Consider the following 144,179-nt stretch of genomic DNA (forward strand, 5'->3'; position numbering starts at 1 on the left):
GACAGACAGAAGCACACAGTCATGAAATAATTGGGAGATGAACTTTGAGGGGTGTGCTGATTGATTGGATGTGGGAACTTTGTGGAGAACTTGGATTTCTGGCACAAGCATTTGGCTGGATGATGGAGCTACTCACTGAGAAGGGGAATGCTGGGAGAGGAGCTGGGAGGAATACTGTGAGTTCAGTTTTGGACACTTGAATTAGAGCTATCTGTGAGGGAACCAAGTTGAGATATCAAGCACAGAGCTGGATATATGGGCCTGGAGGACGGAGGAGAAGGGACCTGGGGGGCTTATTTGGGTGTCTCTGACACAGAGTTGATAATGGAAGCCACGTGACTTCTGTGGATTGTAAGCAGCTTTTGGCAGGAAAGAGCTCTTTGCAGGAAAGAGCTCTCTGCGGGAGGACCCTTTTGTCTTGACACTAACGTTAAACCTGGCATCCCCATGCTCTACTCATCTCTGGCCCTAGCACACCTTTCAAATCTTTTGATCACATAATACCTTGCCTAACATGTGGGTTCTTTCTGTAGATCAAAGAAGTAGAAGTGAAGAATAAGTAACCGATGACCAGATCTCTTCCCTAGCTTCCCCTTCAGTAACCTCGTGAACAAACTGTGTGAACAAGACAGCATCTAAAGAAAAATCACAGGAAGTCGACAAACATGCACACAGTGGGGAATCGCCGATTCTGACCCCGTTTCAGTGGTTAACTGAGATTACTTCCTTTTTTCCCTTTAAAAACTTTCATGGCTGAGCAGAATCTTCAGAGATGGCTTTGCGGGGAAACTGAGTCCACCATCTCCCCAGATTGCCGGCACTCGGATTAAAAGTAACTTTCCTTTCTACCAACATTTGTCTCTCTTGAGTACTGATTTTTGAGCGGTGAGCAGTCAGACCTGAGTTTGGTAACAGGATCATCTAAAGAGAAAGTGTTGGGTAGAGAATAAGAGGGAGGAGGAAGAAGCTAGTCAGGAAGGCTGAGAAGGAGTGGTCAGAGAGGGAGGAGGGCACCCAGGAGAGTGTGGGGGCATGGGAGTCAAGGGGGAAGAGTTGGAAGGAGAGGTGTACAGTCAGAGGTGCACAGATGAGTGGGTCAGAAGTTGCTAAGAGGTACAATAAGATAAAAGGAGAAAATGAATATGGCTGTTTCCTTATGGGTCAGAATTCTAAAATACATTCCAGGATAAAAGAACATGTGACAAATAGCAAATATACAAACTGACTTTTGTATCTATCTGACTTTGGACTAAAATCAGTACAAAGAATACTTGAAAAGGTAAGGAGGAGCCCATTAAATTATAAAAGATATCTAGCTTCTAAAATGAATCCAAAATAATTATCATCTGAAAAATATATGTTGGAAAAAATATATTTGTGAAAATATCCAAGAAAACATCGAAAAACAAGGTAATAGGGAAGACTTAAGATGGTGCTGGCAGGGTGTGAAGAAAAGGACCCTCCAGCTCGCTGGAGTCAAAGCAGTGACACCTTTCTGTAGGTCTCACATGCGTCAAAAGCCTTCAACAGTGACTGCACCTTTTGACAACAGTTTCAGGATTTTATCCTGAGGAAATAATTAGGGATATGCTCATTTAGCTACAAGTAATTTCGCAAAAGTAAAAAGTTGGAAACCAAATGTACAAAAACAGGGACAATAATTATGGTACATTTGTATAATGGGAGATCACACAGTCATTAAAAATGCCATAGAAGTATATTTTCTGACATGGAAAAATGTTTACACTATATAAAGCAATAAAAGCTAATTATAATAGGATCTCAAATATGCATATATATGAACAGAACAAATTGATTATTTCTGGCTGCTGGCTTTACATATGGTTATTTTAAAATTTTGCTTATTTGTGATTTACTATTTTTCTGTAATGAATATATACTTCTTTTAAAATAATTTTTAAAAACCTGGTAATTTTGTAAAGGTGAAGGGAGAAAAGAGTTCACTAGAATTAAACTATAACTGATCATTGATAAATAAGCAAATCATAAAGTGCTAACATTTATCCTGAGTTAACCAGATTCAGTTTTTCTGCTATCAGAGGCAATGAGGCCTAAAAATAGAAACTGCCTTGTGTTATACAAAATAAAGTTACAGTTCAGGCATACTTGTCTTTGAACTGTGACATCTGTATCTGTCACATATATATGTGGGTATGGAGAAAATATTTGGAAAGATATCTGCTAAATTTAAAAGTAGTTCCCTTCAGCAGGAAGGGATTAGTGGAGGTGGGAAGATATTAACTTTTTCTTTACACAACTCTATTGTTTGCTTTATTATAACAAGCATGCAAAAAGTCTAAGTACGTTTTAAAAAGTGGTTATAATTTTGAAAGTATTTAGAAACATGATACTATTTTATGATGATAAAATATCATAATGCAAAATATGCATACTATGCTTATCACTATGTTCAGGTATCTGCAGGATAAGAATACTTCACCATGAAAATAGTTGTTCAAGTTCATTCATTCATTCATTCATTCATTCCACAAATGTTTGTTGAGCACCTGCTAAGGGCCAGGCACATGGCCCTGTTCCAGGGACTTAGGATACAGCAAGGAATCAAACAGCCAAATATGCCTCCCCTCATGGAACTGACATTCTAGCAGGGAGAGACAGACGGGAAACAGTAAGCATAATAAACATGTTGGGAGTTGGTAAGTGAGTGCTACTGAAAAAATGGAGCACAGTAAAGGGAAACTGGCAGTGCTATGGGTGAGCGGCAGGGTTTAAATAGGTTGGCCAGGGAAGGCCTCACTGAGAAAGGTGACATTTGAGAAAATATTTGCAAGAGTAATGAAAGTATCCAGAAGAAGAGCTTTATACGCAGAGAGAACAACTAGTGCAAAGGCCCTGAGGTGGGTTCAAGGAATAGCAATGAGGGTAGTGTGGCTGAGACAGAGTAAGCAAAGGGAGAGCGAGTTAGGGGTAAGCAGGCCAGTTGGTGTTGGGCTCTGTAGGCTGCTGTAAGGACTTTGGCTTTTTATTCCAAGTGAACTGGGGAGCCACTGTGGGGTTTTAAGCAGAGAAATGCCAGGATCCCTCTAGCTGCTGTGTGAAGACTAGGCTACTGGAGAAGGGGAGTAAGGACAGAGGGACCTGGTTGTCCAGGTGTGCGATGAAGGGGGCCGTGAGAATGCTGAGGTGTTGAACCCTAGACAGAGCTTGAAGATAGAGCCAACAGGATTTCCTGACAGACTGGGTAGAGGATGTAAGAGAGGAAGATGAGGATGGCTCTTGGCATTCCAGCCTGAGAAAATGAAGTGGAGTTACCATTAATTCAGATGAGAAAGACAGCTTTTTGCGAAAAGATCAGGAACTTATTTGTGGACCTGTATTGTTTGAGTGTAGCAGCAATATAAATTTTGTTTTAAGAATGTTTCTAATATTATGACATCTTTCCAAGTAAAAAAAAATCATTTCATGACTCCTGACCTAGCAACTATTACATTCCCAGTATTGAAAATATGCAAGTTGGTCACTGCTAGTAATCTGGAGAAATCACGTGGATAGAAGATATTCCATAAGACTGGAACCTAGGTTCCAGTTTTCAAAAAGGGGGCAAAGACAGATGCTGTAAATCTGTCCATAGTCCTGGTAAGATTCTAGAACATGTCATTAAATGGATGAACTCCTAAAATTAGTAGTAGCTCCTCTTGGATTCAGCCTTAAGTTAAGAGCAAGTCAGATCAACGTATGTACTAGAAAAACCCAGTCTTTTATCCTGTGTGTCTTCTTTACTACTCATACAGAGCACTTAAGTTCTGACACCAAATGTGTGGAGGTTTTCTCCCACCAAGCAGTTCTCTGTGACACCGGCTGCTTGTCCTACAATTAACTCAATTCTGACACAATCTGGAATAACATCAGATCCCACAGGTTAGGGGCTCAGTACCACCAGACTGACTCCGCATCAGATACCAATTGCAAGTAGTAGGCCCCCAAGTTACTCACAACTTCTGTTCTACCTGGAGGTTCCCGTGACCTCCTACCCCTTGGATTCGATTATTTGCTAGAGTAGCTCACAGAACTCAGGGAAACACTTATGTGTATTAGTTTATTAAAGGATACAGATGAATGCCAGATGAGATACAGTGGTCAAGGCCTGGGAGGGTCCCGAGCACAGGAGCGTCTGTCCTTCTGGAGTTGGGGGTGTGGCAGCCTCCCTGTTGTGGATGTGTTCACCGACCTGGAAGCTCTCTGAACCCCATACTATTGGGATTTTAATGGATGCTTCATCACCTAAGCATAATCTATCATTAGCTCCATTTTCAACCCTTCTCTCATCTCAAGAAAATGGCGGGGGTGGGGGAGTACCTGGGGAGGGGGGGTGCTAAAAAATTCCAACCTTCTAATCACAGCTTGGTCTTTCCAATGATCAGCCCCCATCCAGAAGCTATCCAGGAGCCCACCCAAAGTTGCCTCATTAGAAAAAATGACACTCTTATCACCCAGGAAATGCCAAGGGTTTCAGTGGCCCTGTGTCAGGAACTAGGGTCAAAGATCAAATATTGGAACAAAAGATCCTCCCAGTGCTCTTATCACTTATGAAAATTCCAAGGATTTTAGGAGCTCGGTATCAGAAACTAGACAAAGACCAAATACATATATTTCTTCTTATAAATCACAGTATCAAAGAAGATATGCCGGAAGACTGGAGCCTAAGTTCCAGTTTTCAATAAGAGGGGAAAAAAAACAAAGGCTGCAAATCCGTCCACAGTCCTGGCAAAATTCTAGAACACGTCATTAAATGGATGACACATGAACAAAAATTAGTAGTAGCTTCTCTTGGATTCAGTTTCAAGTCAAAAGCAAGTCAGACCAATACATTTAGAAAAAAGCAACCAGGGAAATTTTGGAACTTGGAAGTCCAACGTTTGAAGGTGCAGAAAGGTTTAAGAGGAGACTGGTCACAGGTGGCACACGATAGTGGCAACATAGGTTAGTGTCACAGGCTGGGAAGTTCGCGTCCAGCCTCTATCACTTTCTAGCCACGTAACCTCGGGCAGAGCTCTCTGCTGCTCGGGTAATGGTAACCATGGTCCCGACCTGTGGGTACTAAAAATTGAAAAGTGTTTCGCACGAGGCGTGTTCAACAGAGAGCTGTCCTGGGGACGCGCGGGTTGGGGGGGGGGGCTTACTTTATGAGTAGTCTCACTCTCTTCTTTCTCTTTTCAGACCCAAGGAAGGTCCTGCCTCCGTGAGAGATGCAGCGAGAAAAAGTAAGCAATGAACAAAACAGCTTTCCTTCAGTACGGCTACAGAGCTCTCAGCACAGGAACGGGTGAACACAAGCCTTGGTGCTTCCAGAATTGCTTCTAACCAGGACTCGCATCCAGAGAGGGGAGCACTCTGGGCTTTCTCCAGAACCCTGAACAAGCGGGCGGTTGCTAGGCGACCCTAAGACCGAGGTGGACTAGGTGAACAGGCCCCAGGCCGGCTCCGCCCCCACTTCCGGGCTCCTCGCTCCGCCCCCTTCCCGCCCAACTCCCTCCAGGCCAGGCCGTCCAAGCACCAACCCTCGCCACCCGACCGAAGCGTCGTGACGCATGCGCTCTTCTTCCCGCGCGGCTCGACTTGACACGAGCTCCCGCTTTCCGTCGCAAACTCTGTCCCCCCCTTCTTGCACGGCTGTTACTGTCGTCCCCAGCTCCGTTCTCACTCACACCCTGTCCTGCCCACGCCTCGTCCCCAGTCCTTTTAATAGTGACTGCAGAGCAACCTCAAGTCCTGCTCCCTTGGTGGCGGTGGTGATGGGCGGGGGGAGATAAGGCGGGTGACGGGTGGTGGCAGTTACCACGGACTCACTTCCGGAGGACGGACGGAAGTGGCTGCGGTAGATGGTGGGAGGGGGAAAGGAGTGCGAGGGGAGGGCCGGGCCGCCGGGGGTCGAGGGGGTGGGGCCTGGGCGGGCAACCGGGACCCGGCCTGGGCCCTGGAGTCCGACCTGGGGCGGGCCGCGGCTCCCTGCTGAGGTTGGGGGTGGGGGGGCGGGCCCCAGGTAACGACCCAGCGCAGATAGGGCTAGGGTCGTTTGGGCAGCGGAGGGGTAGGGGTCAGAACCTAGAAAGGGTCGCGTTGTCACCCCCTTTCCCCGTGAACACCGAACGCGGGGTTCTGAGAAGGGTGGGAGGAGTTAAATTCTTGGCTGGGTGGGGGGCGTTCTTGTGGGCGCCACGCCCCTACAGGAAGGGGGAGAGCGCGCGCGCGTTTGTGTGTGTGTGTGAGCGCGTGTGTGTGCGTGTGTGTGTGTGTGTGTGTGTGTGTGTGTGTTTAGGAATACACTTAGAAGGGAGGGGGCGGCCAGGGTGGGCCACCGGATTGAAAAATTGGAACATCACTGGGGCTATCGCTGGTAGGACTCAGGCTTCTAACGTTTCAGGAGAGTGCTCTCGGGAGTTGGCCCTGGGAAGGAGTTTGACGGAGATTGGGAATTACATCCATGGCACAGTTTTGGAAGCAGAGGGGGAGGTGCGGGTGAAGGGAAGGGAGCAAAGAATGCTTGTAGAAGGTGCCAGCATCTAGGTGTGGAATGGATTTAGTTCAGACTGGGAGAGCTGGCCGATTAAAACACTGCACACCCTAAGAAGCTTGGGAGATGTAGGGCGATTAGTGTGTGGCACTAACAAGGCGAGAACAGGAGGAGAAATGTTCTTTTCTGTATTTCTTAGAAGACAGTCTCCACACACTAGTGCTTTCGGTTACTTTTCCTATAGTGTGGTTAGGTGCTGTCTTTCCTTTATCTTGAGCCTTATATGTGTATACATATTGATGAGATGGCTGTTTTGGGGTGCAATATGTGAGTGAGGTAGGAACTTTGTATAACCTTGTGGAGTGTTTAAGGAAGGGTTTTTGATGATAGAGTCAAGGGGTCTAATTTAGGTAGGGAGTCTTAGAAATCCTTTTGGGTATATAATAGATTAGAGAGTGTCATGATGTTTAAATATTCTGCAGGTTAACACAGAAATCAGCCTCCTGGGCCATGTCGGTTCTAAGGCCTGTTTCCTGTCATGAGCTTCAGCAGAAGACGGACTCGCCAGCCCTCACAGTGGATGACTTCCCCTCCCTGAACAAGAGATGGGATAGTACCGGGGATCTGCCTATCACCAGACTCTGGGCTTAATAAACCAGCTGAATGAAGGGATGTAATAGACCTCTGGGAGGGACACTGAAGCCTGCAGTGGGGGGGGAGGGGCCTGGACATACCCCTTCCCCCCCAGACTCCTCCCCCTCAGAGTCCACTCAGCCATGGACTTTGGACCTGGACAAGAGGAGAGAAGCCGCACTTTGTTTGGTGTATCTGATTTGGGATTCTCAGTTTGGAAATGGAGTGCTGGATGGGGGTTTGATGATCTCCAGGGGAGCAGCTGAGAGAAGAGAAGAAAGGTAAGGTTCCCGTCTCATTTCCCACTTGGTGTCTTGCTGCTCCTGTGCAGAAAATGTTGAGTGGGGTAAGTCTGGGAACTTGACTTTTGAGGAATTGAGGAATTTTGACAATTGAGGAACTGCCGTGATGGGAACCCTTACCCTGATGGATACACAGAAAACTTCACCTCTCCTTCACTCTCGGGGTGCAGGCTTGTTCCCAGCTGCTCCTTACCCAGGTAGGAGTACCTTGTAAGGGGTTGTGAGCAATGGCAATTGTGAGGTTAGACCAAGGAGAACATGAAAATAATTTAGGCCTCTGAAGGGAGGTTGTGTTCGATTACTTGTAAGGGCTTTTTCAATGCTGAGGTAGTAGGATTCCAAGTCAGTTTGGGCTAAGCACAACTCTGGAATGGATTACCCAGGCTGAGGCAGGCTGCTGTGTTTTGGGCAGCTAACTGAATACAACTGCCTGGGGGGCAGGTAGCAGATGGTCTAGGTAACCTCCTAAGTTGCCTCTCCTCCTTCCCCTATAAGGGAGTGTAGGCCATGAAACCTCATGGTAAGAGCAGAGGAACAGAACACAGGTTTGGGAATCAGGATTTGCGTTCTAGCTCTGCCTTTCTTAGTGTACAGCCCTAGGTATGTTGGTTAAGCTCTGCCATGTTCTCTTCACTTGCAAAATGGGGATAACTAACTTTCCAAGTCCCTCACAGGTTGTTCACAAGGAACAAATGAAATGATAGATTTTGAGAAGTATCCAGGGCCATGTACATGTAAAACAGTAACATTGCTATTGCTTCATATGCCTGTATAGTTACACAGAGAAAAACTCTACATTAGGAGTTTTGTTCTTTTATTGAAATAGGGTTCTGGCAAAAGCCTTATTTGTCCTTAATTAAAAGCCTGCCCTGAATTTGTCTCATCCTGTTGCTGTTAAACAGTACCTGGGATCATGAAGTGGTGGCAAAGGTGCACGGGTTCAAGGAGAACTGAAATTGAGGGATTCTGCCAGATACCTTGTTGGCTCTCAGAGCTCTCCAGTCAGCGTGGCAAGTGTGCCTCTTTGGGGTAGCAGATTAAAGAGGGGTGGAGGAAGGTGGAAGTCTCAAGGACTGAGTGTCTGTTTAGGAGATGGAGTGCTGGGCCTTTCCTTCCTATGCCATATCGTGGTCTTCTCTCCTGCTCAGACTGCCATTTTTTAGCCATCTATAGGCTGTCCCTGGTTACCTTCTTACCTGCTGCTCACTCCTTCTTTGAACTCCAGTTTACCTATGCCAAGATGCCTGCTTTTCTCAGTGACGATAACAGTAGAAGGGAGAGATGTTGGGAATTTTGATAGACAGTGGGGTATGGTGGCCTGGGCAAGGGGTAGGAAGCTTGGCTCCTAGCATTTCTTTGCCTCTCACTAGCTGTGTAACACCTAGGCCTCACATACACTGGGGGCTGGCAACAATAACAGAGGTCGTTTGCAAGTTGAAAATCACATATTTATGACTTAATTTCTTTTTTCCCTTCCTTCCTTGCCATAGGAGTCCCTGAGTCCCCCAGTGGCCTGAGGTCTGGGCAGGCAGACCTGGGTGGAGTTCCTGGCCCTAGATGTTTCTTCTCTAGTCTGATACCTCAGGTGGCCCCTTTGAGGCCAGGCTTCTACTTTAGAAGGTCTGGATTTCAGGGTGGGCCTGTCACCTCCCCTAGCTTTGTCCAGCAAATTCCTGGTGCTAGTCTTTGCTTAGACACCGGGGTCACAGTGATCCCTCAGGGATGTGTGGTCCCAGGATGCCTATGCAGCCCTCATCGTGCCTGGGAGGATGGTGAGTGCTTAGAAGCACTTGAAGTACCACAGAGTCGTGCTGTATTTGTACAGTGCTTACATTATGTGAAGTGTCCAGGCTGTTGCATTGTGTAAGTTTTTCGTCACCACGTTGTTGTGGGGAGAACAGAGCAGGGATTATTCTCCCAGTTTGATACGTGAGGGGAAGCTACAGAAGCCCTGATTAGGAAGGGCTTGCCTAAGTGTGGAGTGGCAGATGCTGTGATTGCCTGCCCAGTGCTGTGCTGCTCCTACAGCATCTGACCTGAGAAGGGCCATTCGGATTGTGCTGCAAACCTCCAGGGAGGGGAACTCAAGTGCCCTGTCAGACAGCCTCTCTGCTAAGATGTTTCTTCCCTGGAGTGAGCCAGAATTCCTCTCTCCTGTTGTTTCCACCAAAAGCAGTAGCCCTGCCCTCAGCCTGACCCTTCCACAAGACAGTCCTCTCAAGACAGTCACAGCCTTCTCACAGGGGTACCAGGATGTCAGGGCACAGCACTCATTGGGTGTCCAGCTACTTATATCCACAATGATAGACTGAAACCACATATTGTGTGTGTGTTGTAACTGAATTTATTTATACCCTTCTTTTTTCCCGAAGGAACTGTAGGTGGCTAACCAAAAGTTCCATTTCACAGGCATTGCTCAGTGATTATTGTATTAATCTTTGCTCTTTTCTTTGATCTTAATGAGCTGAGTTTCTGGGTCTTTATGGGGAGTAGGGATATTGAGAGGAAGGGAGAGGGGAAAATAGATACATCATTGATTTAAAACTTTGCTTTTACCTCTACTGATGGTTTCAGAGCATGAATTCTTAAGTTCAGAGCATGAATTATTCCCAAATTATACAAAAATTGAGGGTATCTTGGGCATTGTTTATGGGAGGGTAGTTTCCTGGAACAATTTTCACTTCCTTCTTATCTCTCCTCTCCTCTTTTGGAAGTAGTGGGGGTTGGCTGGGACCAGATCTTCCTATTCCTTCCATTTTCACATAATCCATTCCCAGTTTCATCCCCAGAATTCAGGCACCTGGCTCCTTGTTTCTGCCCTCCTTCCCCTATAACCCTTCTGCATGAAACCTACATCAGGAGCCCAGGGCCTCTTTTCCCAGGTCAATTTGGCACTCATCACCCTGCTTCTTGCCTCTCAGACCAAATGTTTTCTCTTGCTTCCATCCAAGAATTCAGCTCATTCTTATTCTCTAACCAGGCCCTTTGTTTTGGGACAGTCATGGAATTTCTTCCTGTGAGCCTTGGAATTTAAACAGAGGACTATAATGATGGGGCGAGAGTTTTGGTACACAGTTACCTGTCCTGTTCCCCATTGAACAGCCTTAGATGGAGAAGGATTATTGGTAGAGGTGGGAATCCGACATCTCATGGGCTGGTTGGTTTCCCCACCTTTCAGCATCCCACTCTGGCCTTTGTCCTGGGACAGTGACTTTAGCTCCTGATATCTTGGCTCTACAGTGTTTCCCAACTTTTTACATTTTAAGAAACTGTGGTTTTTCCCTCTTGCCTTGACATGGAGTATTAGTATGTAGGCCTTCCATGTCTCCTACATGAGGAAGAGCTTAGAGAAGGAGCAGAGGTACAGAAACATTGGCTGCTGGCTGGCTCCCATCTCCTGCCACAGTCCACACAATCAGCTAAACTGGAGACCTTGCACACACACACACACACACACACACACACACACACACACACACACACACCCCAGTGCAGCCTCACTGAGGTGTCAGCTCTTCTTTCACTCTTCTTCTTCAGGGCTGGGCTCCAACTGCAGGATTTCCCTGCTGCCCTACTGTGTGCCTGTCATGCTGGACACACAGCTATCACAAAGAGCACTTGCACTCAAGGCTGCATGAGGAGAGGGAATGAGTGCCATCTTTGGAAGCAGGAATGCCTGGGTCTAAAACTTGGCCATGACCCTCATTAGGTCTTGTGACCTTCAGCAAGTTGGCACTTAGCTTGAGTCTCAAACTCTTCATCTGTAGAATGGGATGACAATGTGTACTCTGCAGAGCTGCTAGGAGGGTTAAAGGAGAGGCTGGGTGTGGGGCAGGATGCAGGTCTGGCATGTGATGGCCTCTGTGCAATTTTGTTTTAGCTCCTCACCCCCATGCAGGGACCTTTAGGGCATGTCCTGCCTTCGTTTCTCTAAAACCCCACATAATTCCTAGTTTCACCGAGAAACAAGTTAGTGAGTGAAGTCAGTAACCATATACCACAAAGTTCTGGCCTGCTCTGTGCTCTGGAACACAGGGGAGGGAAGTGGATGGGGGCACGTGCTGGTGCCAGAAGAGTGTGTCCTGATCACATGGTAGGGCTGGCCCTGGACTCAGTCCTTCTCAGGAAAGTCATCTGCATGAGTAGCCAGTAGTTCTCAGCTCCCCACCCTCACTTGTTAGGGTCAGATACGGACATCTAGGCTTTTCCAGGGTCCTCCTTCACCCCCTTTCACAGGGCTATCACAAAGCCTGATTGAGGCCTTTCCTCTTTAGGTCTGGTGGGTCTACCCTAGGGAAAGGTCTGTCTCTCTTTGCTCTTTTGCTCCAAACTAACAGCACTCATTACCCACCCCGAAAGGAAAAAACAAACAAAACAAAAAACAGGAAGCCCAAAAAAAAAAAGCCAGCTTGCTCTTTCTCGATTTTGGCTGCAGGTGTTTCCTCCTTGGCTTCCTTTTTGGCATCCTGGTTCTTGTTCTTACTTCCCTGCACCCTCTAGCCTCTCAAATGCCCTGGACTCCTCCCTCCTGGAAGCCAGGGGCTGGGAGGAGCAGGCCCCCAGATCCTTGGCTTCGGGTTTGGTAAACGCACTACTGAGGCAGGCTGCTTGGCCTACCTCTGGCAGGGCTCTTCCCCTCAGCCCCACGAGGCTCTGGGCTCTGGGGCTGGGGAGACCCGAGGAGAAGTCTGACTGGAATGGGTTGAGTGTGGTTGGGTTTATGCGTATCGACCCGTGGAGTTGCGACTGAGAGCGGCAAAGGGCCCAAAGGTAACAGCTGTCTCCACAGCATCTCCAAAAGTTGGGGACCCCGGAAAACTTGGGGTGCGCAGACCGCGAGTCCTTCTGAGAGGTCGGGCGTTGGAGGCGAGCCGGGGAGAAGGGGTCTCGGGCGAGTAGGGGCAGCCGGCCCCGCCCCTCGGCCTGCCCCGCCCCGCCCTCCCCGGGGAAGGGCCACGTTGCCCGCCCGGCGGTCCGGCCCTCGAGCGCCGCAGGAAGAGCCTGCCTGGCGGAAGGCGCCGGCGGCCTTCGCGCTAGCGCCTGGAACGCGCCGGGGCGCCGGGCTCGCTCCCCAAGCCCCGGGGCGGGCCAAGTTCAGGGCCGGGAAGTTGGGAGGACCTGGTGAGTGGGGGCCGGGGGACGCCAGCGTCCGTCAGTTCTGGGGCTTGTCCCCGGAAAGGGACCGAGGTCTGACTGAAGGAGGCCCCGCAGGAGCGGAGAGGGCGCTCCGGGGCTGGGGTCCCGGCTTGGGAAGCTGTCCCTTTCCGAGCCCTCCGTGTCCCCCGACAGCCCCGGTGCCCGAGAGAGGGACTTGGCCCGGGTCGCCCCGGGTCCCGGCCACGGGCCCCTTTGGAGCCGGGAAGTGGAGCTCTGCGTTCCGCTTTCGGAATCCCGGGCCTCCAGCTGGTGAGAGAGGGCGGGCTCCGCGGGGAGGGGGCTGGTTGTGAAACTCAGCCTCTGGGCCGACGTGGGTGTGGGGCCTGGAGGCGCTGGGGTCGCTGGAGAGGGTTTGGGGAGCGGAATGCCAGGTGGCCTTTCCCCAGACCCCACCCGCGCGTCCATTCCAAAAGTTACTAGGGGTTCTTTCTCCTCTGCCGGGAGGAAGAATTGACTCGATGTGGAAATAAGTGAATTGTCAAGAAAACTTTCTCCTACCTGTTAGCTCATGTGTGTGGAGTAGGGGGCCCCTGAGCCGTGCAGGGCCCCATCTTATAAACCCTGGAGCGCAGGGGCTGTGGCCGGCTGGTCTGTGTCTCCACGGGACATTGGACCCTGGAGTGAGGCTCCGCCTTGGTTAACCTTTGCCCCTGTGATGCGTTTAATTAGTCCTCCCTTTACGAACATCGCTGGCTGAGATTGTCCAGCTTTATTTTCTGTCGTTTGTAATACTTCTCAGACCATGTAGACTTTTCTTTTAGATGCTTACATCCCCCCTGCGTCTGCCTGGAACTGTGAATCACCCCTGCCTGACCCCATTACCCGAGACCATTGAGGTCTCTCGGATCTCCCCTGTCCTTTTCTCAGATTAGAAGGCAATGTAGTATGTGTAACCTCAGTGGCTTATGTGACAGGTTAAACTCATTTCCTGTTTGCGACACTGGGGAAATTGTCACTGTCCTTTTCATCATCAGAGCCCAGGGGCCTTGGAGATGATCCAAATCAACCCTCTCCCTGTTCAAATGAGGGAACTAAGGCACAAGTGACTTGCCCAAGGTTACTTGGTTTCCCAGGGCTTCATGCTTTTTGCTGCACTAGCATCATATATCCCTTTAGCCTGCATCCCTTCCCTCTAGGTCTTATTCTCTAAGTCCTTGAATTATTTAGTGTATCTTCTCTGACTCCCTTTCAGTTCTAACATCCTTTTGAAATTATGCAGCCTGGTACAAGGTACAGGAGCCTAGCAGAGGTCTAATGAACAGGAAAGTGATTCAGTTAAGTCTCCATTATCTGTGGCATGTTCTATACTTTCTGGTTTTTTTCAGGCAATGCTTTTTAACGTACTAAGCAACACAGAGATAGAAAGGAAGGTCTGTCAACATTCCTTCAACTTCCATACTTTCTAAAAGCTAAATAAGACTTCTCCATTATTGCTCACAGTGAGAAGTTGACTATCTGGTGTTCTCTTGCTGTTTAAGAAACATTTTCTTGTTAGAGAGAGAGAACTGGCTAGAGAATACCATAGGAATCAGAGTTTTAAAAAGGGATCTCACAGCTCATAGGCAGTTCTTCAAAAGAAGAAACTGAGCTAAATGTCCATCAACAGAGGAATGGATAAAGAAGATGTGGTACATATGTACAATGGAATGTTACACAGCCATAAAAAGGAACGAAATTGGGTCGTTTGTAGAGACGTGGATGGACCTAGAGAGTGTCATACAGAGTGAAGTAAGTCAGAAAGAGAAAAGCAAATGTTGTATATTAACGCATATATGTGGAATCTAGAAAAATGGTATAGATGATCTTATTTGCCAAGCAGAAATAGAGGCACAGACATGGATAACAAACATATGGACACCAAGGGGGAAAGGGGTGGGGTGGGAGGAATTGGGAGATTGGGATTGACACATATACATTATTGATACTATGCGTAAAATAGACAACTGATGGGAACATACTGTATAGCACGGGGAACTCTACTTAATGCCCTGTGGTGTTCTAAATGGGAGGGATATCCAGAAGGGAGGGGCTATATGTATATGTATGGCTGATTCATTTTGCTGTGCAGTAGAAGCTAACACAACATTGTAAAGCAGCTATACTCCATAAAAGTTAATTTAAAAAGAAAAAAAAGAAGAAGCTGAGACCCACGGGAGTTGGTGGCACCTGCCCAGAACCTGCTGGGTTTTGGTTGAGGGTCTTATTCACTAAAAAGGCTCACGCCTCATCTCCCACCACAGTGCAGATGTCTTTGTACTTGGTGGTGTGGACCAGCTATGTGACTTCCCTGAAGGAGTTGTGAAAACTCTGGCAAAAAAAAAAAACCTAGTGTGAGTTTGTGCCTTGCAGGCAAATGTCATTAATAACAGAACATCAGGTACTCAGGTCAAGGTTGAGGACTGTTGTTCTATTTTAGAAAAGGAAGATGTGGCAGATTGTCTTTTCCCAACATGGCCACAACTTTAAATATCCCACTCTACATTGTTACAATAGGACGTTGCCCTCCTCCCACCCGGTGGTGGGGGGTCTGTGTTCCTTTTCGCTTGAATGTAGGCAGCGACTCGTGATACCCCTGGCCTGTGAGTAAGTCAGGAGTGATCCAAGGTTTTGGATTGCCGTGGTTTTGCTTCTGGCCTTTCATGTAGTTGCAGTCATATGTGGCTGGGGTTGGAATCATCTGGAAGGCTTCCTCCCATGTCTAGTGGCTGATGCTGACTGTTAGCGGACCTTAGCTGTGGTTGTCAGCTGTAATACCTAGAGGTATCCTGTCCACATGGCCTGGGCTTCCTCTTACTTTGGTGGCTGGGTTCCAAGAGCAGGCATCTCAGGAGCACCAAGTGGAAACTGTATTGCCTTTCATGAGCTAGTCTCATAAGTCGCATAGTCCTCACTTCCTCTGTAGTCACAGATCAAAGAGAGGGAACATAGACCGCATCTCCCCCAGCTCTAGAGGGAGGAGTGTCATTGTCACTTTGTAAGAAGAGCATGTGGGATGGGATACTTGGTAGTCATCTTCGGAAAATGTAATCTTTCACTGTTAGGCTGCTAGTTTGGTCTTCTTTCTCCCCGATTTAGTGAATAATGCAAGCAGCCCTCCACCTAGCTACTTGAACTTCGTACATGTGCCAAACACTGTCATAGGTATACAGATCATAGAGCCTCTTTTCTAAGGAGTAAGGTGAGAGCCAGGTAAGTACGGCCACAGGTTCTGTTACAGTGTGGAGAGGAAGGACAGGAGGTGTGGAGAGAGTACGGTGGGAGTATAGCTGTGGAAAGCGTGGCTCTGCCTGGATGTTAAGGAACTGGGTTCTTAAGGATGTATAATGCTTGTCAGTGGGGCTTCGGATAATATTGCAGGATGCGGGACCAGCCAGAGGAAAGAAAGCAGTGTACAAAGGGTACTTATTGAGGGAAAAAAGTAGCCTGTTGAGGCCAGAGTACGGGGTTCGTGGGGTTAGTGGTCGGAGGTGAGGTTGAAAAGGAATGTTTGAGTCAGTTTGTCGTGAAGGCCCTGTGTGTCATAATAGTGATTTTGAGTTTTAGTCTGTGGGCAGTGGCAGTATGGTTTTTAAGGCAGGTTAGTGTTGGGACCAGTTGTGTACTTTTAAGAAGGATGCTCTGCCACTATTGGGAAGATTGCTTAGAGGGAAGCAAAGTGCGTGATAGGTGAACCAGCTGAGAAGCCACATCAAGAGTTCAGTATTTAATAATAAGGGAAGAGAGTTCAGGTTTAAGCGTTTGAGATCTTGAAATGGGATGATGTCAGTGAATGAGTAACTTTCTCTTCCATTTTCATAATTCTGAAATTCTTGGGGCTGGATATGTTTCAGAATTTAGAATTTTTTGGATTTAAAAAAGATGATCTGGTGCATTTATGATGTAGTGAAGGTCTGGAACAGCATACCATAATCCAACATGCTTATTTCTGTAGCAAAACATATGAACGGGATAAATAAAGACTATACGTAGCCTCACATTAGATCAGATTTCTCCAAATGAGGTTAAGCCAAACAAGTGTGGAAAACTTCTGTTTTTCAGCACTTTTTGGACTTGGGAATTGCAGTTAAGTGATCGTGGGTGTGTGGCATCCACATGGAAGCCACTTTTTTGTTGCAGGCAAATCTGAATGTCGAGGATCCTAGCATAGCAGCTTGGCAGCACTGGGGGAGCTGGTCCGCCTCCTCAGGTAGCTGGTAGTAGAGGGGATTTGACAGATGTTGAGCACGGGGTTGTGCTGGTGCTGTTGGTTGTGAAGGGGAGGTGGACCTCACAGGGTCCGAAAGCATCAGGGAAGGTGTCCTGGCGAGGTGTGAGTCAGAACTCACTAGGTGAAGAAGAGAGAGAAGAGCCGACCAGGCATACCGGCACATGCAGAGGCCCTGAGGCGGGCTCGAGTGTTTGGGTCCTGGAAGGAATCTCGTAGAGTGGAGTAAAGAGAGCCAGCGAGAGAGGGGACTGGCTAGCAGAGTGACTGGCTAGCATTTATGCTGTCATGTGCTGAGCACTGTTCTAAACACCTGATGTGAATTATCTCACCCAATCCTCACGGCAACCCAATGAGGTATTCTGTTACGGTTTCCATCTTAGAGGTGAGAGAATTGAGTCTCAGCGATGTGAAAAAAACTCGGAGTGATGCCAAGCGTTGCCCTGGGCTGTTTCACTTGCCCTTGTGTCTGCCGTACCCTCCTGATGGTAGGACTCAGAGCAGTGCTTCCTGGATGAGTGCATGGGCTCTGCTGGCCAAAAGCTGGCCTTCTGGACTTGCTCATTCCGCAGGCACAGCCAGCTGCTGGAGAGTGCCTGCGCTTGTGTGTTCACACACCACTAACTTCTAGACAGAGTGGAGGATCCTGCCCTGGAGAATATGTGGAGAAGCAGTAGAAAATGGCACTGGGACTCTGGGTGAGTCCGTGTGGAGAAGGGGTGGGGCCTGGGAATAGGTGCATCACGTACTCTTACGGCAAGAGAAGCAAGTCCTGTTTGAGAATTTAGAGAAAAGGGTTGTGGGGTGGAGGCCTGGCTGGACTGGGGCAGCTGTTTCCTGTGAGCTATCTAACATTTCTCGAGGTTTATAGACTTGCTAGGAATACAGTCTGCAGAGGGGCTGAGAAGATTGCTTTGATCTGCCTGGCTTAGAAGGTGTTGGGAGGTCTTCCAGGCCTCAGGGTAGTGGGTGTGGGCCACCTAATTCTAATGTCTGGAGCAGGGTGCAGGGTAGAGAGGATGTGGTCCCGTGGGGTTTTGCTACCACTCTGAGAGCCTGCTGGTTTCAGGTGGCTCATTGATAAGTCAGAGACAAGCCTCCTCCTCCAGCCCTGAAGCCAACGCTTCGGCTGATGGAGCTCAGTTTCTCTTTTCTTTCCCCCATCTCTTTATCTAAAGACTATTCCTGCCCAGTCAGTTGGGAGGCAGGATGTTGGGGGTCAGGGAATCCAACATTGACCACATCCTGAGGGGGAGTGAGGAAGAAACTGGAAATCTGTGTGTGTTTCTCTTCTAGGAAACCCTAATTGGTATATGAGCACTAATAAAATGGAAATTTAATGACACAGTAAAACTGAAATGGACTTGAGGTTTCTGAGAAGACTGCTGCTATGGAGTTGTGAGGGTGGCTGGTTTCTAGGAGGAAGACAGGGGGTGGTAGTGCTTGCAGGGGCTGGAGGGGCCCCTGAGGAGGGAGGCAGAATCCATTCCCTTTAGAGACTCTTAAAGATCAGCCCTTTGATCCTTGGATACTGGATCTGCCTGCTTGAGAGTCCAGGAGCACAGAGATGAGATCTGGGACCCAAGGTTTTAGCTAGGGTTAGAGAACTGGTCTGTGAGGCAGAGAGGAACTGACAGAGCAGTCAGCACAGGAGAGTGCAGACCTGAAGCTTTGGGGTATGAGGTGTTGAGACCAGAGGCAGGAATGCCAGGGAGAGAGTGGCATGGTCAGGAATGGCAGCTGTCCTGGAATGGGAGGGTACGGTAGGTCCTTTCAGTAATGAGGTCTGGTGGAGTGAGGGGGTTGGCAGGACCATGCCTTTTTCTTGTTGGACGCGTGTCCCAGTCCCTTCCCAGAGCCTGGCAGAGAGCAGGTGTGTGATGCATGTCATGGCGTGATTGAGGAGTTCAGGAAAAATGGATTGTGTCCCAGTTCTTCTTACTGATGTGCCCAGCTGGGGCCATATTGGATGAAGCTAGTCAGAGCTGTGGGCTATGTCCCTATATTTGATTTTAAGAAATTGTATTTGAAAATAACTTCAAACTATAAAAAAGTCGCAGGAATAAAAATGGTATAAGAATACTCATATTCCCATTACTCAGATCCACCTATTAACATTTTGCTCCATTTGCTGTTCATATACATACATGGTATTTTTGTTCTGAACCATTTGAGAAGTTGCACCTACCATGGCCTTCTACCCCTAATTACTTCAGCGTGTATTACCTAAGAATTGGGATATTCTTTTATATAACCACATTATGGTTATCAGTCAACACTGATACTTTGATCTACTGTCTATATTCTAATTTTGTCATTTGACCCAGTAATATCTTTTTTTAAAAGTTTTATTGAGGTATAAATGACATACAGTAAACTTTACATAGTTAAAATGTACATTTTCATAAGTTTGTACATATGTATATACCCATGAAACTATGATCCCACAAAGTTTCCTAGTGTCCCTTTGTAATACCTCCCCTGATGTTCTCACTGCCCCATCCCCAGGCAGCCACTGATCTGCATGTACTCTTTCACATCTTGAATAATTATTTTGAGATTTGTACATGTGTCGTGTGTCTCAGTAATACGTTTCTTTTTAATTGCTGAATATTATTCCGTTCCACGGGTAAACCACAATTTGTTTATCCATGTTCCCATGTTGATGGGCATTTGAGTTGTTTCCACTTTTTGGCAATTATGAATAAAGCTGCTATAAACACTCCATATAGGTTTTTGTATGGACATATGTTTTCATTTCTCTTGGGTCTGTATGTAGGAGTGGACTTGCTGGGTCATATGGTAACTCTCTGTTTAGCATTTTGGCTAGCTGCCAAACTGCTATAAAAGGACATTAGTTCCATATCTCACACCATATACACAAATTAACTCAAAATGAATCGTAAACCTAAATGTAAAACCTAAAACTATAAAACCTAAAAAAGAAAACACAGGGAAAAATCTTTGTGACTTTGGCAAAGATTTCTTAGATACAACGCCAAAAGCATGATTCATAAAAGAAAAAAACCCTGATAATTGGACATCATCAAAATCAAGAACTTCTGTTCTTCAGCTGACTCTGTTACGAGAATAGGACAAGTGTTTGAATTTTTGCCAGTCTGATGGGTGGAGAAATGTTATCTTAGTATAGTTTTAATTAGAATTTTTCTTATCATGAGTGAAATTAAATACCTTTTCATATGTCTAAGGACCATTTTAATATTTTTGTGTGTGAGTTGCCCTAGTCTTCTAGACAAGAGTTTTGGCCTTTTTTCCCCTCAGTTTTTAAAAAGTTCTTTGTCTGTTAGGGTATTGGTGTATTATTTGTGATGTATGTTGCAAATATTCTCTCCCAGTTTGTTATTTGTCTTTTGACTTGGCTTATGGTGTTTTTAGCCATGCAAAAAGTGTTTTATTTATTACTGTATCTGTATTTTAAGTCATACTTAGAAAGCCTTTCCCTATACTAAGGTTATAGAGGAATTGACATGTATTTTCTTTCAGCACTTGTATGGTTTTATTTTTCTACTTAGATGTCTGGTTCACTTGGAATTTATTCTTGTGTATGGATCTTATTTTTTTTCCCCAAGTAGCTATATAATTGTTGTAGTACTATTAATAAGACCATTTTTTGCGCCAGTAATTCTAAGTATCCCCTTTATCATACATTAGATTTCTGCGTGTAGTTGGGTGTATTTCTGGAGTTTAAATTCTATTCCTTTGGATGATCTGTTTGTTTACATGCCAACACCACATACTTTTAATTATAGAGGCTTTGTAATGTTTAGTATATTAATATCTGGTAGGGCTAGTCCCTCTTCACTGCTCATTCGTTTTCCTCATTTTCCTAGATGTTCTGTTATGAACTTTTGTCTAGCTCTATAAAAAAGTATTTTTATTGAGATTTTTGATGATGCTGAGATGTCCCAACCAAGAACAAGGGATATTTAAGTCTTATTTTGTGTCTTTTCGGGAATTATAGGAATTATAGGTTCATGTAGGTTTTTGAATATTTCTTGTTAATTCCTAAATAGTTTATCATTTTCATGGCTGTTATAAATAGGGTTTTCTCATTTGTTGTTTTTTTAATGAGTTATTATTTGTGGATATGAAGGCTATTGATTTTTGCATGTTAATTTTTATATCCCACTACCTTGCTCAATTCTTTGATTGTTTAGGTTGGATTTGTCATTGATTCTCTTAGAGTTTTCCAGGCATATTCTCATAGCATCAGTACATTGAGATACTTTTGCTTCTTTTCCACTTCTTCTGCCTATAATTGTGTTCTGCAGTCCAGTTGCGTTGGCTGATCCCTCCAACAGAACGTTAAACAGTCGTGTAGATCTGGGGTGGCTTGGCTTTGCTCCTGACCTTCGTGAGAATGCCTCTGGTGCTTCCTTATTAGGTAAGGTGCTGGCTTTAGCCCTGAGGTGTGATATTAGAGTTTTAAAATCAGTAATCTTTGGGCAGTTTGATTTGAGGCATGGGAGGCAGATGGTCTAACCCCCACCTCTCCTAAACTCTGGATAGAAGATGATAAACAAAATCTGTCAGGTAGGGAAGGGAGAAGTGGGATTCCTTTGCTTCCTGTCTTCCACCAACATCACTCTCTACACCACCACCACCACCCCCTCAAAAAAAAAAAACCACGTTGCTTTTCAGAGGACTCATGAACTCATTTTGGAGTGCGGGAACATGCTCTCCTAATCCTGTTCTTCCACACAGATGGACCCTCCAAATTAGGGAACAAGCAGCTATCTTTTAATATTTATTTATTTATTTATTTATTTTTGGCTGTGTTGGGTCTTCGTTTCTGTGCGAGGGCTTTCTCTAGTTGCGGCGAGCGGGGGCCACTCTTCATCGCGGTGCGCGGGCCTCTCACTATCGCGGCCTCTCTTGTTGCGGAGCACAGGCTCCAGACGCGCAGGCTCAGTAATTGTGGCTCACGGGCCCAGTTGCTCTGCGGCATGTGGGATCTTCCCAGACCAGGGCTCGAACCCGTGTCCCCTGCATTGGCAGGCAGATTCTCAACCACTGTGCCACCAGGGAAGGGAAGCCCCCAGGCAGCTATCTTTTAAGAGAGTTTTGGAGTTAACCTCCTGGCCTTCCTTGTCCTGCACTTTCTCATCTGTTTCTGCCCCCCATTCTTCCACTCCAGGGCAGCCCCATGCCTTGTGATGATGGTTGTTTTTCTCCTCTCCTCAGGTGCGTGGCTGCTTCCTAAGCCTGGAGCCCAGAGGAAACATCCCTAGGACTGTGGGAGCGTGAGCCGGGCAAGCCAAGGGCAGCCTCGAGCCCCAGCCTTGCCCGCCTCCCCCGCGGGGGCCAGGATGCTGAAGAAGCAGTCTGCAGGGCTTGTGCTGTGGGGCGCCATCCTCTTTGTGGCCTGGAACGCCCTGTTGCTTCTCTTCTTTTGGACGCGCCCTGCGCCTGGCAGGCTGCCCTCAGACAGTGCTCTCGATGACGACCCCGCCAGCCTCACCCGTGAGGTGATCCGCCTGGCCCAGGACGCCGAGGTCGAGTTGGAGAGGCAGCGGGGGCTGTTGCAGCAGATCAGGGAGCATCATGCTAGGTGGAGCCAGCGGTGGAGGGCGCCCACCGCGGCCCCGCCTGTCCTGCCGCGAGTGCCTGTGACCTCTCCGCCGGCTGTGATCCCCATCCTGGTCATCGCCTGTGACCGCAGCACTGTCCGGCGCTGCCTGGACAAGCTGCTGCATTATCGGCCTTCGGCTGAGCGCTTCCCCGTCATCGTCAGCCAGGACTGCGGGCATGAGGAGACAGCCCAGGTCATCGCCTCCTACGGCAGCGCCATCACGCACATCCGGCAGCCTGACCTGAGCAACATCGCAGTGCCACCCGACCACCGGAAGTTCCAGGGCTACTACAAGATTGCTCGGCACTACCGCTGGGCGCTGGGCCAGGTCTTTCACAAGTTCAAGTTCCCAGCGGCGGTGGTGGTGGAGGATGATCTGGAGGTGGCTCCAGACTTCTTCGAGTACTTCCAGGCCACGTACCCGCTGCTGAGGGCCGACCCCTCCCTCTGGTGTGTGTCCGCCTGGAACGACAACGGCAAGGAGCAGATGGTGGACTCAAGCAAGCCTGAGCTGCTCTACCGCACAGACTTTTTCCCTGGCCTGGGCTGGCTGCTGTTGGCCGAGCTCTGGGCTGAGCTGGAGCCCAGGTGGCCCAAGGCCTTCTGGGACGACTGGATGCGCCGGCCGGAGCAGCGGCAGGGCCGGGCCTGTGTGCGGCCTGAAATCTCCAGAACGATGACCTTTGGCCGCAAAGGTGTGAGCCATGGGCAGTTCTTTGACCAGCACCTCAAGTTTATCAAGCTGAACCAGCACTTCGTGCCCTTCACCCAGCTGGACCTGTCCTACCTGCGACAGGAGGCCTATGACAGGGATTTCCTTGCGCGTGTCTACGGTGCTCCCCTGCTGCAGGTGGAGAAAGTGAGGACCAGTGAGCGGAGTGAGCTGGGGGAGGTGCGGGTGCAGTACACGAGCAGGGACAGCTTCAAGGCCTTCGCCAAGGCCCTGGGAGTCATGGATGACCTCAAGTCCGGTGTCCCCAGGGCCGGCTACCAGGGCATCGTCAGCTTCCTGTTCCGGGGCCGCCGTGTCCACCTGGCCCCACCCCAGACCTGGGCTGGCTACGACCCTAGCTGGAATTAGCAGCACCTGCCTGCCCCTCCTGGGGCCCCTCCTGGCCATATCATGGCCTAAGATGGGACCGCAGTCCCTGGGCTGCATCATCCCCTCTGTGTTTCTCTCTTGGGTCCATTTATCTTCTGGTTTTTTTTTTTTTTCTTTCTTTGAGTGGCATTCAAGTGCACAGATGATAAGGTGAGGCTTATTCTCCTGTTCTCAAGGGGGTCAAATCAGGGGAATCTTTCTGGGGTATGTTGGGGGAGTTACTAAGCAGGAAACCACTGTGTGGTAGGGAGAGACTTGGGCTTGTTGGGGCCACAAAATCCACGTTCCAGGTTTTCTCCTAGGACATCTGTGGAGAGGTTGGCAACTTTAGTTCTCTTGATGAGGCCTCTTTTCCCTGTCCTGGCTATTCTAGCCAGAGTATGAGCCCTCCTCCTGTACCTGTCCCCTACCATCTCCACCTTCCCGCAATTGGAGCAAGGTGGGAGGCTGGATTATGTGAGAAGGAGATGTACTTGTGGCCAAAATGAGACTAACCAAAGGGGTTTCATCATCATCAGGGTCTGGGCAGAGCTGTTAGGTTGTCAGGGTTTACTCCCTCCTGCCTGTATTTCTCTTCTTCCCCCTCTCCTTTATCCCTGACCTCCTCTCAGCTCTTCTTTCCCTGCAGCCTAGCAGTTCGTGACTCCAAGATGAAACGGTGAAGGGGACAAGCAGAACCTCTCCTCAGCTCACCTGCTGGGGTGGGGGGAAAAGCCTTGGGTGCTGGGGCGCGCCTCCCTCATCCTTCCTCCAAGAAACAGACTGCCCCCTATCCCGTCCTTTCTAAAAACCAATCCTTTCCCTGTCGCTCTGGGACGGTTCATGCTAGCCCGGCCCGTGGCTTCTGGAGGCCCTCTCGGTGTGAGGTAGAGCAGCCAAGACCATTCAGCCCAGCCTCCTTCCCTTCTCCCCCAAGCATTCCCTTCCCGTGTGCACAGATTAGGACGCAGATGGCGGGTTGGAGAGCAACGTGTGTGTTTTTCTTTCTTGCCTGACCTCAGTTCATGGAAGAAAGTTGAAGCTACAGAATTATTTTCAAAAATAAAGCCTGAATTGTCTGAAAAACTGTGTGTGTTTGTGTGTCCTGGTAAAGGAGTTGGGGGTGGAAAAGGGAGGAGAAAGGTGGAGGAAGCAAGGAAAAGAATGAGGACTAAAGGAAGGGTCTGCACAGGCGAGAGGAAGTAGGTCAGTTGGAGGAAGGAAAGCAGATGACGGGAAGATAAGAGCAGGGAGTAGGAGAAAAGGCAAAGGAGAGCTAAGGAGGGGCCTAGGTGGGAAAGAAAGGCCAGGCTTGGAGGTGGAGAGGGCCCAAGGCTTCACTCCCCTAGTGCTAATCTTCCCTAGAGCTGGGCTGTGGGGCCCTCAAGGCCTGGTCCGAGAGAGAATGCAGGCAGTCCCTCCTGAAATGGGCACCTTGTGTGGGATGCCCTCTGCTGGCCCAGGCAGCATTCCCTAGGCACCTTCCAGCACCTTCCAGGACGCAGAGCTGACAGCTGGATCAACGCTGGCTGTGGCACTAAGAGTGTGAGAATGCCTTTTACACTGCCACCCAAAACACCCACACATAAATGGCAAACTTCGCCTGAAACTATCCTGAGAGTTTCTATTTTCCACTAATTTTTTTTTAATGCTGCTTGTGACCTACCAACTTGATTTCATCAGTGGGTTTGAAAACCCTGGGCTAGGTGACTTTGTTGACAGAAACCATCCTCGAGCTTCACACCAGATGGATGAGTTGTGGAGAAGGGGGTGTCACCAGGTCCCTGAGGGAGCAACTCTGGCCTCCTTTCTGGGCTAAGTGAACCAGAGTCAGACATTCATTTTAACCTTTCAGATCGTTGTAGAGCTAGTTTTGTCTTCCCACGTGCTCTTAGATGGATGTTTAAACCCTGTTTTGGGGGAGAGAGATGATCATTATCCACGATTTGCAAGGCTCTCCATCTCGACACAATTGGGCCAGATGTGCTTTGGCTGCCAGAATCCATGTTCTTAGCACTAAATTAATTTAACAGTTGCTTACCAAGTGCATTGTTCTGAGCGCTCCACAAATTAAAATGAACTCCTTTAATCCTCAAAGAGATCATGGGTAGTTAAATATTGCTCTGTTTTACAGGTGAGGAGCAAACGGGCACAGAGAGGGTCCTTTGTCCAAGGCCACACACCTGGTTGGGGTGGAGCCAGGATTTGAATGGAACCCATGTTGTTAATCACTACTTAATCAGGACCCTTCCCTTTCTATCCTTTACAGCCTTTCCCCCAAGGCCGTCTCCTCTGCCTTCCTTGTACTCTGGTCTCCCCTCCCACAGGCTCCAGGTTGGTGGGTGGGCCTGGGCTCCCAGGCCAAACAGCAGGTGGGGGTGGGAGGGCAGCCCTCCCAGGGAGATTGTAGAGGAGGAGACCCTCAGAAGATTCAGGCTGGTTTCTCAGGTTTCTCCTCAAGTGAGGAACCCTTTCAGGGGGTCTCTGTGTCCTGTTTCCCTTCCTTTAGACGTGGGTCCCCAGAGAGGCCACATTCACTATGCCAAGGCATCCTCAGGTGTGATTCATGTGTGCATGCTGCCATCCCTCGGAGCGTGAGCCTCCTGTGGATAACAAAGCAAGGGGACATGCCAAATGGAAAAACATGGCGTCCTTAAATCCTTCAGAATTCTGCTAACCTTGACTTTGGAGATTAAAGATAATACCAAAGAGCTCACCCAGCTCAACACGGCTCCCAGGCCGGGTGGGCCTGATCTCGGGAGACAGCCGTGAGTGGTGGCTTAAAGCAGGATCTTAGTCCCCTGCCCAGGAACTGAACCTGGGTAGCCTGGGTGAAAAACCAGGAATCCTAACCTCTAGACCACCAGGGGCCAGAGGCTAGAAGCAAAGTTCCCCTGGCTCTTGCCCCATTTGAAATATGAATTTCTCAATGAGGCAAAAACTGTAAAAAAACAGGTACAAAGTTTATTATCAGAGACACAGCATAACATGTGGGAGAGCACACAGAGAAATTGTTGATTTATTTAAGACAGAAGCAAGGCAGAAATATACACCAGGAGAGAAAGGGTGTAGGTGTCCTCCCTAGTGTGGAGCAGCACAGTAAAAAGACAGTTAAATCATTTATATAGGGCAGTTTTTCCCGGTCTTTGTTTACCTTTGGCCAATTATCTTGTTTCTTTTCCCACACCTGACCTGCCCTAGGACCCTCCCCATATGCGTGCACGACATTTTGCCAAGATGGGTTCCAGCACAGAGGCCTGTGGGAGTTTTGGCATCACCTATTGTGGGGTGGCACCCCCTCCTTTTTGACCCCCTAGGAGCCTTTCTGCGCATGTGTAGTCAGGGAGGTCTCCTTGATCTCAGGAATGGTCATCTTATCTCTTTACTCCAGCAGAGCTCAGCTCCTGACATTAACTTTGGCCTTGGAGTGTCTGGGTGAAAAAAAGCTCCAGTTTCACTCCACTTGACGCACACCAGCTGTCCAGCCGAGGGGCCCATCTACCTCCTACCTCAGGCCCTCACTGAAACGTCGGGGACTGACTGGCAAGGTGCTTGCAGGTTGCAAGTCCCTGTGGGCGGAGGGTTTGTCCAGTCTCAGCTGCCTACAGGAGGCCTCACGGGGACCTGGTGTGTTTGTGGGCCCAGAAACGGCTTGGGCCATCCCACCACTCCTGCGCCTTGGCCTTGGCCCTTCAGCCTCTGCCAGTGACCCAAAGCCCTTCCTCCTCCATTTCCTGCCATTCTCTCCAACCACTGCTGTTTCCGCCTTCCCTCCACTGCACAAGTCTCTCGGCCTAGGTCCTCTTCTCTTATCTGGGTCATTCAGGTGGGATTTTATTTGTGGGCTGAGTCATCCCGGTGTGGACAGATGTGTTGGATACAGTCTCTGGCCAGGGTCCCCCTGAGCCTTGGGTTGATCCCCTGGGATTTGTTCAAAACCGGACCAAGGCTAGGGGTCGCACCTGGGGGCGTGGTAGGGGGCCAGGTGTAGGGCTGACGGTGGAGTTGAGGATGGGGATTGGGACCGGTGGAGGTGGGGTCGGGGGAAGGGGAGCTTGGGGGTGTGTGTGCTGGGTTTAGATTGTTAGATACAACAACCTTGTAAAGTGAAAGGTATCATTTCCTTTTTTTCTTGTTACAGAAGCAAAATATATTCATTTTAGAAATCAGAAAGCAGATAATAAAACATTCACACGTACATACCCACCCCTAGTCCCGTCTCTGTTTACTCCTATCAGGCTTCTTTCTCCCATATGTAGATAAATACGTAAATCATCTATAAAAGCCATAAATTTACATAAATATTTATTTAGCTTTATGTAAGTTAAACATTTACGTATAACCATGTCAAATATTCACCTTCACCATAATTTTAATCATTTACCCTCTTCCTTAAATATCTTTAACAAACACTTGGGACTCCAGGCTACCTGAAAGGATTTCCTTAGAGATCAGGGGTTTGCCTACAGCCCAGCTGGGGCCTTGAATCTCTGTCTGTTCTCCCACACACCCTCCACCTACGAGCAGAGGTCAGGGCCCTTGCTGGTATGGGGACAGACACCGTATCTCCTGTCTTGAGGCACAGAATCTTGCTTGACTGCTTTCCATTGCTTCTGCATTTTCTCACTTCGCTGATTAAATTTGCTCTTTGGAACTCAAGGAAGGCCTAGAAAGCTAAAGCTTTTTCACAACGAGAGTGGGGGTGGTGAAGATCTGTCCCCAGAAAGGCCCCACAGGGTCCTGCTCTGTTTCACAGGGATCTGTGTGTCCCTTACAGGAGATGCACTTGTATTAAAAGCAGCAGACTTTTACCTTATAGTGTATCGAGTCTGGTAGCCGAAACACAGAAACCCAACACGATGGTGGCCTAAATAAGATGTTTTAATTCTCATTCACTCAGAAGTCCAGGTGGGTGGTATTTTGAGGCTGCTACAGCAGATTCACACCCACCAAGAACTCAGTCTTCCATTTCTTCGTCCTACCATCGTCAACACATGGTTCCCAGCACCCAGTCAAAGATGGTGCCCTGGCTCCAGTCAGATAGGAAGGAAAGAGAAGGGGAGGACAAGCCTCTTTCTTTTTAGAATGAAACCTAGAATTTGTGCATATCTCCTTCCCGCATCTCCCAGTCACCAGAATTTGGTCTAGTCCCCCCAGTTGCAGGGGAGACAGGGAAATGAAGTGGCAGCCATGTGTTCAGCTAAAACTTCTCTTACCATGGTGGTACTAGCCACCTTGGCCTACATGAAATCATGCAGTGGGCAGGAGTGAGGCCCCAGGTCATGAAAGGGGAGCTGGGTTCTGCTTCGTTTGCTGGACTGCACAAATTCTGAGCCTTGAGCTGTGTGGAGCTGCCTTGTAAGAAGTCCAGTGACCCTGAGACTGCATTGCTGGAGAGGCTACAGCCACATTGTATATCCAGCCCGGGGTGGGGGTGGTCCTTGGACGTCTGCTGACACCTACCTGAAACTGCATGGGACACCCCAAGTGACAACTGCCCAGCCAAACACTTCCTGAATTTATGACCCACAAATAGGGAGCAAAATAAAACAGTTGTTTCATGATGCCAAGTTTTGGGGTAGTTTGTTAAGGGACAGTGGTACCTGGTGGTCTTAGGTACTATGTTCTGTCACTGAAATGTAAGATTTTATGTAACCAGAAGGGAATGTTTAAACAAATATTTTGAGAATAAGAATTTTTAAACATTTACTCATCAATCCCTAGGGGTGAGGATATTGCTATCTAGGAGACTGGCTCTATTTTTTAGGTAGAAGTGGTCCTTGAATTAATAGATGTGAATATCTTTTTTTTCCTCCCCAAGCTTTTTTTTTTTTTTTTTGAAATTTATATTCAAAATATTCCCCAAGTTGTTAATATGAAAATTTTCAAGCCCATAGAGAAGTTGAAAGACTGGTACCAAGAAGACTCATATCCCTTCCATTGAGATGATATGACAATTAATATTTTGTAATATGGCAAATATATATAACTTTCTATACCATTTGACAGAAAGTTGCAGAATAAATCTTATTTTCCCATAATTTTTCTGATCTTATAAGTAGTGTATATTTTCATTGTATAACTCTTGTAAGATGTAGAAAAATAAAAAGAAAACAAAGTTCATCCATAACCCCACTGCCCAGATTAACTGCCTTGAGGCAAGTTTTTAATTTGCATTTGGTCTTCATTGGGCAGGGGCGCCCTCTGCTGACAGTAGTGTGAATTGTCAGAGAGTGGAAGTTTCATTTACATAGTCTCTTGGGGATTTTGGTTGCATTGATTCCTCAGATTTATGAATAATTCAAGAAACCTGAGTTTCTGAAACTGCAGACCTGAGCCCCATGGCCACCTACCTGGGGATTTCATCAAAGTCTTGGGCGAGGGGCTTCCCTGGTGGCGCAGTGGGTGAGAATCTGCCTGCCAATGCAGGGGACACGGGTTCGAGCCCTGGTTTGGGAAGATCCCACATGCCGCAGAGCAACTGGGCCCGTGAGCCACAACTACTGAGTCTGCGCGTCTGGAGCCTGTGCTCCGCAACAAGAGAGGCCGCGATAATGAGAGGCCCGCTCACCGCGATGAAGAGTGGCCCCCACTTGCCGCAGCTAGAGAAAGCCCTCGCACAGAAAAGAAGACCCAACACAGCCATAAATAAATAAATCAATTAATTAATTAAAAAAAAAAAAAGTCTTGGGCGAGGCTTCACCTGAAACAGCTAGTCTGACCTACCATTCCCTTGTTCTATTGCTCCCTTTTATTGTCCAAAAGAGATGGACATCCAGCCCCAATCCACACCCTGGCAGTTCTACATCCGGTTACACGGCACACACATGTGGTTCCAACACCTCTCTCCCCAAACTGAACTGACTGTTTTTTCCTAGATTCTTTTTTTCCCCTTCCTTTGATTCATCCTCCCTATCCCCTTTTCTCCAACCACACCTTGTCTTCTTTATACTTCCCACCTTCTAGGGTCTCTGGTGTAAATTCACTTCACATTTGTTTTTTTTTCTATCAACTTCTGCCTTACTGAAAATTAGCAAATTCACGTATTCACATTTATACAACAAGGCCTCTATAAGATTTATAAAAAGAATATTCTCCTTCTCTCCCTTTCTATTCTTCCCTCCCTCCCTCCCTCCCTCCCCACAGAAAGTCACACTTTCCCTGGAAGTAGTAGTCTGCCTGTTGCTTCAGGTGTTCCAAATAGCCATCGCAGTGAGCTCACACTGAATTACCTTGTTGTCTGCCTCCATTCCACGCTAGACAGGAACTGAAGTGATTTTAAAGTTACAGTGAATGAATAAAGTAATTAAACATTTTCAAGGTTGATTGTCATACCCCTTCTATCAGGAAAAATTCAAGGAAAATAGTCTGGCTTTGTGGTAAGAGTGTGGGGAGAGGAGTGAAGGAGGGAATGAGCATTTGAACATTCCAAACACTGGAAGCATCAATGTAGAGTGGGCTGACATGCAATGAAGAGATGGGACCGTGTCGCTCTCAGCTTTTTTGGCCAACAGTCTTGTCTTGTTGCCTCACTTTGCCTTATGTCACACAGCTCCTTCCCAAGGGGCTCCAGAGCCTCATGCTATGGAATGTGAAACAGTCTCAAACCCTCTGCTTGTTTGGCACATGGCGATCCATGACATGACATCTAGAGGAGATGTATCTCTCTCAGTGCTCTCCATTTAAGCTGACCTGGGCCTGCTCTCATCTTACCTCCACTAGCAGGTGGGAAGCCTTCTTAAATACCTGACCTCTGCCACTGCTCACAATGTCAGACCCAGTTTTCAGTGGGTTCCAGACAACTGCCCTGCCCCAGGCCACACAGAGTTCTTTGAGCTACAAACATGTGGAAATAGACTAGCTCCACCTAGACAAGTCTCCGACCCCCATTCTTGTTTTTCAAAATACCCTCCTTCCTGGTCTACTCTGATGTTCAGCAAAGTCACATAGACAGGGAATACTTTTTTTTTTTAATTGAAGTATAGTTGATTTACAGTATTATGCTAGTTTTAGGTGTACAACATAGTTATTCGATATTTATGTAGATTATACTCCATTTGAAGTTGTTATAAAATATTGGCTATAGTCTCTGTGCAACATATTATATTGTGTTCTATTTATTTTATACCTTGTATTTTGTACCTCTTAATCCCCTACTTCATATTGCCTCTCCCTCTACTCCTTTTCCTACTGGTAACCACTAGTTTATTCTCTGTATTTCTGAGTCTGTTTCTGTTTTATTACATTCATTTGTTTGTTTTTAGATTCCACAGATAAGCTGAAAACATGTACTATTTGTCTTTCTCTGACTTATTTCACTCAGCATAAAACTCTCCAGATCCATCCATGTTGTTACAAATGGCAAAATGTCATTCTTTTTATGGCTGAGTAATATTCCATTTTATCTCTATCTATACCTATGTCTATAACTAGGTATATAATTATATGTATAACTAGATATATAATTATATGTGTGTGTGTATATATATATATATATATATATACCTGGATATATAACTAAATATATATATCACATCTTCTTTATTCATTCAACCATTGATGGACACTTAGGTTGCTTCTAAATCTTTTTTTTTTTTTTTTTTAAAGATTTATTTATTTAATTGATTGATTGGTTGCTATGTTGGGTCTTCGTTTCTGTGCTAGGGCTTTCTCTAGTTGCGGCAAGCGGGGGCTACTCTTCATCGCGGTGCGCGGGCCTCTCAGTATCGCGGCCTCTCTTGTTGCGGAGCACAGGCTCCAGACGCGCAGGCTCAGTAGTTGTGGCTCACGGGCCCAGTCGCTCCGCGGCATGTGGGATCTTCCCAGACCAGGGCTCGAACCCGTGTCCCCTGCATTGGCAGGCAGATTCTCAACCACTGCGCCACCAGGGAAGCCCGCTTCTAAATCTTGGCAATTGTAAATAATGCTGCTGTGAACATTGGAGTGCATGTATCTTTTTGAATTATAGCTTTCGTTTTCTTCAGATATATACCCATGATGGAATAGCTGGATTTTTAGTTTTTTGAGGAACCTCCACACTGTTTTCCGTAGTGGCTGTGTTAATTTACATAACCGCCAACAGTGTATTAGGGTTCTCTTTTCTCCACATCCTGCCGACACTTGCTACTTTTGGTCTTTTGATGATAGCCGCTCTGACAGGTATTAAGTGACATCTCATTGTGCTTTTGATTTGCTATTCCCTGATGGTTAGTATGTTGAGCATCTTTTCGTGTGCCTGTTGGCCATCTGTATGTCTTTTTTGGAAAAATTTCTATTCAGGTATTCTGCCCACTTTTTTTTCACTTTGATCTCTCAGATTCCTTTTTTTAATTAAAAAAAAATTGAAGTATAGTTGATTTACAATGTCATGTCAGTTTCAGGTGTACAGCAAAGTGATTCAGTTATATACACACATATATCTATATACATACATATTATTTTTCAGATTCTTTTCCCTTATAGGTTATTACAAAATATTGAGTATAGTTGCTTGTGCTATACAGTAGGTCTTTGTTGGTTATCTATTTTACATATAGTAGTGTATATGTGTTAATCCCAACCTCCTAATTTATTCTTCTCTCCCTTTCCCCTTTGGTAACCATAACTTTGTTTTCTATGTCTGTGAGTCTATTTCTGTTTTGTACATAAGTTCATTTATTTGATTCCACATATAAACAATATCACATGTTTGTCTGGTTTACTTCACTTAGTATGATAATCTCTAGGTCTATCCATGTTGCTGCAAATGGCATTATTTCATTCTTTTTATGGTGGAGTAATATTCCATTGTGTATATATATACCATATCTTCTTTCTTTTTTTTTTTTAGAAAGACAATACCATTTATAACAGCTCCAAGAAAATAAATGCTTATATAAATCTAACAAAACTTATATAGGATCTGCATGCTGAAACTACAGAATGCTGATAAAAGAAACCAAAGATGTAAATAAATGAAGAGATATATCATGTTCATGGATTAGTAGACTCACTATCATAAACATGTGCGTTCTCCCCAAACTTATATAGATTTAATGTAATTTCAATCAAAATCCCAGCAGTGTTTTTGTATAGATAAGCTGATTCTAAAATTTATACAAAAAGGCAAAATTGATAGAAAAGCCACAATAATTTTGAAAAGAATAAAGATGGAGAAATCACACTACCAGATTTTTAAGATTTATACAAGCTACAGTAACCTTGACCATGTGGTACTGGTAAAAGGAGAGACCCATAGATCAATGAAAGAGAATACAAAGTCTGGAAATAGACCCATACAAACATGGCTGATTGACTCTTCACAAAGATACAAAAGAAATTCAGTGAAAAAGAATAGTCTTTTAAACAAATGGCTCTAGAACAACTGGACATCCATCTATATGCTCCCCAAAACAAAAAACATAAACCTCACGTTAAAAAAAAATTAACTCAAAACAGATCATAAGCCTAAATGTAACATATAAATCTATAAAATATCTAGAAGAAAATAAAGGAGAAAATCTTTGAGGACTGGGGCTAGACAAAGATTTCTTAGACATGAAGCCAAAGAAAGCACAATCCATAAAAGGAAAAAAAAGTTGATAAATTGGATTTCATCAAAACTAAAATTTTTGCTCTATGAAAAATACTGTTAAGTGAATGAAAAGACAAGTTGCACACTAGGAGAAAATACTGCAAAGTACGTATCTGACAACAGATTTGTATCCATAATACATAGAGATTCTAAACACAACAGTAAGAAAACTAATGACTCAATTTAAAAATGAACAAATGAGCAACTTCCCTGGTGGTCCACTGGTTAAGACTCCGTGCTTCCACTGCAGGGGGCACGGGTTTGATACCTAGTCCCCTGGTCGGGGAACTAAAATCTCACATGCCATGTGACATGGCAAAAAAGAAAAAAAAAAAAAAATCACAAGGCACATGAAGAAAGAGGGAATCGTGGCCCAATAAAAAAGGAACCAAAAAAAAGAACAAATGAGTTGAACAAACACTTTGCCAAAGAAGATACACAGATGGCAAGTAAGCACATGAGCAGATGTTCACCATCACCAGCTATTAAGGAAATGCAAATTAAAACCACGATGAGAATTCACTACGTGTCTATTAGAATGGCTAAAATAAGAAGCACGGACAATATCAAGTACTAGTGAAGATGCAGTGCAACCTGTAACTACCTTTTTGCTGAATAACAATTTTTTTCTCAAACACACTATAAAAATACACACTATATAAATATGTCTTTTTTTAAAGAAGTTTTTTTTCTTTTTTTTTCTTTTAATAAATTTATTTATTTATTTATTTATTTTTGGCTCTGTTGGGTCTTCGTTTCCATGCGAGGGCTTTCTCTAGTTGCAGCGAGTGGGGGCCACTCTTCATCGCGGTGCGCGGGCCTCTCACTATCGTGGCCTCTCTTGTTGCGGAGCACAGGCTCTGGACGCGCAGGCTCAGTAGTTGTGGCTCACGGGCCCAGTTGCTCCGCGGCATGTGGGATCTTCCCAGACCAAGGCTCGAACCCGCGTGCCCTGCATTGGCAAGCGGATTCCCAACCACTGCACCACCAGGGAAGCCCTATAAATATGTTTTTATAAGAGGTAATATTTTGACATTGACATTGTGGTTTCAGGCAAAGACACACTCACCAGTTGACTCAACACAACAGTTTCTCATCAGAGAACATATGGAACAAATTTAAATTCGCACCGTATTTGAATGAACTGTAAAATGATTTTCTTTGCATGGTGGAATCTTCTAGATTTCAGCCTGTTGTGTGCATTCACTCTTTACTCATTTAAAAAGCTTTCTTATATTCAGCCTTGATTTTGTCCTAAAGCAGGGTCAGCAAACATTTTCCGTAAAGGTTCATAGTAAATATTCTCAGCTTTGCGAACCATAAGGCCTCTGTTGTAACTACTTAACTCTGCCCTCAGCAGAGTAGCCGGATTCAACAGGCATTCATTTCTACTGGGCGGGTTCCAATGAAACTTTACAAAAAAGGACTGCGACTTGATTTGGCCCATAGGCCCAAATTCACCAACCCCCGTTCCAGGGGCTGGAGTAGGAGACGATGAAGCTGTGGCACGTTTAGAACATGGTTGGCAGCGATGGGGCAGGGCCAGCTTCCATGGACACTAAGCATTTAACTAGCAGCTGCCTGGATTTGTTGGAGAAACATCTCAACTACTTGCACGTACTGGTCCCGAGGGAGTTTCAAGAGACGTTCCCTTCCTAACCCAGATCTCCTGCTTCAGCAGCTCGTCCACGTTCTTAAGTCCTTTCACCATCCGTGCAGCAAGGGTGGGTGGAGCCTGAGGCGTGGAGGGGCTGAGGGCCTCTCTTAAGCTGCAGAGCTGTGTCAAGAGCCCGATTCTCCTGACCTCAACTCCAGGTCTTACCACCGAATGAGCCCCCCTTTACAGGCAGGGCCCTCCCCAGAAAAACAGGAAGTATTGTCACCTGCCCCAACATGAAAGGAACTGAAGTGTTTCTCAGGGTTGTCCAGGGCTGGCATCAGAATCACCCACTCCAACGGCATCTCTGGGGGTGGGACCCAGGTGACCTTGACGCACACCCCAGGAGAATAAGCAGTTCCTATTCCTCCAGCCCATCCAGCGGCCCGAGACAGGGCCAGGGTCCAGGGCTTTCTGCAGAGAAGCCCAGTCTTCATGATACTCACAGCAGGCTTGAAGGAATAGACTTTATTACTCTAGCTCTCAAACACTAGAGGCTAAAATTCAGCTGAACTCTAACAATCTATTTACAGAGTGCTGTCAGCAGACCAGGCAAGGCTGGGCCTGGGTCTTCCCCGAACACCCAACAAGCTCAGCCTCCCGACAGGCCCGAGCCGCTTTCCACCTGTAGCACACAGAGGACATTTATATACACTTGACCAAACCCTCAGCCACAGGATACCAGGCAGGATGGCACCAGACCAACAGAGACACAGACATACAGACACAGATGAAGGCTGAGACTGCTGAGCAGGCCCGAGGGCCTGGCTCAGTGCTTCTTCGGGCTGCAGGCCAGGCTGCCAGGGACCCTGCTGCCCTGCAGGGGCGGTGAGTTCCACACGGCAGAGCTGGTGCGCTTATGGCAGCGGGGCTTGCTCTTCTTGAAGATGTCCTCCAAGTCCAGTGGGAGAATGGTTCCGAAGAGCTCCAGAAGGATGGAGGGGGTGGTAGTACTGCTGGATGATGGCCTGGCTAAGCTGGGTGCCTCTGGCCCAGTTGGGGATGGGCTTCCGGGGATGGGCCTCGTCATCGGTGGAGTCATCGCTGTTCAGATCCATCCCGTAGATATCTGGGTTGATCTTGGGGCGGGGGGCCCTGTGGAGTCATTTGATGCGAGGTACAAGCTGGAGACTGCACGTCCACGGTCACGTTCAGGCTTTTGCTGGCCGCCGCGGCCTCCTTGGCTTTCTTCTCCGGCTCCTCCTGCAGTCGCTGCTCAGCCAGGCGCTGCTGTGCTTCCTTGTTCTTCTTCTCCTCCAGCTCCCTCTGCAGCCGCTCCTTCTGTAGCCGCAGGGCCTTCTCCCTCTGCTGCAGCTCCCTCTCGGCCTGGAGCCGCTCCCGTTCCCGCCGCCAGGCGCCGCTCCTGCGCGCTGCTCCGCCAGCCTCTTGGCTTCGGCCGCGCTCCGCAGCCGCTCCCGCTCCCGCCGCCGCTCTTGCGCGCTGCTCCGCCAGCTTCTTGGTCTCGGCTGCCTTCCGCAGCCGCTCCTGCTCCGCCGCCAGCCGCCTCTGCAGCAGCTCCTGGTGGCGCCTCTCCTCCTCCTCCTGCCTTTTGAGCGCCTCCACCTCCTCCATCTTCTCGGCCGCTGCCTTCTTCGTGGCCTTCTCCTCGGCCAGCCGCTCCTCCTTGGCCTTCTCCGTCTTCTCGTCGATTTGAGCAAACTTCTGCTCGATCTGCCTCTTCTTCTCCTGCTTCATCCGCTCCACCCGTTCCCGGGCCTGCAGCACCTTAGGGAGGCGCTCCTCGCGCTTCAGCTTCACCGCCTCCAGCCGCCGCCGCTTGTCCTCCTCCACCTTCTGCCCGCGGAGCTGCTCGGCCTCCTCCTAACGCCGCAGCTTCTCCAGGCGCTGCCGCTGCTCCCTGGGGTCCACGCACAGGGGAGCGTTGCGCTTAATGAAGGATTTCATGATGCTGCTGTTGGGGGTCGGGGTCGGGGTCATGAGCATCTCGTACCTCTGCACGGCGTGCAGGAAGGTCCGGGGGGCCGCACCACCTCGCTGGCGGGACAGGGCGGGGAAGGGGTCTTGCTGCTGGGGGGCTGCAGACCCCCATCCTCCAGCTGCTGTTCCTCGTCCAGCTCACCCACTGCCTGCTTGTAGCTGCGCTTCCTCCTGACACTCTGAGGCGGCTCCTTGGGGCCATCTGCTTGGTCGGTCTCGGCCTCCTGCCGCCGTTCAGAGAGCGTTCCCTGGTCACCGGCTGCAGGCTGCGAGCCGGGCATGCTAATGGCGCTCTTGGTGGCACTGCGGAGCCGCAAGGCACTGCCATTGTTCTTGGGGACCTCAGGCTCGGCCGCCTCCTCCACCTTGGGGCTCGCTTTCTGGGGCACCTCGACATTCAGGAGCCTCTCCAGGTAACTGTGGCAGATGATGCGGGCGCAGGCGGCCGGCTCTTTGGTGGCCTTCCTGGCAATCCTTCTGCTTGATCTTCGGACGGTGCTCTCCTCTTTGGAAACCAGGGAGTCATTCTGGGCCAGCGGGACCTGGGGACCCGGGGAGGACGGGGCGAACAGGCTGCGCCGCACCGACCCGCCGTCCACACGGGAGCCCGTGGGCGTGGAGAAGTTATCCCGCAGGATGGGAGCCAGCATTCTCCCGCCACGGGGACGCCGGAGAGCTGGGCGAGTCCTGCGGGGAGGTCGCGGCAATTCTGAGCTTGGAGGCGGCCCTTTCTGCCCCGCCCCCTCAGCCCTTGGGGTCCTGGGGTCCTGGGGTGTAGTTATCAGGGAGCTCACGGTGACAGACTCCAGTCTCCCGGCCTCTGGCTTCTGGGGGTGTTGAGTCCTCCTCCGAGGTCAAGGTGATCTGGGAGGCCGAAGCCGTGGCCGGAGCCGGGGTGGGGGACGGAGCCTGGGCAGACTGGAGCTGGCTGAGGTGCTGCTCAGCGCTCCGGCGCTCGCTGATGCCAGTCTCCACCACGGGTACCAGCTGGCACTGGGCCAGGCTCTCCTTGGGCTTCTTGGTCAGCACCGTGGGAGACACAGGGGTGGGCGAAGGAGCGGCTGCCGCGGAGGTCGCTGCAGCTGCGGCCGCAGCACGGGTCACCCGCCGCAGGACGGAGCCGTTCTCCCCGACCACTGTGGCCAGCTTGTCCTTGCTGCGGAGGTGCCGGGAGCTCTGACGGCTGCTCCGCGTCTTTCTGTGGGACAGCCTTCTCCGGATGGGGTCTCTGTTTTCATCCTGAACATAAGAAATCCGTCTCTTTTGCTGTCGGTTCTTCTGTGAAGGTGTTTTGGGCATCAGCTCGGGCTCTTTGCTGAATTCTCTGGTGAACGTGCGCTCGGCCTCCTCCTCGATCTCCTCCAGCCACGCTATGTCCTTATTGTCCACGTTGCAGACAAGCTCCATGAGCTTCTGGTCACAGAGCTCCAGCAAGTGAATGGGCCCTGGGGCTGTCGTCCCCATGATGGCTCTGTTCGACTGCACCGTGTCTCCTAAGTGCTGCTCCGATCCAAGTCCGGCGCCCTTCCCAGCGCAGATCTCAGCCCGCCCGAGCTCCACCGCTCCCGGCCTCCAAAGCTCGCGGCTGCAAGGAAGCAACCTACCACATCTTCTTTATCCATTCATCTGTCGATGGACATTTAGGTTGCTTCCTTGTCCTGGCTATTGTAAATAGTGCTACAATGAACGTTGGGGTGCATGTGTCTTTTTTTTTTTTTTTTTTTGCATGTGTCTTTTTGAATTATGGTTTCTCCATTCTCCAGATATATGCCCAGGAGTGAGATTGCTGCATCATATGGTAGCTCTATTTTTAGTTTTTTTAAGGAACCTCCATACCGTTCTCCATAGTGGCTGTACAAATTTACATTTCCACCAGCATTGTAGGAGGATTCCTTTTCCTCCACACCCTCTCCAGCATTTATTATTTGTAGACTTTTTCATGATGGCCATTCTGACTGGTATGAGGTGGTACCTCATTGTAGTTTTGATTAGCATTTCTCTAATAATTAGCAATGAGCATTTTTTCATGTGCCTGTTGGCCATCTGTATATCTTCTTTGGAGAAATGTCTATTTAGTTCTTCTGCCCATTTTTTGATTGGGTTGTTTGTTTCTTTGATACAGAGTTGTATGAGCTTTTTGTATATTTTGGATATTAACCCCTTATTGGACATATCATTTGCAAATATTATCTCCCATTCAGTAGGTTGTCTTTTTGTTTTGTCTATGGTTTCCTTCACTGTACAAAAGTTTTTAAGTTTAATTTGGTCCCATTTGTTTATTTTTGCTTTTGTTTCCCTTGCCTGAGAAGACAGATCCCCCAAAATATTGCTAAGACTTATGTCATAGAGTGTACTGCCTATGTTTTCTTCTAGGAGCTTGATGGTTTCTGGTCTTACATTTTCAGGTCTTTAATCCATTTTGAGTTTTTTTTTTAATACAGTTTGAAAAAATGTTCTAATTTTATTCTTTTACATGTAGCTGTCCAGTTTTCCCAACACCACATATTGAAGAGACTCTCTTTTCCCCATTGTATATTTTTGCCTCCTTTGTCGTAGATTAATTGACCATAGGTGCATGGGTTAATTTCTGAGCTCTCTATTCTGTTCCATTAATCTATGTGTCTCTTTTTGTGCCAGTACTCTTTTGACTACTATAGCTTTATGGTATAGTATAAAGTCAGGGAGCATGATACCGCTAACTTTGTTCATTTTTCTCAAGATTGCTTTGGCCATTTGGGGTCTTTTGTGATTCCATATGAATTTTAGGATTATTTGTTATAGTTCTGTGGAAAATGTTATGGGTATTTTGATAGGGATTGCACTAAATTCTTAGATTGCTTTGAGGAGTATGGACATTTTAACAATATTAATTCTTTCAATTCATGAACAAGGGATATCTTTCCATTTCTTTGTATTATCTCCAGTTTCCTTCATTAGCATTTTATAGTTTTCAGAGTATAGATTTTTCACCTCCTTGGTTAAGTTTATTCTTTGGTATTTCATTCTTTTTGTGAATGGGATTGTTTCCTTGCTTCCTTTTTCTGATAGTTCATTATTAGTGTATAGAAAAGCAATAGATTTATATATATTAATCTTGTCTCCTGCAACTGTGCTGAATTCATTTATTAGTTCTAATAATGTTTTGATGCAGACTTTAGGGTTTTCTATATAAAGTATCATGTAATCTATAAATAGTGACAGTTATACTTCTTTCCTTCCAATTTGTATGCCTTTTATTTCTTTTTTTTTTTTTTGGTCTGATTGCGACATTAAATAGAAATGGTGAGAATGGGCATCCTTGTCTTGTTCCTGATTTTAGAGGAAAACCTTTAGCTTTTCACCATTGAATATGATATTATCTATAGGTTTGTCATAAATGGCCTTTATTATGTTGAGATATGTTCCCTCTATAGCAACTTTGTTGAGAGTTTTTATCATGAATGGATGTTGAATTTTGTCAGATACTTTTCCTACATCTATTGAGATGATCATGTGATTCTTATCCTTTCTTTTGTTAATGTGGTGTACTGCATTGATTGATTCGGGAATATTGAATAAATCCCATTTGATCATAGTATATGATTGAATTTACTTTGCTAATGCTTTGTTGAGGAATTTTGCATCTATAAACATCAGATATATTGGCCTGTAATATTCCTTTTTTTCATGTCTTTGTCTGGTTTTGGTATCAGGGTAATGATGACCTCACAGAATGAAGTTGGTATTTTATGGAAATAGAAATGACAAGAAAGCAGGGTTAGCAATACTCATATAAGACAAAATAGACTTTAAAACAAAGTCTATAATAAAAGACAAAAAAGGGCATTATGTAATGATAATAGGATCAATACAAGAAGAGAATATTACACTTGTTAACATATACACACCCAATACAGGAGCACCTAAATATGTAAAGCAAATACTAAGAGACATAAAGGGAGAAATTGATGATAATATAATAATTGTAGGGGACTTTAACACCCCCACTGACATCAACAGACAGATCATCCAGACAGAAAATCAATAAGGCTACAGTGGTCTTAAATGACACAATAGATCAGTTGGACTTAATTAATAGCTACAGGACTTTACATCAAAAACCAGCAGAATACACATTCTCTTCAAGTGTACATGGAAGGTTCTTCAGGATAGATCACATGCTTAGTCACAAAACAAGCCTCAACAAATTTAAGAGGATAGAAATTATATCAAGCGTTTTTTGTGACCCAAATGGTATGAAACTAGAAATCAACTAGAGAAAGAACAAGCATGTAGAGACTAAACAACATGCTACTAAAAAAACCAATGGGTCAATGAAGAAATCAAAGAATAAATCAGAAAATACCTTGAGATGAATGAAAATGAAAACACAACTTTCCAAAATCTATGAGAGTTCTAAGAGGGATGTTCATAGTGATACAGGCCACCCTCAAGAAACAAGAAAAATCTAAAATAAAAAACCTAACCTACCACCTAAAATAATTAGAAAAAGAAGAACAAACAAAACCAAAATCAGCAGAAAGAAGGAAATTATAAAGATCAGAGCAGAAATAAATAAAATAGAGATAAAAAACGATAGAAAAGATATATGAAACCAAGAGTTGTTTTTTTTAAAGACAGACAAAAATTGATAAACCTTTAGCCAGGCTCACAAAGAGAAAAAGAGAGAGAACCCAAATAAAATAGAAATCATACAGGAGAAATAACAACTGATACCACAGAAATACAAAAAATCGTAAAAGAATACTATGAACAGTTATATGCCAAGAAATTGGACAACCTAGAAGAGGTGGACAAATTTCTAGAAACATAAAGTTCTGCCAAGAACAATTCAAGAAGAAACAGACAATTTGAACAGACTGATCACTAGAAGTGAAATTGAATTTGAAATTTAAAAACTCTTAGAAAACAAAAGTCCAGGATCAGACAGATCACAGGGGAATTCTACCAAACATATAAAGAAGAACTAATATCTATCCTTCTCAAACTTTTCAAAAAATCAAAGATGATGGAACACCCCCAAATTAATTTTATGAGGCCACCATTACACTGATACCAAAACCAGACAAAGACACTACAAAAAAAGGAAAATTACAGGCCAATATCTGATTAATATAGATGCAAAAACCCCCAACAAAGTATTAGCAAAACAAATACAACAATACATAAAAAGGATCATACAGCATGATCAAGTTGGATTTATTCCAGGGATACAAGTGTGGTTCAACATTCACAAATCAATCAATGTGATACACCATATTAACAAAAGCAAGGATAAAAATCACACAATCATCTCAATAGACACAGAAAAAGCATTTGACAAAATTCAACATCCATTCATGATAAAAGCTTTCATCAAAGTGGGTACAGAGAAACATATCTCAACATAATAAAGGCCATTTACAACAAACTCACAGCCAATTAATGCTTAATGATGAAAAGTTGAAAGTTTTCCCACTAAATTCAGGAACAAGGCAAGGATGCTCACTCTAACTACTTCTATTTAACATAGATTTGGAAGTTCTAGCCACAGCAATCAGACAAGAAAAAGAAATAAAAGGCATCCAAACTAGAAGGGAAGAGATTAAACTGCTGCTATTTGCAGATGCCATTATATTTTATATAGACAATCTTAAAGTCTCCACCCCAAAACTATTAGAAATAATAAATTAATTCAGCAAAGTTGCAAGATACAAGATCAATATACATAAATCTATTGCTTTTCTATACACTAATAATGAACTATCAGGAAAAGGAAGCACAAACAAATCCCATTTAAAGTCACATCAAAAAGAATAAAATACCTAGTAATAAACTTAACCAAGGAGGTGAAAGATCTGTATGATGAAAACTATAAAATGTTGACGAAGGAAAGTGAAGATGGTACAAAGAAATGGAAGCATATCCTGTGTTCATGAATTGGAGGAATTAATATTGTTAAAATGTCCATACTCCCCAAAGCAATCTAAGGATTAAGTGCAATCCCCATCAAAATACTCATGACTTTTTCACAGAACTATAACTAATAATCCTAAAATTCATATGGAACCAGAGAAGACCCCAAATAGCCAAAGCAATGTTGAGAAAAAAAGAACAAAGCTGGAGGTATAACAATCCTAGACTTCATACCATACTACAAAGCTACAGTAATAAAAATAACATGGTATCAACACAAAAACAGACACATAAATCAATGAAATAGAATAGAGAGCCCAGAAATAAACCCCTGCACCTATAGTCAATTATTCTATGACAAAGGAGGCAAGAATATATATAATGTGGAAAAAACAGCCTCTTCAACAAGTGGTACTGGGAAAACTGGACAGCCATATGTAAAACAATGAGATTAGAATCTTCCCTCACATCATATACAAAAACAAACTCACAATGCTTTAAAGACCTAAATGTAAGAACAGAACCATAAAAGCCCTAGAAGACTACATAGGCAGAAAACTTTTTGACATAAATCATAGCAATATTTTCTTGGATCTGTCTCCTAAGGCAAATGAAATAAAGACAAAAATAAACAAATGGGACCTAATTAAGCTTAAACATTTTTGCACAGCAAAGGAAATCATTGACAAAATGAAAAGACAACCTACTGAATGGGAGAATTTATTTGCAAATAATATGGCCAACAAGGGGTTAATATCCAAAATATACAAACAACTCATACAACTCAATATCAAAAAAACCCAAACAACCCAATGAAAAAATGGGCTGAAGATCTGAATAGCCATTTTTCTATAGAAGACGTACAGATAGCTAACAAGCACATGAAAAGACACTGAACGCTGCTAATTATTAGAGAAATGCAAATCAAAACAACAATGAAATATCACCTCAGAATTGCTATCATCAAATGTCTACAACAACAACAAATGTTGGATAGGATGTGGAGAAAAGGGAATCTTTGTACACTGTTGGTGGGAATGAAATTGTGCAAAAGTGTCAGGAAGCCAAAGAGTGCACTGTCCGATGTTTTATATTAGAGGAACAAAGTTGTCCCTTTCAAAAAGTGGGGAATAATAATTTTCTAAGGGTTTTATGGGCTGTGTAGCCATCACAAGTCAATGCTTTAATGATCCAAGGGACCTAGTTAAGACAGTTGCCTTAGTCTCATATGTTGGAGAAAACTTAATTCAGGGTTAGGATAAGGTTAGGATAAGGTGCTGGGAGTTTAGATCTCTGGAAAGCAAGAGAGTTAATGGAGAAGGATTAATAAACACTGAAATCTCCTGGCTTATAATTGGTATCCTGGGAACAGAGAATCAGAAGGAAAAGTCCTTTTTGTCCAGACCAGGGTCTTGTTTTGTAGTAACAAGAGTGGATGTACCTAATGAACAGACATAGAGAGCTGTAAACATCTCCTCTGCTGCAGTCCCTGAGCTTGTATAACCTTGGCATGGACAAGACCCAGTTGTTGCTTTTGGAGTCCTAAGTCTGACTAATGGACCAATGCTTGACCCCTTTCTGCTGTCATCTGGGGACAGAGCTTCAGTCTCCATTATCAACCATCCAGGAATGGATTCAGACTTCCACACGGAGACCTTCCTCTCAGAGTTCCCATGCAAGAGATTCCAAGAGCCCAAAAGACACTGCAGGAAAAGGTCAGAGAGAATATTTACCAGAGGTCACCGGAGAACCATTTCAGCCTAGCCCAGAGCCCAGAGACCACTATGGTTGTTCGCTTGCTTGATTAAATATCAATGTATTTTTATGATGCTAAAAAGAGAATTGAACACTGAAGTCAGTAAGGCAATGTTCAGTGATACCAGTTAAATGACAGGAATGGAAGCCCAATTAGAAGAGGGATGAAAGGCATAAACTGCTTCCAGTAAAAGTGAAACAGTGTCCTATATCTTATTAATTAACTGGAGTATAAAAATAGGGCATTAGCGATGGAGGCATATAAAACATAGTAAGGGCATTTCTTTTTAATTTTTATGACAGGGTATATTTGACCATGTTTCCATATTGATGAGAAAGATCCACACCAAGGAATTATTGCAAATGCATCCTTGAAACAGCAGTTGCAAAAGGCATACCCTTCACATTATCTTCTGTGAAAAAATTGAAAGAAAACCCTAAGATATGAAGAAGGGTGTACTAATGACCTTACTTTGCAATTGTTTCATTACCTCTGAGGCTGAATATGTATGTGGATTTCTTAGCCATTTACTTTCTCTATCTCCTAATATCTGTGTGAATCCTCCTTTGTATAGTAGGATCTGTGAACTTTTATTCCTCTTTCTAAGTGCAATCTCTCAAACAGAGAATTCGAGTTTCTTAAAAATTGGCTGTTTGATTTTAGTTTTTTTTAATGTAAGTATAGACGTATTTAGAGGAATTGTGAGTGTATGTAAATTTTGTATAGTCACATCTACCAATGTCATACTGTGTTCTCTTCATTTCTTTTTTTTTTTTTACCATCTTTATTGGAGTATAATTGCTTTACAATGGTGTGTTAGTTTCTGCTTTATAACAAAGTGAATCAGTTATACGTATACATATATCCCCATACCTCTTCCCTCCTGCATCTCCCTGCCTCCCACCCTCCCTATCCCACCCCTCTAGGTGGTCACAAAGCACCGAGCTGATCTCCCTGTGCTATGTGGCTTCTTCCCACTAGCTATCTATTTTACATTTGGTAGTGTATATATGTCCATGCCACACTCTCACTTTGTCCCAGTTTACCCTTCCCCCTCCCCATATCCTCAAGTCCATTCTCTAGTAGGTCTTTATTCCCATCTTGCCCCTAGGTTCTTCATGACCAATTTTTTTTTGTTTTTTAGATTCCCTATATATGTGTTAACATACGGTATTTGTTTTTCTCTTTCTGACTTACTTCACTCTGTACGACAGACTCTAGGTCCATCCACCTCACTACAAATAACTCAATTTCGTTTCTTCTTATGGCTGAGTAATATTCCATTGTATATATGTGCCACATCTTCTTTATCCATTCACCTGTTGATGGACACTTAGGTTGCTTCCATGTCCTGCCTATTGTAAATAGTGCTGCAATGGACATTGTGGTACATGACTCTTTTTGAATTATGGTTTTCTCAGGGTATATGTCCAGTAGTGGGATTGCTGGGTCATACGGTAGTTCTATTTTTAGTTTTTTAAGGAACCTCCATACTGTTCTGCATAGTGGCAGTATCAATTTACATTCCCACCAACAGTGCAAGAGGGTTCCCTTGTCTCCACACCCTCTCCAGCATTCATTGTTTGTAGATTTTTTGATGATGGCCATTCTGACAGGTGTGAGGTGATACCTCATTGTAGTTTTGATTTGCCCTTCTCTAATGATTAGTGATGTTGCTAGAGTCTGTCATACAGAGTGAAGTAAGTCAGAAAGAGAAAAACAAATACCATATGCTAACACATATATATGGAATCTAAAAAAAAAAAACGAAACGGTTCTGAAGAGCCTAGGGGAAGGACAGGAATAAAGACGCAGATGTAGAGAATGGACTTGAGGACATGGGGAGTGGGAAGGGTAAGCTGGGACGAAGTGAGAGAGTGGCATGCACATATGTACACTACCAAATGTAAAATAGATAGCTAGTGGGAAGCAGCTGCATAGCACAGGGAGATCAGCTCGGTGCTTTGTGACCTCCTAGAGGGATGGGATAGGGAGGGTGGGAGGGAGACGCAAGAGGGAGGCGATATGGGGATATATGTATATGTATAGCTGATTCACTTTGTTATAAAGCAGATACTAACACACCATTGTAAAACAATTATATTCCAATAAAGACGTTAATAAATAAATAAATAAATAAAATAAAAATAGCAGTCATCTCTCAGGATGTAGAACACATTCTTTCATATTCAACTAAAGATACCATATCTTTTTAATGAGCATGATTGAGTCCTTTATATATAGGATAAAATTGTAACCTCAATACTGCTTCCTCCACTATGTATTAAAAGGTATATTTTCCTATTCTTTATTTCCAAGATTTTGCCCATTTCATCTTAAATTACAGACCCATTTTGGTGTGATTAATTTATTGTTATTATATACATTTTCTTTGGGATAGTGTTAGATATTTATTCAATCCATTTAATACAGTTATTTGAATGTAAAAAAAAAATATGTTAGGGGACAGATTTTAAGGCTCTTACCACACACAAAAAACAAACACACAAAAGAATACAAGGAAATTTTTGGAGGTGATAGATATGTTTATTAACTTGATTGTGGTGATGGTATCGGGGTGAATGCTTATGTCCAAACTTACAGAGATATATATACATCACATATGTGCAAGTTTTTGTAAATCGTTTTATACTTCAATAAAGCTAAAAATAAAAGATGAAATTAGATGAAGACAAACTCGACATTTAGAAACTCTAGGACACTATATTTAGAAATTCAATTTTGGTCAAATTTATATAGGGACAATGATAATACAAATGAAATGTAACAGATGATTAATGATAATGTGGGTTATCATTTTTTAACAGAAGGAGCACCCAAGGTCCAGAGGATCTAAGACATAGAAATGACAGAAAGGCAGCACAATGAAAGAACCTCTCAATGATTGGAAGATCTGCCTAGAGTTAAGGAATTTCCCATTCTCATAAACACTAAGCAGAAAATACAAGAGCAGTCCCCGGGGAGCTGGGAAAGGATGATTGCTTAGGGATGCAGGCAAGCAGTGCTCCTCAAACTTGTGTGTGTGAGAATTCTCAGAAGGGCTTCTTAAAGCACAGCGTGCTGGCTTCACACCCAGAGTATTAGATTCAGTAGGTCAGATGAGCCTAAAAATGTGCGTTTCTAACATTTCCAGGGGTTGCTGATGGTGCTGGCCAGGAACCGCAATTTGAGAACTGCTGGACTTAGAGACAATTTTTCTAGGTAGCAACAGTAACCACAATCTGTCATCCAAGAAAGCCAATCAGCCAAAAATGAATGACTTCATGAATTCCCTGCGTTTGGATTAAGGATATTTTTTTTTGTCACTCTGGGGAATATTTATTTAGAGTAAATTTTGTATTGCTTTTTTTCCTCCTTGTTGGCAAGCCCAACAGACTCATGGAAAGTGGAAACCAAACAGGAGTCAGAAACTTTCTCCTCCTGGGATTCACAGAGGACCCAGACCTGCAACCTCTCCTCTTTGGGCTGTTTCTATCCATGTACTTGATCACATTCACTGGGAACCTGCCCATCATCCTGGCCATTGTCTCAGACTCCCACCTCCACACCCCCATGTACTTCTTCCTCTCCAAGCTGTCCTTGGCTGACATCTGTTTCACCTCCACCACAATCCAAAGATGTTGCTAAACCTCCAGACACAGAGCAAAGTTATCCCCTATGCAGGCTGTCTCAGCCAGGTATTTTTTTTCATTGTGTTTGGATGCCTAGACAATGTACTCCTGACTTGATGCCCTATGACCGCTTCGTGGTCATCTGTCATCCCCTGCACTACACGGTCATCGTGAACCCCCAGCTCTGTGGGCTGCTGGCTCTGGGGTCCTGGTGCATCAATGTCATGGGATCCCTGCTCAAGACCTTGACCTTTTTTTTTTTTTTTTTTTTTTTTTTTTTTAAATTTTTTATTTACTTATTTATTTAGTTATGGCTGTGTTGGGTCTTCGTTTCTGTGCGAGGGCTTTCTCCAGTTGCGGCAAGCGGGGGCCACTCTTCATCGCGGTGCGCAGGCCTCCCACCATCGCAGGCTCTGTTGTTGCGGAGCACAGGCTCCAGACGCGCAGGCTCAGCAATTGTGGCTCACGGGCCCAGTCGCTCCGCGGCATGTGGGACCCTCCCAGACCGGGGCTCGAGCCCGTGTCCCTCGCATTGGCAGGCAGACTCTCAACCACTACGCCACCAGGGAAGCCCGACCTTGACCTTTTTGAGGCTTTCTGCAGAAGCATGAATATCGCACACTTTTTCTGTGATTTTCCTGAAGTCCTGAAGTTCGCCTATATGAACACGCCCACCAATAACATAACGGTGTATTTTGTGACTATTGTCCTAGGTGTTTTTCCTCTCTCTGGGATCCTCTTTTCTTATTCGCAGATTTTCTCTTCCATCCTGAGAATTTCGTCAGCCGGGGGAAAGTACAAAGCCTTTTCCACCTGTGGGTCTCACCTCTCGGTGGTTTCCTTGTTCTACGGCACAGGCCTTGGGGTCTACCTTAGTTCTACAGTCACTTCACGCTCTAGGATAAGTCTGGTGGCTTCGGTGATGTACACCATGGTCACCCCCATGCTGAACCCCTTCATCTACAGTCTGAGGAACAGGGACATGAAGGGAGCTCTGGTGACACCCCTCAGCAGGGCACCATCTCTCAGTGATGGGGCCTTTACAGGACCCTCATAAGTATCTAGGCACATAATATTGAGGACCAGAAATCCTGGCTTCCTGCATTTAATATTTTTATCTTTCCTAATATTCATGTTTTAAAGCAAAACTTTCCTTGGGTCTTCACTGCCCTCTCTACTTTCCTTCAGGTTATATCTTAGGTTCCCTTTTTCACTTTGTAATCATTTTAATTTCATATGAATAAAACCTGGTTATTTTCTCAGTTATATCCATGACGACTTAAATTTCTTAAAAAAAATAGATTCTCATGTATTTAATATATATCCTCGAAGTGACGGGATGTTTACCTATTATGGAAATGTTGCCCAGCAAACTCATTTACAGAGACGTTTTCTGAAGTTATGTGAATGAAATCAACTCAAAATGCCTTTTTTTTCTGATTCACTTTCCTTTCAGTCACATCAAACTTAGTGAATTTCTCTACTCATCCAAAATATGGATATCTTGAATTTCTGAACTATATCTTATCCATCTTTGAAACTGCAGTGCCTAGTACATTTCTTAGGAAGAATTTTATGCCCAGTGAATATTGTTGAATGGCATGAAAAATGGATGAGTGCATGATTAAACACAGAGTCGGGACCAAAAAATGCAATGTGTTGATTTAATAAAAGCTTATGAGCTAGAAAATAGATTCTGTTTTTTATATTGATATAGATTACAAAAATAGCAGCACTAGGTATATGCTAACACTGTTTAAGCACTTTAAACACATTATCTCATTGAGGTTTTCTAATAACACTTTTATGTGATGACTATCATTTCCCTAGTTACAGATGAGGAAGTAAGAGATTACGGTAATCTGATAACTAGCTCAAGGTCATACATGTGAGGAAAGGAGGCTCAAACCCAGGGCTGTCTAAATCAGACCACTCTCGGGGAACTCTACTCAATACTCTGTAATGACCTATATGGGAAAAGAACTTAAAAAGAGTGGATATATGTATATGTATAACAGATTGCTGTACGGCAGAAACTAACACAACATTGTAAATCAACTGTACTCCAATAAAAATTAATTTTAAAAAAAGAGAAAAAAATCAGACCACTCTCTTAAGCACAGTATTATGTTGTCTCTAGTCAAATCTTACTTTAATAATAGCTCAGTTTCCAAGGAAACAGGAACCCTCTAATATAAAAACTCTTATTTCTGGAAGTCAGCTCCCCCACCAAGAAATATTCTGTCTCTGAGTCTGTAGGCTCAGAAATAAATCAAACCCTAGAGTCAGATTTATTAAGATTCCCCTAATATTTTAATCTGACATCCTTTCATTGTGATCAGGGTGAGCACAGTATCATATATATATATTTACTTGTATCTATTCCTTCTAAATTTTTATTTACATACTTTGATCTTTTATCATCTTAAGGTTTTCTATTCTTATTGGTTTTCTCTGGGGTTTTTTTAAATTGAAGTATAGTTGACTTACAATATTATATTAGTTTCAGGTGTACAGCATAGTGATTCAGTATTTTTGCAGATTATACTCCATTATAGATTATTATAAGATAATGGCTATAATTCCCTGTGCTATACAGTATATCTTCGTTGCTTATCTATTTTATACATAGTACTTTGTATCTGTTAATCCCATACCCCTAATTTGTCCCTCCCCCTCTTCCATCTCCCCCTTGGTAACCACAGTTTCTTTTCTATATCTGTGAGTCTTTTTCTATTTTGTGTACACATTCTTTTTTTTTCAGATTCCACATATAAGTGATATCATACAGAATATGTCTTTCTCTGACTTATTTCACTAAGCATAATACTCTGTAGGTCCATCCATCTTGCTGTAAATAGCAGAATTGCATTCTTTTTATGGCTGAGTAATATTCCATTGTGTGTGTGTATACACACACACCAGTTTATATATATAAACTCCAGCGGCACCAGTTTACATTCCCGCCAAGAGTGTACTAGAGTTCCCTTTTCTCTACATCCTTGCCAACATTTGTTATTTGTGGTCTTTCCATGATAGCCATTCTGACAGGTGTGAGGTGATATCTCATTGTGGTTCTGATTTCCCTTATCTCCAAGACAAGAAGCTCCTTTCCTCAGTCATTTATAAATCTGGGCTTGAGCTTTGTCACTTCAAGGTCTCAGCTGCTCTAAGAGGAATGTGACTCCTCGAGGGGTCATAGAGGGACAGCAGCTTTGGAGTCTCAGCCAGAAATACTCATCCTTAGAAGGAACCCTCAGTTTCACTTTAGTCATAGATATGAGGTCAAATAAAGAAACTTGAACCCTACACTCTAGGACAGGGATCAGAGCTCCCACTCCTAACGTTACTAAAATAGCTCCATTACCCCAAAGACAATATTCCTTAAAACTGTGCTATCCAATACAATATGGTAGCTATTGGCCACATATGGCTGTCTAAGTCTAAAATAATGAAAAATAAATAAAAACTTTAAAAATTCAGTGCTTCAGTCATACTAGCTACATATCAAGTGCTCAATAAGCTATGCATGGCTAGTCCACCATAGTGGACAATATAGATAGAGAACATTTCACAAAGTTCTGTCAGAGAGTATGACTGTAGAAGGATGCTGCCTTTTCTTTATAACACTCTACAGGGATGCCCCGTCAAGGTGATCAGGTATGTTGCTAGCAAATTTCTCCTATTCCTGTTAAAAAATGCAATTGGCTACATATGGTAGAAACCAGACTACATGGCCTAACCAAAAAAGCTTTTTTCCTCCTGAAACATGAATTCTAGAGCTAAGCAGTTCTAGGCTGGCCCTCAAGTACTCAGGATCCTTCTACTTTTCTGCTCTACCACCTTTAGCATGGGGTTTTCACCCTCATGATCACAAAATAGCTTCTGCCCTTCCAGCCATTGCAACTGCATTCCAGGAAGGTAGGATGGAGAAGCATAATATACAAGATATCCCATCATCATTTTCCATTTTAGTGCATTCTGTCTGGCTTCAAATGTTCACATCTGCATCTTTTGCCTGAAGAATTTCTCTAGTCTTCCCTGTCCACGTACACAGAGAATTAATGCCCCAAGAATCACTCCTTAACCAAAGACTGACAGGAGCTGGTGTATAACTCACTTGCTTATTGGGTGAGATAAGTCTGAAGCACATATATTACACTGGCTCCAGTCGTTCCCCAGCAGGAATCCCAGTTGACCATGTTGGTAACTGGTTTGATAAACATACCCTTTACGGCTGTTTTCCCTTGCCTGACTCACAACTCCACTGCCTGGGACCACTAAAATCTTTGTCTTAAATAGACTGAGCTACATTTCCTGAGCCATACAGTGGCTTGATTGGCAGCCCCGCAAAAGATATGCCTACCCAGAACCTGTGAATGTGACCTTATTTAGAAAAAATGTCTTCGCCAATTTCATTTAGTTAAGGATCTTGAGATGACATAATTATGGATTACTTAGGTGTGCCCTAAATCCAATGACAATTGTCCTTATAAGATACAGAAGAGGAGAGACACAAAGACGAGAAAGCCCTATGATGTAAAGGCAGAAATTGGAGTGATGTGGCCACAAGCCAAGGAACTCCTGGAGCCACCAGAAGCTGGAAGAGGCAAAGAAGGATCCTCCCCTAAAGCCTTTACAGGGCGTGCACCCCTACTGATACCTTGACTTTGGATTTTTGGCCTCCTGAACTGTAAGAAAATTAATTTCTGTTCTTATAAGCCACCCACATTGTGGTAATGTGTAACAGCAGCCACAGGAAACTAATACAGATGATAAGGAAGATTCTTGGCATATTTGGAGGGTTACAGGAAGCAGCTGCTATTTGTGGAAATACACACACACACACACACACACACACACACAAACACGCATACATTCATACTGCTGAAGATCTATTGATTTGCCTCACTGACATGAAGCAACAGATGGAGCTGCAACTGTTCTACATTCTGCTAGATCCTCTTTGAATCTCTCTGCCTCTTGGGCCAAGTGTGTGTATTTATCTCCAGGACAAAGGGCTCTGGGTTCTGCAGAATACCCTCATCACTGAGGTCAGAAGCAACACAGTTGGTCACAGGCTTTATTCCATCCTCGTGAGTTTCCATCTCTTGCTTGTAGCTTCCAGCCTGCCTTTGATCACACCCCACGTTACATCCATCTTCTCTTTTCAGGATAAACCCAGAAAGCAGGTCACATATTTTATAACAGATAACTTCTGTGGTCAGAGATAAATTTATGTTGTTCTGGCTGGCATGAAGGAGTGAAAGAATGAAAAGATTATCTAATCCAATCCACAATTCCCCTCAAAAAATGATCTATATTTCTCTTGCTCCAGGGGATAAAATCAAATCCAAGCCACAATCCCCCCCAACAAAAAAGTGATCTATGTTTCCCTTGCTCCTTTATTCTTTAAAACCCAGACGTATAAAGAAAATAGAGCTGGAGGAGTTTCCAAGGATTGGAGGAGATAAGTCATGCATCCCTTGATGGTATGTCACACCTTGTGTGATGGCCTGAGTTGTGTCCCCCCAAAATTCATATGTTGAAGTCCTAACTCCCCATACCTCAGAATGTGACTGTATTTGGAGAGAGGGTCTTTAAAGAGGTAGTTAATTTAAAATGAGTTCATTCAGGTGGGCCCTACTCCAATTTGACTGGTGTCCTGATAAGAAGAGGAGATTAAGACACAGACACACACACAGAGAAGACCACGTGAAGACACAGTGAGAAGACGGCCATCTATAAGCCAAGGAGAGGGGCCTCAGAAGAAACTAACCCTCCTGGCACTTTGATCTCAGACTTCCAACCTCCAAAACAAAAATAAATTTCTGTTGTTTAAGCCACCCAGTCTGTGGTACTTTGTCATGTTAGCCCTAGAAAACTAATATACCCTGCTTCCGGAGGAGCCCTCTGGGGACACAGAACACTGACCATGGGGTGGGTGGGGCTAGAAGCTGAAATTCTGGTTTGAGACTGGGATCTCAAAAAAAGTTACCCATGGTCAAATGTAGAGTAGGATGTTTTATAAGTGGAGGAGCCTTTTGCCTTTGCATGGACTATTTCCAAACTTTGACCATAATTGTCTCCATGGTGACTGAAAATACCTTAAAGATTTCTGGAGCTCTTCTCCCAAGTTCTCTCAATTGCTTATGTTCAAGGGTTCTCTTAGGATCCTAAGGAATGGAGGATGGAGCATCTCAAAACACACCCATGCTTTAATTTCCCTCCCCTCTTTGGGAGAGGTAGGTGCTCAAATGAAGGTTAATTTGATTTAGAAAAAATTAATGTCATGTTTCTTGGACAAAAGGATCATGGAGTTGAGTTATATCTAGAGCAGCTAGAATCATGTTACCTTCTGTTTACTTGTGTTTTCCCCACACCTTTAGTAAGGTCTCATGTAATGTCCCACTTGGTTCATTAGGCTGTAAGAAAATAACGCTAAAAGTCCAACGTCCACCCTTGTGTAGTAAGGAGACACAGAGCCCCCTGACACCAGCATGGGGATGTCCAGGCCAATTAGCCCCAAAAGTCAAGAGTCAGGGCTACAAGTCCCAATTACTCATCCCCATGGGAGTTGCTTCCCCTATTCCCAACCATGGGGTGTATGAAGTAAAGGGTTAACTCAGAGGATAAAGGGTGCTCAAAGCCTGCACATCCCAAATAAAGGACTCGCCCTAGACTGCCTCCTGAAAGATGACCTCTAAGCCCCTGGAATATCCTGCCTGATAAAAGTGTCTTTGTTTACCTGGGGCCTTAATCCATGCCAGGCAGTCTGTGCTGACAGTGTAGCTGATGATGAATGCCTGTTTTTGTTTACCTGGGACCCTGGCAATGCTGTATTAGTTTGACCTCTGGGGGGACTAAAGAGTGAGTTGTGAAGGTCAGCAGGAACTCCATGCCTACATGACAGACCCTGATAAAATCTCTGGACACCAAGGCTCAGGTGGGCTTCCATGGTTCCATATGTGTTGTCACACATAATTGCTGGGAGAAATAAGTGTTGTCCATGCAATTCCACTGGGACACGACAACTGGAAGCTCACACCTGGTCTCTCCTGGCCCCTGCCCCCTGCACCGTTTGCCTTTGCTGATTTTAATCTCTGTCCTTTCACTGCAGTAAACCATAAATATGAGCATCACAGCTTTTTCGAGTTCTGTGAGTCCTTCTGGCAAATCATCAAACCCGAAGGTGGTCATAGGGACTCCCGACACAGAGGCCATGGATATTGTTTTATTATGAGAAATAGTAGTTTTCCTTTACCTTTGTGGAGTTCCACCACTCCTTGAGAAAATGAGGAACGTGAGCTGATCGCTCACCTTGTGGAACCTGAAGCTCCCCTTACCCCCAATCCCAGGGAAAACATCTCCTCCCCTGCCTTGCTCATCACCCTCCCACAAATTCTCAGCATATGCCCAGAGAGAAACAGAGCCCTTGGACATCTTTCATCCCTGCTCTTTTATCTGTTTCCCCCAGACACGCTGGAAAGAACATGTGTGTTCAGTGCACAGTCACTCATGCAGTGGTCTTCCCCAGGAACCCCCTCCCCAGCCCCCTTCCCTCCTCTAGGCGGCAGAGCTGGGGGCTCTCACATGGCACTCTCGTTGCCTCCCCGTCCCCTGGATGCCCCCTTCTCTTGTGCCATGAGAGACTTGTAGGGCTTCCCCAGGCTGGGGAGGGTGAGTTCAGCTTCCTGCAGCTCCAGCTCCCGCTGAGACAAATGCTCAATGACGGCTGCTCCAATAGAGTCCCCCAGCACATTGGTCATGGTGCGAAGTCGATCACTGGAGGGGGCGGGGTGGGGAGAGACAAGCCACCGTTAATCAAGGTTTGAAGAGCTCCACAGAGAAGAGGGTGCAGCAGCCAGGAGCTCCTTGTGCCTAGAAGTTGGGGTTCACATTCCAGCCTAACACAGGGTGGACCAAGCTCTGATATGCTCACATTTGATATTAGCAATGCAATTCTTTTTTTAAAAAAATGTAAACGTCTGATATTGAAAATTAGGGGTTATGAGCTGAACAGCATACAGGATGAGGAAGGTCACCACTGTGAGAAAACAAGGCCAGACTGAAGACCATCTAACTGAGACTCAGATCCAGGTGACAGCTCCCAAGTGGGGACAAAAGTCCAGATTTTTATATGTAAACCTCCTATTTTTAAAATTATTTATTTATTTATATATTTATGGCTGTGTTGGGTCTTCGTTTCTGTGCGAGGGCTTTGTCTAGTTGTGGCAAGCGGGGGCCACTCTTCATCACGGTGCGCGGGCCTCTCACTATCGCGGCCTCTCTTGTTGCGGAGCACAGGCTCCAGACGCGCAGGCTCAGTAATTGTGGCTCACGGGCCCAGTTGCTCCGCGGCATGTGGGATCCTCCCAGACCAGGGCCCGAACCCACGTACCCTGTATTGGCAGGCAGATTCTCAACCACTGCGCCACCAGGAAAGCCCTCCTATTTTTAAAAGTTGAGGGAATTCCCTGGTGGTCCAGTGGTTAGGAGTCAGCGCTTTTACTGCCGAAGGTGCAGGTTCGATCCCTGGTCGGGGAACTATGATCCCTCGAGCCACACAGCGTGGCCAAAAATAAATAAATAAATAAATAAAAAATTAAAGTTGAGAATTTTTTTTTAAATTTGCAAGCCAGCTCTGTCCCCAAGGATCACCTTTTTTGGTGACTTCTACATAAAACAGGTACAGCAGGGCTTTTCTGGATAATGGGGTAAAGACCCCATTGCTTACCTCCTCCCTGCCCTACTTCCCAAGGTTAACTCTATACAATTTGGGATCCACATGGCTTGGGATATTCCCCCAGGCCACCTTTTCATTCTAAAATTCTAGAACTCTGTCCTTGCTGGAATAAGAGCCCATGTGTTGGGAGTGCTGCAGGGAAAGCAGAGGGTGCGAGGACAGATAGTACCAGAGTCGGAAGAGCACTCACAGGAACCAGTCCACAGCTATGATGAGTGTGATGTCTTCAGTGGGCAGGCCGACCGACGTGAGCACAATGACCATGGTGACCAGACCTGCCTGGGGGATGCCAGCAGCCCCAACGCTGGCTGCTGTAGCCGTGATACTGCACGTGGAGAGAGAACACAGCGAGGCAGGAGGAGGGAAGGGAGAGATGAGGCAGTGTCAGAAGAGACACACAAGAAGGGAAGGGGTCAGTTCCCCAGGGCGTCTTAAATCAAATTCCCCAAAATAAAGAGCAAATCCAAAGCAACTTTCATTGAATGCCAATGCAGTTATGTTCCCTCGTCCTTTGTTGGGATCTGGTTAGACGTCCACCCAATGATAGAGGTTTTAAATAATTCAGATTGCAGATGCAAGAGTAAGGATTTAACCAGCTGCTTCTGGGGACTGGAAGAGGACAGAAGAATTAACCTGGGCAGCAGCCGTAAAGCAGAAGCTTGGGTTCCCCATGTGCACATATGCTAGAAGTAGGTAGGTCAGTATAGACAGGTCCAGCTGCCAGGAACAGAACTCTGGAAGGTGGGCCAAATTTAGAGTCAAAAGAAGAAATTGTCTATGGTGTTGAGTGAATTTTAAAAAATTAGACATTTACACATATAAGGTTTTGGAAAACTAAAAGGTAAAACACATAGAAAATGAAAGAGATGGTGATCCACCATCAAGTAGAGGGTCAGACTGGATCACAAGTAGGCTAGATTTTAGCTCCTGCATCAATTCGGATGTCTAGCATGGTGTGCTAAGAAGAATTATAAAACCACTGGGCTTGCCAGGAAAGGTGTTAGGGCCCTGAGGTTGACGCCCACCCCTCCCTGGTGGCTTCTGAAGCCCTTTCCCAAATTCTATAGTCGTGAACATAGAGCTACACAAGATGCTTAACACAGATGATGTCTCTTACAGAACGGTGATTGAGCAAACATTTGGGCTCACGAACAGGGAATGGACTTTGGGGTCCAGCAGATTTTATTCGTCAGCTGTACACCCTTGGACATAACTCAGAGCCTATATTCCCTCATCTATAGAATGGTAGACATATACCTACCTTGAGGGGTTATTATGAGCAGTAAAATAGAACAGTGCTTTGAGAACAGGGCCCCAAGAAGGGTCATTATTACTATTATTCTAAGTGAGAGAGAATATCTCTTCCGAGTGCTGGCCCTGGCATAAACAGTGATCTGTGCATGCTCTTGGGAGGCAGGCATCATGTTCTCAATGGAATCATAAGATCCAGCTAATTCCACCTGGATCCAATAATCCAACTCAAACTTTTTTAAGTTTAGATTCAGTCCAAACTAGGAATCCTTAACCATCCAATCACAATCTGCCACTAAATTCTGAAGCAATTACCTGATGGGTCTCAAGCTGGCCATTGCCACCAAGCTCTTTGCATAGATTAGAAGCTAGAAGTGATACTCAGTTCCCTGATCCATTTAAGAACACCCCTCAAAAGTCCTTACCCTTTTTGATGACTTCTCTACTCCCCAGAATGTGAAAGTTCCCCATGAAAAGTGCTCACTGCAATGTTTGGGACCCTAAGCTAGACAAACAAACAAACCAAAACGTGTTCCTTTGAAATTATCTTCATGTCATCTTCACTGCATCCTTGGTTTCCCCTAGAAAAGGCTTCTCATACCACAGCCTTCTGTTGTAAAGGCAAGGAAGATTGTTTGAAGAAAGACTCAGAGGCGATCTCTGGGTTGTGTGGTAACAAGGTAGCTGGGACTTTGTCTACCCATAGTAGAAGGGACTTCACATGGGCTCAACATCTCACAGAACCTCCAGATGCTATCAGCCATAGTGCCCAGATTTAAGCTGTATCCCTGAATGTCCCTAAGCCATTGGGACCCAAGTTCAGACTGTTTTCCTTATCTGCAGAGTGGTCTCTCAGAACCCCTATAAAAAGAGAGAGCACTCCATCCTGCTGCTGACCCCAGTTATCAGTATCTCCAGCCAAGCCAGCTTTGTACTATACTGCATGACACTGTGGTACCTGCCTTTATCCACAATCCCTATGTAGCCAAAAGGGGCAGAGAGCTGTTAGGGAGGGTAGGATGCTCCCTTAAAGAGCATGGGCCCTGGAGTCCAGTTTCCCTGAGATCATTAGCTTTCTAGGTCTAAGGTCTTTATTTTTATAATATGTGAGAGACATAAGCATGCCTTCATACGCTATAGAGAAAGGTCAAGTAGAGGCAGTGGAGTTGAAAATGCAAGTAAGTAATGGAATAGCTGGCAGAGTTAGAAGATAGAAGGATGAGATTTGGGGAATTGTAGAGGAATGAGTTTTGAATAGAGCAACAGATCCATATTTAAACTCAGATCAGGGGAAAGAAAGCATGGATGGATGCATACCACAATAAATTTGAGTTGTCGGAGCAGAAAGTTGGGTCCATTCACACCCAGTAACCTCAGTGACACCCCTGAGGTATGAGGCAATATGATCTTTTACACGGAAGAAAATTGGAGAATGGAGCTGGAAGATAAACAGAGTGAAGATTTGGAATGAGGGATGGATAATGGTGCCACCATATAACTGGGTGGTTTGTCAACCCTGGATGCACAGTAGTATCACCTGGGCAGTTTTCACAAACATACCAATGCCTATACCCTACCCCCACCATAACAAAGTCAGAGCCTCAGGGAGTAGGTGGTCTTGGGTAATGCTAATGTGTAGCCAAGACTTTGAATCACTGATATAAAGGGATTTCTGAGTGGAAATACACTTAGCTGATAATGTAATGCGTCATTTTGTAGTGGTCACTGCAGTAATCACCACAGTGGGTAGATTTTTCTCTAGCTGGGTTCAGACACCTTGACATAGGAATAGATAAAGTGGTTGGTTGAAATCCCCAATGTTGAGGATTTGGAAAGACTAAGGGGTAAGGACGTCAAAGACGCTCTCAAGAAAATGAAAGAATGAAGCGCCACACTCTCTGGTCTGGAAGCTCATGGTTCCAAGTGTGGTCCCTAGACCAGCAGCATCAGCATCACCTCTGAACTTGTTAGAAATGCAGAATCTCAAGCCCCAACCCAGACCCACTGAATCAGAATCTGCTTTTGAACAAGACTCCCAAGTGATTAGTATGCACGTAAACGTTTGAGAGGCACTGAAGTAAAACACAAAAAGGGAAAGTGAAACCATAATGGAGGGAATGCGAGGAGTTGAAGAAGCAAAAATTGTTCATGGAATTAAAGAAAATACGTAGGGGAAGTAAAGTAAGAGGATGGAGAGATTGGAGACTGTGGCCATGATGCACATACTCGAGATGTCAGAGCGGGCTAAGCAGAGGCAAAGTCCAGGACATGGCCCCAAGGGTAGGTGGCTGGAATTCCAAAGGTCAGCGAACTTTGAAAAGAAGATGATGGAAGAGTCACCTGTTTGGATGTTGAAATTATTCAGGGAGAGGATAAGAAAACGGAAAGAAAAAGAAAGCTATACAGCATCAGCTGAGTTAGATAACCCTTCTCTGGATTCCCAAAACTCTTACGCTACCCATAATAAGCAGATAATCTTTTTTTTAATTTGGCAAGGGCAGTAATGGTACTATGCATAGGACATCATGAGATGTCATTCAAAGAGCCCACGCTTGTAAAATATTTAATGCTGTGTATGGCACATAGCAAGTGTTTTATAAATGTTGGCCATCATCATCATCACCACTATCACCATCACCACCCTTATCACCCCCATCACTACCATCACCACTATCAGCACCATCAACATCATCACCACTGTCACCTCCGTAATCTACATCATCATCACCAACACTGTCACCATCATCATCATCATCAGTGTGTCGTTTCCCTTCCTTAGACTGGATCTTCCCTGAGTTCAGGAACCATGTCTTATTTTTTCCTGCACCCCTCAACACATCCCCCTTCCAACATCCAAAGGCTCCCTTTACTTCTTGCTGTGACTCCCTCCCCTCCAACACCCCCAGCCAAGCTAATGACTTCTTAGGGCTCAGCTGTTGGCAGGTCCCACCCAAGGTCAACTCACCTGATAGTTGTGATCTGACCCAGGTTGAGCTCGTAGTTGTTGACTTGAGCAATGAAGATGGCGGCCAGGGCCTCATAGAGGGCAGTGCCATCCATGTTGACGGTGGCCCCCACAGGCAGCACAAACCTGGTGATGCGGCGGTCCACACCCAGGCCCTCCTCCAGACAGCGGAAGGTGATGGGCAGTGTCGCCGAGCTGGGAGAGAGAACCCCAAGGGCTGAGAATAAGTGGTGGCAATGAGCCAAGGGAGGGCTCCCCCTGAGAACACTGGGAGGCAAAGTGGGAGCTAGAGCAAGGGGAAGATGGCAGGTGTCTAACATTTCAGAGGCTGAAGACTGTGCGTGGGGGAGAGGAACTCCTCATGACACAGAGAGCACACAGCAATGAGGTCCCCCAGGCTGAAGGTCTCTGGACCCACCTAAAGCCAATAGCTGAGGGCTACTTACTAGACACTAGTTCATGTCACCAGTTCACTCTAACTATCCACTCCCAGAAAGGAGGCAAAGGGCCTTCTGAGCTCCCACACCTCAGGGCTAAGAGAGGGGTATTACAGAAGACTCCTATTCCCCACTTCCCATGTTTATTCAGGGAGTGACCTCACCTACACTAACCTTCTAGGTCTCTGTCCCCACTTGGGATCAGCTGGTCCATAAAACATGTGCTCTGTCTGGTCAGCTTTATATCATGCAGTGAGAATCCTGGACCCACAAAGGGGATCTTTGGGTGTCCATGCCTGTGGCAACCTGGTGAGTTTAATTCTGGAGTACAATGGCACCAATCCTCCGTGGCCACAGATCAAAAGGCACATTCTCCAATAGGTGTTACAAGCAATAAAAATGATACTTTTCTTCTGTCTGGTTGGCTCTAGTGATACCTCTCAGATTGTTTTGAATTTGATTGATGGTGGAGAGGGGAGCTCTTTATGAACCCCCTGAAACCACAAAAAAGAAGGAAGCCAAGGGAGCTCCCAGAGGCCATCTCAAGGGGAGATGAGACCCTATGAGGTAGAAAATGACTGAGATCATGAGGCATGTTGGACCCTTTGTCTTAACCTCAAAATTTGCAGCTGGTTCTCCCTCCATATTAAATAGAGAAACAGGGACTTCCCTGGTGGTCCAGTGGCTAGGACTCCATGCTCCCAATGCAGGGGGCCTGGGTTTGATCCCTAGCCAGGGAACTGAATCCCACATGCCGCAACTAAAAAGATCCCGCATGCTACACCGATGATCCCACACGCGGCAACGAAGATCCTACATGCTGCAACTAAGATCCAGCGCAGCCAAATAAATAAATCTTTTAAAAATAAACAAATAAATAGAGAAACAGAAAAGGAGGGTAAGGGGTTAGGAGAGCCAGCCCAGGACAAAGATCAGTGCCCAGGTGTTGAGCCACCTGGAGACCTTCAAGAGCACCTGACATTACTATACAACCCAGATGAGGTTCTATAGTGGCAGAGAGGGCAGGACTCCTAAGAGAGCCTGTGAAAGGCAAAGAGCGAACCTAGGAGGGTACCAGTGGTGAGGAGCAAGGCCATACCTGGAAGACGTGCCCATGGCAGTGATGAGGGCCTGCAGTATTCCCCCAATGAAGGGGAAAGGATTCCGATGGGTGATGAGGAAGTAGATGAGAGGCAGGATGCCACCGGCATGAAGGAACAAACCCACGATGACGGTCAGGGTGTACATGCCCAGCTGACCCCCCAGGACGGCCATGTCTTCCATCTCTAGGATCTTGCCAGCAATCAGGAACAGGATGCCCACAGGTGCATACCTGGGCCAAGCCAGACACCTGTCAGGCCTCCCTCATGACCTCCCCTACAAGCCTGGAGCTAGCATCCCCCAGGCTTTGCCGACATAGACCCTGGAGCCAGGCAACATCCCCCATACAGCACCCTACCCCACTCCAACCTTCCCCACACGATAACAAATGGGGCTGGGTCCCACAAATAAATCCCACCTTTTCTTCCTGCTTCCACCCCCCGACTCAAATCCCCCCAAATAATCACTGTCCTCAGGGTTTTTTCACTAGACATCGCCCAGACACTCCCTATCTCTGGCCTTCTAACGTCCCTTATTCACTTCCCCCAACTCTTTGCTCTACATTTGTAACCTGTATGCCCCTATTCTCTTTCCTATAAGTGCATAGTCTCACTCATTCACCAGCCCTAAGTTATTTCACCTGGATTTCCCACAGACGTCTTAAACAACCTGTCTTAAATATTATACGATATTGCTTATATGTGGAATCTAAAAAAAATTGTACAAATGAACCTATTTACAAAACAGAAATTGAGTCACAGCTGTAGAAAACAAACTTATGGATACCAAGGGGGAAAGGTGGGGGAGGGATAAATTGGGAGATTGGGATTGACATATACACACTACTATAGATAAAATAGATAACTAATAAGAACCTACTGTAGAGCACAGGGAACTCTATTCAATATTCTATAATGACTTATAAGGAATAAAATCTGAAAAAGAGTGGATATATGTATGTATATATAACTGACTCACTTTGCTGTATAGCAGAAGCTAACACAACATTGTAAATCAACTACACTCCAATAAAAAGTTAATTATAAACAACCTGTCTTATTAAATTATCTGTTCATTCACTCAACAAATATCCATTGAGCACCTACTCTGTTCCAGTCACATGGTCCCTGCCCTCATGGTGCTTACATCCTAATGGGGGAACTATGCAATACACAGAGAAATATGTCATTAAAAACTTCAGGTGGTGATAACTACAAAAGAGAATCAGTGAGTGGGGCTGTAAAAATGAGTGGTCAGGGAGGGCTTCTCTGAAGAGGTGACATTTATGCTGATACCTGAATGATGAAAAGGAACCATGCATATTTGAAGGGAAAGCATTGCAGGCACAGTTCAAAGACCTTGAGATGGATGTGAGCTAGGAGTATTGGAGGAGCAGAAAGAAGACCAGTATAGCTGGAGCAGTGAGAAGAGTAGAGAAGACAAATGAAGCAAGTTCATAGGGGGCTCACCTGTTTTCCCCTCAAACCAGCCCATTGCTTAGTTTTGTGTTTCTGCCAGTGATGCCATAATTCACCCATCACCAGGCTTCCTTTGTTATTTCTCTCTCTTTAGAAATTGAAGTCTACACTTGGTCATTGTCATGGGGGATGTACTGGAGGAGGTGAGGACCGCTTGGGGAGTTGGTACAACAGCTTAGGTCAGAAATGATGAGACCCAAGATGAGGTTGTGGGAATGAGGATACAGGGGACTCCTCCAGCCACATCTGTATTCCCCAAGCTGGGCTCGAGGTTAGCCCTGGTGGGTGGTTGCTGAGTTGTCTCCAACTCTAGACCTACCTCTGTGAATAATCTGTAAACTCCTTTCTCAAATCCCTCACCTCCATCCTTCCTTTCTCACACTCTGCAAAATTCCTCAACTCTGGATCAATTGCACATGACTTCTTTCCTCCTGTACTCGGCTACCTGGCACATACGGATATTCTCCCAAACATGCCAATGACATTGCTATAAACTCACGGTTCCCAATTCAGTTGAGCTTTCAATATTCCTTTTCAATCTTCTTGCTCGTCCTTGATAAGCTTCCCCTCCCAATCCCCTCAGCTGCTTTCCCAAGCTCTCAACTTAGCCTCTAGCCCCCCGACCCAACTTTCAAATTATTTGGGATGATGTACAAAGTCTTCTCCAATTTGGGAAGACAGCCTCGTTAACATCTTCCACCACCACTCCCAAGGTATGCTCCCACCTTCTTGAACTCCTCACCATTCTCCAAACAACTCAGGTCCTTTCAAGCTTTGCATGTTCTATTCCCTCTGCTTGAAGTGCCTCTCCCTTCTTCCTGTCCTGTTGGATTCCTACTCACCTTTCAAGACCCAACTAAGAGGTGGACGTCTCCATGACTTCCTCCTCACCTTCCCAGACAGAGTTCACTGCATATCCCTCATTGGCTGCTTACTTATCCATATTCCCTATACTTTTTTAATGTCTCTTAACTCTAGAACCTTCCATCTTGTATTATATTTATCTAATATGTGTCTGTCTCCTCCAAGACTTTGAAAGCTCTTTGAGGACAAGGACTGAATTCAATGTATCTCTGTATTCCAGAGTTCAAAACAAAGTCAGCCTGGGAAAATGTCTGCTGAAAGAGTGAAGGGATTTAAAGAATGAATGAATGAAGGCGTCAATTAAGGAATAATCAGTGAGCAGATAAATGAGTGAGAAAATGAGCAAATGAGACATGAATGATGGGTGAGTGAATGAATGAGTGGGTTAAGCAAATGGATGAATGAATACAAGGTATATTTAACTGAGTGAATGAGAGAATAACAAATGTAGAGATGAACAAGTGAGTCAAAGAATGAGTCCAAATGAATAGATGACTTGGTGAGTAAATCAATCAATCAAAGAATTAACTAATGCATGGATGAGTTTGTGAATGAATTTATGAGTGAATGAATGTATGAATGAGTGAATTAACCAATACACAGAAAAATGAACAAATGAATGGGAAAATGAATGAACCAATTCATGGAAGAATGAAGATAGATAAATAAATGAATGGATAATTTGGCCAATCCATAGCAGAATGAGAAGATGAATAGATAAATGATGGAGTGAATGAACAATGCACAGAAGCTTGAGTACAAATGAATAAATGACTGAATAAATAGATGAACAAGGGAGTGAATGAGTGAATAAATCATTGCACAAAGGTATGAATGAATGAGTGAGTGAATGAGCGAGGGTGTGAATTAACCAATACATATATAAATGACTTTGGCCAAGTGGTCCCAACAACCACTTCAGGAGCTGCCCCACAGCCTGACTTTCCAGCCCTGACAACACCCTTCTGTGTGCCATCACCACCACCACCCCGCCCCTGTCACAGCCCAGCACTCACCAGATAATGATGCCCACCAGCCTCATAATAGCCTCATTGAGGCTGTCGAAGAAATCCCGCAGGACTCGGCCCTTGTGTTTCATGCCACCGATGACCAGCCCAAAGGCCACCGAGAAGACCACAAGGCCCAGGGCGTTGATGCCATTGGCTGAGCCAGGCACAGGCACAGTCTCCTCAAAGCTCAGCACCTCCTGCAAGGTGCCCATGGCCCGTGTGACATTTTCCAAGAGGCTGCTTCCGTTCTCCATTGAGGATAAAGGAGGCATGGAGGTGCCCAGCTCAGATCCATTTTCTGTCCTCACAATGGTCCTGGTTACCAACCTCGTGCTGTACTGCGTCTTAAACTGAAATAAGGAGATATTGGGCCATAGACGAATGCATAGTAAATTGAGTGCATAAACAGGTTAATGAGGGCGTGAACAACCAATGAATGGAAGAATGAGTATAGATTCTGCATTTTTCACAAGCTCCCTGGGCGATGCTCAGACAGGTTTGGGGGTCTGTCTCCTCAACTGTCTATGATCAGAAGCCTTGGTTCCTCCTCCATTACCATTCCCAGGCAGCCTTTGACCTAAATCTTTCTCTCTAACCTTGCCTTGATCAGCACACCAATAGGAAGCACATTCTTTCTTTCAGACTCTTCCAAAAGCCCCTGGGCAATGCTCTGTCAGGTCCTTCTTCCCATCCCTCACTCCTGGACCATTCACTCAGCAGCAAGCTCCCCCAACCCTCCAAACCTCCTTGATCAGACTATGTACTTCCCCCTGACCTGTTTGAAGCAGGCCTCCACAAGGTTGGGCGGAAACATATTTCTGTAGAAAAATATCAGATGAATGAACGTGGTTAGACCTTAGAAGAGAATCTAGACTGATAACAGTAATAATAACTGCAATGGCAACGATAATAATAGCAGCCAACATCTGAAAACCGATCTAAGTGCCTTACCTGTGTGATCTGATTTAAACACCACAATAATCCTAAAAGTGAGTGTTATTGATGTCCCCATTTTACATACAAAGCAACCAAAGCACAAAGAACTTATGTAAGTGACCCAAAGCCACATAACTCCTAAGGGGTACAGATGGACCTCAAATTCAGGCCTGTCTGAGCCCTTTGGTAGGACCCTATGCCACCTCAGGGACTTCAATTCACACACAGTGATGTCTCCAAAAAAAAAAACACGGAAAGCTCCTGAACTCTTCCAACGCTAGGTTCCCCCCAAGTCAGTGACTAGGGTAGAACTATGACCAGCCTTGATTCTGGCAGGCAAAATCTTGCTACTTTAATAGAATCATTCACCTTCCAATGGATCTTGGGAACACCAGACAAATACCATTTGTCCTGAGCCCATCTCAAGATGCTGTGACTATAGCCTCCCTAGCCTACGGGTCAAAAGATCATATCCTAGGAGTAAGTTGCTCTCAGAGGATTTGTGCAAGGCTCCAGGACAGAAAATAGGTACCAAAAAAACTAGGCCCAACTTGGGTGTTGCATTTCCAGGTTGGATTAGCCTGTCCCCTTTGTCTCCCCTTGAGTATAGGTTGTTACATGTAGGGCTGGAATTCCCATCAAAATTGGAAAGGACGTCACCTGACCAGGTCCATGAAGGCATCGGCCGTGGGAATGGTCTCGATCCGGCCCTCTCGGTGCAGCCCCTCCTTGGAGCCCTTCCCAGGATGGATGATGGTGACCATGAGGATGCCGATGAAGACCGCGATGACGGTGGTCACCATGTAGTATACAGCTGCCCGCATACCCATCCGCCCTGTCGCCTTGTTATCCAAGGACGCCATACCTGGAGGACAGGTGGTGCAGCCCGAGCAGCCCCATCCACACCCCACCACCCACTCTCCCATCCATTTGCTCCACACTCCCCACACTGCTACAACCATTCCACCAAGCATCCCTCCTCCTTTGCCCCACCCCACATCGCCATCCTCCAACTCCCATTCTATGTTCCAAATACACCTTCCACTCTATCCTTTATTCCAAGCACCACTTCCCTAACCTTCCCTCTATTCCAAGCCAACATTTTCAACCCCCACTCCATCCTCTATTCACCTCTATTTTGCACCATAATCTCATCTGCATTGCTCTCTTCATCCTCCTATCCACCCCAAAATCACACCTCCCTCCAACCCAGCTCACTATACACTATCTGTAGTAGATACTTTTGGTCCCCTATCAAGACACCCTTTACCATGCTGATACACCTATCCTTCCACAGCTGAGCGTTTTGGCTGCTAACAACTCATGCTGCCCCCTTCTCTTGAGGGCTGCCCTCAGCAGAACAGGAGCTTACTCACCTACAAAGTCCCCATGGGAGACCTACAGCCAATGACTGATTGGTCCAGGGATTCAAAAGGTCAGCTCCTTTGATTTAGACAGTGGCAGAGTTGTGGAGAACAATTCTGTAGTGTTGCACATTCTCCAGAGCTCCCCGTGGGATCAGGCTGAGAGGCCAACCTTCTTCTGTACCCACATTTCTACTTAGCTTCTTTCCCCATCCCATCCTGCTCACCTCACTTCCTCATAGGTTTCTCTTGAGAGCTACCCCTCAATAAATCACTTGTGCAAATAGCCCCTTCTCAGTCTCTGCTTCTAAGGAAACCCAACCCAAGAAATCATTCTTCCATCCCTTTATCTTCGTACCCATCCCCAAATCTGGAGATTGGCAATCAACCACCCATGGGCCAAATCTGGCCCGCTGCCTGTTTTTGTAAATAAAGTTTTATTGGAACACTGCCATGCCCATTTGTTTACATACTAATCTGCTGCTGCTTTTGCACTACAACAGAATTGAAGAGTTGCAACAGAGACCACATGGTCCTTGAAGCTGAAAATGTTTTCTACCTGGCCCTTTACAGAAAAAGTTTGCCAACCTCTGCATAGGCCATCCATACTTCCACCGCCCGCCTCCACCCACCACCCTGTCACCTCTATCTCAAACACCTTCATCCACGTCCCACCCCATTACCTTCCACACCACATCCCAGCTACCTTCCCTGGCTGCTCCACAACAGCCTTCCTTTCATCTGTGGATGATACTAAGCCCCTCTCAGGCTGTAATTTTACCTCCAAGGAAAAGTACAGGAAAGCTACTGAGATAAGTATTGCAGATCATCTGGGTTCTGGAACCCAGGTCTGATTGGGATCAGGGCTTTGGCCAAAGACTCAGAGCTACGTGCATGCTCCATGTTTGAGGTCCTGAGTTGGGGAGGTGGTCCCATGCTTGGAACAGCCATGGCTCCAGGTTTGAGCTTGGACTCTGGGATCGGTCTTGGAGGCCAACACTGGCCTGGGCTCTCTCACCTGTGACCAGGCTGGAGACAATGAGTGGCAGCACCAGCATCTGCAGCATCCTCATGAGAAGCTCTCCAGGGAAAGAGAAGTACTTGATCTGGCGATAGCTGAGCTGGTACGGGCGCAGGGCAAAGGCCAGGCTGACCCCTAGGGCCAAAATGAGGGGTCTGTAGAGTTGAATTTGGTCACTGAGTCCCAAGCAGGGGCCATCCATCCATCCCAAGAAGGGCGTGTGTGTGGGTAGAGGTGAAAGAAAGAGAGAAACAGTCTCTGAGTGTGTGAGTTTGTGTGTACATTGTGGAATGTATGAATTTATGTGTTACTATGTTGATATGTGTGTAAATGTCTGCACACATTCATGTGTACATATGAACACACATGTGATAGTGTGTACTCACTTGTGCACATGTATCTGTGCCTGTATATGAGGGTCCATGTATATGAGATGCACGTGTTTTTCCTAAGTCACACAGGTATGACTTGTGTGTGTATGTTACTGTTTTCAAGCATGGGGGTACACATGTATTCAAGCTCTTAAGTGTGCCAATGTGTGTGCAGAGGAATGCATGTGTGTGTGAACGTGTTTATAAGTTCTAGTATATGTGTGTAAGTGTGTGTTTACTTTTTTGCACCTGTATGTTTTGTGCATGCATAAAAACATGTTCATGTTTGTGTGTGTTTGTATGCAGAAAGTGTGCGTTTGTATGGTGTACACTTATGCCTGTATATACACATGCATATAGATGTGACATTGTGTGTACCCACAGATGTGTTTGCAAGAATGTATACCTGTTTGTGTGAGCGCGTCCTGGGGAGGGGGCATGGTGGACGTGGGCACCTGTGCAGGTGAGAAGAAGTAAGTGGAGGGAAGAAATATGCTGTGCGGGGAACTTCCCTCAAGCCCTCGCCCTCCAGGGGCAGAGCCCGCCCCTCCCAGACGACTCACCAATGACCACGGCGCTGACGGTCAGCAAGATGAAGGCGTTCCGGCGCAGGAAGCGCAGCACGTGCTCAAGCGTCATGGTTTGCAGGCGCAAGCGCGTTCGCAGCGCTCTCTGCTGCAGGCCGTCCAGCAGCCGCTGCAGCCAGCCCACCCGGCCCAGCCGCTGGCCACTCTCCCGCAGAAACAAGCTGTTGCCATGGCTGCTCATCGTCTACCTGCGGGGTACAAAGGGGCCCGGGCCTGGTGAGGGGCCGGACAGAAGGTGGATGTGGGAAGAGTGGAAAGGTGGAAGAAGCTGGTGATGAACTCAGAGAGAGTCCAAACAGCAGGGGAGGGGCGGTGTCGGTCTGTTGGGGTGTGCCTGCGCTGGGCCACCTGAGAACACTGCCAGGGGTTCAAGGGTCATGTCCTGGCAGAAAAAGATCAAGGTCTCCAGAATCACTCCCAGGCATGGCTGGGAAGAGACAGAGAAGTAGGTCACAATATAATGGACGTTTTTTGCCATTCTCTAACTCCAGCCCCCTCCTTACTTCACGAGATCATCACAAGTAATTGAGAGCTGACCCAGCTCACAAACCAGACTCACAAATCTTCGCTGAGCATCAACTTCACTCAGAGCCTTAAACAAGGCTCTCTGTGGTTAGCCCCCCAAATTAATACAGTTTGGTGTCTAGCCTGGAGGTGCCACCAAATGGGCTTTCCACAACGACAGAATCAGCAGGTGCCTGGCGAACAGTTCGTGCCCAATAAATGCAGCTGCTCTGTGTGAATGCCCAAGTGAGCAACAGGGAGAGGGAGAGTCCCATGGGATGGAAATGGTGATAATTCTTGATCCCAGCACCTCCTCAGGATCCATTTTTGAAGAAAAATGTGATGTTCACAGTCACTCTGGGGTGCCAGGCACTGTTTCCCAAACTTCAGACTCTTTACATTCAGCCATATCCATGTCACCTTATTTACTTACCTAAATAAATGTAATCTAAACTGGAAACTTTAGATCATTACTTGAAATGCTTATTATATCTTAATACACATTAAATAAAATGCATATAAGAAATAAAACTTGCCTATCCTTTTACCAACTAAACACCTTACATGTATACGGCAGCTTGGAAATTGTGAGCAACATTTGCCTTCATGAGTCTGAGGAAAATTTGCCTTCGTGGCCCCTTCCTCCATTAAAATATATATTAAAATTATATGTGGTATAATTTGGTATGCCAAATTGGTATAAAAAGGAATATATTATTTTGGAACTAGATCAAGGTGATTGTTGCACAATGTTGCAAAGGAACTAAATGCCACTTTAAAATGGTTGGTTTTCTGTTGTGTAAATTTCACCCCAATTTTTTAGATGAGAACAGTAATATTACATATTAAAACATTTTCTTTGACTTGAAAGTTAAATTCTTTATTCTGATTTTTAAAAGAAGCAAAAGTGTTTGCATGGGTGTCCCTAAAAGTATCGTGGGCCCTGGGCACCTCCTATTCCAGAAAGATAAGCAGGCTTACCTATACTGATCTCACAGCAAAATGTGGCAGCACCCCTCTTGTAGGCATACTGGAAATTCTGTTATCCCTATAGATTCATCCCCAGGCAAAAGGCTGACCACTACAGTTGGCATTGCCCGGGCTCCCTTGCCCTTTCAGTCTGGCCAGTGGAAAACAGCAGGAGAATGGACGGTGGGAGCAGATGTAGGTGGAGCATTCTCTCAGCTCCCCCTGCCAGGCCCCTGTTTGGCATTGACTGTATTCCTCTACCTAAGGCCACAGCTCCCACTGAACAATCCTCTGCAGCTCTTGGCCACGTGGACATCTTCTTTGGAAAAATGACTATTTAGTTCCTCTGCCCATTTTTCAATCAGATTGTTTATGACTTTTGTTATTGAGTTGTATGAGATCTTTATATATTTTGGATATTAACCCTTTATCCAATATATGGTCTGCAAAATTTTTCTACCATTCTGTAGGTTGGCTTTTCATTTTGTTGTTTCTTTTGCTGTGCAGAAGCTTTTAAGTTTGATGTAGTCACACTTGACTTTTGCTTTTGTTGTTTGTGCTTTTGGTGTCATATCAAAAAAAAAAAAAAATCAGTGCTGGGACCAAAGTTGAGCAGCTTCTACCTTACATTTTCCTCTAGCAGTTTTACGGTGTCAGGCCTTATGTTTATGACTTGTATCCACTTCAAGTTAATTTTTGTGAGTGGTGTAAGACAGGGGTCTGATTTCAATATTCTTTGTTTGTTTATCCAGTTTCCCAACATCATGTGTTAAAGAGACTATCCTTTCCCCATTGAGTGTTCTTGGCTCCCTTGACATGATAGAGGTGCTACTGCTACAATGGAAATCACATTACAATATATCAATATACCAAAACAACATGGTGTACATCTTAAAGTTACACAATGTTATATATCATTGTGTTAACTGTGTTAATATGTATTATAATTAAAAAATAAAGACAATCCTTTGTTACAGCCACAGCTCTCCCCAGGTCCCCCTCTTGCTCCCTCCCTGCAGCTCCCCGACTCTTGCAGATCTCTGAGTACTGTGCCAACTTTACTGGTTTAACCCTGTAAATAGTCTTTAATTTTCAATTCCCCTTTTTGAGTGTGCTCTCTGCTTCCCAACAGATATACTAGATTCACCTAACTCCTAGAAAAAACTCTCCAAGCCACAGAAAGACAGTAAATATTGTATCCTGTGCCGGACTGTGCATATTTGGGTTGCCTGGGATGGCTGTACAGGTAAGGAGAACTTGGCCTCCCCAAGCTCCTCTCTGAGTTATCAGGGCTTCAGATACCTCTCCTTGCCACCAACCCCCTCCCAAGCCCTAACCCCAACCCCAGTGCCTGAATCCATCCAGATCAGGCAGGGAGTCTTTCAGAGACAGACCAATAGGTAGTTCCCTGAACTTTTTTTTGGCAGCTGCTGGCTGAGCAGCTACTTTTCTGAGATCATTATCTTTCTCATCCTCTTTCGCCTTCCCCATATCCCAAGGATGCGGTATCTGCCTCAGCTTTCCAGGTCCTGCTTCCTCCAGCTCTAAGCCCTGGTTCCCAGTGTCAAACCCCAGTTGGGGTCCTGCTTCAAAGGATCTGTCATTTGAAACCATGATGGGTTTTTTTCAGCTGGCTGTGAAAAATCCCGGACAGGAGACCACAGACTACATAGGAAATGTGTAATTATTCCCTCATCTCTTAAGATGTATGTTCCCAGTCACCAAGAAATAGCATGAAGCTGCCCATGGGTCCCAAGGGAGTGTTCAGCTGAGATCCAAACTAGTCACAAAAAACTCCAGAGCTAGTTTTGTCTATTTCCTATCTCTTCCTTACAAAAAATGGTACAGTATAGAGCAGAGATGTACAAGCCATAGTCCAAGGACCAATTCTGGCCCGCTGCTTGCTTTTGTAAATAAAGTTTTATAGGCACATAGCCTTACTCATTCTTTATGTACTGTCTACAGCTACTTTTGTGCTACAACTGCTGAGTTGAGTTGTTGGAACAGAGATTTTATGGGTCTCCATACAATCTCTCTGGCCCTTTACTGAAAAAGTTTGGAGGTCCCTGGCCTAGAGGAAGAGCGTACATGAGCTCTTTGTTTCAAATCCCACTCCACCTTTCAGGAACTGGTCACTTTCTGTGTGGCTTTGATGGCCCAATTCACGCGACACTTAGAACAGCACCTAGTGAGCATGAAATAGATGACAACCAAGGTTAATAAAAAGCAGAAATCCAACAGACACATGACTGAGGACTGAGGAAAATGTTGACAAGGGAGAGGGTCTTCCCATCAACCTTGCTCGGTCCTGACTGCATTACTTGCCAAGCAATACTTGAACTTGTTTTCCCAGGATCTTGGCCTCCACTTGGCCGCTTCTCAGTCTCTCTTGGACCCCCGGGGGCCTTCTCCCCTCACCCTGGGTTCTCTCTTTTCTAGTCTTTCCTGGTCCTAGGCCTTCTCTTGGCCCTGCTTCTTAGGCTTCCTACTCAGGAAACGGCCCTTCAAGTGTTCCAGGATCTTCAGGCATTCAAGGACAGGTCCCCCACCTGGTTCTCACAACCTCCAGACTCTTAGATGTGATGAGAGGGGCATCTCTCAGAGCCAGGGCCAAAAAGGAAGGAACTCCTACATTCTAAAGCTGAAGCAACCTACAGTGGGCAAACAAGGTTGCTTTCCATACATTTTATCTCAATATTCTGCTAGCCTGAGGAGTGAGTGAAGGGAGGGAAAGACAAGGAGGAAATCACATACATCACACACCACATACACACACTTGAACACACAACCTCACACACCTCTTGTGTACAACTGACATATACACAACTGCACACAGACACACAGTCTCACACACACAGAACTGTTCAACATACAACCCACACACTTTCAGAAATACAACTCCAAGTATTATGCTAAGTGAAATAAGTCAGACAGAGAAAGACAAACACTGTATGATATCACTTATACGTAGGATCTAGAAAATACAACAAACTAGTGAATATAACAAAAAAGAAACAGACTCACAGGTATAGAGGACAAACTAGTGGTTGCCAGTGGGGAGAGGGAAGGGGGGAGGGGCAACTTAGGGGTAGGGGGTTAAGAGGTACAAACTATTATGTATAAAATAAGCTACAAGAATATATTGTACAGCACAGGGAATATAGCCAATATTTTATAATAACTATAAATGGAGTACAACCTTTAAAAATTGTGAATCACTATGTTGCACACCTGTAACTTATATAATATTGTACATCAACTATACTTCAATTTAAAAAAAAAAAAGAAATGCAACTCCATTCATGCAGCGTCAGTCATACAATTCCTACACACACAAACACACACACACTTGACACATTCATGAATGCCGTCAGACACAAAACCCCACACCCCTCCTCAGACACACAACCCCATACATACACACCTTCACGTCCTTGCACAACACCCCTTGTAAATGAAACTCCATACGGGCATTTGCAGAAATGCCATTCCTACACACACAACTTGGGACACAAAACTTCAGACATCCAAATTCCTTCCCTCATTTAAACATTCAGCCCCACCCACCTCTTTGGGAAGGCAACCCTACTCATAAGTTCAGTCTCACACACACACACAAACACACACACCATCACCACCCCACACACAACTTCGGACCCAGCCCCCCGCCCCCCCGCAGCGATGGCCAAAGTCTGTCACAACCAGGTCGCTCCGGAGTTGGAGGAATAAGCCCCAGATAGGGAAGGGAACCAAGCCCTGGAAAGGGACCAGGCATCAGGCAGAGATGGAAACCTGCCCACCAGTAGAGGCCAGGGATAGAGGGACAGGATGAGAAGGAAGGCAGATGGGCAGGGAGAATCTGGGATAACTAAGGCGATAGGAAACTGATCAGGGCTACGGGGAGGTGAGCGGAGGTTACGACTCTAAGAGTCAGGGAGCAGCTGAGACAATGAGCAGCCGAGAGATGGGAACGTGGGCGCAGGGGGCGCCCCGGGACCGTGGGCGCAGGGGGCGCCCCACCCGCCCGACCCCAGGGTAGGCCAAGCCGGCCTCGGATCGCGCCTGCCCTGAACCTCAGAGCCCCCGCCCTCGAGGAGCCGTGGTGTTCCCACTCACCAGGGCCAGGAGCTGCGGGGGCGGCCTGCCCGCGTGTCCGCCTACGCGCTGCGCCGGGAGGCAGAAGCCGGAGCCCAGAGAAGCGCCCGGCCAGGGCAGCGGGGACCCGCCAGAGACCGCGCAGCGCCGGCTCCAGGACCAAAAGGCCGAGGTACCCGCGCGGAGCCGCGACGCGCTGTGCAGCGAGTGGGATCGGCGCCAGCCCCCTGCGTTCACGTGGGTGTGGGGGCCCCGGGTCGCTGGAGGTGTGGGGGGGGCGGGATCCCCTCCCGGATGCCCCCAGCCTCCCCCGCTCCCGGCCCTGGCTCAGCTGCAGCTCGGGAGAAAGGGCGCCGCCTGTTTGGGGAGGGAGGGGATCCTGGGGTAGGCGGGGTGGTTGGCCTCTCTCTCGTCTAGCCCCCGCCCCCCAGCTCAGAGCCGCGCCTCCGAGCCCCAGCCTCCCACCGCCTCCTGAGCCCTCCCGAGGCCAGAACATCCCTGGAGAGCGCGGGGACCAGGCCCTGGCACCGCTGGGTCCAAGCCCGCATCCTCAGCGGAGGTCTGGGGAAGGCGCGGGCGTGAGCGTCCGAGTGAGAGCAGCCTCTGCGTGGGCTCGGCTGGCCCTCTTCTCCCTCGGGGTGCACATTCCATCCTTGGCCACTTGGCCGCTGTGTGAGCTTGGGCCAGCCCCTCTCCCTCTCTGTGCCTGGTCTCCTCGTTTAAACAACGGAGATGACTCTGCCGACCCCACAGAAAATTAAAGCTGAGAAAATTGAAGTGCGTGAGCATGCAAATCCTCCCTGCAGCGTGAAGCATTGTGCAAGTGGGAGGCAAACCATTGCTGTTAGTATTGTAATTAATATTCTTCTTTGCACTCTTTAGGATACACCGGGCAATGTTGATTTTGCTTTTCTTCCCAAATGGCACTGACTTGGCTGTTTCCAATATCTCCTACCTCTTCTGAAAACTAATTGCCTTTTTTTTTTAATTTATTTATTTATTTTTGGCTGTGTTGGGTCTTCGTTTCTGTGCGAGGGCTTTCTCTAGTTGTGGCAAGCGGGGGCCACTCTTCATCGCGGTGTGCGGGTCTCTCACTGTCGCGGCCTCTCTTGTTGCGGAGCACAGGCTCCAGACGCGCAGGCTCAGTAGTTGTGGCTCACGGGCTTAGTTGCTCCGCGGCATGTGGGATCTTCCCAGACCGCATGTGGGATCTTCCCAGACCAGGGCTCGAACCCGTGTCCCCTGTATTAGCAGGCAGATTCTCAACCACTGCGCCACCAGGGAAGCCCAACTGCCATTTTTAAGAGCTGAGCACAGAGCATGGCATGTGATAAAAACCCAATACATGTTTGCTATTATCGTTGTTATTGAGCAATTGTTGACGGCAACTTCCTAGTCTAGGCAGGCTCTTTTACTCATATTTAATCTACACACCCCTGTGCAGTAGATATCATTACCCTCATTTGCAGATGAGGGGACAGGCTCTCAGAGAGGTTCAGTAACTTGACCAAGGTCACACAGCCAGGGAGCAGCCACCCCGATTCCAATTCTTTGTGCATACAGCCCCCACTCTCCTTCTTGACACAATACCTTCTAGATAAGCAGTTCTCAAACTTAGCTGTACCTTAGAATCACCAGGGGAGCCTTTAAAAATTCTGATACCCAGGTGGCACCCCAGACCAATCTCATCAGCTTCCCTGGGCGAGGGGCTCAGGCATATTTCAATGCTCCTCAAATGATTTCAATGTCTGGCTGAAGTTGAACACCTGCCCTAGATGTCAGGTTCTCCTGGGCCACACCTGCAACTCCTCCCTGAAACCTTCACACTCCCTGTGTTTCAGTCACCAGCTGTGCACAGATGATTCTGCATCCTTTTCTGAGCCTCGAGCTGCCCCTGAGGTCCTGGTTCATACAGTCATTCACTCCACGCATATTTATTGTTCATCCACCCATTATGCTCCAAGCTGTGCTAGGGGCTGGAAGACAGAGCACCCCTTGGTCTTTCACACAAAATAATAAGAAGAAACACCAGTGGTTCTCAAACTATTGGGTCTTGAAACCCCTTTACACTCTTAAAATTAAGGAGGATCCCCCAAAACTCACAACCCCAGTCTAATCGTGAGTTTTTTTTAAGTCACACAAATTCCAGTAGGGGCATCCTGCAATATGCCTAACCAGTACTCCTCAAAACTGTCAAGTCATAAAAACAAGGAAAGTCTCAAACAAGTAAAGAAGAGCCTAAGGAGACATGTTGTCTAGTGTAATATGGGGTCCTGCATGGATTCCTGGAACAGAAAAAGGATATTAGGAGAAAACTGAGGGAATCTGAATAGGGTGTGGACTTTAATACTAATGTATCAATATTGGCTCATTAATTGTAACAAGTGTGTCTACTAATGGAAGATATTAATAATAGGGGAATAAATAATAGGGGAAATGTTTGGGGGGGTGAAGGGATATGGGAACTCTGCACTATCTTTTCAATCTTTCTGTAAATCTAAAACTATTCTAAGAAATTGTGTCTATTGGTTAAAAAAAATCATGGAGGGGAAAAAAATGATGATGGCGGATTCGAAAGAGTTTTTGTCTGTATAAGTTATACCTATTAATCTTTATTGGACATGAAAACTGAGAAAGTATTTCAATATTTGTTTATTCATTTTAGCATAATAATAAATTCATTACATGTTAACGTAAATAGCAGATTTTTATGAAAATAACTATATTTTCCAAACCAAGAAAAAAATTATTAGAAGAGTGGCAATGTTTTACACTTTTACAAATTGCTTAATGACTAGCTTAATAAAAAGAAAGCAAGATTCTCATACAGTTGATCCTCTGTATGTGAGGATCCCATATTTGCAAATTCACCTACTTGCTAAAATTTATCTGTGACCCCAAAAGAGACACCCATGGCACTTTTGTGGTCATTAGCAGACATGCTCAGCATGGTAAAAAATTTGAACTGGTTGATATGCTAAGGTCAGGTTTCCAGCTAAGGTCAAACAAGGCAACCCCCTACCTTCTTGTTTCAGGTGTCATTCTGTAAAAAATGTCCTTTCCACGGTCTGTTTAATGCTGCATTTTTCCCATTTTTGTGCTTTTTTTGTTGATTTTGCTGTTTGAAGTGGCCCCAGACACAGTGCTGAAGTGCTGTCTGATGTTCTTTAGCACAGGAAGACTGTGCTGTGCCTTATGGAAGAAATCCATGTGTTAGATAAGCTTCATTCAGGCATGAGTTACAGGGCTGTTGGCTGTGAATTCAACGTTAATGAATCAACAATATATATTAAATAAGGAGTCTCTAAACAGAAACACTCAGACAGGTGGTTGGAAAAGACAGGACTATTTTAAGCAGCTTTTTCAGTTATCGTGGCTATTCTTTGAGACTACACCAAAACCTGACACGTTTTAAAGGATAGTTGCAAAGTGGAATCTGAAACTGTCAGTGAACCTTTAGTATTCTATTAACATTAAAATCTATTGAGTGCATCTTTTTAAACATCATTCACTAGTCATCTGAAAAAGATTAGTTCCTGAATTACACAGATCATCCAAATATTAACACATTTCATTATTCAATATCAAAAAGTAGTATTTGTTAGTATGACCACTGATCTCATCAGAAAAGTCTTTAAGGGTTGGCAAGCCGTCAAGATTGCAGTAGTAAATATAAGTTTTTCAAAATTCTAATTTTCACTTAAAAGTCCAAATTTTATCATTGACAACAAATACCATCAGCTGTTTTCCTTGAAGTGACAGACCCATTTCTTTCATTTTCGTGAAAACGTCTGCCAAATACCCATATTGGAATAACTGAGGTTTGTCTAAAAATGGTATTCCGTGAAAAAAGTGGCTTGTTCAGCTTGCAATTCAAATAATCACACAAGTGTTTTTTTCCTGGGAACAGCTACCACGGTACTTCAACATGAAACAAAAATGCTTTATGCATACTTCTCATTTCATCATATTGGATATTAAAAAGACATGAACTGGTACGGCCACTTTGGAAGACATTTTGGCAATTTCTTACAAAACTAAACATACTTTTCCTATATGGTCCAGTAATTGCACTCCATGCTATTTGCCCAAAGGAGTTGAAAACTTATGTCCACACAAAACCTACACATGGATGTTTATAGCAGCTTTATTCATAATTGCCAAAACCTGGAAGCAACCAAGATGTCCTTGAGTAGGTGAATAGACAAATAAACTGTGGAACATCCAGACAACGGAATATTGTTCAAAGTTACAAAGAAATGAGGTATCAAGCTATGAAAAGACATGGAGGAATCTTAAATGCATATTACTAAGTAAAAGAAGCCAATCTGAAAAGGCTACGTACTATAGGATTCCAATTATATGGCGCTGTGGAAAAGGCAAAACTACAGAGTCAGTAAAAAGATCAGTGGTTGGCAAGGATTAGGGGAAAGGAAGGGATGAATAGATGGAGCACAGAGGAGTTCTAGGGCAGTGAAACTACTCTGTAAGATAGTATAGATGGATACATGCCTTTATACATTTTTCCAAACCCTTAGAACATACAACACTAAGAGTGAACCCTAATGTAAACAGTGGACTTTGGGTGATAATGACCTGTCAATGTAGGCTCATCAGTTGTAACAAACACACTACTTTGGTGGGGACTTTGAGAGCTAGGAAGGCTGTGCACGAGTAGGGGCAGGATGTGTATGAGAAATCTCTGTACCTTCTGCTTAATTTTGCTGTGAACATAAACTGCTCTAAAAAATTGTCTCTAAAAGAAAAGAATACTCCAATTAAAATCGGAGCAAAATAAAGACATGCACTCAAGAGTTGTGATTTAATCACATGAAATTTTTATATAAATTTATTTATTTATTTATTTTTGGCTGCGTTGGGTCTTCGTCACTGCGCACAGGCTTTCTCTAGTTGCGGTGAGCGGGGGCTACTCTTCGTTGCGGTGCACGGGCTTCTCACTGCGATGGCTTCTCTTGTTGCGGAGCACAGGCTCTAGGCATGTGGGCTTCAGTAGTTGTGGCACATGGGCTCAGTAGCTGTGGCTCACAAGTTCTAGAGTGCATGCTCAGTAGTTGTGGTGCACGGGCTTAGTTGCTCTGCGGCATGTGGGATCTTCCCGGACCAGGGCTCGAACCCGTGTCCCTTGCATTGGCAGGTGGATTCTTAACCACTGCGCCACCAAGGATTGCTTCATCAAGGTCACGATAAAGCAAAACTGGCTTTCGTTGTGTTTTTTTTTTTTTTTTAATTAAAGTATTTTTTTAAATATTTTATTTATTTATTTATTTATTTATGGCTGTGTTGGGTCTTGGTTTCTGTGTGAGGGCTTTCTCCAGTTGCGGCAAGTGGGGGCCACTCTTCATCACGGTGCGCGGGCCTCTCACTATCGCGGCCTCTCTTGTTGCGGAGCACAGGCTCCAGACGCGCAGGCTCAGTAGTTGTGGCTCACGGGCCCAGTTGCTCCGCGGCATGTGGGATCTTCCCAGACCAGGGCTCGAACCCGTGTCCCCTGCATTGGCAGGCAGATTCTCAACCGCTGCGCCACCAGGGAAGCCCTCGTTGTGTTTTTTAACCATTAGGGTGCAGCAGCAAAGAATATAACAATTCCTAGCACAGGTTGGTGTTGCTGCCTGGATCCATGCTAAAATGTTACAATTGTTACCATTGCTTTTGTACCATCAGTGCATAGATTAACATAGTGAAAAAAGCAAATAATATCCTAGTAAATTAGGGTATCCTAATACCTTAAAAATTAGTATGAAAATAGTTTTGACCACGTAGACCCCCTGAAAGAATCTCAGGGATACCACACCTTAGGGTTCTGCAAGACTACACTTTGCAAACTGTTGTCAGATGGTGATAAGCCCTATGGAAAAAAATCATCAGGAAAAGAATGTATGAAGGGTAGGGAAGGAGTAACATTCTTTATTGGGTAAAGGTCTGGGTGTGAAGGTGATATTTGAGCAAAGGCACAAGGGAGATAAGGGAGAGAGCCATGAGGATATCTGGAGGAAGAGCAATCCAGGCAGAGGGAACAGCAAATGCAAAGGCTATGAGCAGGACGTGCCTGGGGAGTTTGACACACAGCAAGGATGGTACCATGTGCATCTCTCCCCAACATATTCCAACAGGCTATTCAAAATCTACCTGTCCCCAGCTAGGAAGCCTTTGGGAAGCAAATCAGGGAGCCTAGTCTGGGCCCAGGCAGAGCCTGCCCTTTTTGGATCCACATGACCTGAGCTATTCTGTATGTACCAAGAACCCACTCTATGCCAGACACTGCCCGGGTACTCTCCCTACACAGTATTAAGGGTACTGCACCTGGAATCAGGCTACCTGAGTTTGGATTCCATCCATTCCCCCAATAATTAGCTCTGTAGGCTTACAACAGGTTGCTTTACTTCTCCAAGCTTCAGTTTTCCTATCTGTAAAATGGGAATGCTCACAGCCTTTGCATCTGTAGAGTTGTAGTGAGGGTTACATGAACCAGAAGATAGGACCTTCTGATAAGATAAGATAAGATCTGGAGATCTAATGCACAGCGTAGTGATTATCATCAACAATTCTGTATTATAAACTTCAAAGTTGTTAAGAGAGTAGATCTTAAGTGTTCTCACTACAAAAAAAGAAATGATAATTAGGTGATGTGATAGAGGTGTTAGCCAATGCTATGGTGATACTCATATCACAATATATAAATGTATCAGATCAACATGTTGTACACCTTAATCTTACAAAATGTTATATGCCAATTATATCTCCGTTTTTAAAATGAAGCATACATGAAGGGATCAATAAAAATTAGCTGCTATTAGAGACTGAAGGAAACATGGAGGCAGGAGGGATGAGACTGGACAGTAGGACACAAAGAGGAGCAGGGGCAAAAGGAAGGGACACAGAGTGAAGGCAGGAGAAGCTAGAAGTGGGCTAATGGGGTTGATGTGCAAGAATGGAAAGCAGGCGGTTAGGAGAGAGTAAAGGATGTGTGAGAATGAGTTCGGATGATGCGGGGTGGGAGCAGCAGGAAGGGGCGGCACTCAGGACTCAAGGTGGGCGTGGAGGAGTGGGTCCTCAGAGGTAGAGCCAAGGAAAGATGAGTTTAGAAAAGAGGATCTGGGTCCAGAAAGATAAAATAGAAAGAAAAGGACACAATGAAAAAAGAAGGTCCTCACCTTGGGCACTCAAAATGCCATCATGCCCCGTGGTCCTCTGCTAGTATGCAATAAAAACATCATTTTAATAAAGAGCACGGTATCAGCATCATAGCACAGACAGGAGAGCATTTGTTATTAAAATAAAAAAGATTGGAATCCAAAACCAAAATTAGCTGCTATAATTCTTCAGGGCTTGGATGAGGTTGAGGCAAGTGAAGCACTCACCATGGGTACAAAATGTATGAGGCAGCACTGATGCATGTTATAACGTAGATCAACCTCGAAACCATTATGCACAATGATAAAATCCAGACACAAACGTTCACATATTGTATGGTTCTATTTATATGAATTGTCCAGAACAGGCAAATCCATAGAGACAGAAAGCAGATTAGTGGTTTCCCGGGGCTGGGGGTGGGTGTCCTTTAGAGAGGATTAAAATGTTCAGTACTAGATAGAGATGATGGTTGAACAATATTGTGAATGTACCAAATGCCACTGAATTGTACTTTTTTTTTAGTTTTAATATTTTTTATTGAAGTATAGTTGATTTACAATGTTATGTTAATTTCTGCTGTACAGCAAAGTAATTCAGTTGTATCTATAATATACATATTATAGATATAATATTTTTATATATATTTTTTATATTCTTTTCCATTATGTTTTATCATGGCATATTGAATATATTGGGTTGGCCCAAAAGTTCTTTCGGGTTTTTGTAACATCTTACTGTGATATACAGTAGGACCTTGTTGTTTACCCATTCTATATATAAAAGCTTACATCTCCCACTCCATCCCTCCCCCAACCCCCTCCCCCTTGGCAACCACCAGTCTGTTCTCTATGTCCGTGATTCTGTTTCTGTTCCATAGATAGGTTCATTTGTGCCATATTTTAGATTCCACATATAAGTGATTTCATATGGCATTTATCTTTCTTTCTAACTTATTTCATTTAATATGATAATTTCTAGTTACATCCATGTTGCTACAAATGGCATTATTTCATTCTTTTTTATGGCTGAGTAGTTGAATTGTACTCTTTGAAATGGTTAATTTCATGTTGTTTGAATTTCACCTCAATTTAAGGAAAAGTAAAGGCGTGCCCAAAAAACTCGATATTTAATATAAATAATATTTCAATGCAACATTTTTAAAAATCCAAATTAACGCAAAAAATCCACAATGAACAAAATATCAACATTTCAAATAAAGACAAGATCAGAATTCCCGGTTTTTCCTTGTGCTTCAGACTTCCATATGGCTCAGCTCAACACTCTTACTGATTTCTATCTTTAACATTTTGATATTTGCTTACCATGGATTTTTGCATTAATTTTGTGTGACTTTTTAATTATTCACATTGGAATATTATTTATCTTTTTTCTCGGAGAATATCTTTATTATCTCTGAATGGGGAAAAGATAACATAACTGTATCCCCAAATAATTTATAAAGAAAAAAATCTGACTTATTCATTATTTCAAAATTACAGTTACACACAGACTCACTGTGTATCTCATTGCCCTATTCTTTTCTTTTCTTTTTTTAAACCATTTTACTGAGGTAAAATGACATGTAAAAATCTGAACGTGTTTAATGTATACAACCTGATGAGTTTGGGAGCAAGTATACACCCATGAAACCATCACCACCAACAAGGCCATAAACATATCTATCACTTCTCAAAGTTAATATTCCAATAATAATATTCTAATATTATTTATCTCAATTACAGAGGTTTTTTTGGCTCTCCTAAACATGTTACAGCCCAGGTGAGTGCCTCATTCTCCTCACCCTCAGCCCGGCCCTGTGTCTCTCTCTCATTCCTTCAATAAGGGAAAGGCTACTGGCTCCCTTTTATTGGTGTAAAGGCGGCTCAAAGAAATTTAAGTTACAGCCCACATTGTTAATAAATGGTGTGGCCAGAGTGTGAGCCCACCCCAGGTCCACTCTGACCACAGGCTCCAGCTCTGGCCCTAGCATTAGGAGGGCAGGCCAACCCTGATAGAGCATCCCCAGATTGTCCCAGATGATTGCTCCAGCTGCGGGGTGGGGCCTGAGCCAGGGCTGAGCCAAGAGGAGCCTGAGATGGAGGAATCGAGGCTAATTCCTCTGTGGGAAGCCCTCCCTATTAATTAATTAGGGCAGAGCTAGCCTGCGGCATCCCCGCAGCCCCCAGAGTCATTAAGGGAGAAAGGGGTCTCATTATCCGCTAGCAGCTTCCCCCTCATCCCCTGGGCTCCAGAGGGAGCAAGGGAGGGGGAAGAGGAAGGCTAGGCCCCCATACTCCGACCCCACCCTCTTTACCAGAGTGGCCTGATAAGCAAAGTGTCTGAAACTACAAGCAGAATTTCAGGGGGGAGGGGAGAAGAAAGTCAGAGATGAAGGTGTAAGTTACCTACCTCCAAAATTCAGCCTGCATTTATGTTTATATGAGATATTCAGAATAGGTAAATCTATAGAGACAAAAAGCAGATTAGTTATTACCAGGAGCTAGAGGGAGGAGGGTATGGGGAGTGACTGCTTTATTGGTACAGGGTTTCCTTTTGGGGTGATTAAAAATTTCTGGAACTAGGTAGTGGTGATACCTGCACAACATTATGAATATACTTAACATCACTAACTTACGACTTTAGGGACTTCCCTGACGGACCAGTGGTTAAGACTCCATACTTCCAAGGCAGCAGGTGCAGGTTCAATCCCTGGTTGGGGAACTACGATCCTGCATCCTGCGTGGCACAGCCAAAAAATTTTTAAAAATTTTAAAAAAAGAATAAAACTAACTTATGACTTTAAAATAGTTACAATGGCTATGGTGGTAATCATTTTGCAACATATAAATATATCAAATCAACACATTGTAGACCTCAAACTTACACAATCTTATGTGTCAATTATATCTCAATAAAGCTGGAAAAAATGGCTACAGTGGTAAACCTTAAGTGTGTTTTACAATTTAAAAATCTGTCTCCTTCTAGCTCATGATTATTTATTCAACATTAATGAACACCTGTTTTGTGCCCAGCATTGTACTGGGTGGGGAAGCCCAGCACTGCGCTCAGAGCTCTATCTCAAGGAGAAATGGCCCTTGAGAACTTCCATAATGCCGCCTAAGACACTCTCCATCCTCCCTTCGTTCTGTGTCCTAGGACGCTGACCCTCATGGATCATACCAACAGGCTCCCTTTGCTCTCTGACTTCTGGTTGGATTCTGGCAAGGGAGACCCTTTCAGGAGGGCAGAGGGATGGAAGAGAGTGAGGCCAGGGTATTTTTTCCCTCAGGTTCCTCCCTACACACTCACTGCAGATGTCTGTGCCCTTAGACTGTAGACCGGGGTCCCCAACCCCCGGGCCATGTACTGGGTCCGCGGGCTGTTAGCAACCGGGCCGCCCAGCAGGAGGTGAGAGGCGGGCTAGGGACCAAAGCTTCATCTGCAGCTCCCCACCACTCACATTATCGCCTGAACCACCACCGTCCCCCACCGCCCCGTCCGTGGAAAATTTGTCTTCCACGAAACCGGTCCCTGGCACCAAAAAGGCTGGGGACCACTGCTGTAGACCACAGGTCCTGGCAGGTGGCTCTCTCCAAATTCTAGAAGTAATTGCTCCCTCCTCTCTCTCTGCTTTTGCTTCCCACCTCTCCAGAATGTTCTTCCAGGGATGGACAACTGTTACCAGGTGCTGCTAGCTCTGTTACTGTGCCGTCCCATGTGGCTTCCTTGCCCTCCGACCACACCTTCACCAAACTCTCCTCAGCTTATCCAGCTTGAGGGTATATCTGCTTCCTGCTGAGACTTCCTCTCTAGAGAGGTATTTAGAAGAGGCAATAAAAAAATAAACAGGCAATGAGTAGACTGTAGTAGTAGAAGTGTCTTCGGTGGCACATCCAGGAGCTGGGGAGCCCCAGCAGCATTGCTGACAGGGAAGAGAGAGAGATGAACACAGGGCAAATTTTTTAAAGACTTTTTTTATGATTGAGGTAATGCATATTCATTGTAGAAAATTTGGGAAATGCAGAAAGTGTAGAAGGAGACAAAAAAGTCACCGAAATCCTATTCATAATCATCATTAAAATGTTGATGGGAGAAAAAAGAAACAGAAAAAAAATGGTGGGTTACTTTCCAAGTGGGGATATTTTTCCCAGTTCAAAATTAGAATCATACCTATATGTTACAATGTGGATGAGCCTTGAGGACATTATGCTAGGTGAAATAAGCCAGAGACAAAAGGACAAATACTTTATGATTCCACTTATATGAAGCCCCTAGAGCAGTCAGATTCATAAAGACAGAGAGTAGCATGGTGGGTGCCAGGGGCTCCGGGGAGGGGGAATAGGGAGTTAGTGCTTAATGGGGAGAGTTTCAGTTTGGGAAGATGAACAAGTTCTGCAGATGGATGGTTATGATAGTTGCATGACAATGTGAATGTACTTATGTCACTGAACTGTACACTAAGAATGGGGAAGACGGTAAATGTTATGCTGTGTATGTTTTACCACAATAAAAAAAAATAAGAATCATGTCATTTTGGCAGTTTGTTGTTCTGCCTGTCATTATTATGATTTGTCACTGCAACTTAAGCAATTACCTCGATCTGACATGACCTTGGTGGTTTATTTTAGCTTTTCATTTTCTGTCTCCCCCACTGGATGGGAAGGTCCATGAGAGAAGGGGCTTTGTCTTGTCACTCTCTTCTCCTGGTTCTTAGCCCAGTGCCTGACACAGAGCAGGTGCTCAGTAAATATTTGTCAAATAATCAATCAATCAATCCATTAGGAAAGACAGATTTTTCTGGTGGACCTTCACATCCTCTCTCCATCTACCTCAAACCTGCTCTGAACCCAAGGAGGCAGATCTTTGTGGACCATATCAGTGAGCTCCATGCCTCAGGGTATCTGGTGAGTTTGGTTTGAAGGAGGCCCCAGCAGGAGATGAGAGGAAGGTTAAGATGAAGGTGGGAAACCTAGAAATTAGAAGATGAGCTCAGCCAGCCAGGAGAAGAAATGGCTGATTCTCTCTGGTTCTGCATTTTGAGCATTGAAGAGGTGCGTCCAGTGTGCACAGGTGATAGGAAGTGTTACGTAGAGACAGGCCAGAAGTAGTCAGGGGACCCCAGACTTAAAGGGACAGACACCATTATATTAGTTTCCTAGGGCTACCTTAACAAATTACCACAAACTGGGTGGCTTAAAAGAATAGGAATTTATTCTCTCACAGTCCTGGAGCCCAGAATTCTGAAACCAAACTGGTTTGACCCTGGGTTGGCAGGGTCATGCTCCCTCCAAAGGCTCTAGGGGAGGATCCTTCTTTGCCTCTTCCAGCTTCTAGTGGTTGCCAGCAATCCTTGGCATTCCTCGACTTGTAGGCATCACTCCAGTCCATGCCTCTTTGCTCACATGGCCATCTTCCTTGTCTGTGTTTCTGTCTCTTCACACAGTCTTCTTACAAGGACACTAGTCATTAGATTAAAAGCTCACCCTACTCCAGTATAAACTCATGTTAACTAATTACATCTTCAAAGACCCTATTTCCAAATAAGGTCATGTTCATAGGTACAAGGAGTCTGAACTTCAACATATCTTTTGGGGAAGACACACTTCAACCCACGAAAGTGGGCAAGACCCTTCATCTGTCCTGCCTCCCACCTGATTTGGGTTCCCTCATAAGAAGGACGCTTGGAGGTTGAGCAACCAGAACAGGAATGCCCATGGCAGAAGCAGCAGAAACTCTTTGGTTGGTCCACACATGAATTCAGTCCAAGCATGGTAGGGCCACCATCATTCAGTCACTCAACCAATAAGTATTAAGAACCTGCTTTGTGCCAGAAACCTGGGCTAGGCACCAGGGATTCAGTGATGACTAGGACAGGTGAGGTCCCTGTCAAGGAGCTGGTATTTAGAGAGGGAATTGAGAGAATCACAAACAGATGGAGGAGAGATTCAGTACACCATGGCAGTGTGATACTTCAGATGGTCAAGGAAAGGCCCTTTAGGAGATAATACCTGGGCAGAGACCTAAAAGATGAGAGGGAGTAAACCATATAAAAATGCAGGTGAAAAACATTCCAGAGAGGGAAGAATATTCCAGAGAGGGGGAAAGCAAGTACAAAGACCATGAGATTAAATAAATTTGAGGAGTCTGAGCACCAGCATGGCTTCATGATCCAAGGACAAAGTGATGGGATAGGGGGAAGAAAAGGTAGACCAGATGGTAAAGAACTGGAATTCTGTAGATCATGGTAAGGAATTTGGATGCTGTTCTAAATTTGAGGCTCATCTCACTAAACCTACCCATTGGTCTTAAAGCCACAGTCATCCTAACCAAATTAGTGATACCCAAATCCACTAATGTGGATGAGATTTTCCAAGGAGAAGGCGATGGATGAGAAGTGAATGGAGAATGGAAATCTAATGTATTAGCTAGCTATTGCTGCATAACAAATTATCCCAGAACTTAGCAGCATAAAACTTAAAACAGCACATTTATTACATGGGTCTCTGTGGGTCAGGAATCTGGGCAGAGCTTAGCTGGGTCTTCTGGCTCAGGGTCTCTCACCAGGCTGCAGACAAGATGTCAGCCAGGTCATCTATCTAGTCTCAAGGCTAGATTGGGGTAGGATATGCTTCCAAGTTTACTAATGGGGTCATTGGCAAGATTCAGTTCTTCACCAATATTGGACTGAGAGTCTTAGGTCCTCAGTGGCTGATAACCAGAAGTTCCCTCAGTTCCTTGCCATGTGGCATCTCCTTTTCTGAAAGAGTGAGCAAGACAGAAGCCATGATCTCTTTATAACCTAATCTCAGAAAGGGCATCCTATCACTTTCACTATATTCTATTGGTTAGAAGTGAGTCACTAGGTTCAGCCCACACTCAAAAAGAGGGAATTACACAGGGCATGAAGATCAGTGGTGGGGACCACTAAGAGCTATCTTCAAGACTGCCTAACTCACCTAAAGAACACTCAATATTTGAGGGTGGATGGCAGACAACCAGCCAGTGAAAGACCAAGACTAAAGGCAAAAGGGAAGAGTGTGAAAGAGTATAGGGGAGGATATTCAAGTTTCAGGTGGTTGATAATTTCAAATACTGCCTAGAGGTCAAGTTGAATGGGATGGAAAAGAAACTAGGAATTGGTCAGTTGCAGGAGGACACTGATAACCTTTGCCTAAACCATTTCAGAGGACTGATGGGGACTAGAGACATACGGACTAGTCTTTATCCCTCACTGACCAGCACGGTCACCACCTCTGCAGGAGGTGACCAGGAAAAACCAGGAAGAACCTCCTCTCCCAGCCTGGGACTTCCCACAGTCTCCTGACACCTCCCGCAGGAAAGCGACCTCATTTCTCAAAGACAAAACTGATTCTAGGTCATATCCCCCTGGAACAAGAGACCAATTGATGTGATTATCTCCAAGAGAAAGGGGGCACCTACTAAAAGTAGAACCTGGTGCCCCAGAAGGGAAGACATCAGGGAACCTAAAAAAGGGTTTCTGATAATTACCTGCCAAGATTTCAGAGTGAAGGGCATCTCCATGTAACATCAAAAGAAAAAGGAAAGAAAAGCCAGAAGTTTTAGAAGGTCCTCCTTCATACATTCTGCATTTTCACTCTATTCAATGCAAGGGCAGACTTCTGCTCCCCACTTTGTAGGACTCATTATATAGAACAGGTGGTCCCACCAAAGATGGCTACAAAAAGGAATTTCTTTAAAGTGTTCTTCGTTATAAAAATCAGAGAGCTAATTTTACAAGTATTATTCCCCACTGGCCTGAGTTAGAAATATTTGAGCTTTAGTATGTTGGGAGGAGGGAGATGTGTATACCTGTAACTATATATATGGAGGGGGGGAGATAGGGAAATGGCTAGAGTGAAATCAAAACATGTTCAGAATAGTTATCTCTGGATGGTAAAATTACAGATGATTCTTATTCTCCTCATCATATTTTCTGTGTTTTACACAATGTGCATACATTATTTTCATATCATGAAAATAGATTTATCTGTTAGCTTGAGAAGGTATTTGGGGTTGGAGAGTAGTGAAACATTTTCCCAGCCCTCAACTCATGTATGTAAGTGTTTCTGTAGCATTTTTTAAACTTCATTATTTCTGTTCAGCCACACATAGTTCAATCTCTTGGAGACTGGGAGCCAACCCCATCCCTGCTCTGGTTCCTTCCAGGCACCTGCTGTCTTACTGCGTTCATGTTGCTATAACAGAATAACAGACTGGTGGCTTATAAACAACAGACATTTATTTCTCACAGTTATGGAAGATGGGAAGTTCAAGGTCAAGGTAGTGGCAGATTACGTGTCTGGTGAGAGCTTCCTGGCTCATAGACAGCTTCTTCTCGCTATGTCCTCACATGTTGGAAGGGGTGAGGAAGCTCTCTGGGGTCTCTTTTAAAAGGGCACTAATCCCATTCACGAGGGCACCACCTTCATGATCTAATCCTCTCCCCAAAGCCCCACCTCCAAATACTATCACATTGGGCATTAGGATTTAACATATGAGTTTTGGAAGGACACAAACTTTCAGTCTCTAGCACCTGCCAACCCAGGCTCTGACCAACAGACTTTGAAAGCAGTGCAGAAGATGGTTCACCTATTCCTAAAAATGGGCATGTGTGTCAGGATAGGGAAAAAGAAGTGTCCAAAACGGGCCACCAAAGCCAGGAACTGGAGGTGAGTTTTAGAAGTTGATATAGTCAAACTTGTGTTGGAAGATGAAAATGAGGAGAAGTTGGCAGACTGAGCAATGGGCAGTAGTATGCACCAATTTCAATGCTCAGACGATGTAATACACACTAGGAGTATATTGGCAAGAAAGAGGAGAACCAATTAAAAGCCAGAATGGGACAGACCACACCCTCACCCATCGCCCTAATGAATTTCACCAAAGACCCAAGTTGGAGCCAAAATCCTCCATATGTAGGTCTGACACAGGTGTCCCTCGGGTAGCTTAGCACAAACACTGCCCAATAGATGTGCTCCATACACCAGGCAGCAACCCAATCCAGTGAAATCCTCCAGTTAGGAAAATGGAAGCATTAAATGAACAGAGCAAAGGTGGATGGTTGAGTCCAGAATGTTGTCCCAAATGAGCTATCTCCCTGGTTCTTTGTGAAACCCTCTCTGCATGGCCTGGTATTAAAATAGCTCATTCGTCTATTTATTCAATTAATAAAAATGAAATATAAGCACTTTCATAATGATTACTTTGTGTCAGTTACCATGCTAAGCACGTCCTTCATATTAACTCATTTAATCCATGCCACAATCCTACTATCCTAGTTGACAGATGAGGAAACGGAAGCACAGAGAAGTCAAGTGGCTTGCCCAAGATCACACAGATGGCAAGTGTCAGAATCATAATTTGAACCCAAGTCATCTGACTCCAGAATCTTGACCATGGTACTATCCTGACTCTAGTGAAGATCTGTTGAGTCAGATACCATTGGGCCCAGGGGCTAATGTCTGTACTAAACCCACATTCCTGAGAATCCTTGAAACAAGCCTCCATCACCAAAGGTTACCTACCCCCATTTCTTCCTGGTGGGTCTCCAGCATGGCTGACCTGGGAGCCTTCAGTTTTCCATCTTATTCCTCCCCATTACTAAATGATCCTTTGATTTTGCAAAGCCAGGGTCATTCATTCCTTTCTCTTCCTTGCGTTTCTCAGTCACTCAATAAGAAAACACTTATTCATTCCTTCACTCATATATTCATTAAATAAATGTTTATTGAGTACTTACTATGAGCCACCATCTGTGCTGGGTGCTGGGATGCAGTGATATATAAAATAGGCAAGATCACTGCCTTCATGAATCTCACAGTCTGATGGGGAAGGTAGACAAAGGAGACGAGTAAAGAATACATAAAATGTCCATCAATGAATCAATGACTAAACAAAGTTGCAGTATATAAGTATAATGGAATACAGCCATAAAAAAGAATGAAGTACTGATACATGCTACAGCTTGGACAAACCTCAAAAACATCACAATAAGTGAAAGAGGCCCCAGACACAAAATGTCACACAGTGTATGATTAGTTTAAATGAAATATACAAAACCGGCAAATCCATAGAGATAGAAAGTAGATAGTGGTTGCCAGGGGCTGAGGGGAGAGGGGAATGGGAACAAGATTTTATTTGGGGATGATAAAAATGTTTTAGAACCTGGTAGAAGTGGTGGTCGCACAACATCGTGAATGTACTAAATGCCTCTGAATTGTGCACTTTTAAATGGTTAATTTATGAAACTTTCATCTCAAAAAAAAGAAGCAAGTAAAATTATCACAGCATGTGATTGAGGCCATCCATTCCTTCATCCCATGTGTACTGAGGACCTGTTACGTGCCCTGAGCTGTGCTGGGCACTTGAGAGCAAGGTTCCTGCTCTCAGGACTCTTGGATTCTACCAGGGTAGGTGGGGGAGACAAAAAAATTTTTCAGTAAGCAAATAAATGGATAAGACATTTTCAGATAGTAGTGAGTGTTATGAAGACACTATGTAAAGAGACTGTAAGACTAAGGGAGCTGCTTTTGAGTTGTCAAGGAAGACCTGTCTAAGAAGTGAGACCTTCCTGAAGGACACCAAGAACCCAGCCAGGCAAAAATCTTGAGAGAAAGAGATTCAGCCAAAAGGGTAACTGCAAGTACAAAGGCCCTGAGGTAGGAACTAGCATGACATGTTAGAGGAACACAAAGACGGCCAGAGAGACTGGAGCACAGTGCGGAGTGGACCTGGGGGTGGAAGATAGAAGATGAGTTAGTTCGGGGAAGTGGCACTTTTGAGTAAAGATCTCAGATTTTATTCTAAGTATAATGAGATTCACTGAAGGGTTTTTAAGCGAGAAAGTAATGTGCTCTAGTTTAAAACATAGTGCTGACTGTAGTGTGGAGAATGAATTTGGGGAGGCAAGGGAGGAGGGGGTAGACAGGGAGACCAGGTGAGTGAGAAATGATGGTGTGAATGAGAATAATAATGCCGCTGGTAGCAATGGAGAGAAAAAGAAGATCATATTGGAGATAAGTTTTGAAGGTAGGACAGGCAAAACTTGCTGATGGATTAGATGTGGACACAAAAAAATTAAGGAAGCTTCCTAAGTTTTTAACATGAGCAACTGGGGTGGATGGTGGGCTAACTATCAAGTCAGAGAACACTAGCAGGGGAAAAAGATCAGGGAGATTAATCAAAAGTGTGGTTTTGGACCTGTCGAGTTTGAGATGCCTATCAATGGCCCAGGTAAAGATGCTACTGCTAGAAGGAAACAAACAAGGTGATGTGATGGAGAATTATGGGGGCGAGATTGAGGGCAATTGTCTTTTTTTCTTCCCCAGACTCTGAGAGGCTTCCTATGTTGGAGGAATTATACATCATGTAAGTCTTTGTGGGTGGGAAACAAAGTCCTCCTTCCGCCATAGAAACAGGAAGTTCAGACATGAGTCACTTTCCTAGCTTCCCTTGTAGCTCAGGCATGATCATGTGACCCAGGCTCAGGCAATTAGATGCAGCCACCTTGGACCCTGGGAACTAAGGAGGCAACAAAGCAGGTACTATAGAGAACTGACTCAGTTGCTGGCCGCAGCAACAGTGCCATTCCCAGGGACAGCCAACCAGCAGCTGAGATTTCTGCAGTGGTAGCCATGGTGTCCACAAGAGCCACCACGTGTCTTTGTATTTTTTGGCTGTGATTCTGACCGGGAAACCATCTTTTCCTTTGCTGTGGCTTGCACTAAAAATCCTGAGTGATGGGAGAGAGTAGGGCTTAGATATTGCACTAAGGAAAGACTCCTTTAAGATGGTAATATTTAAGCTGGGTTCTGAAGACTGAAAAGGAGCCAGCCATGGGAAGGAGGTGGAAAGGAGTATACTACACAGAAGGAACAGCAAATCTAAACTTTGAAGTGGGAAAGACCTTAGCATGTCCTCAGAGCTGGAAGAAGGCCCGTGTTCCTGGAGGGTAAGAAGCAACAGTGAGAGGTGGGCTAGATGAGGTCCGTTTCCTCAAAGAGCCAGGATTCCAAGCCACCTCTGCCTGGCTCCAAAGCAAAGACTCCATCCAACCCTTCCCTGTAGCCTTTCCCCTCCCCCACTTTTGGAACTCTGCCTGCGCTGTTGCCACGGTCGTCATGGTGATGGGTGCTCTGCTTCACTCACTCTTCAGGCCAGGAAGGAGTTGCGTGTCGTTGGGGGTCCCTAGTCCCTCCTGGAGAGGACCTCGGGCCAGGCGAGGACACCAAGCAGGGACCATGCCCGTGTTGATACCACCGGTTGAGCACAGCCAGGACACGCGTGTTGGGCCTCCAGCATGGCGCGAGGCGACCAAGGCCTTGACACAGAAGGCGCACCAGCTGACCGACCGCTGTGGGCAAGAGGCGGTGACCATGTGGCAACCCAAGGACAGCGTGCGGGACCCACACGTGGCGCGCCACCTCTGCCGGGCCGCCTACATCCTGCCCTGGCGCTTCCGCGTGGAGATGCTCAAAGGTGGCAGCACCATGGAGAAGCCACCGCCGGGTGAGGGCGTTACGTTGTGGAAGGGCAAGATGAAGCCGCCTGCCTGGCACGCGCGCCTGCCGCTGCCCATACACCGCGACGCGCGGGCCCTGCAGACGGCCGAGGTGGTGCACGCGCACGCTCGTGGGGCGCGCCTCACTGCCGCCCGCCTCAGCCGCGCCCAGCACCAGATCAATGGGCAGCTGCGGTTGCTGCAGCGCCAGCGGGAGGCTACCGACCACAGGCTCAGCGAAGTGCGCAAGGCACTGCTTATTAACCAGCAGAGCGTCAAGCTGCGGGGCTACCGGCCCAAGTCTGAGAAGGTGGGACCACCATTCCCCCCAGCCCAGTCGCAAAGACTGAGGCCTCCGCTCCCAGATGCTCAGCCTGGGCAAAACCCACCCTATAGAGAGAACTCTCCAACCCGTCCCAGCTCCATTGAGTGAGAGCACAAGAAAATACCCCCAAGATGAGGTGCCTTTGTTCCCAGCGCCAGAGGCGGAGATCCTCCCAAAGAGATGAGATTCTCAGGCCCCTTGCCCCAGAGGGGGAATCTATCCCAGTCTCCCAGCCAGGGAGAGAAGGTGGGACCCTTGAGTCAGGCTAGATGAAATCCTTCCCAAAGAGTAAAATCTACAACCCCCAGCCCAGACATGAAATCACCCACCCAGTCCGTAGGCGCAGAGGGTGAGACCCTCCCACAGGCATGAGACCCTCAGTGCCCCAGTCCCACTGAAAACACACACGAAGCCCCCAGCTGAGCAGCGTGGGTGATGTCCTGGTCCCAACCCAGATGAAACTCTCCTCAAAATGCTTATTTTTAAAACCCTAACCAAAGTCCCCCACCAGCCTCAGCAAGTGAGAACCCCTCCCGGGGCCTCACCCAGGGGGAAAGGAGCAGATTTTGCCTAAAGATTGAGACCCTTGGACTCCCAGCCCCTGCACCTGAGACTTAAGCCCCTAGCCAGGGGGAAAGTGTGAGACCCCTAGTCCCAGCCCTGGTGAAATCCTCCCCCTAAAGTGAAACCCCAGACCCCCACCCCAAAAGGGGAGAATATTCCAGCCTCCCTGGGGAGAGATGAGACCCCACCCACAGAGGGGGATTCCTAGTCCCAGCCCCCAGATCCAGATAGAGAGACCTCAAGAAGGCAAACCCTCATCATCCCTATGATGAGACTCCTCCACTTCTAGCCAGGGAGAGAAGATAAGACCATCACCAAGGAAGGGGGACCCTCAGCCCCAGAAAGTGATGATGACCTTTCCCCAGGTTAAGTCACTTCCATCCCAGCTCACTGGGCTCCTACCTGTAAAAGGGAGAAGCCCCCAGCCCCGCTCTCTAGAGGGTAAGACCTACCCCAAGTGAGAGCCCCCTAAAAGGTAAAGCCTTCTCAGAGAGTGAGATCCCCAAAAGGCGAGAGTGCCCCCAACTCCATTCCCCAAAGCCAGAGTTTATGAGGTTGGCAAACCCTCTACTACCCTGGAAGGAGAACTCTCCCTCCAGCCCTCTCCCAAAGGTGTGAAAGAGTCTCTCGGGCTTCTCTGGTGGCGCGGTGGTTGAGAATCTGCCTGCCAATGCAGGGGACACGGGTTCGAGCCCTGGTCTGGGAGGATCCCACATGCCGCGGAGCAACTGGGCCCGTGAGCCACAACTACTGAGCCTGCGCGTCTGGAGCCTGTGCTCCGCAACAAGAGAGGCCGCGATAGTGAGAGGCCCGCGCACCGCGATGAAGAGTAGCCCCCACTTGCCGCAACTAGAGAAAGCCCTCGCACAGAAACGAAGACCCAACACAGCCATAAATTAATTAATTAATTAATTAATTAATTAATTAATTTAAAAAAAAAAAGATTCTCTCCTTGTTTTCCAGATCCCTGACAAAGCTGACAGGATGCTTACCTGGGAGAAAGAGGAACTAAAGAGAATGAAGAGGAAGATGGAGAAAGATATGGAAAAATCAGAGGCCCTGCTCAAGGTTGGGAATACCTGGGGCCCCTTTAAGGGAGCTGCAGGGGGACCCTTGGCCACCTAATGGGCAAACTGCTCTAACCTTGGGGACTGTAGCAACAGCAAATCCCTCAACCCACACAGCCGCCCCACCCTGACCTGACATTCACTGTATTTCCACTTTATGGAATGGAAAGACTGGAGCTCTGAGAGCTGGAGTTGGGCCTCAAAACAGCAATGAACATCCCCCTCTGTGCCAAGCCCTGTGCAGTCATTAGGTCTTTAAAACCCTCCTGTGAAATAGAACTATGCTCCCCTCATTAGAGATGGGGAAATTGAGGCTCAGAAAGACGTGGCCTCACCCAAGGCATGGAGCTAGCCAGTGGTAGGGCTGTGGTTTCAGCTCAGGTGTCTTTTTTTTCCAGCTTTAGCAAGATACAGTTAACAAATTTAAATTGTGTATATATTTAAATGTACAAATTGAGGGTTTGATATATGTGTACACTGTGAAATAACCACCATAATCACCTCGTGTGTGTGGTGAGAACACTTAGCAAATTTCAATTATAAAAGACAGTATTGTTAACTATAGTGACATTCGGTCCCCAGAACTTAATCATCTTGCATAACTGAAACTTTGTACACCTGGACCAACATCTCCGCATTTCTCTCTCCCCTCAGCCCCTGACAACCACCATTCTACTTTCTCCCGCTCTGAATGTGACTATTTTAGATTCCACATATAAGCGAGACGTTTCTGCATCTGGCTTATTTCACGTAGCATAATATCCTCCAGGTTCATCCATGATGTCACAAATGGCAAGATTTCCTTCTTTTTTAAGACTGAATAATATTTCATTATATATTACATATTATTATATACTATAATATATTGATATCTACATAATATATTAATATTATTGCTATATATTATTAGTATAGTAATAGTATTAATATAATATAGTAATGTTGTTATTACTGGTAATTACTACTATTATTATATTACTGTATTATATATTATATTATATCACATATTCTTTATTCATTCATCTGTCAACAGACATTTAGATTGTTTCTATGTCTTGGCTGTTGTGAATAATGCTGAAATGTACATGGGAGCTATTTCTCTTCGAGGTCCTGATTTCCTCTGGATATGTACCCAGAAGTGGGAGAACTTCCTCATGATTCAACTCAGACGTCTTGAGCTCTTTACACTGTACTATGTGCTCGTCTCTGTCAGCTCCAGCCAGAGATGGTCTCTCAGTGAATCCTTCACTCTTGCAACAAGGATTTTCTTATGAGATCACTAATGGAGATGGGAGAGTAGTTATGTTTCACAGAGCCTATGTGTACTTTTGACTCTTCCATTTGACAAATATTAATCCAGTACCCTGGTGTCCCAACCACCGTGCTTGGCATTGGGGACAAAGTTGTGAACAGTACAGAGCTGGCCTTGCCCTCAAGGAGTTCATATTATAGGGGCATTCAAAGAAGGGACCGGCCAGGGTTGGGAGAGTGGAGTTGGGGGAAAGGATTTAGGAGCTGGTGCACCTACTGTCCGTGGTGCTGAACCTTAATTGCACTCAACCTACGGCACCCCCAGGCCGCTGTCATATTCCTTTAAATCTGGTGATCCTGAAAAATCCTTCAAGGAAGTCTGAAACAGACAAGGGAGAAGACCCTGTGGCCCCCTTAGGGAAGGGCTTGCAAGAGAGAAAGGGAAATTGGGAGGTGGGAAAAGACAGACAGATATAAACCCAGGAGAAAAATGTTCACACCAAATAGACATGTTTCAACTTAAAATCATGAACTCAGATCTCAAATTGACACTCAGAGCTTTCCCAGAGATCTCACCATGTGTCCCTGGAAGGCTTGCTGTCCCACTGTGCAAGTTATTTCATACCTTCTCTTCCTTCAGATCTCTCCAACCCCCTGCTCTTTCTTCATTCTCAATGAATGACCCCAGTGCATGGAAACCACTGATCCTGTGCCAGTCCTATAATTCTGTCTACCTGCCAAACCTACCTTCTCCCCTTCTCCTGCATCATCAATATTTCTTTCTTTATTTGATCATTCTCACCAGTGAACAAATGGGGGGTTATCCTTTAATGGATACAGATCTATTTGGGATGGTGAAAAGTTCTGAAAATGGACAGTGGTGATGGTTGCACATTGTGAATATACTTAATGCCACTGAACTGTACACTTAAAATGGTTTACTTAGCAAATTTCTATGTCTATTTTACCACAATAAAAAAAAAAACTCTTTTGATCCCATGCACCCTTTCCGATAATCCCCATTTCTCTGATTCACTCACTATCCAATCTTATCTGCACATGCTGACCCTCTCACTTCCTTTGGTCAGGAACTGGATCATTTTTCCCCACTGCATCCCTGCCACCTGGCACACTGCCCAGCATACAGGAAGGGCTTAATGAATATTTGAATTCATTAGTGAATGAAAGACTTTTTAAATCCATTTTTTACCTAAATGGATGAATCTCAATGATACGATATTCAGCAAAAGAAGCTGGACATTAAAGGTACACACTGTATGATTCCATTTCTATGAAGTTCTAAATTTCAAAAGTTTTTTCTTAAAGAGTCAGGTAGTAAATTGTTTAAGCTTTGTGTGCAATACGGTCTCTGTCACAATTACAGATGGTCCTCAACTTACAGTGATTCAACTTATGATGGTGCAAAAGTGATACACATTCAGTAGAAACTGTAATTCAAATTTTGAATTTTTATTTTTTCCCCAGCTAGCAATATGCAGTACGATACTCTCTCATGACGCTGGGCAGCAGCAGTGAGCCACAGCTCCCAGTCAGCCGCTGGGTAAATAACTGACGCCCTTATAGCCATTCTGTACCCATGCAACCATTCTTTTTTCATTTTCAGTACATTATTCGATAAATTACATGAAATAGTCAACGGATGCACTTATAGCCATTCTGTGCCCATACAACCATTCTTTTTTCACTTTCAGTACAGTATTCAATAAATAACATGAAATATTCAACACTTTATTATAAAATAGGCCTTGTGTTAGATGATTTTGCCCAACTGTAGACTAATGTAAGTGCTCTGAGCATGCTTAAGGTAGGTTAGGCTAAGCTATGATGTTTGGTAAGTTAAGTGTATTAAATGCATTTCAACATACTATTTTCAACTTACAGTGGGTTTACTGGGATGTAACCCCGTCGTAACTCGAGAAAGATCTATACTTAATTTGGCCAGTGGAGCACAAAAACAGCCAGAAACAATATGTACGTGAATGAGTATGGCCAAGTTCCAATGAAGTTTTATTTACAAAACCAGATGGCCAGTCCAAAGTCTGTAGTTTACTGAGCCCTTAACTAATCTACTAGGCAGCTTAGTGGGAAAGAGGTACAGGGTATCAAGGAAATTTCTGAGGTGATGGAAATATTCTATATTTTGATGAATGTGGTGTTTATATGGATATATATATGAAGTCTTCTGTTTTAATATGACTTTCAAATAATCACAAATATCTAAGGAATGCAATATATTTTATAATAGTGGAAGTAGGATTTGGGTAGGGATGGAGGTCCAGATGCAGTAGAGCCTGGAAAGAGGAACTCTGAAGACAGCTGAGGGTGCTTCATACTGAGTAGAAAAGAGGAAGGGAGACCTGGAGACTAGGGGTCGGGGTGGGATAAGCCCTGAATGCAATTGAGGAGAAGGGATGGCACAAGAAGACCAAAGTGTAGGTACAGCTAAATACCTCTCCACTTCACAGATGGGGAAATTGATGGGGGAGGGGCTTTCTCAGGGTGCCAGAGCAGAGCCAGGCACAGAACCCAAGCAGCTAATACTGGGAACAGGAAAGCTGCCACCTGCCTCTACTGTTCCTTACTCCCCACCCAGGGACCACTGAAGGCTTCTGGACAGAGGCTGAGAGTATTGGGCGTCTGAGCTTCCACTTGAAAACGGGTTGCTCCTTTCCGGCTGCAACAAGAAATGGAGAAAGTCAATTTGGAGGCAGAAACACTTTGCGGCCGCTAGCTGAGAGATCACGGGTCACTTCCCCCAATCTCCCAGCTTACAACTGACCTCTGCCTCTCTCTCCTTCCTCGCTCCCAGACCCTGGCCTCCTGCCGCGACACTCTGGTCTTCTGCTGTAAGGAGAGGCTCCAAGCTGTGGAGCTAATGAACCAGCCGCTGGACAAGGTTCTGGAGCAGGCGGGCCGCCACTCTTGGGTGAACCTCTCCCGTGTTCCCACCCCTCGCACTCAGGGCCTGAAAACCCCGCCTCCAGACCCTGTGGGCACCTATACCCCAGGTAAAACCCCACAGAAAGGAGTCCCCTATAGTGGGTTTTCTTGGTACCCACCTCTCCCCCACTTCTCGGCTGCCGCCTTCCCCGGGTAACTGCCCCCCTTGACCAAGAGAGAGGGCTGCCGGTCTCCAGCAGAGCGCACGTTCTTGATTAGCTCTTTCCCCTGCGCACTCCTGCTTCCCACACTCCGACTCGTTCAGTCACTCCCTGACGCTACTCATACTAACCCCGCTATTGGCCCCTCCCCTGGACTTTCTCCCAGTCCATCAGTAAAGCCCCCTTGCCCAGGGCCCACCACCACCTGAGAACAGAGAGGGGGACGCAGAAAGCCAGGGTTGGGAAAAGGAGACCCTGACACCCCACACGCGTCCCCCCTCCCCACTCCGTCAGAGTGCGCCGCGGCGCTGTGCGAAGCCAAGCGACTGTTAATGGAGTCCAAGGACGCTTTGCTAGATATGGCAAAGAACGAGGAGGACATCCGAGGGCAGCAACAGCAGATAAGCGACCGCGTGTGCGCCTCGCTAGCGCAGAAAATGCGCGAGACCTTGGAGCTGAAGGTGGGCCCCGCCGGCGCCGCTCCGAGTTGGTGGCTGGAGTCTAGGATGCTATGGTACCGAGGAGGGAGAAGGGGGACGCAGGAGGAGAGGGGACAGGAAGCCGATGTGATTCTCCCTGTGCTCCCACCCACCCAGGATAGGCTGAACATGACCTTAGGACTAATGAGGGGAACTATCCACCGGTGCACGAAATTCAACCAGGAGATGTACATCACCCGCGGCCTCGTCAAGGTATGGTTTGGGAAAAGGGTCTGCGGGGATGCGGCCAGGGGCGTCGGGTAGGCTGGGCCTCACGGCTCTACGCACCACACTCCGCCAGGGTCCTCTGTCAGAAAGTCACCTGGAGACTCGAGAGAAACTGGACAGACCTCTGGTTCGCATGTATCAGAGACACGTGGGCACCCAACTCCCGGAGGCCACGCGCCTCGCCCAGGTAAGCCCCTGTCCTTCCCCCTTCCGCGCCTGCCCACCCTCTCCAGGCGTGGCCCTGCCCTGGTAAGACTCCTTTCTCAAGCATACTTAGCCCAGGTCAGACCCCCTCACTCAGGTCTGTGAGTCCTTCAACTCCTCGACCAGAAGGATGATCTTCAATACCCACACCTGTCTCAAATAAGTCCCCTCAACCTCAGCTCCAACTCTGTCCAAGGTCCGCTCCTCCCCTCAACTGCAGGTGCATCCCCTCCTTCATACCCGCCCTGTCACAGGTCCTTTTCCAAGTACATTCCGGCCCAGGTGTGTAACTCCCAACCCCCTTCGAGGCTCGCCCCTCCTAGCTGTGCTCCTTCCCAGGCGAGGCCCTTTCACACGCACACCCGACTCAGATGTGCTCCCCCCCCCCCGCAATCTGAGGCCCGTCCCCTCTTCAGCTGTTGTCCTTTCACACGCACACCTGGCCCAGGTGTGTCCTCGCATCCCAGATAGCGCCTCGCTGCGGCTCGCCTGTCTCTCGACACGGCCCCTCCCCGTCTCCAGGGCACTGACAAACTGCAGCGCCGCATCTCGCATGTGGAAAAGAACCTGGAGGAGCTGCTCTCCATGCGCAGGAACCTCACCTGGAGCCTCAACTGCAAGAAGATCGGGCAGGACGTGGACTACAGCGTGGTGCGCTTGCGCCTCCGCCAGCGGCACCCGCACGTGTGCTACGAGCAGGCGCAGCGCCTGGTCAACGACCGGGACCCACGCACGCCGCCGCGCGCGCAGTCCAGCATCGCCCGCAAGTGACAGGCGCACCGTCGCCCCAGTCGGCCACAGCCCAGCGGCCCTCCCTCTCTCCTGACCCATCCTCTCTCCGAGCTCCCTCTAGCAGAATTATAATTAAAAATAACCTAATAATTACTACTTATTAGGCACCTACTGGTCACTTACCCTACAACACTTTATAGGTCGTGTATCCTGGAAGTTAATAGAATGGATTTGGCCACCATATTTCTAGGGTTCAAATGCTGGCTCCCCGATTTCAGATTGTGTGGCCTTAGGCAAGTCACTGTTCCTCTCTGGCCTCAGTGTCTCCAGCCTGTAAAATGTAGAATTACAGCATTCAACCTCGAAGCCTTGTCATAAGGATAGGAGTTCATACATTTAAGACCTACAGAATGGTGGCTGCATATAAAATATCCTCAACTGCAGGTGAATTGTTATTCCCATTTTACAGTTAAGGAAGGTGAAGCACGGTGAGGTTAAGCAGATGCCCAAGGTCATGCAGCTAGTAAGTGGAAGAGCTGGCATTTTAATACCTAACTCTACAGCCTGCTCTCTAAGCAGAACTCGGATTCTGCCTTTCCTGACAAAACACACACACACAGGGATGAAGCTTCCCTTGGAGCTCTCTCTAGTGGAGGCTGTTTATATTCCCAGACCCCAAGCAACTCCAGTGCAGAGGTGGAATTGAGCCCTGCCTGCTTCCCACTGCCCTTTTCTCCATTTACCTGGGGGAGGGGATACTTCAAAATTCACAGCATCCTTTATTAAGCCCCTATAAAGCGCTGGGTTCTGAACCAGGTGCTGAGAGCGCAGCAGTGAGCAAGGCTGACATGGTCCCTGCTCTCAGGGAGCTCACAAGTTGATCAAGTGCAGCCAATATCTTCCTTTTGGATGCAGCTCTAGTGTGGTCTCCTACAGGAAGCCCACCTGACTGCACCCACCCATTCAGGCATAGTTCAATTTCTCCTCTCTGTTCTCTTGGACACCCTCCCATCACAGAACTCTTCACACCAAGCTGTGATAATCACCTGCTCTCATAGGAAGATTCCAGCGTGTGGTGTACATAGAATAAGGGGTGTTCATTCAAGCCACAAATATTTCCCAAGCAACTGCTTCATGCCAGGGACTGTGTTAGGTGCTGGGGATACAGCAAGGACCAAATCACACATGATTCCTCTCTCATGAGACTGGCCATGCATATGCTAAAAATCGCCCTCACGTGTATTACCCTTTTGGCAAAGTCACATGGTCACAACCGAGCCCAGTCAACATTTTACAGAGAAGGAAATGAAGTTCAGGAAGGTGAAATCATTTGCCCAGGGTCATAGAGCCAGCAAGGGACAAAGCAGGATTTAAACCTGGGTCTGAATCCATGCTCGCTCTCTCTTGCTCCAGACGACAATCATCCATGGGCTCACCATGACAACCGAGTGTAGATGGAGCAAGTTATGCTCGTTTGACAGGAAAATACACAGAAAAAAGGGAGAGCTGCGTGCCCAGGATCACAGAGCTGAGGAGTGGGGCTGGGGGTTCAAACCAGCAGTATCTGACTCAGAGTCCTTGGGCATCACAGCCAGCTCCCTTATCTCAAGAGGGACTGCACAGCCTGGGGATCATCAGCGGCTCCCTGGGGTTCTAATTTCCCTGGGATTCTAATTTCCCTGGGAATGTTCTTCAGGCACTTCCTCCCTGTACCCATCAGGATGCCAACAGGAAGCAGATAGCACACACAATTTGAAGGAATTTTAACGAAGAAACAACAGCTGATCCCCATGACTCAAAGATTCTGTATTTGTGAATTCACCTAACTCACTCAAGTTTATTCGAAACCCCCAATACCGTGGCACTTCCCCGATCATTTGAGAGCGTGCACAGAGCTGTAGAAGACTTTTGCGTCCGGACCACACAATCCCAGAAGGTACAGCAAGGCAAGGCTCTGCCTTCCTGTTTCAGGTCTCATCCCTAAACAAGTGTCCTTTTCGAGTCTACTTTTTGGCACTTTTTTTTGTATTTTTGGGCTTTTCGCTGGTGATTTCACTGTTTTAAACAGCTCCTAATCATCATGCCAAAGTGCTGTCTCGTGTTGCTAAGTACAAGAAGGCTGACACGTGCCTTACAGAGAAAATGCGTGTGTTACACAGGTTCACTTCAGGCATAAGTTAGAGCGCTGTTGCCCTTGAGTTCAATATTAATGACTCACATTAATGTATAATATTTTTATTGAGCAATATATAATTAAATAAGTCATCTTTAAGCAGAAACACACATAAGACAAGGTTATGTATTGATCAGTTGACAAAAATGGGACCAGAGGCTCACAAGAATCTACTTTTTGTGTTTCTCCTGGGAGTGATGATTCAGTATTTGGGCAACTTTATAGAACATAACCTCCATGAATAATGAGAATGGACTGTATTTGCAGAGGTGTAGGCAGGATGTAGGGAAACCTCAAGGGATAACACAGTACCCAAGGTGTTACTTATTGTGAGGAGCCATATTTGCCACTCGTAAGTATGAAGGGGCAAGGTGGTCAGAAGGAGAAAAGTACTGTCTGGTGTTCCTAAGTGCAAGAAGGAAGGAAATGCCATGTGGATGCTGGGGGAATAAATGCCTCTATCCCCTCTTCCTCTCTTGGCCACTGTTCTCTAATGGTCAAAACAAAAGAGAAAGGGAGCACATTGGCACAGTCCATCCATCCTCCTGGGGTATAGAGCCATCACCACCCTTCTGACTTTTGAGCCCCTTCCAGGTCCTTCCTGGGCCTGGGGACTGTCCCCTTTGTCTGCATCTTTGTCCATCCATCTTCCCCAGAAACCTTACATGGGGATGCAAATACTCCCTTTGCATTCAATGCCTTACCCTCTGGGTTGCAACCTGCCACCCTCATCCTAGCCGACACAGACCCAGTTTGTCACCTCAGCTCACCCAATACTCCCCAACAGCATTTGTACAATCCCCTCAGTTGCCTCGGAGCTGAGATTTTGGCTGCCGCCCCTAAGTCGAGCTGTGGGCCCCCAGGGAGCCTCTCAGTGACACTAAAAGGTGAATGTTATCACCCCCATGTTAGAGATGAAGAAATAGAGCAGTGGCAAGACTTAAAATGCCACCCAGCAAGTGAGGGGTTAAGTCTGGACTTTTAAAGGTATGGGGTTGCCCCACATGGGGATACTGCACTGCCCCCAAAGAATGGTCCAGGTGTCATTTGCGTGAGAACACCTACAGTGCCCTTCAATGATACAGATTCCTGGGCCACACTCCAGACCTACAGAATCTGAATCTCAGGGGACAAGGTCTAGGAATTTGCATTTCTAATGAGTCTGAGGCACACCATGTTTGATATGCATTCCCTCCCTGCTACCAACTTCCCAGGGCCGACTTCTGCATTGGCCACAGCAGAGACTAGTGGAGGGACCCACGAAAATGTTTTCTTTTTAATTTCTTTTAAAGTCAGAAGAAACATACAACTATATAAAAATAAGTATATAATATATTTACACTATGTACAATATTGTATGCCGTATATGATTATATAAAATATTATAAATATTTAAATTATTAAAATTATAACTTCCGCCTGGATTATACTTATCTTTATACCAATGCAGGATTTTTTTCAATTTTTTAATTGTGGTAAAATACACATAACATAAATTTACCATCATAACCATTTTTTTTTCTTTTTAAAGTCAGGTTTACTGAGGTATAATTTAAATACAGCAAAATTAACTCTTTTAGGTGTACCATCATAACCATTTTCAAGTGTCTGGTTCAGTGACATTAAGGACATTCACACTGTTATGCAAGCATCACCAGCCATTCATTCCTCTTTTCATCTTGCAGAACTGAAACTCTACCCCCATTAAACAATAATCCCCTATCCTCACCTTCCCCCAGCCCCTGGCAACCACCACTCTACTTTCTGTCCCTATGATTTTGACTACCCTAGTGACCTCATATAAGTTATACAAATGCAGTTTTTAAATGATTTTTTAGGGACTTTCCTGCTGGTCCAGTGGTTAAGAATCTGTCTTGCAATGCAAGGGACGCTGGTTCAATCCCTGGTGGGAGAACTAAGATCCCACATTCTGTGGGGCAGCTAAGCCCATGCACTGCAACTACTGAACCCACGCACCACAACTAGAGAGCCCGCATGCCGCAACTAGAGAGAAGCCCGTGAACTGCAATGAAGAGCCCTCATGATGCAATGAAAGATCCTGCATGCCACAACTAAGACCCAACAAAGCCTAAATAAATAAATAAATAAATATTTTTAAATAAATAAAATTTTTTTTTAAATATTTTTTTATCCTTTTTTACAGAGGAAGGGGTCCATGAAGGTGAAAGTTCCTCAGGCCCATGAAAACCATAATTGGGGCCTGCAAGTTCTCCCTTGGACATTGGGTGTATCCCTGTCATTCATTTAGTCGCTCAATCAACATCATTCAGTAGCATTAACTGAAGCCAGCCACTATGCTGAGAACTAGGGGGTATTGTTTGCAATCAAACACCCTGTTGATTTGATTCCTAATAATTTTGAATCCATCTGTTTTCCTCCATCCCCTGCCCCATGTATCCCCTTCACCTTCCAGTTTAAGGCACCATCAGCTCTTGCCTGGATGGTCCTACAACCTCCTAACTGGGCCTCCTGTTGCCGTGTTTCCCCCTGATACACAAACACAGCTCAGCCATGGCTTATAAACAACAGACAGCCATTGCTCACAGTTCTGAAGGCTGGGAAGCACAAGATCAAGGTGGCAGCATGGTCGCATTCTGGTGAGAACCCTCTTCCTGGCTCATAGCAGGCACCTTCTCACTGTGTCCTCACATGGTGGAAGGGGCCAGGGAGCTCTCTGGGGTCTCTTTTATAAGGACATTAATCCCGTTCATGAAGCCTCCACCCTCATGATCTAATCACCTCCCAGAGGCCCCACCTCCTAATTCTATCATTTTGGGGGGCTAGCATTTCAACATATGAAGTTGGGGGGAGGCACAAACATTCAGACCATATCAATCTGACCTCACCACCCGCTCCCCCCCCAGTCTCATGCAACTCCCCCACCATATTCTGACACCTGGCGCTTCAGTCATTTTTATTTCTGTGTGAGCTTCCTATTGCTGCTGTAACAAACTACCACAAACTTAGTGGCTTAAAACAATGCAAATTTAGATCTTACAGTTCTGGAAGTCAGAAGTCCAAACTGGATTTCACTGGGTCAAAGTCAAGGTGTCCACAGGGCCATGATTCCTCTGAAAGTTCTGAAGGAGTACCCATTTCCTAGCTTTTTCCTGCTTCTAGAGGCTGCCTGCATTCCTTGACTTGTGACCTCTTCCTCCATCTTCAAAGGCACAGCAGCGTCTTTAAATCTGACACTAACTCCTTGCTTGGGTCATTATATCTTCTTCTGGTTCTGACCCTCTTGCCTGCCTCTCGTAAGGAAACCTGTGATTACACAGGACCAACCTGGGTGATCCAGAATACTCTCCCCACCTCAAGATCCTCAGTCACATCTGCAAGGTACCTTTTACCAAGTAAGGTAACATATTCACAGCTTTGAGGGATTTAGGCATGAACATCTTTAGGGGAGGTGGGGGAAGTGAGCGTTATGCAGCCTACCACAGTTTCTTCCACGCTTCAGACTTGCCCCCAAGCATTTGCACACGTTACTCCCTCTGCTTAGAAAATTCTCTCCCACAGTGGTATATGAGTGGATGGAAGTTATACTCATTCTGCCATGCATGTAGACAAGTTTTAAGAACATTGGTTATAAAGATGTCTCTAAGACTGCTACTTGCAAGCTGCACTGGGAACAGTGCTACATCAGTGAATGGAACTTATACCCATTCTGCCGTTCATGTAGTGTTTAAGAACACTTGTTATAAAGATGGTTCTAAGAATGCTACTTGCAAGCTGCTTTGAAGACAGTGTTATATCAGTAAATTAAAGTTATAGCCATCTGTAAAGCATGTAGAAAAGTGTTTAAGAACTCTTGTTATAAAGATGTTTCTAAGAATGCTACTTGAAGCTGCATTGAGGGGAAAAAAAGAAAAGAAAATTCTCTTCCTACCCCTTTTCCAGTCTAGTACCATCAGTTTCCCTGGTTCCACAGACTGGATCAAACCCCTATATATACACTTCCATAATACCCTGCACTTTTCCTTATAATTCTTGTCCCATTTGTGTGTGATAGTCTAGTAACTATCAAGCCCCTGAAGTACTGCCTTATTTTTAGAGCTCTTGGAAGCAGACCTGAAAACAAGAATTCAAGTGTAAGAAATTTATCTGGAAGGCAATTCGAGGAAGTCCCAGGATAGGAGCAGGGCAGTGGTGCAGGGAAAAGAAGGCAGCCGGTAACAGGTGTTAAACAAATTACCACCATGGGCAACTGAGGCTCAGTCCTGCTGGGGACCTCTCAGAGACTGTGGAGAGCATGCATCTCAGAGTTATTCCAACCAAGGAGCAAGGAGGCTGGGGTACTTATCCATCAACTCTAGTCAGTCATAGATTGGGGGCTGTGCTTCTGGCCTTTGCATGGACCAAGCAAGCTTCAGTGGCCAGAGACAGCCTTCAGGCAGGGAGCAGAAGGGGCTAGCAGTTGGGAAGGCCAGTGTAGTGTGTATGGGGATGGTGCCAAGGAGATATGGGTGTGGCACCAACATCTGTTGCAGGGAGGGATCATATCTGTCTTACTCCTCTGTATCCCCAGTACCAGGCACATAGCAAACGTTGGGTAAATACTTGTTACATGAATCAATGAACAAGTGGATTAACTTAAAGTTTGCAGAGTGTTTCTATGTGTGTTGCCTTATTTAATTTTCAATTTTAGAAACATAAAGATTTCCTTGTAATTAGCTGGTTCACCATGACTCTGCTAGCTCCCGTATTATCTTCCCAGTTTTCCTGGAAAATAAGAGACTGGCAGAGGAAGCAGTACAGCATCAGCTGGGGAGACAGGCAGACCTGGGCTTGATCCCTCCTAGCTGTGTTACCTTAAGCAACTTGTTTAACTTCTCTGAACCTCAGTTTTCTCTTGTGTAAAACTATGATAACAGAATTACTTCTCTCAACAGGTTGCTGTCAGGATTCATTGAGGTGATACTGTATATCATTTACCCCAGTGCCTGGTAGTAGAGAGGTCTCCATAAATAGTAAAAACTCATGTTCTTTTTTTATTATTGAGGGGAAATTCACATGACTTAAAATAATCCATTTTAAAGTATACGATTCGGTGGTAACTCATTGAATTCACAAGCACCACCACCTTCCCTGGTGGTGCAGTGGTTAAGAATCCGCCTGCAAATGCAGGGGACACGGGTTCGAGCCCTGGTCAGGGAGGATCCCACATGCCGCAGAGCAACTAAGCCCCTGGGCCACAACTACTGAGCCTGCGCTCTAGAGCCCATGTGCCACAACTACTGAGGCTGTGCTCTGGAGCCGGCAAGCCACAACTACTGAAGCCCGCGCACCTAGAGCCCGTGCTCCACAACAAGAGAAGCCACCACAATGAGAAGCCCACACACCACAACGAAGAGTAGCCGCCGCTCACAACAAGGAGACCCGCACAGCAACAAAGACCCAACGCAGCCAAAAATAAATACATAAAATAAATATATTTTTTAAAAAAACAAAAAACAAAAAAAAAACTGAGGAGCGTCACATAGGACTAAATTCAGCATTCAACCCCTCAAAAGCCTTTTTCAAACTTTACAGCTTATGCTATTAGTGTTACATGTGATTTGTTCATGAACAGGCATCACTTATGAGCCAATGTTGTACTTTAAAAAAAAGCAACCAGCTTGAAAAAAAAAAAAAATGTACTGAGGAGAGTCACATAGGACTAAAACAGTAGTTCTCAACAAAGTTCTCAGTAGTTCTCTGTTTTTGGATAAAAACAGAGATTCTCAACTAAGAGCAATTCTGGCCCCCAGGGGACATTCAGCAATGTCTAGAGGCATTTTTGGTTGTCCCAACTAGGAGGTAAGAGGTAGGGGATGCTCCTGGCATCTAGAGAGCCCAGAGGTGCTGCTAAGTGTCCTACAGGGCAAAGGGCAGACCCCCACCATGGCATAGAATTATGCTGGCCAAAAACAGTTAACTGTGTTAAGATTGAGAAAACCTGGACTAAACTAAATGCCTCTCAGAGTCATCTTCAAAGTCAAAAATTCTGTCTTCTTAAGAGCTTTATTGAGGACTAATTGACAAATAAAAGTTGTATCTATTTAACAAGTACAACTTAATGTTTGGTATATGTATACTTTGTGAAATGATCATCGCAATCAAGCTAACACAACCATTACCTGGCATAGTTACTATATTCTTCTTTGTGTGTGTGTGGTGAGAACACTTAAAATCTACCCTCTTAGCAACTTTCAAATACGCGATACAGTATTGTTAACTATAGTCACCATGCCGTTCATTAGATCTCCAGAACTTATTCGCCTTGCATAACTGAAAGTTTGTATGCTTTGACCAACACCTCTCCCATTTCTTCCTCTTCCCAGCCCCTGGCAACCACCATTTTACTCTCTGCTCCTATGAATTTGCAAAGTCAAAAATTCTTGATCAAATCCTGGAAGGAAATATAACATGTTGGGAGTCTTTATTTCAGTTCGTCCTTCTTTCAATTTTGGCTAACACCCCAAGATCCTTTCATAAATACTTCTACCTCAGACTCTAGGACTTCTGAGCAATGAGCAGTTCTCTCCATCAGGTCCAAATGCAGTGACTCGTGTTCTTGTGGTTAGTAAACCAAACAGTGATTTATCTGCCCCATACACATCAGATAATCAGTGTGGGGATTCAACAGGAGAGTGGTGATTTAAAACCCCCCCTATGAAATGGGGAGAAGAGTTAACACAATCATGTGTATTACCAAATGACAAATTCTTCTGTGCAGAATATTAAAGACTTTCTTCTCTGGCAATCAAGTAGGCTCCTTTTGTTCAAGAAAAACTGAAGTTGTTTAATGACGTATATGTGCAGCTAGTAAATAAGTAAGTCTTAGAGATCTAATACACAGTATAGTAATTACAGACAACTGTATTATAAACATTAAACTTCCTAAGAGAATATATCTTCCTTGTTCCCACCACTAGAAGAAATTGTAACTGTGTAATGCGACAGAGGGGTTAGCTGACACTACCCTGGCAATCCCATTGAAACATAAATGTATCAAATCAGTATGTCGTGCCCCTTAAACTTACACAATGTTAGATGTCAATTATATCTCATTTTTTAGTGGTAGAAAGCAAAACTCGATTAAATTTGAGAGCTGAGAACTTTTTCTTTTTAACTTGCAAGGAAGTCACCCCTTCAGAGGACTGGCTCTCAGAATTAATACTGATATGTATTTAAAAGCTAAACCCACAAAAGTGTGGTTATTTTGTTCAGTATTCTAATTGTTGGGGGGGAATAGCAATTCCTTATTGTGGTTACGTGTAGGAGTCAGCATTGCAAAAAATCAGCAATACATTGTTTTCTTTTAAGGAGTCAGCAACATACAGTGTATTAGTTATCTATTGCTATGTAACAAACTACCCAAAGATTCAGTGGCTTGCAACGACATTTATTATCTCTCAGTTTTCTGTCCAAAAGTCTCTCACCAGGCTGAGGTCAAGATGTCAATTGCGGCTGTGGTCTCATCTGACAGCTCTACTGGGGGATGCTCTGCTTCCAGGCTTACTCACAGTGTTCTGGTAGGATTCAGTCCTCACAAGCTATTGGCTGGAAACCTCCCTTTGTTCCCTGACACATGGGTCTCTGCAACCTGGCAGCTCCCATCATCAAAGTGTGAAAAGGAAGGCAAGTGAGACGAGTCAGAGAGAGCAAGACAAAAATTACAGTCTTTTGTAACCTAATCTCAGAAGCGACGCCCCATTGCTTTCAAGATATTCTATTTATTAGAACTGAGTCACTAGGTCTAGCCACACTCAAGGTGAACAGGTTACACAAGGGAGTGCATACCAGGTGGTGGGGACCATTGGAAACAATGTCAGAAGCTGCCTAACACAGGTCCCAATATTTAGTCTATTGTGGGTTTAGTACTAAGCAAAACTTTTGAGTGATTTAAGAAAAGACAAGGTGCAACTCAGGGGTGGTTTTCTCAGGATGCGAGGTGTTTTTCTGACGTTGCTATGTGATGTGCATGTTTAGCCATGAAGGGAAAAGGGAGAAGCTGATGGTAGGTTGAACGTTTCACTTTCTCACTTCATTCTTCTGTTTTAGAGAAATTTCCTTACCCACTGTCCTCCGTGACTCCTGGCTTTGCCTCTGAGAGGTCTTCCTTGCCCATCATTCTCCCAAAATATATCTTAAGTGGGCGTAAGAGATGGAAACTTGAGGAGGGAGGGTGCACATTTCAAAGGTCATTTCCTGCTAGTGTAGATTTAGAGCCAGAGGATGTTTTGGGGTTTGAACAATTATAGGCTTTTTGACAAAAAAACACACTTGTAATTTCTTCAATAATAAAATTCTCTCAAAAAATTAGTAGACTTTCAGTCTATTGATTTCTGGTCAGTTCCATGTGTAAGGAATAACTATAGCCAATGAGTTCATCTAAACATACTTAATATGCTTAAACTTTAAAGATGACCCCCTCTCTCTCTCTTTCTCTCCCTCCCTCATCAAACTCTCCTTCAGCAGAGCTTTGATTCCTACATTCACAGTGTTCTGCAACCATCACCACTATCTACTTCCAAACACATTTTCATCACTGCAAAATAAAACCCCGTCCCCGTTAAGCCATTACTACAGATTCCCCCCCTCATCCCAGCCCCTGACAACCACTAATCTACTTTCTGCCTCTGTGGATTTGCCTCTTCTGGACATTTCACATAAAAGGACTCATACAGTATGTGACCTTTTGTGTCTGGCTTCTTTCATTCAGCATGATGTTTTCTCCTTCAGCACACTGGCTGGCTCCACTCTGAGTCCACCTTTTGTTTTTATACGACTTTGCTGACAGCGGCAAGAAGTAGTCCACACACTCCGACATTTTAAGTTTTTTAAAAACCATTTCCTCTAGAGCCACAGGCACTGCACACATTGTAATTAACAGCCTTACCAAATGTTTTATCACAGTAGAACATGAGTGACTAGCTTTCTAGCATATATACATGCATCCTCACCACTTCCTGCTAAGCCAGGTTTTCTCAATCATGGCACTGTTGACATTTGGGGCCAAATGATCCTTTGCATTGGGGGTCTGTCCTGTGTATTGTGGGATATTTAGCAGTGTCCTTGACCCACTGGATGCCAGTAACATCTCCCTCCAACTGAAGACAACCTAAAATGTTTGCAAACTTTGCCAAATATCCCAGGTGGAAGGGCAGAATTGCAGAATTGCTGCTGATTGAGAATCACTATACCAAGCCAACGTCATAAATTTGGGGTTCTGTTGAGGAAATACTTTTCTCCTGGTACCAAATTCTGTATTAGTTAGATTATGGATTTGTTTTTTAAACCACAGAGACCCAGCACAACAGTGTAGCAAGGTAAAATTTAAAGTTTGCAGTCTAGGCCTGGAATGAGAAAGGGGTCTGCATGATTACCTTGCTATGGCTTTCACCTTGTATTCCACGATGGCTGTCCTCCTCACACCCGTGGTAAACAGGAAGGATAAAGGAAGAAGGAAGTGAGCCCTGGGACCCTGAGCCTTTCAGCCAGCCACATTGGGACCCAGTCCTGACCACCAAGGTGACACCAGCTCCAGGACATCTGCTCAGCCAGCCAAGCCGAGATCGAGCCCCATCCACCGGTGGTCCATCACTAGCCCTGAAATGCTGCCTCACCCACCAGTGGGCCAACACCAACTACGGGATCCTCAGGACCTACAGCTAGAGACCCCAGGACCTGGCTCTGCCCACTAGTGGATACCAGCACTGAACCCTCTCCACCCCAGCCCCGCTCACCAGCAGGCTGACACCAGGACCGGGACTTGCCAGGCCATGCAGCCAGCCATGCTGAGACCCAACCCAGCCCACCAGCAGCTGGCAGCCTCTACACTAGGCAGGGCCTGGCAACCAACTGGGCTAGGGGTCAGCCATGCCTACCAGCATCCCCACATTAGTCAGCCCACCAGATTCCATGGAATTCTATGGAAGATGGTGAGGAATGTTCTGGAACCTAGAAGGGATGATACAATACATGGAAAGGGATTAAATCACCTCATTTACAAATGGAGACGTAAGACCCAGAAATCTGATGCAATTCGACGCAAGTCTCAGGTCTCACACTGAGCTTGTAGAAGGTTAGGGCTAAAGTTGAATTCCCCCGACTCCCTGTTGAGAACTCTCTTCATGATTCCATTCATTTTCTAGAGCTGCAGTCAGTCTGAGGAATCAAACCATGAGGCTATGGCTTTGACATGTAGGAACCAGGACACCACTAGATCCTTGAGAAGGAAGATCTCAACTGAGGATGGGCTGGGAGGACACGGAGAATCCTGAGAGGCTAGGTATGGCTATGGAACTATATTCTGGCCAATGAGACATGAGTAGAGTGATATGTGAAATATCTCAATCATTCCTGTAAAGGAAAGGAACATGCCCTGCCCTTCCCCTTTCCTCTTTCCTGCAAACTGGAATGTGGGATGTGATGATGGGAGCTGGAGCAACCAGTTTGGGCCACAAGATACAAGCTGCATATTGAGGGAAGCAGAGCAACAAAATAGAGGGAGTTTCGCTCCCTGGTGATTGCTGAGCTTCCATTCCAGGTTTGCGCCATCTATCTCTATTTTCACATGAAATAAAAAAAGATCTTCTATTTCTTTTTTATTACAACTATTTTTATTTGTGCTTAATTGGTCAAAACAACAAATACATTATAAATATTATAAATTTTGGTAAATGAATACAAAACACAAGAAGTAAATTTTTTATTATCTATTATCTTTTATTTTTATTTTTTTAATTTTTATTGGAATATAGTTGATTTACAATGTTGTGTTAGTTTCAGGTGTACAGCAAAGTGACTCAGTAATACATATACATATATCCATTCTTTTTCAGAGTCTTTTACCGTATAAGTTATTACAGAATATTGAGTAGAGTTCCCAATGATCTTCTATGTCTTAAGCCAGTTATGACAGCCAAACATTTTCTAAATAACACACTTTTAAAAATATCATTCCTGGGCTTCTCTGGTGGTGCAGCGGTTAAGAAACCGCCTGCCAATGCAGGGAACATGGGTTCAAGCCCTGGTCCGGAAAGATCCCACATGCTGCAGAGCAACTAAGCCCACGATCCGCAACTACTGAGCCCGCGTGCCACAACTACTGAGCCCACGCACCTAGAGCCCGTGCTCTGCAGCAAGAGAAGCCACCACAATAAGAAGCCCGCGAACTGCAACAAAGAGTAGCCCCCGCTCACTGCAACTAGAGAAAGCAACGAAGATCCAACACAGCCAAAAATAAATAAATAAACAAATAATTTCTTTTTAAAAAAATATATCATTCCTTTCAGTTCCCACCTTGTGTTAGCAGAAGTCCAAGGCCCCTTTTGTCGCTTTGCTCCAGAAGCATAGCCATGCACCACTAATCAGCTTTCTGCTCCCACCTTCCCCAGTTCATCACCTGAGTCACCTACTGACTCAATCCTTACATTTCCCTGCAAACCATCATAACCCTATTTGGTGAGAACTATCATGAGACCTAATGATCGCTGTTTTCTGGGGTAAGCTCTGAGTGTCAGAGTGGCCTGGAAATAGCAGAGCCATCTTGCCCTGGGAGGGCCCTGCTTAATTTTCCAGCCTTATCTCTCGTCCTTCTATGCTGCAGGAATTAGTAAAGAACATGGACACTAGAGTCAGAAATCCATTCAAACTCTGGTGTTGCCGAGTATTCACTGGAAAACCTTGGCTAGCTTATTTAACCTCTTCATGCCTCGGTTTCCTCAAAATATAAAATGGTCATAATCAGATGGTTACTACACTTAATGTGGTGATGATTTTGCAATGGATACAAATGTTGAATCATTACGTTGTACACCTGAAACAAATATAATGTATGTCAATTATATTTCCATTTTTAAAATGTTCATAATAATAGTTTTTACCTCACAGGGCTATGAGAATTAAATGGGATAATCCATTTAAAGTGCTTAAGATAGTTCCTGGCACACAGTGAGCACTCCATAAAAAGACAGGACAGATTCTGACCTGAGTAATCAGAAGTTTTATAAAGGAGAAGACCAACGTGTAATGGATGCATAAAACTAGGAAGTCCTTACCCAGTGGGGAGAAGGCAGGTCATAAAAGGTTGCCCTAAAAAAGCTGACATTAAAGTTGTCACCTGAAACATGAACATGAATCAGTTAGGTAATAAAAAGGAGAGTGGGTCAACATCACTAATGATTAGAGAAATGCAAATCAAAACCACAATGAGGTATCACCTCACACCAGTCAGAATGACCATTATCAAAAAGTCTACAAACAATAAATGCTGGAGAGGGAGTGGAGAAAAAGGAACCGTCCTACAGTGTTGGTGGGAATGTAAATTGGTACAGCCACTATGGAGAACAGTTTGGAGGTTCCTTAAAAAACTAAAAATAGAGTTACCATATGATCCTGCAATCTCACTCCTGGGCATATACCCAGAGAAAACCACAATTCAAAAAGATACACTCAAAAAAAAAAAAAAAAAAAAAGATACACTCACCCAATGTTCATTGCAGCACTATTTACAATAGCCAGGACATGGAAGCAACCTAAATGTCCATCTACAGATGAATGGATAAAGAAGATGTGGTACATTTATACAATGGAATATTACTCAGCCATAAAAAAAGAATGAAATAATGCCCTTTGCAGCAACATGGATGTAACTAGAGATGATCATACTAAGTGAAGTAAGCCAGACAAAGACAAATATTATATGATGTCGCTTATATGTGGAATCTAAAAATAAGATACAAATGAACTTACATACGAAAGAGAAATAGACCCACAGATATAGAAAACAAACTTATGGTTACCAAAGGGGAAGGGGGGCAGGGATAAATACGGAGTTTGGGATTAACAAATACACACTACTATATATAAAATAGATAACCAACAAGGACCTACTGTATAGCACAAGGAACTATACTCGATATTTTGTAATAACCTATAAGGGAAAAGAATCTGAAAAGGAATATAGATAGATAGATAGATGATAGATAGATGGATATAGATAGATATAGATATATAGATATATAGATATCTGAATCACTTTGCTGTACACCTGAAACAAACACAACATTGTAAATCAACTGTACTTCAATAAAAACAAGACAAAACCAAAAAAACTGCCTAGCCTAAAGCCTTATAAATTGAGGAGAGAGTTCTCTGGGTTTGATTTTGGTGGTCTTGGAGCTACTTATCTTTCTGAGTTCTGACACTACGACCTGCAGCAACTGGAGGTTGAGGTGGTGAGATCCTATTACATTCCATTTGGAGGAGTCACTTTGGGCCAGAAATCTGTAGGGCTGGCTTCTGCCCCTCCGTGTCCATTCACGCCCTGGACCACTCCCCCATCACCCTCCCTTTGGCTTCCTCACCAGTCCCAGGGCCTTTTGTCCTCATTGATTCCATAGCTAAGCCACTCTTTCTCATGGTCACCCCCATCCCACACCTCTGCCTGGAAGATCCCCACTCAAGCAAGTCTCTTCCTCAAGGAAGTCTTCCCATATCCCTTAGTAGTCTCAGTTAGTCTAAGTTCTCAGAGAACCATACTTCTCTCCTTCAGCATACTTATTTTAACTCCTGATTATGTATTCATTAGTGTGTTTGTTTTGCTAATGACTGTCTCCACTCAATAAATGTAAGGTCCAAGACAGCATGGATCATATCTAATTTTTCTCCATTATATTCACTATGCCTGGGACATAGTAGGCAGTTAATAAATGTAGCAGGGAGGAGAAAAGAAAGGAAGGAGGGAGGGAGGGAGGAAGGAAGGAAGGGAGAAAAAAAGGAATTAAGGAAATAAGAGAGGGGGGAAAGGAAGGAAGGAAGGGAGGGAGGGAGGGAGGGAGGAAGGAAGGAAGGGAGAAAAAAAGGAATTAAGGAAATAAGGGAGGGGGGAAAGGAAGGAAGGAAGGGAGGGAGGGAGGGAGGGAAGGAGGGAGGAAGGAAGGAAGTCCTACCTAAAAATGGTCTCCCCATTTTTAACACTCTTTGTGTAACACCATTAAACATTAAAGTTGTCACCTGAAACATGAACATGAATCAGTTAGGTAATAAACACTCAGTGTTTAATAAAATCAGTTAGGAAAAAACACTCTTTGTGTAACACCATTAAACATCCCCCTGGCAGAAGCAGCTCTATATGTTGCCCACAATCAGGAGCGCTTCATGACATCAGCATTTGGAAGATCTGATTTCACATAGACATTTCGACTTCTGGTGGAAAAACCCCAGAAGGACTCAGTATCTCATCAATAGATCCCCTTGAGATTCAAGATGTCCTATCAGTTGACAGGTAGCTGACAGCACTGGGACTTCATTTCTGTCCCTCTGTGGAGAAGTGATCTTGTGCTGGCCTAAAAATATCATTCCTATCTCTTTCTTCACCCATTTCTGAACGCAAAAACATATTTGTGACTCTTCATTGCAAGAGTAACCACAGTTGCCATTTCTGCTTATTCATGGCACTAATACCTGATAATTAATCTTTTGTATCTTCATCTCGTGCCTCATTAATAGCACAATAAGCATCATTCATTGCTATTAAGTCATTGCTTCCCACAGCGGTGTGAGCCTGGCCCCTCCCCAGAAGACTTAGCTCAGGTCATTGACAGTATCGGTTTATGACCACCTCTTTCCCTCCTCCTTTCCTCCACCCTCATCACGAAAAAGACATACGGTGCACACACCATGCTGTTTCCAAAACACCAAACGGCTTACCAGAGCCAATCTCCCTGTGTATAGTGAAGAGGCAGGTGTACTGGGGCGTGGCAGGGGCTTTTCCAGGTCACACAGCAAGCTAGCGAGATCAAGTTAGAGTCTTCAGCTGCCATCCAGGTCATGGATGTTGGCCATCTCAACTAGGAAGTGTTGTTGGAGAGGAACAGATGAACTCAAGAAGTATTCAATATTTAAGAAGTAAAATAGAGTGCTTTCTAAATCACGGACACTTTTCTAAGGGCTTTGGGTAGATTAAGTCCTCACAACACTCAAGTAAGGTGGGCGGTATTATCTCTTATTCACAGACAAGGACTCTGATCCACAAAGACATTACATAATTCAGGTCACTGGGGTCAGGCATCCAACCCAGACGGTTTGATTCCAAAGCCTACATCTTTTACCATTATGCTATTGTGCTTTCTGCTCAATTATCTGCTTGCTACAGAGTGAAGATTTCCCATGTATATGCATCTCTTCCACCCACACCCCCTTACACACACATGCACACACTCACATACACATACACACCCACCTCTACAGCAAATTGGTAGGAATGGGAGCGACTGAGATATGTAGATGGCCAAGGGGTGGACCAGGCCAGAGAACGTGGCCAGGCAACATGGGTGTATTCAATCAAGGTCAGAGAGAGAACATCTTTGGTTGCCAGAGCTACTGTAAGTCACCCTGAGAGGATTGGGCTAACTCATTTATTCTGCTGAGCTCATGTGACCTTCTTAGGCTGGATTTGTCCTCTTAGATTTCTTTTTCATTGATCTGACCCTTAGGCCATGAAGGAAGGAAAATAAGAGGACTCAGGAGTCTGAAACAGCTGCCGTTGGAGCTTAGCTGCACCTCTGCTGAGCCAACTTTTTACTTTTCTATTTCTATCTTGCCTCTTCTTATTCACAATAGCCAAAGGGTGGAAGCAACCCAAATGTCCATCAATGGACGAATGCATAAACAAAATGTCGTACATCCATACAATGGGATATTATTGTATCCCATGAGAAAACCTCCGTTTTCTCCGTGCAATCTCACAGTCCTTGTCAAGATGTGAGTTTCCATTGTTCAAATGTGCCTGAGAAATGACAGCTGCATAACTCTGCTCCCCATTGTACTGCAAGCTCAGTGGCTTGCAAAACTTTGATACATTTGGGGAGGGAAGGAGCGGCTAGGGCACTTGGACGTCTTCCCTGACTGTGGCGACAAAATCCTGCCTGACGAGATGCTTTCTCGTCTAGTCTTGTCAGACACCCATGGGTTGTTTACCCCACAAGGGAGCCTGGGATGAGGATAATTGCTAAGTCTTTGAGCAACACCACCTCCTTTTATCACAGTGACATCTCACTGCTTCAGCTCCCGACACAGGCAAAGGGGGCCCCAGATGTCAGGACCTGAGGTCCAAATGGAACCATGGGTTGGTGTCACAGATGAGAATAGAGGCATTGAGCAGAGAAAGGGCTCTACTGCTGCAAAGATGAATTCATGGTTGTGTTCAAGCAGTGAGTATGAGCTCTTTGGGTACATGGCCATTCTCTGGCCATGTGTGAAGGCAGGACATAGCTACCATGCCTGTGAACTCACAGAAAAATAGTGCTCGGGAAGCATATGCAAGTTCAGTGAAGCATCTCCCCTTACTTTTCTGCAAAGCAGTCTGAGAGACTGAGCAGCTTGGGGACTGGGTGTCCTCACCCCACATCTGCCTGAGAAATAAGTCCGTTTCAGGTCTGGGATGCTATTGCTGTCACTGTGAATAATGTCAGCCCACACGTGGACATCAATCTTGTATTGATGGAAACCCAGTATGGAATAAGGCAGTGGTTTTCAAGCTTTGCTGTACGTCAGGGCCATCTGTGGCTTTTTAAAGTCCTGTGGCACCATACACTTTGTGGACCTTTGTGTCTGACCCCTTTCACTTGAGCATGATGCTTTTAAGGTCCATCCATATTGTTGCATGTATCAGAGCTTCATTCTTTGTGCCTGAATAATATCCCATTGTATGGATGTATGACATTTTGTTTATGCATTCGTCCACTGACAGACATTTGGGTTGCTTCCACCCTTTGGCTATTGTGAATAAGAGTAGGTAAATGTATAGAGACAGAATTAAAACAGAGTTCTGGTTGCAAGGTCTGGGAGAAGGGGAGAGTGGACTGCTTAATGGGTATGGGCTTTCCATTTGGGGTGCTGAAAATGTTCTGGAATAGACACAAGAGGTTGTTGCACAACATTGTGAACGTACACAATGCTACTGAATTGTACCCTTTAGAATGATTACAATGGGATATTTTATGTTATTTATGGCCTAGACTCCACTAAACTGGTTGGGCCCCAACTAAACCAGATCTCTGGGGTTGGGAGCCAGGCTTTAATATTTTTTAAAACTCCCTCGGTGATTCCAAAGTGCAGCCAAGTTAGAGAACCAGTGGTGTAAGGAAAGGAGGAAGAACCATGTGAATTAAACACCTACACTCCCCAGGACAAGTTAAGTGCCATCTCCTCCAACACCCACCCCGACTACACTCTCACCACTTCTAGTCATTTCCTGTCACCTCATCTGGTGTATTTCCATTTTAAGTGCATGTCACCATCGAATTACCTTGTTTATTCATTTGTTCGGTTATTGTCTCTTCCTACAAAACCAATAGTGTTCAACCTTGCAATGCATTCAAATCACCTGGGGCCCTTTTTAAAAAAAACACCAACGTCGGGACCCCTGCTTCCTCACTTAAGTCAGAATCTTCTGGAGGAGGACACAGGCATCTGAATTTTCTAAGAGCTCTCCCAAGCAATTGCAACATGCAGCCATGGAGGAGACGCACTACCCTGCAATGTAAGCCCATGAAGACTGTGTCTACAGCCCCAGGAACAGCTGACCCAGAGCCTGGTCAGGTGATGCCAGGCCACTGTACAGAAAGTATTTCATTTTATCCTCAGAATAGTTCCCCAAGTAGGTTTTAACAAGTGAGGCAATGCTGGCTCAGAAAAGTTAAGTGGTCAGCCTGCAACCAAGCCAGAATGGGAATGTAGTCTAGGGACAACCCAGCCCCCTTTCTGTGCTAATCTAGGTCAGGGGTCTCCTCTGGGTTCCCACAGCCTCCTGTATCCTCATCTCAGCATTGGTCACCCTGACCTCTGTCTATGAGCTGTCTGGGTACCCCTGCCAAGAGAACTCCATAAGGACCATTCACCATCAGAAGACAGAATAATAAAATGTTATCAAATAAGAAGATTAGACAACTATTGAATTCATCAACTTAATTAGTTGATTAATTAACTGACAGTTGCTCCAATCCATGGTGACCCATCTTTTTCTGCCTTACCATTCTGGTTCACACCCCACTAAGATTTCTTGAGCCCCACCCCCCACCCCCAAGTCCTGTGTTCGATGTTTTCATACTGCAGTCTTGATGAGGGAGGTGGTATTATTCCCAGTTTATACCTGTAGGGTTAGGGAGCATGAGTGTCGATTCTGACAAGGCCAGGCTCCCAACTCACAGGCCTTTACTGAATGCTTTCCATGAGGCTTGCTAGGTGCTGAGTAAACAACAAGCGTGGCTTATGTTCTCACCAGCCAGCAGTCCTTTCAGGAAGAAAGACAACAAGCCAGAATTATTAGAGCAATGTGACTGACCAGTAGAAATGCAGGGAGCCCTGGAAATTGGGATCTGACCTAGTCCAAGGAGGGTTCAGAGATGGCTTCCTGCAGAAGCTTCGTTTCACCTGAGATCCAACTGATCTTTTAACAACCAAGAGTTATCAAATCACTCCCCAGTTCAGAATTTCTCAGTGGCTTCCCATTGCCTATTGAATAGGGAACCAATTCATTTTGCTTTGCCTGGGATTTCTCCAGGCTTTTTAGCACTTAAATCCCTGCATCTCAGGAAACCCATCAGTCTTGGACAAACCAAAATGGTTGTTCTCCCAACCAAATCCAGACTCCTTAGAGTAGCTTCAAGTCCCTTCACGATCTCATCCCCTCCTAGGCTCACTTCTCACTACATGAACTCAACACTTACCTGTACTCACCTCTCACCGCCTGGACTCACCTCTCATCACCTGGACTCACCTCTCATCACCTGGACCCACCTCTCACCACCATCACTTACACTTTATTCTCTAGCCACACGGAAGCAGGCATGGTACCCTGAAACCACTGAGATCTTTCCTTCACCTCTGCTACTGCCCAAGCTGAGATCTGTCTTCATGGGCTGCCTCCCCCAAATGCCCACCTGGAAAGCACCTACTCATTCCTCAGGTCTCCGATGAAATACCAGCTCCTCTGGGAAGCCAACCTGCGACTCTATATAACCTTATGCATGCATCCCTCCAAAGAGTCTTTACACTAGGTTGTCTTTCTCTGGCTAATTGTCAGATAACTCTAATTAATATAATTAATCAGTTTTAGATTAATTAACTAACAGTTACCCCAGCCCATAGTGACACATCCTTCTCTCACACACTGATATTGTATAAATATGTGCCTCATTGGAGGAGCCAGGGCCTTCTGATGTTTTGTCATGGATAGACTGAGGAGGAATTGATAAGGAATCATCTCTGCCACCCCCGCTTTCAGGAGACTACTGGACATGCCAGAGCCTTCATCCACCGAGCTCTTCCTGCTTGTGACCTCCTATGACTCTGAGCGAAATGTTCAAACACGGTGCCTACGCAAGGGACTGGTTTATCTGGACCCACCTGTTTTTCTGTAGAAAGGTTACCTCAGGATATGCCCTTTTCAACCCTGGGCACATGGGGCTGGACCCTCTTAAGGACTTTCTCTGGAGCACTTAGTGGTGTGCCACACCCAGCTCTTCCCAACGCCACATTCAGTGACCCCGTGTTCATAACCTGAAATCAGTCACCATGGGAGTAGTTACACCATGGAAGTTGGCAAACACCACAAATCAGGGGTTTTTTTTGCTTTTTGTTTAGAGCAAGCCAGTGGTTAAACATTTTCCAGCACACCATTGCAAACACCCACGTTCCCAATTCCTACCCCAAAGATTCAGTCTTCTTAGCTGACCAGACTCTATGAAAGAATAAGATTTCAAGAAGCACTATGGAGGGTTTCCCTGGTGGCGCAGTGGTTAAGAATCCGCCTGCCAATACAGGGGACACGGGTTTGAGCCCTGGTATGGGAAGATTCCACATGTCACGGAGCAACTAAGCCCATGTGCCACAGCTACTGAGCCTGCGCTCTAGAGCCCGTGAGCCACAACTACTGAGCCCACAAGCCACAACTACTGAAGCCCATGTGCCTGGAGCCCGTGCTCCACACAAGAGAAGCCACTGCAATGAGAAGCCCGTGCACCACAGCAAAGAGTAGCCCTCCCTTGCCGCAACTAGAGAAAGCCCACATGCAGCAACAAAGACCCAATGCAGCCAAAAATAAATAAATAAATAAATAAAATTTATTAAAAAAAGAAGAAAAAAGAAGCACTGTGGAGAACAGTATGAAGGTTCCTCAAAAAGCTAAAATTAGAGTTGCCATATGATCCAGCAATCCCACTCCTGGGCATATACCCAGACAAAACTATAATTCAAAAAGGTACATGCACCCCTATGTTCATAGCAGCATTATTCACAATAGCCAAGACATGGAAACAACCAAATGACTACCGATAGATGAAGGAAAAAAGAAGATATGGTATATGTGTGTGTGTATATACACACACAATGGAATACTACTCAGCCATAAAAAAGAATGAAATAATACCATTTGCAGCAACATGGATGGGACTAGAGATTATCATACTAAGTGAAGTCAGAAAAAGACGAATATCATATGATATCACTTATATGTAGAATCTAAAATATAACACAATGAACGTATCTATGAAACAGAAACAGATTCACAGACATAGAAAACAGACTTGTGGTTCCCAAGGGGGAGGGGCGTGGGTGAGGCAGGGACGGGGAGTGTGGGATTAGCAGATGCAAACTATTATATACAGAATGGATAAACAAAAAAGTCCTGCTTTATAACACAGGGAACTATATTCAATATCCTATGATAAACCAAAATGGAAAAGAATATTTTAAAAAGAATGTATATATATATATATATATATACACATACATATATATAACTGAATCACTTTGCTGTACAGCAGAAATTAACACAACACTGTAAATCAACTATAGTTCAATAAAAAATACATAATTTTAAAAAAAGATTGCAAGAAGGAAGAAGAAGCATAGCTTAGCTAAAATGTTTGGCATGGGATGAGGATTGGATGTTGGGTCCAGTTTGATTGGGTCTTTCTCTGGCTTTTGTTTCTCTTCCAGTGAACAATGTGTGCTTTTTACACCATCACAGAACAACATGATGACATGTTTCCCAATCTCTGTGGATGAGTCTGTGCCCTCCCCAGTGTGTTGTTCTATCCTCTCCTGGAATGGTCAGACCTTACCTGGGTCATTTTGAGGAAACATGAAAAGGGAGGCTTCTCACATACAGCCCAACAGCCCCCAAGCCCTACCAATGCCCAGAAAACTTATGGTTGAGACATGGTCTTTAATTAACACTTGTGACAGTACTAGGGATAATGAGGCACTTTGCAAGATCTGTGGGTGCTGTTGGTGACAGTGAGAATGCAGGAGGAAGAAGAAAAAGAGATGACATGAGATTGTAATCTTCACAAAGAGAGAGACGACATCCGTTTTATTTACCAATGTCAACCCAGCATCAGAGTACTCAATAAATATTTGTTTAGTAAAATGAATGAAGGAGGAGGAGAGCTAGGAAGAAGAAGAAGGAGAGACGGAAAAGAAGCAAACATAGCATTCTCCTATATGCCAAGAACTAACATTGTTGGGTGCTTTACATACAAAATACCTCTCTGAAATCTCCCCAGCAGCCTAGGAGGTAGGTCTTCATTTGACACATGAAGAAACTGAGGCTTATGGGAATATCTTGTGCTGTTGAGGATGCAGGGAAATGGGCACTCTCTCATATATTGTTTAAGATTGTTCAGCAAATTGCTAAAGCCTTATGGGAAGGCAAGCTTGAATTCAGAATTTATCAAAAATTTTGATGCCTATGCCCTTTGATTCCACCTCTAGGAGCCTCTCCTCCAGAAAAGGCTCAATCTTGTGCCTAAAGAGGAACGTGCAAGGTTGCTAGTGGCAGCATTACTTGTCGTAGTGAAAAATTGGGAACACGTGAAATGTCCATCATCAGGAGGGTGACTAAACAAATTACTGTACAACCATTCTATAGAATATTGTGCAGCTTATAAAACCAATGGTGTTGCACATGCACTGGAATGGCTAAAATGGAAAAAAAAAAAAAGGAAAATACCAAGTGTTTGTAAGCACCCCCTTAGCCTTAGAACTTAGTAGTAGTTTAAACTCTAAGCCATTACACAAGACAAAATAATAATAGTTTAGTCATTAAACAAAGTCAAGGAACTTTAGTTATTCCTCAGGGCTATAGATAATATTCTGAGCCATATCCTGAGAGCTGTTTTGCAGATACTGAAGCCCCCACCAGGTGGAGGAAGATGACTGCATGATGCCCAGACTGTAGCCATGACATAAGCTGCTCTATTTCACACAATTCCAAGAACTGGCCTCAAAGGAATGGGAAGAAACCCTGGAACTGAAGATGAAACTGTACTTAAAACAACCAAGACGACACTGATCAGACCACCACGTTCCTGATTTCGAGATGACTGTCAGAGCTGACTGTGCTGCTCTGCCCCGTCCCTCTGCCAAAACACCCCTGAAACTCCCCTTTAAAAGCTCTTGCCCCGGCACTTCCCTGGTGGCGCAGTGGTTAAGAATCTGCCTGCCAATGCGGGGGACACGGGTTCGAGCCCTGGTCCGGGAAGATCCCACATGCTGTGGAGCAACTAAGCCCGTGAGCCACAACTACTGAAGCCCGCGTGCCTGAAGCCCATGCACCACAACAAGAGAAACCACTGCAATGAGAGGCCCAAGCACCACAACGAAGAGTAGACCCCGCTCGCCGCAACTAGAGAAAGCCCATGCCCAGCAACAAAGACCCAATGCAGCCGAAAATAAATAAATAAATTTATATTAAAAAAAAAAAAAGCTCTTGCCCCCTAAGCGGCAATTGTGAGTTTGTTCTTGGACATGAGTCCACCTTCTCCCCCGGTTGCCGGCCTCTGAAATAAAGCAACCTTTCCGTTCCTACCAATACTTGTCTCTCGAGTATTGGCCTCTGAGTGGTGAGTAGCAGGACCTGAGTTTGGTAACATGTTGTCATGGATTTGGAGCCCTCATGCACTGCTGGTGGGAGGATAAAAATGGTACAACACTTTGGAAAATGGTTTGGCAATAGCTACTAAAACTATACATATGCGTTCCCTATAATCCAGCACTCCCACTTATAAGTGTATACCCAACAGAAATGTGTACATATACTCATTAAACGGGATGCACTGGATGTGCATAGTTCCATAGCTCATAATCTCAAAAAAACACTAGAAACTACCCAAAGGTCCATCAATAATAGATTGGATACATGAGTTGTGGTATATTCACACAGTGGAATACTAGAAAGCATATGTCCTCAATGGGAGCAATATTTTACCTCCACGAGGGCAAAAATTAATTTGGGGGGAATAAAAAATACACAGATATATATATACAATATAGATATAAATAGAGATAGATGGTTAAATAAATAGAGTATATCTGTGATATTAAATTTCATGGAGGGGCAATTAGGAAAATTGTCTAAAACGGCTTCTTGGTGGGGGGCACTAATGAAAAAAGGATTGAAAAATAAAGTGATAAGGTTGAAGATCTACAGACATATGCAAAAAAAGCTGAATCTCCCATAAAAGAAGAATGAAATATTGCCATTTGCAGCTACATGTATGAACCTAGAGATTATCATATTGAGTGAAGTAAGTCAAAGAAAGAAAATACTATATAATATCACTTATATGTGGAATCTAAAAAATAATACAAATGAATTTATTTACAAAACAGAAACAGACTCACAGTCACAGAAAACAAACATATGGTTACCTAAGAGGAAAGGGAGGAGGGTTAAATTAGGAGTATGGGATTAACAGCTACACACCACTATATATAAAATAGATAAACAACAAGGACTTACTGTATAGCATAGGGAACTATATTCAATATCTTGTAATAACCTATAGTGGAAAAGAATGTGAAATATATATATATATATATGTATAACTGAGTCACTTTGCTGTACACCTAAAACTAACACAATATTGTAAATCAACTATACTTCAATTTTTATTTTTTTTAAGATTTTTTTGATGTAGACCATTTTTAAAGTCTTTATTGAATTTGTTACAATGCTGCTTCTGCCTTATATTTTGGTTTTTTGGCTGCCAGGCATGTGGGATCCTAGCCCCACAACCAGGGATAAAACCCACATCCCCTGCACTGGAAGGCGAAGTCTTAACCACTGGACCACCAGGGAAGTCCTAATACTTCAATTTTTGAAAAGCTGAATCTCACAAACGTAATGTTGACTGAATGAAGCCAGACACAAAGGAGAGTATACTGTGCGATTCCACTCATATAAAGTTCCCAAAACAGGTAAAGTTCATCTATAATGTTCTATACCAAAAGAATGTTTGGGGAAGGCAGAGGCAGAGTGATGACAATAAAAGAAGCTGGAGAAGAAATTCAGGGGCAGGGAGCTGGTCACATTCTTTTCCTTGATCAGGGCCCAATTGCACTGGTGTGTTCAGTGAGTGAAAACTCATTGACGTACGCACATGATTTTGTGCTCTTTTCTGCATGTAGCTTATTCTGCAATTCAAAGTTTTTGAAGAGAAAACCAAAAATGAGTTTGTTCTATATGAACCGACATGGAAAGATGACTCAGACATAAAATTAAGTGAACGAAGCAGGTAATAGAACAATTTGGTAGAATGAGCCAACATATGTAACAGCTACGACTGTGTAAGTCAATGCAGAAGTGGAGATTTGGAGAAAAACTGCCCAGTCTTGTGCCTGAATTATCTCAAAACAAAAGAACTGGGGGAATGGGAAGCTTCCAGTTTTCAAAAGCTTGTTATTGTGGTAAAATATACAAAACATAAAATTTATTATTTTAACCATTTTCAAGTGTCCAGTTCAGTGGCATTAATACATTCACATTGTTGTGCAACCATCACTACCATCCATCTAGGGAACTTTGTAATCTTCCCAAACTGAAACTGTATCCATTAAACACTAACTCCCCATTCCTCCTCCTCCAGCCCCTGGCACCCACCATGCTACTTTCTTTCTCTATGAATGTCAATATTCTAGACACCTCATATAAGTGGAATCATGCAATATTTGTCCTTTTGTGTCTGGCTTGTTTCACTTAGCATAATGTCCTTTAAGTTCATCCATGTTGTAGCGTATGTCAGAATTTCCCTCCTTTTTAATGCTGAATAATATTCCATTGTATGGATATACCACATTTTTTACCCATTCATCCATCACTGGACATTTGAGTTGTTTCCACCTTTGGGCTATTGTGAATAATGCTACTGTGAACACCAGTGTGCAAACATCTGTTCGAGTCCCTGTTTTCAATTCTATTGTGTATATACCCAGAAGTGGAATTGCTGGATCAAATGGTAATTCTGTTTAATTTTTTGAGGAGCCACCATACTGTTTTCCACAGTAACTAGAGCATTTGGGAGGAATGTTCCAGTTTTGTTGAATAATTTCAGTATTGTTTGAATATTCCAATCCTAGGTACAAGCTCAATAGAAATAAAAGCATACATCTACACAAAAACTTGTATGCAAATGTTTATAGCAACATGATTCATAATAGCCAAAAAGTGGAAACAACCCAAACACCCATTAATGTATGGATGGTTGAACAAAATGAGGTATATCTATAGAATGGAATATAATTCAACCATAAAAAGGAATGACATACTGATACATGCTACAACTTGGATGAACCTTTAAAACATTATGCCAAGTGAAAGAAGCCAAAAACAAAAGATACGTATTGTATGATTTCATTTATGTGAAATGTCCAGAGCAGGGAAATTTACAGAAACAAAAAGTAGAGAAATGGTTTCCTAGGGTTGGGATATAGGAGGTTGTGGGAGAGCGGAATTCAGGGCAATAACTAAAGGGTACAAGGTTTCTCTTTGAGGTGATAAAAATGTCCTAAAATTGACTGTGGTGATGGTTACACAACTCTGTGACTATAGTACAATCCATCGAATTGTATACTTTAAACAAGTGACTTGTATGGTATGTGAATTACATCTCATTAAAGCTGTTAACATAAAATAAGGGCACTATGCTAAGTGAAATAAGTCAGACAGAGAAAGACAAATACTGTATGATGTCACTTACATGTAGAATCTAAAAAATACCACAAACAAAAAAGATGTAGACTCACAAATATAGAGAACAAACTAATGATTACCAGTGGCGAGAGGGGGTGGGCAATATAGGTATGGGAGAAAGGAGGTACAAACTATTGGATGTAAGCTGGGGGCAAGACGGGAATAAAGACACAGACCTACTAGAGAATGGACTTCAGGATATGGGGAGGGGGAAGGGTAAGCTGGGACAAAGTGAGAGAGTGGCATGGACATATATACACTACCAAACGTAAAATAGATAGCTAGTGGGAAGCAGCCGCATAGCACAGGGAGATCAGCTCGGTGCTTTGTGACCACCTAGAGGGGTGGGATAGGGAGGGTGGGAGGGAGGGAGACACAAGAGGGAAGAGATATGGGGACATATGTATATGTATAAATGATTCACTTTGTTATAAAGCAGAAGCTAACACACCATTGTAAAGCAATTACACTCCAATAAAGATGTTAAAAAAAAAGAATATATCGTACAACATGGGAAATATAGCCAATACTTTGTAATAACTGTAAATGGAGTGTAACCTTTAAAATTGTGTAAAAATTTAAAAATTTTTAAATAAAGGTAAATTGAATTGAATTTAAAAGTGAAATAAAATTAAAGCTGAAAAAGAATAGAGGAGGAAGGTCATGAGGAAGAGAAGAGAGAGACTGAATCATCAGTGAAGTATCAGTTGAGGCAGCTGGAGCAAACCCTCTGGGGCTGGACCCTCCTGGGTTTGAATATCAACTGTGTCAATTGGTGGTTGGGCAGTCATTTCACCTCTGAGTCTCAGTTCCTTCATGGGAGCAACAATGCTGATCTCTTAGGGCTGTTGAGGACTCGATGCAATAATAAACAAGTGAAGTTGGCATTAAATGCACTGTCAAACATGGAAGGGATGGAAGTAGGTGTAATGATGGAAATGATGGATCAATGATAGCTGTAAGAGCTGGACCTGCTGGGTGCTTTGTGGTTGGAATGGCATAAAAGTCCTGGCTAATCCGGACGCTCTGCCTCAGCCTCCTTAGCCGGGGGTATCAGCTAAGCTTTGCCATCACTCATTCCTTGGGCGTTTGGCTCTATGTCCTCACCAAGGCTGTATCAAGGGTGTGTCCCTCTTGTCATAAAGTTTATTGAGCAACAGAAAAACTTGCTGACAATAAAGGCCCAGACAGCTGTGTTGCCCAATTTATAGACAGGCCTCTCAGGAGAAACCTGGGAAGATCCTGGGCTGGTAACCCTTTCTCCAAGGTCAGCACGTAGGGCCTGACCCCTCCTTGGTGCCCAGCCTTGTTGGCAGCTAGGAGAGTGGTGAGACAGCCGGCTTTAAGGAGAAGCTACTTCTATAGTCAGTAAGTGATTTGGCAAATATTAGGTTCTCCTCTCTCTCTCTCTCTCTCTCTTCTCTCTCTCCCCTCTCTCCCGTAGCCCCCTCTCTCTCATTCCCCTCTCCGTGCATGAATGGATGCTCTGACCAGTTTGGGCAGAACTGAAGAAGTGTTCATCCATTTATGCATCCATCATCCTTTCTTTTATTTGTTCATTTTTTTGTTTGTTTACTCAACAAATTCTCCCTGACACCAGCTCTGTGCCCACACTGGTGACCCTGATGGAGACAGACATAAAGAACTCAGGCTTTCAGTTCTAAAAATGAAGCTGCCTGTTCAGTCTCTAGAATAAGAATCAAAAGCTGTACAAAGTATAAACTGGCAGAACTGTGGGAGTCCAGAGAAGGGAGAAGCAATTTCCAGAGGATTAACAGGGATCATAAAACCCACCTTGCAGTGCCATTGCTATAAAGCATCTAGCATTCTTTCTAGGTCCTTTTCAGACAGGGAAACTGTCTCAAAGAGGAGAGTGACAGAGAGACCTTCAAGATGGCGGAGGAGTAAGAGGTGGAGATCACCTTCCTCCCCACAAATACATCAGAAATACATCTACATGTGGAACAACTCCTACAGAACACCTACTGAATGCTGGCAGAAGACCTCAGACTTCCCAAAAGACGCCCTCAGGCGACCTACATGCAGAAGCGGGGCCAATCCAAAGCTGTACCCCAGGAGCTGTGCGAACAAAGAAGAAAAAGGGAAATTTCTCCCAGCAGCCTCAGAAGCAGTGGATTAAAGCTCCACGATCAATTTGATGTACCCTGCATCTCTGGAATACCTGAATAGTCAACGAATCATCCCAAAATTGAGGTGGTGGACTTTGGGAGCAACTGTAGACTTGGGGTTTACCTTCTGCATCTAATTTGTTTCTGGTTTTATATTTATCTTAGATTAGTATTTAGAGTTTATTATCACTGGTAGGTTTGTTTATTGATTTGGTTGCTCTCTTCCTTTTTATATACATTTTTTTTTCCTTTTTCTCTTTTTGTGAGTGTGTAATGTATATGCTTCTTTGTGTGATTTTGTCTGTATAACTTTGCTTTTACCATTTGTCCTAGGGTTCTGTCTGTCCGTTTTTTGTTTGTTTTTTGTTTGTTTGTTTGTTTGTTTGTTTTGGGGTTTTTTTTAGTATAGTTTTTAACACTTGTTATCATTGGTGGATTTGTTTTCTGGTTTGGTTGCTCTCTTCTTCCTTTCTTTCTTTTTTCTTTTTTTATTACTTTTTAATTTTTTAATTTTTAATAATTTTTATTTTTTATTTTAATAACTTTAATATATTTTATTTTATTTTTTCTTTCTTTCTTTCTTTCTCCCTTTTCTTCTGAGCCCTGTGGCTGACAGGGTCTTGGTGCTCTGGCCGGGTGTCAGGTCTGTGCCTCTGAGTTGGGAGAGCCAAGTTCAGGACATTGGTCCATCCTCTTATTTTATAGAGGAGGAAGGGGAGAAGTGACATGCTCTGGGTCACACGGTAAGCAGTGAATCCTGCATCCATTCCAAGGCTTGTTCCACAGCATCACGCCACCTCTATTAAAACTTTCATCACTTTGTAACACAACTATCTAAGCATCTGTCTCCTTAGTGTGCTCCTAGCTCCTTGTTACCTTTCACAGCTAGACATTAAATAGGCTTCACCAAAGAAGGACTTTTTAATGCAAGTCAAAGCTAAGAAAAGAGAGACTTTGTCCACAATAACACAAGGGGTTACTCTAAGGGGCAGCTTCTCTTAGCACTGGAAAGGTTTAATTGTTTTCTCATGTTTAACCCTGAGACCAGGCACATGTAAACAGCTTCCTTGCCCCAACTTCACTGACCTTGTCAAATATTTTTCCTCAACCAGAAAGAGAAACAACTGACAAACAAAATGGCTGAAAATACAGAAAGAAGGAAGACAAAAAGAAGGAGACCCTGGAAAGAAGCTTTTAAGAGATCAGAGATTGGCAATATATATCATAGACAAATGGCTAATTCCCCTCATGTATAAAGAGCTCCTAGAAATTGATAAGAAAAATCCAACAAACGAAACGGAAAATGGGCAAAGGATCTGAAGAGATAGTTCACAGAAAAGAAAATACAGATTCTATTTATATATTAAAAAGATTTTCCACCTCACTCATAGAGAAATGCAAATTAAAATTCATACTGAGGAATTTATCCATATTGATAAATTAATTAAAACAAATGCACCCCACCAATGCAAAATATTACTTATAAGGAAAACTATATATGCAGGGGTGGAAAGAGGGGGTGGGTATATGGAACTCACTGTACTATCTGCTCAGTTATACTGTACATCTAAAACTGTAATAAAATAATAAAGTCTGTTAATTATTTTTAATCACACTAAGGTACTATTTTTTCACGTATCAGAGTGACAAGGACAATATTCAAAAGATGACAACATAAATTGTTGGTGAGTCTGTGAGAAGACAGGTATTCACATATCTCAAAGGGGACTGTAAATTAGTACAGTTCTTATGGAGAAAAACTTGGTAATATCAATCAAAAAGCAACCTTTGGCCCATCAACTCCACTTCTGGAGTTCATGCTCAGACACACTCACTGGTGTGAAATAATATGTGTATAAAGTATCCATTTTAGCAAAAACTGGAAACATCCATCAATAGCAAATTGGTTACAAAACTTACGGTGCAATCAAATCAAAACTACAGTGAGGTATCACTTCACACAAGTCTGAATGCCCGTCATCAAAAAGTCTACAAATAATAAATGCTGGAGAGGGTAGTTCCAAAAAGGAACCCTCCTACACTCTTGGTGGGAATGTAAATAGATACAGCCACTATGAAGAACAGTACGGATATTCTTTTAAAAACAAAAACTAGAGCTACCATATGATCCTGCAATCCCACTCCAGGACATACATCTGTAGAAAACCATAATTTGAAAAGATAAATGCACCCCAGTGTTCATAGCAGCACTATTTACAATAGCCAAGACATGGAAGAAACCTAAAAGTCCATCGATGGATGAATGGATAAAGAAGATGTGGTATATTTATACAATGGAATATTACTCAGCCATAAAAAAAGAATGAATTAATGTCATTTGCAGCAACAAGGATGGACCTACAGATAACCATACTAAGTGAAGTAAGCCAGACAGAGAAAGACAAATGTCATATGGTATCATTTATATGGGGGATCTAAAATATGATACAAATGAACTTATTTATGAAACAGAAACAGTCCCACAGACATAGAAAACAAATTTATGGTTACCAAAGGGGAAAGGCAGGGAGGGATAAATTAGGAGTTTGGGATTACCATATACACACTACTATATATAAAATAGATAACCAACAAGGACCTACTATGTAGCACAGGGAACTATACTCAATATTTTGTAATAACCTATAAGGGAAAAGAATCTGAAAAAAACAAATGTACATGTATGTATAACAATCACTTTGCTGTACACTAGAAAATAACACAACATTGTAAATCAACTATACTTCAATAAAACAAACAAAACAAACAAGCAAACAAAAAATTATGGTGCCATCAACAGAAAATTGGTTACATAGATTATGGCATCATCCGTTCAATGGAAAATGAGGAGCTTTAAAAATATTAAGGATATGAAAATAACAAGACAAATTATGTGAGAAAAACAAGGTGTAGAACAGTATTAGACTGCGTTACTTTATGTACAGAAAGTGGGGAGAGATAGAGAGTGAGGGAAGGAGTGTGTGTGTGTGTGTGTGTGTGTGTGTGTGTGTGTGTGTGTGTGTGTGTGTAGAGCTTCTGGAAAGTTACACAGAAACCATTAACAGGGATTATCCATTGAGGGGCCTTGGTAAGAACTGGAGGAATGGGGACCTGGCTGGGGGACAGCGTTCATTGTTTCATTGCATGGCTATTTTCTTAATCAAGAGTATCTACAGGGCTTCCCTGGTGGCGCAGTGGTTGAGAATCTGCCTGCTAATGCAGGGCACACGGGTTCGAGCCCTGGTCTGGGAGGATCCCACATGCCGCGGAGCGGTTGGGCCCGTGAGCCACAATTACTGAGCCTGCGCGTCTGGAGTCTGTGCTCCACAACAGGAGAGGCCGCGATAGTGAGAGGCCCGCGCACCGCGATGAGGAGTGGCCCCCGCTTGCCACAACTAGAGAAAGCCCTCGCACAGAAACGAAGACCCAACACAGCCATAAATTAATTAATTAATTAATTTTTTTAAAAAAAGAGTATCTACACATTTAAAGGTTAACATTTTTAAGACATCAAAAAGCCAGTTGGGTTATTTACAAGACAGAAACAGACTCACAGACTTAGAGAATGAACTTATGGTTACCAGAGAGAGGATGGAAGGGAGAGAAACTTAGGGTGTTTGGGATTGACGTGTACACACTGCTATATAGCACAGGGAACTCTGCTCAGTGTTCTGTAATAACCTAAATGGGGAAAGAATTTGAAAAAGATACATATATAGATACATATATATGTTTCACTGAATCACTTTGCTGTACACCTGAAACTAACACAACATTGATAATGAACTATGCTCCAATATAAAATAAGAATTTTTTTTTAAAGCCAGTTGGGGGGGCTTCCCTGGTGGCGCAGTGGTTGAGAACCTGCCTGCCAATGCAGGGGACACGGGTTCGAGCCCTGGTCTGGGAAGATCCCACGTGCCACGGAGCAACTAAGCCCGTGCACCACAACTACTGAGCCCACACACCTAGAGCCCATGCTCTGCAACGAGAGAAGCCCTCAATGAGAAGCACGCGCACCACAACAAAGAATAGCCCCCACTCGCAGCAACTAGAGAAAGCCCACGTGCAGCAACAAAGACCCAACGCAGCCAAAAATAAATAAAATAATAAAAAATAAATAAATTTATAAAAAAGAAAACAGACTTACAGACTTAGAGAACGAATTTACGGTTATCAGGGGGGGAAGAAATAGATTGGGAGTTTGGGATTGACATGTACACACTGCTAAATTTATTTTTATTTATTTATTTATTTTTGGCTGTGCTGGGTCTTCGGTTCGTGCGAGGGCTTCCTCTAGTTGCGGCAAGTGGGGGCCACTCTTCGTCGCGGTGCGGGGACCGCACTTCATCGCGGTGCGCGGGCCTTTCACTATCGCGGCCCCTCCCGTTGCGGGGCACAGGCTCCAGACGCGCAGGCTCAGTAGTTGTGGCTCACGGGCCCAGCCGCTCCGTGGCATGTGGGATCTTCCCAGACCAGGGCTCGAACCCGTGTCCCCTGCATTAGCAGGCAGATTCTCAACCACTGCGCCACCAGGGAAGCCCTCACACTGCTAAATTTAAAACGGATAACAAACAAGGACCGACTGTACAGCACAGGGAACTCTGCTCGATATTATGTAACAACTTAAATGGGAAAAGAATTTGAAAAAGAATAGATACATGTATATGCATAACTGAAGCACTTTGCTATACACCTGAAACTAACACAACATTGTTAATCAACTATACTCCAATATAAAATAAAAAGTTTAAAATAAATACAGGAAAAAAAACAATTCAAACACTGTGAGTCTGTTTCTGTTTCACAGGTAAGTTCATTTATATCATTTTTTTTTAGATTCCACATATAAGTGATATCATATGATATTTGTCTTTCTCTGTCTGACTTACTTCACTCGGTATGATAATCTCTAGGTCCATCTATGTTGCTGCAAATGGCATTTCATTCTTTTTTTTTTTTTTTTTTTGACTGCGTTGGGTCTTTGTTGCTGCGCGCGGGCTTTCTGTAGTTGCGGTGAGCCGGGGCTACTCTTCGTTGTGGTGCACAGGCTTCTCATCGCGGTGGCTTCTCTTGTTGCAGAGCACGGGCCCTAGGCGCCCAGCCTTCAGTAGTTGTGGCATGTGGGCTCAGTAGCTGTGGCTCGCGGGCTCCAGAGCGCAGGCTCAGTAGTTGTGGCGCACAGGCTTAGGTGCTCCGCAGCATGTGGGATCTTCCCGGACCAGGGATCGAACCCGTGTCCCCTGCATTGGCAGGCGGATTCTTAACCACTGTGCCACCTGGGAAGTCCCCCAGCCCCAGTCCTCTTATCGTCGGTTGTGGTCAACACCATCTCCCTCTCAGAGTCGTTGTGAAACCCACACATTAAAAACTGTGGCTCCTTAGAAGGCTCAACACTTTATAGACACTGTCATTAAATGCCTCTGATGTGTTCTTGTCAGTAATTGGTTTTAAGACCTGGGAACCTAACCAGGTAAGAAATGAGGTAAGCAAAGGGAAATCCTCTCGTTGCTGGAAAGAGACAATATTAAGGTTTCACAAGGACCTGGTGAATCATGCCAGGTTGATTTTTTTTCTATATCATCTGTGTTTCATAGAGACATGTACAGTGTCTATAACCCAACACGTTCTCTGTAAATGTTCATTAACTTAAAGGAAGGATAAATACACCCACTGGGAAATGGAGACTTAGAAAGGCAAATGCAACTGGCTTTGGTGGTCTTGTATGAATGCAATAAAGATTTGCTTTCTCTGGACTTTTGATATGAAGCTGCTAAGTCCCAATAAATAATGGGGACTTTCCAAATAGATGGGGAAATAAAACTAGGATCAAATCCATTAGCAACTGAAAATGGGTGAATGAGAATAGTATCAAACATGCCTACGTGTTTGCATTTCTTTAAACCTTGTTCTCTCGTGTTCATTCCTTTAGTCGATATTTTCATATCAGTTCATGTCAGCATGTTATTTTACAAACTCGCTTTTCTGCATCATATTAACTCCATGAATACACATATAGCACATTCTGCTTTCCATCAAGTAGGCATTTGATCACACCTTTCTCGTTGTTATGGAAACAGCTTATCTTTGAATAGTCCGTGCTGAGTCTGGGACTTTTTATTTTGAATAAAATTTTTGAACAGCTGTTTGACATGATATACACAACAGTGTATATTTTACTGAGGGTGCAAAACTGTTTCATTTGGCACTGACAGTTTGTCTAGAACATAGGAAAATACAAATTTTCTTGTCCTGTGAAGCTACTGCTGAGAGCAAATATACTTCCAAAACGCCATTAGCTTTAAATCTCCAGATATTCTTTTCTTACTGCAAAAGCTCTCTTTAAAACTTCCACTTATGGACTTCCCTGGTGGCGCAGTGGTTAAGAATCCGCCTGCCAATGCAGGAGACACGGGTTCGAGCCCTGGTCCGGGAAGATCCCACATGCTGCGGAGCAACTAAGCCTTTGCGCCACAACTACTGAGCCTGTGCTCTAGAACCCACGAGCCACAACTACTGAGCCCGCGTGCCACAACTACTGAAGCCCATGCACCTAGAGCCCATGCTCCACAACAAGAGAAGCTACTTCAATGAGAAGCACATGCACCGCAATGAAGAGTAGCCCCCGCTCACCGCAACTAGAGAAAGCCCACGTGCAGCAACGAAGACCAAATACAGCCAAAAATAAATAAGTAAAAATAATAAAACTTCCACTTAACCAGCTTTCTGGGGTCACCCAATATCTCTGTTTCCCCTGAAAATATACTGAATGCTGTCCCAGTATGCTGAATTCTTGAGGCCAGAAGGCTACTCACTAGCCAGCTGAAACATTCCTGCTCAGTTGAGTTGAGTTATTTTAAATAATCCCCAACCTGATTGTGCTGATTGTAGTTGCCACTGCAATTATATTGTTTAAATACTACCATATAGATTAACAAACTACAAGAGAAAGGAGGGAGGAAGGAAGGAAGGAAGGAAGGAAGGAAGGAAGGAAGGAAGGAAGGAAGGAAGGAAGGAAGGAAGGAAGGAAGGAAGGAAGGAAGGACATGGATGGTTTTGTTCGGGGAAACAGAAATCCACAGAAGGGAGCTGTAAGGATTCCATGGGTTTTCACAGAACCTATGTGACTCTAGGGACCTGAGACTGGAACTCCATCTCTGACTCCCAGCTTTATGTCGCTTCCCTCTCCCCTTTTATCTTTCACAGTAGACACAGACTGTCCATGGAGCCAGAAAACTGAACAGCAGTCTCAGAATTCCTCCTCCTGGGACTCTCGGAAAAGTCAAAGCATCAGATCTTCCTCTGGGCTGTTCCTCTCACGTACCTGGTCACCATCTTTGGAAACCTGCTCACCATCCTGGCCAGCATCACAGACACCCACCTCCACACACCCATGCACTTCTTCCTCTCCAACCTGTCCCTGGTCGACGTCTTCTTGTCTTCCACCACCGTCCCCAAGATGCTGGTGAATCTCTGGACTCAGAGCCAAGCCATCCCCTTTGCAGGCTGCCTCACCCAGATGTATGCCTTCCACCTGTTCGGGACCATAGACAGCTTCCTCCTGGCCGTGATGGTCATTGATAGGTTCACGGCCATTGTCCACCCTCTGTGCTACTTGGCCATCATGAGCCCCCGTGTGTGGGGGCTGCTGGTGGGGGGTCCGTGACTGATCACCAACCTCCGGTCCCTTGTGCACACCTGCCTCATGGCTCAACTGACCTTCTGTGCCGGCTCTGAAATCCCCCACTTCTTCTGCGACCTCATACCCCTGCCGAAGCTCTCCGGCTCAGACACACACACCAACGAGCCGGTGATCTTTCCTTTCGGCATCATCTTGGGCATCAGCTCCCTCACGTGCATCCTCTTCTCTTATACTTCCATTTTCCAGGCAGTCTTCAAGATCCTTTCTGCTCAGGTCAAATGGAAAGCCTTCTCCACTTGCAGCTCACACCTCACCGTGGTGTCACTATACTATGGCACCATCTTCGCTGTGTACCTGCAGCCCGCATCTCCCGCTCCTCCCAGAAGGACAAGGCGGCTGCCCTGATGTGTGGGGTGGTCATCCCCATGCTGAACCCCTTTATCTACAGCCTAAGGAACAAGGACATGAAGGCAGCCCTAAGGAAGCTGGTCGGCAAAGTAGCCCCCTCTCAGTCCTAGGGCAGAATAGTTGTTCGGCACCTACCATGTTCCAGGACCACTGTTCAGTGCCTGAGACACAGGGATACATCCCATCTCTGCCCTCAAGGCATTCAGAGTCTGGTGGGGGTTAGAGACCTGTCAATAAATAATCACAGAGCAACTTGGTAAATGTGTCATATGAGGTGAACGAAGTGTTATCGGAAAGGAATGTGCATTTTCCCCATGGTTTATCTTCCCCCAAAGATCAGAGTAGCAGAGAAGACTTTGAAGTAGCCTTAAATTTTCTGGGGTATCAGGCTTATAGTATCGCTACATGGATAATCCTAGTGGAATGAAAGATTAGCTACACTCATTTTAATATTGATAAAGACAATGTGTATTGGCCACATGTATTACATCACTGTGCTTCCTAAGTGACTTGGCGGGGGGGACTTTGAGAGGATCTGTTGAGATTAGGTCACTTGCTATTGGATTCAGCAGCCCAGCCTCAGTCTCACAGGGAGCCTTGTGGTCCTGACTTTGCATGGGGATAATTGGCATTAAAAAGCCACCCCATTCCCCGGCTTGGGACATAGGAGATGCTGGCATTTGGATCATGTGTATTGTGATTCAACAGCCTGGCACTGGACCCTGGAGTCTGCATCCTTAACAAGCTCTCCAGGTGGTCCTGAAGCAGGGAGTGCGCAGAGCACAGTGGGAGGACACTGGCCCTGAATTAGCTCCAGAGTCCGTGTGTTTCCTGTGATGTCCATCACCTGACTCCAAACCCAATACGATTCTACCGGTGCTATCAGCAACCAGTGTATGGGGTGGCCTGGAACTCATGGAGAGTTAGTGGTAGGGGTTGAATTGTGTCCTCCAAAAAAGAAAGGTCGATGTCTAACCTCTAGTACCTCAGAATGTGACCTTATCTGGAAATAGGGTCTTTACTGAGGCGATCAAAGTAAAATGAGGTCATTAGGGTAGGTTCTAATCCAATAAGACTGGTGGACCTATAAAAAGGGAGAATTTGGACACAGACATGCACCTAGAGAGAATACCATCTGAAGATGGAGGCAGAGATCAAGTTGATGCTTCTACAAGCCAAGGAACACCAGAGATTGCCAGCAAACCACCAGCAGCTAGGGGAGAGGCAAGGAACAGACACTCCCTTACAGTTCCCAGAAGGAACCAACCCTGCTGACAACTTTGATGTGAGTCTTCTGGCCTCCAGAAGTTTAAGAGAATACATTTCTGTTGTTTAAGCCATGCAGTTTGTGGTAATTTGCTATCACAGCCCTAACAAACTAATACAGTTTGTTTAGGAAGGGCCAGCATCATGCAAAGACCATGCCCAGATATATCATCTCAAGTCCATGACCTACCCTGTGTTCTGGTTAAGGGAGTTGTGCTAAAACTGGAGAAAAAGCTGAAGAATTCAAGCTGCGTGGA

General features: G+C 44.9%; 5 protein-coding genes, 1 long non-coding RNA gene and 1 pseudogene across 13 annotated transcripts; 4 read left to right on the forward strand and 3 right to left on the reverse strand.

Moving 5' to 3' along the window:
• The first annotated feature begins 5,199 nt into the window (after window positions 1–5,199).
• MGAT1 (alpha-1,3-mannosyl-glycoprotein 2-beta-N-acetylglucosaminyltransferase) lies at window positions 5,200–24,549 on the forward strand. 8 transcript variants are annotated; one of them, XM_036847037.1, is made up of 3 exons: window positions 5,200–5,243; window positions 6,976–7,407; window positions 21,995–24,549. In XM_036847037.1, exon 3 carries the CDS (start codon window positions 22,120–22,122, stop codon window positions 23,461–23,463), a length of 1,344 nt encoding a protein of 447 aa, XP_036702932.1. In that variant the 5' UTR covers window positions 5,200–5,243; window positions 6,976–7,407; window positions 21,995–22,119; the 3' UTR covers window positions 23,464–24,549. The 8 variants fall into 8 exon arrangements, with proteins under 8 accessions (XP_036702932.1, XP_036702936.1, XP_036702933.1 ...); XM_036847041.1 differs by lacking the exon at window positions 5,200–5,243 and adding an exon at window positions 5,511–5,857; XM_036847038.1 differs by lacking the exon at window positions 5,200–5,243 and adding an exon at window positions 5,945–5,996.
• Window positions 24,550–36,462: 11,913 nt separating this feature from the next.
• Window positions 36,463–39,301, reverse strand: LOC118893199 (annotated as a pseudogene).
• A 9,380-nt stretch (window positions 39,302–48,681) lies between these two features.
• On the forward strand, window positions 48,682–49,971 carry LOC118892594 (olfactory receptor 7C2). The gene is given in 4 exon segments (XM_036847338.1): window positions 48,682–48,910; window positions 48,913–49,023; window positions 49,026–49,157; window positions 49,490–49,971. Coding segments are annotated over 4 exon segments (954 nt in total).
• Window positions 49,972–56,356: 6,385 nt separating this feature from the next.
• On the reverse strand, window positions 56,357–77,545 carry SLC1A6 (solute carrier family 1 member 6). The gene is made up of 10 exons (XM_036848484.1): window positions 76,635–77,545; window positions 71,022–71,233; window positions 70,085–70,222; window positions 68,363–68,567; window positions 67,542–67,584; window positions 66,773–67,116; window positions 63,413–63,646; window positions 61,877–62,071; window positions 57,851–57,985; window positions 56,357–56,699 (listed from the first exon to the last, which is right to left on the reverse strand). Exons 2-10 carry the CDS (start codon window positions 71,224–71,226, stop codon window positions 56,504–56,506), a joined length of 1,695 nt encoding a protein of 564 aa, XP_036704379.1. The 5' UTR covers window positions 71,227–71,233; window positions 76,635–77,545; the 3' UTR covers window positions 56,357–56,503.
• An 18,366-nt stretch (window positions 77,546–95,911) lies between these two features.
• On the forward strand, window positions 95,912–104,396 carry CCDC105 (coiled-coil domain containing 105). The gene is made up of 7 exons (XM_036848209.1): window positions 95,912–96,595; window positions 98,138–98,242; window positions 102,323–102,521; window positions 102,909–103,075; window positions 103,211–103,306; window positions 103,395–103,508; window positions 104,048–104,396. Exons 1-7 carry the CDS (start codon window positions 95,912–95,914, stop codon window positions 104,294–104,296), a joined length of 1,614 nt encoding a protein of 537 aa, XP_036704104.1. The 3' UTR covers window positions 104,297–104,396.
• LOC118893058 lies at window positions 101,582–121,287 on the reverse strand. Its single transcript, XR_005019403.1, has 3 exons — window positions 121,152–121,287; window positions 104,441–104,588; window positions 101,582–102,187 (listed from the first exon to the last, which is right to left on the reverse strand). It is a non-coding gene; the product is annotated as an uncharacterized LOC118893058 (long non-coding RNA).
• A 20,541-nt stretch (window positions 121,288–141,828) lies between these two features.
• Window positions 141,829–142,916, forward strand: LOC118892595 (olfactory receptor 1I1). Its single transcript, XM_036847339.1, is given in 4 exon segments — window positions 141,829–142,618; window positions 142,621–142,757; window positions 142,759–142,843; window positions 142,846–142,916. Coding segments are annotated over 4 exon segments (1,083 nt in total).
• The last annotated feature ends 1,263 nt before the right edge of the window (window positions 142,917–144,179 follow it).

This window comes from Balaenoptera musculus, chromosome 3 (assembly GCF_009873245.2).
Source record: "Balaenoptera musculus isolate JJ_BM4_2016_0621 chromosome 3, mBalMus1.pri.v3, whole genome shotgun sequence".
NCBI lineage: Eukaryota > Metazoa > Chordata > Mammalia > Artiodactyla > Balaenopteridae > Balaenoptera > Balaenoptera musculus.

Bases quoted from the DNA above. Each gene is read 5' to 3' on its own strand.
- MGAT1 (XM_036847037.1), top strand. From the start codon at position 22,120: ATGCTGAAGAAGCAGTCTGCAGGGCTTGTGCTGTGGGGCGCCATCCTC.
- SLC1A6 (XM_036848484.1), bottom strand. From the start codon at position 71,226: ATGAGCAGCCATGGCAACAGCTTGTTTCTGCGGGAGAGTGGCCAGCGG. The intron at 70,223-71,021 runs GTGAGTCGTCTG...TTTTGGCCCTAG, and splicing joins CGTCAGCGCCGTGGTCATTG to GGGTCAGCCTGGCCTTTGCC. The intron at 63,647-66,772 runs GTGAGTGCTGGG...GGCTTGGCCCAG, and splicing joins CTGGTGGGCATCATTATCTG to GTATGCACCTGTGGGCATCC.
- CCDC105 (XM_036848209.1), top strand. From the start codon at position 95,912: ATGGGTGCTCTGCTTCACTCACTCTTCAGGCCAGGAAGGAGTTGCGTG. The intron at 103,076-103,210 runs GTGGGCCCCGCC...CCACCCACCCAG, and splicing joins GCGAGACCTTGGAGCTGAAG to GATAGGCTGAACATGACCTT. The intron at 103,509-104,047 runs GTAAGCCCCTGT...CCCCGTCTCCAG, and splicing joins AGGCCACGCGCCTCGCCCAG to GGCACTGACAAACTGCAGCG.